The 105,710-nt window shown below is 34.8% G+C and overlaps 5 protein-coding genes, 1 long non-coding RNA gene and 2 pseudogenes across 6 annotated transcripts; 7 read left to right on the forward strand and 1 right to left on the reverse strand.

Moving 5' to 3' along the window:
* The first annotated feature begins 3,308 nt into the window (after positions 1–3,308).
* On the forward strand, positions 3,309–9,278 carry LOC142644456 (protein neprosin-like). Its single transcript, XM_075819067.1, has 5 exons — positions 3,309–3,410; positions 7,892–8,053; positions 8,139–8,192; positions 8,307–8,465; positions 8,907–9,278. The coding sequence occupies exons 1-5, from the start codon at positions 3,309–3,311 to the stop codon at positions 9,276–9,278; spliced, it is 849 nt and encodes a 282-aa protein (XP_075675182.1).
* Positions 9,279–12,402: 3,124 nt separating this feature from the next.
* LOC142644457 (protein neprosin-like) lies at positions 12,403–15,888 on the forward strand. Its single transcript, XM_075819068.1, has 7 exons — positions 12,403–12,486; positions 13,895–13,981; positions 14,115–14,351; positions 14,466–14,569; positions 14,736–14,793; positions 14,911–15,069; positions 15,736–15,888. Exons 1-7 carry the CDS (start codon positions 12,403–12,405, stop codon positions 15,886–15,888), a joined length of 882 nt encoding a protein of 293 aa, XP_075675183.1.
* A 3,823-nt stretch (positions 15,889–19,711) lies between these two features.
* On the forward strand, positions 19,712–21,250 carry LOC142642829 (uncharacterized). Its single transcript, XR_012845744.1, has 2 exons — positions 19,712–20,771; positions 20,869–21,250. It is a non-coding gene; the product is annotated as an uncharacterized LOC142642829 (long non-coding RNA).
* An 8,986-nt stretch (positions 21,251–30,236) lies between these two features.
* LOC142605341 (putative amidase At4g34880) lies at positions 30,237–35,579 on the forward strand. The gene is made up of 5 exons (XM_075776801.1): positions 30,237–30,919; positions 32,310–32,524; positions 34,365–34,607; positions 34,712–34,910; positions 35,055–35,579. Exons 1-5 carry the CDS (start codon positions 30,356–30,358, stop codon positions 35,445–35,447), a joined length of 1,614 nt encoding a protein of 537 aa, XP_075632916.1. The 5' UTR covers positions 30,237–30,355; the 3' UTR covers positions 35,448–35,579.
* Positions 35,580–36,941: 1,362 nt separating this feature from the next.
* On the forward strand, positions 36,942–39,909 carry LOC142642434 (putative amidase At4g34880). The gene is made up of 5 exons (XM_075816783.1): positions 36,942–37,551; positions 38,178–38,389; positions 38,699–38,938; positions 39,021–39,219; positions 39,312–39,909. The coding sequence occupies exons 1-5, from the start codon at positions 37,009–37,011 to the stop codon at positions 39,666–39,668; spliced, it is 1,551 nt and encodes a 516-aa protein (XP_075672898.1). The 5' UTR covers positions 36,942–37,008; the 3' UTR covers positions 39,669–39,909.
* Positions 39,910–41,561: 1,652 nt separating this feature from the next.
* Positions 41,562–43,202, reverse strand: LOC142642433 (putative inorganic phosphate transporter 1-3). The gene has a single exon (XM_075816782.1). It carries the CDS (start codon positions 43,200–43,202, stop codon positions 41,562–41,564), a length of 1,641 nt encoding a protein of 546 aa, XP_075672897.1.
* Positions 43,203–46,494: 3,292 nt separating this feature from the next.
* LOC142644458 (putative amidase At4g34880) lies at positions 46,495–68,681 on the forward strand (annotated as a pseudogene).
* A 15,624-nt stretch (positions 68,682–84,305) lies between these two features.
* LOC142643371 (putative amidase At4g34880) lies at positions 84,306–99,623 on the forward strand (annotated as a pseudogene).
* The last annotated feature ends 6,087 nt before the right edge of the window (positions 99,624–105,710 follow it).

The raw sequence follows: 105,710 nt of genomic DNA on the forward strand, positions 1-105,710 counted from the left end.
GGGGTTTAGAGACATTCATGCATTTAATCTCGCTATACTAGCCAAAGAAGCATGGAGGCTGACCCAAGATACCCACTCACTTTTTTTCAGAGTATACAAGGCACGGTACTTCCGTAATTGTTCATTTATGGAGGCTGCTTTGGGACACAATTCGTCCTTTGTGTGGCGGAGCTTACTGGAGGCAAGGGAATTAATTCGGGCAGCGACAGTGTGGAAGGTAGGCGATGGGAGAAGCATAAAAATAGCTGACCACCACCCCCACCCCCCCCTCCCCCAACTCAGACCTAAAGCGGACAAGAACTTGAGGGTGAGTGACCTATTCAACGTAGCCACTAGGCAGTGGCATACGCAGGTACTTCTCAGCACGTTCATGCCTACCATTATGACAAATATTTAGCTTATCAACCTCACCGAAACAAACAACCAAGATAGACTAATTTGGAAAGAAAATAAGAGGGTGCATTCTCAGTGAAAACGGCCTATCGAGCTCCCATAAGGCTAAAACAACAAGAGCAGGTGGAGCACTTTTTGGCGCAGAAGGACAGAAGATTGTGGAACTATATATGGAAGTTAAATATACCTCCCAAAGTCCGAAATTTTTTATGGCGTGCGTGCTCCGATATACTCCCTACTCGCACAAACCTATGTCGAAGGAAAGTACCACTGAACCTGGCTTGTGCAATATGCCAGCAACATGACAACACCGTGGCCCAAGCTCTATGGGGTTGTCCATTGGCTAGAAATGTATGGGCGCTGGTAAAGGGTAAGATGCAGAAACGTAGCTCTGAAGTGGAGGACTTTTTAATCCGGGTGAGAGAACCGATGGTGGTCCTTACGACAAAAGAATTGGAGGTATGGGCTACAGTATCTTGGTCTATCTGGAATGCACGCAACAGGTACCTGTTTGACAAAAAACAATCTCAACCTTCGGCATTTTGCAAGGAGCGTTGTCATTATTGCAGGAATACCAAAGAATATGTCAATAGAGGAATACAAAGTGGGGTTGCAAAAAGTATATTTGTAAACTAAGCTTTCACACATGCCCATGCTAGGTATTTGATTGGATTGGCTATACATGCTTAGCCAACGTCCAAATGAAGTAATGTAACACAATACTATTGTTTCAATAAAATTCTATCTCTTACTGTCAAAAAAAAAAAAAAAAAGTTCTGTATTTAGACAATTTGATGCAGTATAACTCAACAAGAATGACATTGAAAATGGATTATAATTAAATTCATTTCTTTCATCGACATCAAATGTATTTCATTTTAATTACCTTAACAAAATTGGTAATGAATACAACTAAATTTCATGAGTAGAGTTTGGTTGAAATCTACATATGTTTTGATCCCCAAGAGAGTGATTCTATATCTTGTAACCTTCAATTTTTTTTTATAAAAATGTTGTAGGAAAAAGCATCTGGGCATTGGTGGGTTATGCTTAGCAATCAATTAAAATTTGTGGGGTATTGACCAAGAGAGTTAGTTGATATTTGGGGAGCTTCAAATGTGGGAGGGGATCCTAAAGGTATGGAAAGTTTAAGCCTTAACCCCTATTTTTTGTGAGCTTGTGAATAGAGTGAATTAGCTAGAAAATTAGCTCATATGCAATATATCTCCGGAACTTGTGATGTTAGTACTATGCAATCTAACATTGACACTATCCAATATGAGTAGAAAATAAAGGAATTACTGAATGTAACAATGTTACGGTTATATGTGATATTAGCATTGCCCAATGTGATGTTCACATTATCTAATATAAATCATAAAAACTGTTAAGCAAAACCTAGTCTAACATGCCAAACACATAAAAACTAAATAAGAACGTCAAAATAAAGCATGCTTAAATATAAAAAGCTAGGGCATAATTAAAAGGAAGAGGATTAGAAACCTTACCTGCATGCACTAACACTCCTGAGCGCTCCAAGTAAGAAAGTTACTCTAGAATGGGATTCATAAGTAAGAAGTTAGTAGCCTTAGACCAGGAGGTTCAAACGATCTCTACTAGTGAATTGAGACTAGGAGGTCCAAGACACTAAAGGCATCTTCCTACTACTAAATCGAGAGAGAGAGAGAGAGAGAGAGAGAGCTCAGTTTGCTAGGAAGCTCTGAGGATTTTTGGAGTGCCTTGAATTGTCCATGAATGGGGTTATTTATATTGGATTTGATGGAGTTAGGGATAAGTCTATAGGAATATGGGACTTGGGAAAATTAGGTTTTCTGAAAGAAAAAAAAAAAAATGTAGGATCAAAGTCAAACTAAGTGGGGAGCAAGCCAGATTAAAAAGGAAGGAAATCTAGGGGGTTCTGGTTGAAGTGCTGATCGACACTTGATGTAGATCCTCTTGGATCTTTTCCTTGGGTTTGTTTGTTTCTGATTTCAACTAAGATCTAATGTCCTCCAAATTTTAACTTTTTTTTTTTCTTGGTTCTCAATTTCAACAAATTAATTCCAAATATATAAAATTTATCAAATAATTATTTAATTAATCAATTTTTACAATTTTTTCATGGAATCAATTAATGCTTTATCTCCTAATTAAATTGGGTACATGCAATTTACCATGAACTATATCATTAACCAATAGTATTATGACACATCGTTTTATTTAAATGAGATTAAAAATAGGCCAATTAGAATTAAGAGATCATAATCATGTGTGGTCAAGACCTAATTCATGAAAATGTACATTACCGCTAAAAATTATTTTCTTAATATCTTTTAATTTGATTATTTGATTAAAACTCATGAATTTTCATTTTGATCGTTATGACTTCTAGATTTATTTCATAAAATGTATTTGGAGATTAAGGAACCAAAATATTATTTTTCCCTTGAGACATAGTATGGTGATGATATGCAATGCAAGTAAAGTTAAATGGGAGTTGCGAAATGGGGTATCTACACAATAGTACAGTCATACGTTATGTTAGCATTACCCAATCTAATGTTGAGGCCATCTAATGTGAGTAAAAAATAAGGGAATTACTAAATGTGACAGTGTACTGCCCAATGTGACGTTCACACCAACCAATATGAGTAAAAATTAAGGCAACCACCAAATGTGATATAGATAGGGGTGTCCAGACCCGACTGTGACCCGCCGGATCGACCAACCCGCCCAATCTCCACTTGAGCTCAGCCCGAACCGACGCTCGTGTAGGTCGGTTTCGGGTTTCCGCACCCAAAGCCCGATGCCAGTGGGTCGAGTGGCGGGTTTTCTTCTCCAAAACCCGAGCCACCCGACCCGACGAAGGTTTTATACAAGTTCAGCGAAATCATGCTCAAATCCGAAGAGATCCAATGAATTCTCAACCATATTTGGTGAGATTTAGCCAGATCCAGCCATTCCCAGCAGATTTCAGCGATTTTGGTGTAAATTTCGGCGATTTTGATGCAGATCTGGTGAGTTTTTACATATTCCGGCGATGATTTGCAGATTCCAACGATGATTTGCAGATTCCGGCGATGATTTTGTAGCTTCGACGACGACCCGATCTCCACCCGAACCCAAAACCAACTTGACCAATTGATGTCGGTGGTTGGTTTCGGGTCACTTTTCTGTCCACCCGCCGTCGGCGGGTCGGGTTCGGGTTGGGTCAAAAACCGACCCGGCCCATTACGTGGACACCCCTAGATATAGACATAGTCATATCTAATGTTGATACCACATAATGTGACATTGACACTATCCTGTGTAATGTGTATGTAAAAAAAATAAAGGAATCACCAATGTGACAATAGTTTGATCATATGTGATTTTGGTACTATCCAATATGGCTACGAAACCATCCAATGTGACTAAAAAAAACTAAGGGAACTATCAAATGTGACAATTATAAGTTTTTATGTTTGTACTACCCAATGTGATAATGTTTACACCATCCAATGTGATTAGAAAAATAAGAAAATCACTAAATGTGACAATGTTATGGGTCATATGTGATTTTGGCATTATCTAATATGACTATGGACCTATCCAATTTGGGACTAAAAAATAAGGGTACTACCAAATGTGATAATGGTACAATCATATGAGAGATTGCTACTGTCCAATGAAATGTTAGAACCGTCCAACGTGACCAAAAAAAAAAAATTAAGGGAACTATGATACGGTCATATGTGACGTTCATAGTACCCAATCTAACGTTGGAACTATTCAATGTGAGTAAAAAATAAGGTTACTACCGAATGTGACAATGGTACAACCATGTGTGATGTTGTATTGTCCAATGTGATGTTATCACCATCCAATGTGAGTTAAAAAATAAAAGAACTACTGAACTTGAACATAGTACGTTCATATGTGATGTTAGTAATGTCCAATATGACAATAGAACTATCTAATGTGAGTAAAAATAAGGGAACCACTGAATGAGACAATGATAGGGACATATGTGATGTTAGTACTGCCCAATGCGACGTTGACATTATCCAATGTGAGAAAAAAATAACTGAACTAAATGTGATAAAATTACGAGCATATGTGATGTTAGTACTATCCAATGTGAGTAAAAAATAAAAGAAAAAGGAAACCACCGAATGTGAAAAAAGTACGGTTATATGTGATGTTTATACTACACAATGTGACAATAGAACCATCTAATGTCATTGATAGAGAATATTTTCACCATCTTAAAATTTGTCTTATAACATCTTAGAGTCGTCAAGGACTAAGGGAGCATTAGGCCTAAGAGAATCATTAGGCACCCAAGGGAGTGTTAGGCCTCCCATGCATTTGGTGATACCTATGGCAGCGATCAGATGCTTACCTGTTTGATACTTCATGTGCAAACTCGCCCTGACTGACCATCCTCCATTCTTAACTCCACACTGTTTGCTTGTCCTCCACTCCAGTATCTCCAAATGGAAAGAACTTGCACGCAACACACAAAAATCCTTTTTACATATTCTTATCCTCCAAACATGGGAAGTTATGCTCGAGGATTTCGAAGGATTAACTCCATACTCTCTCTATAAGGAAAAAGGCTACATTCACAAGATCTTGGTCAGCTCTATATCACCATATAAGCTCCAAGCCCCCTCTTATCCAAGGTACCTAGCTCTTTCACTTTTAGAGTTATTGGAGATCACTTAGTCACTAACTTAGCTTTTGAAGAGTCTTTGGCCAGCACCCCACCAGTATTCTTTGTAGTTTCTCCACCTATCATTTTTTAGGCACACCTTGTCACTGCGCGTCTGGATGACCGACTCATTGACTATTTTGTGCATCATCAGTCATTAAAAAAAAAAAGGAAACTATCGAATGTGAGAAAGGTATGGTCATATGTGATAGTGGTACTACCCAATGATAAACCATTAAAGGTGATGTTTTGTTGACTTGTTATAGTAGATTGACTACTTGTAGGCATTGTACTCACAAAAAGAAGGGATACTATAGAATTTTTCTCAAGAAGAAGATAAAGATGTGTGGTTGGTAGTTATTGTAAACATTATTATTATAAGGACAAAAATGTAATTCTAATTGGATGAAGTGATAGCCGACACAATCACCAAAGTTCTCTCCAAATTAAAGAGATTACATTTTTGCTAGCTTGAGGAGAAAATACCTGAATCTCACCAAAATTTCTCCATTTTCTCTTCTAACTAAACAACTCAAAAATCTTTTTTTTTTTTCTCCCTTATCTTGTCACTTCCCTTGTTTTGCATCCAACCTAACAAACTCTAAGTATGAAGGATTCTAAATATAAAGGAGCCTTTTTTTTTTGGCTAATCTAAATATAAAGGAACCTTTACCCAAAAAGTAAATCTTAGCTGTATAGGAAGAAATGATTTCCACCATAAAAGGATATTGTATTCCATGGAAATGATTTCCACCACAACTTTGCACTGTTATTGGTTAGTCTGAATCCAAACATGATTTCAAAAATAACCACTTTGTTGGTCATAGTATGTATGTATTCAACAAATTTTAGCTATGGCGAATTCCAGATGAGGAGCATTTCAGAGGAAAATGATAGTGAATTGGAAAGGGAAGTCCAAAGATTGAACAAAACACCGAAAAAAACCTTTCAGGTCAATTGATTTTGACATTGCATTATCTCTTTCTTTCTTTCTTTAATTCTTTTTTTTTTTTTTTTTTAACTTTTTAGATTTTACAATTTTAAGCATGCTTTGTTTCTAAGAAATTCTCCTTTCTCTACTACTACAGACGTAGATATATAATTAAAGCTAAATTAGAATTGTAATCTCTTAGTTTGCTTGAAATTCATTTTAGTACTCTTACTTTTGTTCAATTGAGTCCTCTAAGTTTTGAATTTATTCAATTCAATCCTTTTGTCCAATTTTGTTTAAAATTTTCCATTAAATATGAAATTAACTAATTAATTTTTTTAAAATCCCACATAAAAAGTCTATAAAATTTTTTTATTATTTTTATAGATTTTTTCATCTGAATAATTAATTTTTCTAACAACAAACTTAGAGGTTGTAATTTGCATTTTAGCCTATAATTAAATATGTCGTAATGGAAAGAGGAAACGTTAGACATATTTTCATTGCGCTATACTTAAAAAGAACGTGTCAAATTACAATCTTGGTTCCTTGTTAATAAATATATAGTTCAATTTGAGCTACTGAAACCCCAACATGGGATTTAGCACATGCTTAGATGACATATACTTATTTAATTTAATTCACAAAGTTTGGGTATCACTCATATATTATATGCACTAGTTTGTACGTAACTCCATGCATATACCTAGATATACTTAAAAAATATGCATTAAGGCATATAGTATAATTCCTACATATATAATTTAAATACTATTGATATATAGTATTCTTATATTTTGATAACTCTTAAAATCTTGTAAGAATATGGGTTCCAGTTAGCTCTACTGGTAAAGTCTCTGATAGTTGTATAAGAGATCTGGGGTTCAATCCCCGCTTACACCAAAAACTGATTGGTGTCTTGGTCTGATAATAAAGAGTTATTATCAGGAGTAGACGCCATAGGTTGAAACTCTTTCAAAAAAAAAATCTTGTAAGAATATTATTAGGTAGAAAATATAAATTGTCTATATTTTTTTATTATTAATTCTTAATTTTTTATGTTGTTTTTTCTTACTTTTTTTAGAATTTATTAATTCTAAACTCTTTGGTTTTTGTATTCATTAACTCATATTGAATGAATATTTATGATGCAGTCTCACATCTAACTCCAAAATTAAGAAATAAAACTCTCTAAAAATAAATAATTTAGGACATATGACACTATATTTATAATCAACAAGCATTTGACTCTCTCTCTCTCTCTCTCTCTCTCTCTCTCTCTCTCTCTCTCTCTCTCTCTCTCTCTCTCTCTCTCTCTCTCTCTCTCTCTCTCTCTCTCTAAAAGCAGGAGAATGGGCAAATAATTGACTGCATAGATATTGATAAGCAACCCTCACTTGATCATCCTTTGCTCAAGAATCATGTCGTTCAGGTACGTAGATTTTCCTTCCATATATCCTTTCAAATCTAAAATACAACGGCCATTCATTACTGCAATATATTATTCTATGGTATCTATATTCTTGAGAGCTTTCACATTTTCGGCTACAAAAAACATATGCAGAGGAAACCATTATCATATCCTAAGGAGATAAAAAAATTATTTGCTAAGGCAAAACCTTTACCAAAAGAGTCAAGAAGGAAATCATGCCCTTATGGAACAGTTCCTATAAAAAGAACTACAAAGGATGATTTACTAATGGCAAGAAAATTTTCAAATGATTTCCGCAAAACCCTCAGCAACGTTGACGCTACGGCACCACCCACAAACCATGTAAATAAACTCATCCCTGTGTATTTGTAGAATTTATGCCACAGAATGTTTGTAAAACCATTTGTATTAACTGTTATTATATGTTTGTGTGACTCAGGTTGTCAATGTTAATACAAAAAATACACAAACATATCATGGTGTTTCAGGGTACTTTTCCATGTACAACATAAGTGTGACAAAAGATCAAGCTAGCGCGACTAACGTTTGGGTCACAAATACTATTTATAATGAAGTTGTATATATGGCTGCTGGGTCTATGGTAATGCATTTAAATCATCATCCTCTTCTTAAATCATTTGAATTTATAACAGTCACACTCCTTCCACTTATTTTGCTCCCTGCAGGTCTCCCGATCTTTCAATAACGATTCCAAACATCATCTATTTGTATATTGGACTGTAAGTTAGCTTTGAAACAAAATTTCCTGTTAGTACAACCATCATCTATTGTTCCTGTTCTTAAAAAAAATAGCTATGTATTCATCCTTTATTCTTTTTCATTTTCCTTTCTAGGCTCAAATTAAAGATATCAGGGATGGATGCTTCAACACGTATTGCCCAGGGTTTGTACAATTTGACACCACGTATCATCCAGGATCTTTTCTTACAACAGGAAATAACTATAATGTAAATCGATATCCACTGGATGAAATACCGATCATGATCTTTCAGGTAAGGCAACAAAGAAGATTTTGAAAAATTATCAAATTAATATTTTTTTAATACATTATTTGAGGATAACAACATGTAGTATTGCTGTATTTATTCAATTTGATGTATTATAGTAGGTTCTAGCTAGTTAGCTCAACTGGTAAAATTTATAATGGTTGAGTAAGAGATCTAAGGTTTAATTCCTTTCTAGTGCCTTGGTCTAATGATAAAGAATCATTATTAGAAGCGGACACTAAAAATCAACAAAAATGACATTGAAAACGGACTATAATTGAATTCATTTCTTTCATCGACATCAATGTATTTCATTTTACCTCATAAAAAATTGGTAATAAATACAACTGAATTTCACGAGTAGAGTTTGGTTGAATTCTACATATTATTTGATCCCCAAGAGAGTGATTCTATATCTTATACCCCTTCAATTTTTTTACTGCACAGGAAGAAATATCTGGGCATTGGTGGGTTATGCTTAGCAATAAATTAAAATTTGTGGGGTATTGGCCAAAAGATTTAGTTGATATTGATGGAGCTTCAAGTGTGGGATGGGGAGCATTTACCAATCCTGGAACGACTGGAGTCAACCCCCCGATGGGTAGTGGTCATAAACCAGATCATGTCTACAATCATGCGGCCTACTTCAGAGACATGAAATACTTGAAAACAAAATTAGAACCACAAATTCCAGCAGATACAGAATTAGAAATATTTTTGGATCCATGTTATGCTATTGATGATCTTCACTATTCTGGGAGTCCATATTGGGGTTATGATTTCTTTTTCGGAGGGCCAGGTGGTAGATGTGGTAATTAGAAGCGTACTTTTACTAATTGATCGGGTCAAAATCAAGTATTAATTGACAATGGTATGTTGTTTCTTATTCCGTGTAAAGCCATGATCATTATTATTATTTATATAAATGTGTTTGATTTAGCATACTTTGTTTATTATTTAAAAAACCTAGTCTTTCATTCTGTGTTATGCATTCTATTGTATTGATTAGATGTTATATATTGGTGGACTCTAAACGAAGGGAGTAAAAGCCATACATGAAATTGTTTTGGTTTGAATAGGAGAATGAAATATTTCGATACCGATTAGTACTGGTATACCATTTTGGGATAACCGCAATTTTGCAATATTATAAATATATATTAAAAAACTTGTATTGTATAAATTAATATATTTAATTATATTTCAAATTTTTACTCATTTTTATGCATGTTCAAATTATTTTAAGCTAATGCCTAGCCCATTTCACTATCCTATAAAAAATCAAAACTAAATAGGAGCAGTCAAAAATCTAAAAGAAAAGAATAGTAAACGATTTTCATGAAATTAAAAAAAAAAAAAAAAAGAAACTAAAAAAGTGGCAGACAAACCATTTTATAACTTTGGTTAAATAAAAAGTGGGAAGGTGTGAAACTGTGGAGAAGCCATTATTCTTGGGTTTCTTTGTGAACATTTTCTTTATGAGCCCAGACTAGAAGAAATGCCCAAAGAAAGAAAGAGAGAGACAAAGAGGGAGAGAAGAAATTGAAGAAGGTATGATGTGAAGAAAACTGTAAGTATCAAAACTTTTCTAGAAACCCATTTCAGTTTGTACCGGTCAGGAATGGAATGAATTAGCTAGAAAATTAGCTCATAGAATATATCTCTGGAACTATAAATGATGGCAAGTCAGGAATTGGGAGAGGAATTCTTCATGGTCATTGCATGGACAGTGCATATGCCGAAGGAAAATTCTACAAGGCTCTGTTCTCACCCATCAATGCCTAGAGATCGTGAGAGGGAAACTGTTTCAAAGTGCCAAATATCTACCACAAAAATAAGGGAAAATATTACTGGATTTCATCATGCATGTCTACCATATATATAGAAGGAGAAAATTTCGCTACAAAGTTGGTTGTAGCCAATAGCTACAACTTCTACTAAATAAATTAACATAACTATATATTAAAATATATTAACAATGACAATTTGAGCTGCCCATTCCAATTACTTACTTGGATGGGTGAAGAGAGTGAATGAGTGATAGACATGCCAAGGCATTTATACAATGCAATATCTTTTAATTAAAATGTGAAATTTAAAATTTCAATATATTTCAATTTTCAAATGCAAAGAGGGTGAGAGGGATACCAAAACTCATAGAGAGAGAGAGAGAGAGAGAGAGAGAGAGAGAGGGAGAGAGAGAGAGAGAGAAGCTTAGCAATGAGAGAAATTCTAATAATTTATTTATTTATTATAGAAATGGTGGGATAGAAAAATCTTTTATTTGATTGAAAAAAAAAATGAGAGGATAAAAAATGTAGATTGTATAATTTTATTCCTATTTCTTTATTATATACATGATATATAGAAGTATTTTTTTTAATCACTAGAAAATATTAATTATTGTTATTTAAAATTATTTTATAAAATTTGACATCTTACACAAATTATATTATGTAATTTTTTCTTATTATATTAATTTTTAAATATAGCAATTAGTTTGTTTTTAATAGAAACATTATAACGAAAATCTTTCAATCAAACAAACAACTTATAGAGACGTTGTAGACTTGTAGTGGACAAAGAGCAAAAACGTTGTGTTTGAAAAAGAAAGAAAGAAGATAAGATTTCTTTGTAAAAAAAAATTAAGATTGTTGTTGGTAGTTGTAGTTACGTTATAATGAGATAGATGGGAATGAAATTCCAAGTAGTTAAAGCTATAGTTTGGTTTAGAGAGAAAATACATAGGCCCTACCAAAATTTCTCCCTTTTTCTCACCCTACCAAACAACCTAAAAATATATTATCTCTCTTCCATGTTTTCCATCCAATCCAAATATAGTGGTTCTGACGCGATAATGATAATGTTCAAAGTTCATAAGTATTTTAGTTATCTTGAAGGTTTCACTTTTAGGGATGTTTACATCATTCTTGGTTTTTTTTTTTTTTTTTTTAAATTATTTTGTTCATTTTTTTCAGTTCTTTATAAATTAATTTTGGAAGTTAGAAATGTATTTTAGTCAGTTTTGAAATTTAAGGTTTTATGGTTATTTTAAGGTTTCAAGGATATTTTAATAAAATTTTGAATGATATTTCAGTCATTTTATATGTTAATGAGGGAATTTTGGTCATATTCAAGGTCTTTAGTATTTTCTAATTTCATAGATTTTATGACTATTTTTGGACATGTATAATTTCTATGTTATTTTAAGCCTATGTTGGGACAATTCATTATTAAAATTTTAATTATTGCTAAAAAAATAGATTGTTTCTCTCACTATCAATTAGATATAGAATTGTTTCTCTCACATATTACATATTATTGTATTAAATGTTATTAAAAAAAAAAAGTGAACCAACGAATGTGATAAAAGTACAGACATATGTGATATTGGTACTACTCAATGTGACAAATGAACAATCAAATGTGATATTTTGGTAACTTTTTTTTTGAAGGTCCGATATTTTGGTAATTTGTTATAGTAGGTTGACTACTTGTGGGTACCATACACAAAAAAAAAAAGAGATAAAGATATGTTGTTTGTACGAAGTTGTAGTTAACGTTATAATTAGAGGAACAAAAATGTAATTACACTAGGCTGACCAAAATCTGTCCCCTTTTCTCTCCTAACCAAAGAACCCAAAAATCTATTCTCTCTCCCTCATTTTCTCTCTTCCTTTTTTTTCATCCAACCAAACAGATTTATAGATAAAGAGGAACCTTTACCCACAAAGTAAATCTTATCTTTTACCTTCTTAGCTGTATAGGTAGAAATGATTTCCACCATAAAAGGATATTGTATTCCATGTAAAAGGTAAAACACAACTTGTAAAGCTTTGCATTTTTTATGCATGCTCTGAGGCCAAACATGATTTCAAAAATAACCATTTTGTTGGTCCTTTTGTGTATGTATTCAAGAACGTTTAGCTATGGTGAATCCCTAATGAGGAGTCTTTCAGAGGAAGATGATATTGAATTAGAAAGGAAAGTCCAAAGATTGAACAAGACACCAAAGAAAAGCATTCAGGTAAAATGATTTTGACATTGCATTATCTTTTTTGTTTTTTTGTTTTTTTTTTTTCACTTTTTAGATTTTACAATTTTCAAAATGCTTAGTTTTCTAGAAGCATTTACAGTAACACTTTATACACCCAACATCAATGGTACTAAAGCTAAAATCTTTTATCAACTTACTATAATGAACTACTAGTAGTAGCAGCTCATTGTAGCAAACTACTATCAATATCAAATTAGTTTCTCTCTCTCTCTCTCTCTCTCTCTCTCTCTCTCTCTCTCTCTCTCTCTCTCTCTCAAAGCAAAATGGTGATAAATGGCTTAGAGAATGGTGTGTAGCGTTGGCATGCAGTGGGGTTAAGATTAGTGTGCGACGATATGTTGTGGTTGTTGAGATCAGTGTGCAACGATGTGCGGTAGTTGTTGAGATTGGCGTTGACATTTTGGATTTGTGTGTTTGGGTTTTTATGGTTTCAAGTTTGGTGAAGAGCGTCGTTTGGTGGGTTGTGGAGGTTGTGGCGGAGATTGTTGTTTGGTGGGTTTTAGGTTTTGTGGGTTGCTGAGTTTTGAGGGTTGTTTAGTGGAGACAGTGGTGGTGGTGGTGGTGGTGGTAGCAGGAGTGGGAGCGGGTTGCAGTTGTGGCTAGTGGTGGAGTGACTTGTTTTGGTAGTGTGTATGGAGGTGCGAGAGAGAGCGAGAGAGAGAGAGAGAGAGAGAGAGAGAGAGTTAAGGTAGAGAGGAAGAGATAGGAGAGAAAGAGGTTATGATGAAATGAATTTGTGGGATTAATTATATTTATATTATTTTAATGTGTTGTATGCTAAAATAGAACATCTGATATTAGGTACATTGTAAAATGCGGTGTTATAATAGAAAAAGTAGTTTTTTGAATTACTAAAAGCTATTTTAGCATCATTGATGTAATTGCTCTATGAAATTCTCTTTTATTTGCGAATATGGACAAAGATATATAATTAAATATATTGTAATGGCAAGAGGAAACATATTGACACATTTGCTATGCACTATATTTAAAAGAACTTACCAAGTTATAATCGGGGTTCATTGTAAAATATTATATAGCTCAATTCCAGCTATTGAAACCCCTATATGGGATTCAACACATGTCTGTATGACATGAAAAATATTTTGTATTTTTATGCTACGTAATTCATATCAAAATCCAATAAATAAGAGATATGTGCGTAAAAAAAAAAAATATCCACTAACATATGTCTTTTATTTGTTAGTGAGTGATTATTTTTGCCGAAATGACTCTCCCTTAGCTTATTGGATTTTTATAGCAATGTCATTTAATACTAAATACCTTCTCGTATGACACACACTAATCTAATTTAATTCACAAAATCAGGGTATCCATTAGATGCTCATACATTTCTCTATCTCTCTCTCTCTAAAAGCTGGAGAATGGGCGAACAATTGACTGCATAGATATCAATAAGCAACCTACACTTGATCACCCTTCACTCAAGAATCACATTGTTCAGGTATGTAGGTTTTCCTTCCATCCTTTCAAATCTAAAATAAAAAAGTCATACATTTCTGCTATATATTATTCTATTCTATGGTGTTTATATTCTTGAGAGCTTTCACATCTTCGACTACAAAAAACATTTACAGAGAAAACCAACATCATATGCTGGGGAGATTAACAAATCATCTGTAAAGGCAAGCCCTTCACCACTAGCGTTAACAAGGAAATCATGCCCTCATGGAACAGTTCCTATACAAAGAACTACAAAGGATGATTTACTAAAGGACAGAAAAATTACAAATGCATTCATCAAAGCCCACAGTAACATTGGTAGTACGGATCCACTCAAGCACGTCAACGCTGGAACGCCGCACTTAAACCGAGTAAATAATCATCATCTATCTCTGTGCTTGTAGAATTAATAATGACACAGAATGTTTGTAAAACCATTTTTGATTGTTATTATATGTTTCTTTTCTTTTTTTTTGGTGATTCAGCATGTCATTGTTCACGCAGTACAAGCTGAATATCATGGTATTTCGGGCATCAATTCCATTTACAACATAAATGTGACAGGAGACAAATATACCTTTAACGCCATGTAACATGGCGTTAATATGTATGTCAACAATTTTTATAATAGTGAACTTAATCTGGCGGCTGCTGGGACAATGGTAATGCATTTAAACCATTATCCTCTGTTCCTCTTCCTAATCATATGAATATAAAACATAGTCACACTCCTTCCACTTATTTTGCTCTTGTAGGTCTCCACAGAGTTCAACGGTGATTCCAACCATGTATCATCTATTTGTGCTTTGGGGTGTAAGTTTTATCTTTGAAATAACAAAATTTCTTGTTTGTACAACCATCTATCTCTTGTTCCTTTTATTAAACAAAAGCTATGTATTCATACTTATTCTTTTTCATTTTCCTTTCTAGTCTGAAGTTAAGAGGTTGAATAAATCGAGAGGATGCTACAACACGTTATGCGAAGGGTTTGTACAAGTGGACTCACGCATTTCTCCAGGATACACTATTACACCGGCGTCTGTCTATAACGGAGACCCACTTGTAGAAGTAAAAATCAAGCTCTACGAAGTAAGTTAACAACAAAAATTTTGGAAAATAATCATATATATATATATATATTAATGCACTATTTGAGTATAAACATATTAGTATAGTGTGTCATGACCCCTAGGGCATGGTGCGTTGGTAGGAGTCCTGAACTAGGTCACATCTACGAGTTTCTTGGTTTGAGTCGTGCACTTTGCAAAAATATTGTGTCATGACGTGAATAGTCTTAATGCACCCAGAAGTGGCCCATGCCATGAGTTTTGCGAGTTTAAGTGAATCGGGTCAATGATCACACGCGTGAGCCCTTCTTTTTGTTCATAAAAAATATCAAAAAAAAAATATATTATTATCGTAGTTTTGTATTTATAGCCCAACAAGAATGACATTGAAAATGGATTATAATTGAATTCATTTCTTGCGTAGAGTTTGGTTGAATACTTCTACATATGATTTGATCCCCAAGAGAGTGATTCTATATTTCATAACCTTCATTTTTTTTTAGAGAGTTTCAATTTATGATGTCCGCTTTTAATGATGATAATAGCTCTTTATCATCAGACTAAGACACTAATTAGTTTTTGGAATAGGTGAAAATTGAACTACAGATCTATTATTCAACCATAAAAAACTTTACTAGATGAACTAACTGAAATCCACTATAATCTTCACTTTTTTTATTACATGCAGGATCCAGACAATGGGAATTGGTGGATTGTGTTTGGCAAGGATAATATTGCTGTGGGGTATTATCCAAAATATTTTGTCAAGTCTATGGAGCTGCAACAATGGCATGGGAAGGATATACCCATTCTGGATCAGATGGAGTTAGCCCCCCGTTAGATAGTGGTCATAGGCCAGATCATATCCACAATCATGCGGCCTACTACAGAGACATGCGTTTCATAAAAGACAATTTAGCTGAAGAAATTCCCAGAGATGATGAATTGACAACATTTGTGGCTCCTAATTGTCATTCCATTGATGATCTTCACTATTCTGGGAGTCCAAAATGGGGTTATATTTTCTTTTACGGTGGGCCAGGTGGTGATTGTGTTCGTACTTAGAAACCTACTTTTACTTATCTAAGAAATGTTAAGTGACGTGGGTCTTAATCAAGGATTAATTCACAACGAAAGATAAATAAGTGATGTGGTCTTAATAGAGTACTAATTGACAATGGTACAAGATTATCAAAAAAAAAAAAATTTGACAATGGTACAATGTCTCTTATTCCATGTAATTGATTCCATGATTATGTTAGGAATGCTATAAGCATATGGATAATAATTGTTGTATTGAGATTTAGTTAGTTAAATATTTAGTTAGGAACAATTCCAAGTATGTTAATCACATTTAGTACATGTTGGAATTATTAATGTACATGGGAGAATAATAGAACCAATAGGATAATGCCATGTAAGCCAATGAGATTAGAGTTAGTCTCCTATAAATACATAATTGTAATCTAATATGAGATATCAATTGAAGAATAAACCAATTTCTTAGTGCATTAGTGTCATCTCTCTCTCTCTTGATCTCTCTCTTTCTCTATAGAAGATGACTATCTCGAATTAAGTCAATTTCTCTACAACCCCCATCCATTTCCCTATAATTCCCATCAATCTCTATTATGAACCATCGGGTTCCTAACAAGTTGTATTAGAGTCTTTGATCCAGAGACGATCAATTATGATCAAAGAAAACTTTTGAAAGAAATATAGCAAATGTTGAAAAAGTCCTTAGAAGAAGTCAATGATATTTCAAAGCAAATGAAGGCTTTGGCTGAATCTAACATGGCCATGAAGGAAGAACTTTCAATAGTGCAGGAGGATCTCGAGAATATGATGGAAGAGGAGTTACGGTTTCTTGAAGGAACAAGTGACAAGTTTCAGGTTGTTGAATCAACAAAAACTACCCTTGACAGTGAAGGTGCAAATGACAGTGAAGATGTGGATGATCTTGAAGAGTTTCTTGATTTAAAAAAATTAGTGAGTTTTGATGGACCATGCAAGTGTCCTATTGCGGTTCAGGTTCAAGTTCATGGCACATCACAAACTCCAGTAGTTCCTAGCAACTTCAAAGGCGCAGATGGTTGGGTCACTTTTCAACATATCGACCCTTTAGCCGTGCCAGTTGGGGAGAAAATGAATGTGCACCAATCCTTGAGTTCTACGAAAATCTTTGACCCTAAACGAAAATTGGTGGTCTTTTCTTTAAGATACGAGGATTGCAATCGTGCCCTGCTTCAATTTTCTGTACCACGACCTTTACCTTATAGAGGATCTGGCACAATTGAACTTGGACATTCTTGTCAAAGTGGGGACAAATGCGTACAGACAGATTATCTAGCTTGCTTTAGTGATTGTAAGTGCTTTTGGTTGGTTTCGAAAACGCTGGAATGTTCTAATAAGGAACCAAAGAAACTATTATATGGTGTGGCCGCCAATGAGATCAATTGGTCATGGGTTTGGACCACTTGGTGGGATCACATGAAATCACTTAATTTGCCCATTGAAGGCGTAGGTGATATTGGGCAGAGATCTCATGGTAAGGTTACCACCTTGCCAACATTGGTGATTAACAATCAAAAAAAATAAAAGGAGCTTACATGTTGGTGCAAACATTACAGTGGAGTCCTTGACCTTAATGTGGATGAGAATCTTCTATACCATATTTTTAGTGCAATTGGTGTCATCCATATTAACAATGATGCTTTTGGGGAACCTAATGCGGCTACGAAGGTAATGTATGACCAATATCTTTGTAACTGTCAATTTACGGTGGCCTATGCCTACAAATGTCATTGGAGTATTAGTTCTATAGTAGGTCACCTCTCATTAAGGTGTCATTTCAAGCAAGGCCTTGTGGGCAATGTGTTTTCAAGGGGAGGGAAATGTTAGTTAGGTAGTTAGATAGGTACAATTCCAAGCATGTTAATTACATTTAGCACATGTTGAAATTATTAATACACATGGGGGAATAATAGAACCAATAGGATAAGGCTATGTGGGCCAATGAGATTAGTGCTAGTTTGCTATAAATATATGATTGTAATCTAATATGAGATATCAATTGAAGAATAAACCAATTTCTTAGTGCATTAGTGCATCTCTCTCTCTCACTCTTGATCTCTCTCTTTCTCTATGGAGGGTGAGTACCTCGAATTAAGTTAATTTCCCTACAATTCCCATCATTCCCCTATAATTCCTATAAATCTCCAATAGGAACCACCGGGTTCCTAACAGATTATTATTATTTAAATAAATTTGTGTGTTTTCTAGAATCTCCATAACTATGTGTTTGATTTTGCATACTTACTTTATTACCTTTATGTTTTATAACTAATCATATTATGTCTACCAATAGTCTTTCATTTGTGAGTTGTGCATTCTGTTGTGTTGATTAGATGTTACACAATGTTGCACTCCAAACATTATACGAAAAAATAATTTTGTTAAGTTCTTAAAATTTTCTATTGCATATGACTAATTGTTAACAGTTTTCTATTCAATTTTTATCTATTTTAAAGTAGTCCTATGATAGATTAGTTCTATGACAGATTTTGTTTGATGTTTCTGTTGCAGAGTGAATATTTGTGGATTTGTTTAATTAGTTTAAATAGATGGGTTAGATTTAGTTTTGATTAAGGGATTTTGGTTAGAAATTTTGTTTAGGTTAGCTGGCTTGGCATAAATTGGTTTTAGTTTTGCATATTTGGGTCACTTTGATTTTGAGTTTGTCTCTGTTGTTTCTGAATGGTTTTTTTTTAAAATCTATTGAAAATATGCAGAGAAACATGGTACAAATTATATGATTGATTGCACCAGTTTCATTACTCCACTGTAGTTGTTAGGAAATATTGTCCTGGACATTCGGTGCCCTGTTTCTTAAATGCTTCCCACTTGGATATGAAAGAATCATCCTTCAATTGTGTTCTTTGTGAACATCTTTATCAAAAACATGTATCATTCCTTCAATTAGTTTTTTTGCTGCATTATGTTTTGATTTTTTTAAAAGTTGTTTTAAAAGATTATCAGAGTTATCCTAATATTGTGTAAGAGAAACTTTTTTCGATGTTGTATTCTTTCTCTATCTTTCACAATTCAAAACCTAATTATGTGATAAAGATTTTGGATTTTTTTTTTTTAAACAAAGCCAAGATCATGAAATTCTAGCTGGAACTAATGATGTTTCTGGCGTATATTATTTAGGAATAATAACAATAACAATAACAATAATAATAGTGTACTGACGCCTATATGGGCTGAGCTAAAAGTAGTCTTCTTATGACAAAATGTCATTTGTATGGTGCGATATGTCATTTTGCCTTACTTTGTTCAGTTCTCTTTTACAGGGTGTTACTATTGCACTTTCTTTTTTTTTTTGCAACACAAAGGTAAGATTCTGTGAAGGCACCGGTTAGTTAACCCTTTTGAAAGTTTTTATTTTTTATTTTTATTTGTTTGCCTTTTGTTTCAATGCATAAAACAAATCATAGTTCTTCAGCACATGTGTAAATAAGAGAAGCGTTAAATTAATTATAATAGCTATGGTGATAGATTTAGGGGTGATGGATATCATTGCAGTGCTAGCAACATGGTGTGAAAGAGATTTAGGGTGGTCATGGAGAGAGCAATTATTTAGAGTTCAAATTTTTATTACTGCAAGGACCAGTTTCGAGTGTATGATTTTTTGAAATTGTGTTCTAGCCCATGCATGACAGGAAATTTGATGGGTTTAATCATTGATCTCAGAAATATAAATAAGAAATATTTAATATTTTTCTTTGTTTGGTTTGTTGGTGCTGAGATGTAAATATTTAAGATTTTTTGTTTGGCTAAGGGGGATCACTTTGTCAAGAGTGGAGTAAATATGTGGTTCTAGACTTCAGCTCTGTTCTCATTGCTTTTAATTCATACTTAGAATAGTTTGTATTTGTTGGCTTTCTTTTATTTTGGATTTAGGATTGAGGTTGGAAAGTGTATTTAATTGAGTTACTACCAAAGATGGGCTATGTTATCCAGTTGCAGAAACCTAACAAAAATTGATGTTATTTCTAAACTACAATTAAATACCTAAATCTGTTAAATTAGTTTTTTTTTTTTTAAACCCAATACAAAAATCATTGTTATTGAAGTCTTAGAAGGGTGGATAAACTAGCTTTTTTTTTTTTTTTTTTTTTTCAAAATTTTACAAATCATTAAAAATAACAATATGGGACTCAAAAAATTGATCTCTATATTTTCTAAACCTAATTCGTTCATAGCTAAACCTGCGAATTTCATAAGATTTGTTATTGTTTTTGACCTCAACTCAAATAAACTTCAATTCTAAATATTCTGAAGTAATATGTTTACATATGTAGATGTTGGTCATGGGTTTTGTATGTTAGGTCATTCTTTTCGTTGGGTTTGTGTTTGAACAATTTTTAGAGAGTTCATTTAGGTGTTATGAACGCATATTTCTATCTCTCTTTTTCATCCTTTTCTATTAATATCAGTTTGTGTTTAATATATTGTAGATTAAATAGTTTTTACTGATGTATCTTAGTCATTGACAGCTTGGGGAAGGTTTGATATTTTGGGTCTTCTAAGATAGAAGTTCAATAGCAGTTTTGGGTAAATGGGGACAACCAGAGCTGCAATGTACATAGATTATGAATCAATCTTTTGCGGTGATGTTAACAATTACACCATTGTTCAAATGAACTCACAAAACTCCAGGTATGAACTAAAGATTTTGAGATAAATGATATGGTCTCCATGTATCTTTTAGTTTTGTTATTAATTTTTCCATTTCACTTATCTTTCAACCTTGCAGTGCCATGACTACACAATTGAAGAGCTCATCACAAAGAGCTTCAACAGCGTTGACATTGTGCTCTTTAGCAATCAGATTGGCCAGATGAATATGAAGAAAGGTGCATCATAGACGACAGTCCCTAATCTTTCTCCCTCTCTTTTCGGCAATGGAACACCGTTGTTTCATTTTTTTTTTCCTTTTGGGTCTTCAATTATGGCGCATTATTATTGGAACTCCAGTGTTTGAAGAAATGCTTAAACTGAACTTTGGATTGGATGTGTGGAACCCAATTGTTTATGCACGTACAATGTTATTAACAGATTTCTTTTAAATTTTTTTTGAATTGTGATATCAATATTTCGTTAAGATTAATAATTTTTATAGATTAGTTCTTTGGAAATTTGGTTTTCTTTTTAAATATTGTGGTTTTATATAGGTATATGTATGTGGGATTGGCCTATATATGCTCAACATACATATTCATATTGGTATATTTAATTTGTGTTTGCCAATTGGGTTTGTGTATGACCTTGGGTCTTGCTGTCTAATTGTTACTCTCTCTCACAAAAGGCTAAATTCTTTCTTATGTTGAGTTATTTATTTTTGATGATTTCTAAGTTATTCTTTATGTTGGTGCTATTTATCATTTTTTTTATTTTTTTTGTAGTTATAGTCATTGAGATTGCTTGGAATGAAAGATTATGGGCAAGAAAGTTGGATACTTTTAACCCAATTTTGTTGGGTAAGCAATTGTGGAGATTTGAGCAGGAAAGAAATCACCTTTGGAAGTGAGTTTCTTGAATAAAGTATTGTGAAATTAAAGCTCTCTATAGTTTCTTTAAAGTGGTTTCTAAAACAATTTTGCTTTTGAGGAAATTTTCTTGATGATGGGCTATAATTATTATGTTTTTTTTTTTTTTCCAATAACAATTTTTATAGTTGTTATTGTCGTATCAATGTTGGTGCTAAATTTGATTTTTTTACTCTTTTGTGGCTTTAACTTAGCCTCATTTGATCAAATTCTTTAGATGAAGAAGTATTAAGACAAAGAACATGAATCGACTGCAACCATAATTCTCTACCCAATTGCTTCCAAGGATATTCTCAGATTCTCTTTTAGCTGGGATTTTTTTTCACCTTAATTGCTAGAAATATTTTTTATTCATCACAAGGGATGTTACCAATAGCTTTTTTTTTTTTTTTTTCTTTGAGAAAAAGCTACCATTCACTTTATTTGCTTATAAAATTCTTAAAAGAAATCTATTTGTGAGAATCATATTCTGATGGAAATTATAAGTGTTATTATACGACTCTTCCAAAACTATTTATTATTAATCTCTAATTAATTAATGTTATTAAAATTCTATTTCATATCTCCTCCTTATCAATAGCCAGAGTAGAATTATATCTCAAAAAAAAAAAAAAAATTGATTCAAGTTGATTCTTCCAAAGAACCACAATTTTTTAAAAATATATATGTACATTTTCAGCCTAATAGTTATCGAATATCATTAAAAAAAAAACTATAATTCAATGATTTATAAATTTGATTGTGATAGTTATTTACATATTCAATATGATATTCTTAATAAGTGTTTTTTTTTTAATTTATAAATTTTATGACATTAGCTAAACAAAATATTTAATCTAAATTAAGCTTAGAGAAAATTCAATTAGATTCTTGATTTTGCGTAATGTATCTTATCTAATTTTAAATTTTTGGGTCAACTTAATAATTGAGTGTAAATATCAAAAAGTCCAAATCCAATTGATGTCCAAATTTGTGTCACATGTCCAAGAGAATTATTGGATACAAAAACCGAAAAATTTAAATCCAATTAAATATTTTTTTAAATGTATGATTTAAAAAATGTGTAAGTTAATACTATGAATAATTTGAACCGTGTAATTGCGATTATTTTTAATTGTACCCGTGCATATGCACGGGTAATACACTAGTATTACTAAAAGCTGAAGCCTAAAGTTTAATGCTGCTGCTCTCTCACTGCGCCACATCAGCTACCACGTCATTTTCTTTAAAAAAAATATAATTTTTCTTTCAATTTTAAAATGGCTTTTACAATTTTCAGCCCTATAAATCCCAGCCCTATAAATGCAGCCACTACTTATTTATTTACTCTCACTATCACCTTATAATAAGTTTGTATAATTAATCCAGCCCACCTTTTATTTATTTAGTTCCACTATTAAGCCCAACCCAAAGCCTTTTCAGTTTAGCTTAAAGGAAAAAGAAATTAAAAATATAAAATGTTCAAGCCTGTTTGAAAAAAAAAGAAAAAAAAAGGGGAAGCGTTAACATGAGCAAAGAGAGAGTTTGAAGATTGTAATGTAGAGCGAAGCTCAAAGGGGGGGGGGGGGGGGAAACGTTGAAGCCTTCAGGTATTGTGTGAGAAAACAAAGAGTTTGAAAGCTACTCACTTTCCTGTTCTACCGTTTCGCAGTAACGACTGCCTATCTAATTTCCTTCCTCCCTTTATTTCTTTCCACACGGTGTATAAATACTAACAAAACCTCCCTGCTTTGGTTGAGGTATCTCCACATCTCAATTCTTTTTTTTGGGTGCAAAACTTTTATGCTCTGTTTATATTAATATGAAACCCTTTTTTTCTTTTCTTTTTTTCGTTTGTTTGTGTTTGTGTTTATATTAGATGAGCATCCTTGGCTTGCCTTTGATGTGTTTGTGAGATTGCCTAAATATTGTTTAAAAAATAAGAGGACCTGTTTATGTTGCTCAATAGTGCTAGGATCAAAGCAAATTTTTTTGGGTGTTTCAATTTTTGCGGTAAGTTTTCTACATAATTTTACTGCATAACAGATCTATATGTACCTAAAGATTTGAAGCATGGTGGTAGTTGAGCTTATCTATAATGGAAATCTAGCACTGGGAGATATCATTGTCGCTAATGATGATAATAGGACATTTATAATTCTTATATCAGATATTATCTACTTTGTCTGTTCTACTTGATACCTTCCTTGATTTTCACTTGAGTACCTTGGCCAAACCACAAAAGTAGTGGAATAGAAGATAAATTTAAAGTCCAAAAAAAAAAAAAAAAAAATCTGTATGACCAAATGAAGGAGAATTTCTCTTGGGTCTAAAGTTCAGCTAATACAAACTGCTTATTAAAATGTTGTGATTTTGTTTTGGGAGACAAATAACTGGCTGATAGTTTCCTTCTATCTTTAATTTCTTTCTTCATGGCATAGGTAGCTTGTGTGTGTGACATAACATTGAGCAGGGGCTTTTCAACACATGAAACATGTACCCGATTCTGGTCATTAGAATTTAGAACTCCTTGGTCGGCAATGAAGCATTTGCAACAACATTCAATGTCTTAATTTTGTTCCTCTTTTTTCTTGATTTTATTGCGGTCATTGGTTGGTTAAGACTGTCCAGTCACTATCTAATTCTGATGCATAGTAATCTAAGTTGCTGCACTTGCTTTGTGATTTGCAAATGGGTTTATTTGATTTTGATTGGCCCTTTTTCTATTTGCTCCTGAGAACATGTTGGAAAACCAACATCAAAAGAGAGAATTAGAATAGTTGATATCTTTATTTTTATTTTGTTCATGGTTATAAAACTTACTGCTGTATTTCAACTTTTTTTTAAAGGAAAAAAAATCTTAAAGCTTTTTTTTTTGCTTTTGCTTTTGCTTGTTTAAGGTTGCTAGGAACACAACCCAGCAGGTGAGAGAATCAGTGGTTGTATTTACTTTAACTTTGAAACTTATATAATTATCTGTGTTATAGTGTTGGTGTTTGTATTGATCCCCCTCTTTTTGTTGTGTTTTATTTGTGTGTGTGATTTAGATTGGTAGTAGATTGAGTTTGAGAAGAAACTACGGGGTCAAAGATAATAAATTTCGGGTGGATGCCTAGGCTCTTATGCTCAAGGGTGTGAAGGAAGCTTACTTATGTTATCAAGGTCACCTTACTTCATAGCTACTTAACCACAAAATTTCTTAATAAATATTTACACTCTTGCTATCTATATATACATCTCATATCTTAAAAATCTTTCATTTATAATAAATATATTTCCTTGGTGGAGCTTAATATATAAATATATTTGTACCATTTAAACACATTTCATAATATATTTAGTTTTCTTTGCCTTATAAGAAAGATTAAATTCTTTATACATGTCATTAGATATCTATTTTAAAAGAAAAAAGTAAATAAAGTTATAAAGAATTTTGCCAACAAAAAAAAAATCTGTATAATTTTAGGATTTTATCTATATAATTTCATATATACATTCGGCCTTATAAGATAAAATTGCAACGTAATTTTAGGATTTTCTCTCTTAACCTGTTCTCTTTGTGAAGCACTTTGGTTTACTAATATTTTAAGATTATATTTTCTTTTAATTCAAAGTATTGTTTTGTCTTTAGCTTTTTTTCAATTCAAAAGTATTAGCTCTATTAAGAAGCTTGGCTATTCTTGGCTCTATTCAGATTATTGGCTCTATAGCTTTGTATTATAGATATCATTCTTTTGGTTATTTGTTGTGCTTGCTTTTTAGATAAAATATAAAAAAGTTATTTAGTACGCACTAAATCTAGATTATGGGAACTATATTATTATTTAAATTTTTTTAATCCATAACTCTTTTGATTGATATAAATTATTAATACACAATGAATCACTGGATGTTATTAAAAGAGAATTGGATGTCAAATTATAGAATAGAAGGGATTGGTTCTGTCTTCTAATTCACAGGATTGGTTATCTAATTCAATGATATATAAGTAATTGAAGAAGGTTAATGATTAGGTATTTCATAATATCAATTGTTTGTTGATTTTTTGCTTTGTGTGTGTTGTGGGATTAATGGCAGATAAAGCATAATTGGTGTAGTTTTGCTAAAGGACTTTAAGGTTGAACTAGAAGCATTTCATATATATATATATATATAATTTGCATGCATATTTTAATTGGAGGTGGATTTTTGTGTCTTAGATCCTAACTTGATATTGCTAAGATATCTTCAATCAAAGGGGAAAGTGTATGGTTCAAATGGAAGCACCAAAACCCCAGGGGAGAATCCAAAGTGAAATTTCCTCAAAAAGTTGCAATGTACCACACACGATAATTAAGATGTGAGAAAGTTTCAAGTTATCTACTTAGATAAAGATTCAAATATGTGATTCTCTTTTGAAAATCATTTTATTTTTTCTAATTATTTGTTTTGTGTTTTTTTACAAGGTGAAAATGTACCATCAACTTATGTTCAAAATGAAATACCAGCTTTCTAATTATTTGTTCATGAGAGTAAATTACAAACACAGATGTTCTAACTTTTTTTTTTTTTTTTGATAAACCACGGATGTTCTAACTTTGTATTAGTTTGAACTATATTACATGTTTGAGTGTTTCAGCTATATAATATTTCTTGCAATTTATGGATGCTATTATACCATGAAAAAAAAATTATGGACACCAAATCATTCTATAAGCTTGAACTCACATGTTCATAGCAAAACTACTCAAATAAGAGATAATTTGTAAATCTGTGCATCGCACGGATTAGCGACTAGTAATAATAATAATAATGATAAATAAAGATATAAAATAAAGAAAGAGGCCCATGGTCTAATGACTTTGATTTAATTTGGGTCTAACGAGGTTATATGACCTGCACTCTAAGGCATCTCCTTAAAGAATTAATCTACAATGAACTCATTGGATGAGGAACTCTGTGGTTTCAAACGGGGTCACACATATATATGGATAACAAACTAGAAGGATTTCTCATGAAAGCACATTGAGATAAAGCATGTAGTTTCTGTCTCGATCTCTCTTGAAGGGATTTAATGAACAGCTTAGCTATAGTTTGCCTTTGGTCATCTTGATTGAGTGACCCTTTATTTATTGTCTTCAGACTTTCTTCGAGCAACCATAAATATAGAAATTGACCCTCTTTATATATCAAATAAAATATATCAACATATTTAAATTTGATTACAAGAACTTGTTATAGAATGGATCAACACAAAAAATTACCTTAAAAAATTAATTACTGTCAATCGAATTTAACAAGTCATGTCAACAATTATAAAAATAATTATTTCGTTAGCATTACTCTATGCTTGGGTCATGGATAGACGTGGCAAAACGGGCGGTTCGGGTTCGGGTCAATCGAGTTATAAGTAAAAAGCAGGTCATTTTTAAACGGGTCAATATAGTTGTGGGTCAATCAGATCATGGGTCGGGTTGGTTGACCCGTATTTTTCAAACAAACCTTTTTTTTTTTTTCAGCTAAAAAAAAAAATCAATGACAACCTGTTTAAAGAGAATAAATAAAATCAATTAAGGAAATAAATTGTACTTAATGCCACTTGTTAATATCCTTTCAATTATGACAATTTTGAGCATGACAAAAATGAATTATAGCCATAAATTCATGATAAAAAAAAGTCTTCAATGTTAATAGTTCATTGTCAAAATGTATATAATTACAAGTTTACAACTTCAAAAATAGATAGATCTTAAAATAAACAAAACAAGTAAACTAGCAAACCATCTTAATCAACTTTACTAATGATGCAAAAGTCAATAAAGCCAACTAATTTGAATATTAGCTGTACAATTCATTGTCCAGCACCAATATATAGAAAAGCCACCCAGTAGTAGCTAGCAAGACTAGCTTAATCAGTTTTAAAGACCACCAAAACAGAATGGGTGTTGGAAGGGGAATCCTGCTAGTAAGGCAGAGTTTGCTTCTACCCATAATATCTAAATTGCAACCTTTGTTTAGACATTCTCATTCAATTTCAACCGCCCAAATATATGAGAAGTGACCTTCTCAAAAAAAAAAAGAAAAGAGAGTATAACAATTTGAATCTTGAGGCAAAAAATATTTCTATGTAAGAAACACAAAATGACTAACTAGAATAAATTTCATGCAGTGTAAAGATTATAATGCTTTATAAATCATCTTGATAACCGTCCTCTAGATTTATTACATCTCCACGCTAATGCATGCAAGCTCACAGGTACACTTTCATAACCAACTAAATTGTGATGCAACGAAGGTAGACCACAAATTGATGGTTAATTCAAATTCTGAGGAGCATCACTAGAAAAAGAAACCAGATACACTTCAATATTTGACACATAAGTCATAACTGTTACTTTTCCAGATTAGAAACTTCAATCCGGAAAAGACCTGAACTTTGGCACTACCTTGACACAACATGCGCTTGAATTCTTGCTCTGTAAAAGTGAAAAAAAAGTGAAATATGAAATGTGTGAAAGTGTGAAAACTGAAAATAGGGGCAGAGGCGCAAGACTCAAGTGTGAAAGATTAAAGGAAGGACTAAAGGTCCGTTTGGATATAGCTGAAAACTGAAAGCTGAAAATACTGTAGAAAAATAATTTTTAAATGTATAAATAGTACCGTGAGACTCACTTTTAATTAAAAATTTTCTGAAAAGTACGTGAACAGTGCGCACACAGTACGTGAATAGTGCACGCACTGTGCACGCACAATGACTTTTGTCTCCTAAAAGTGAACCAGCAGAGGAAAAAAAAAAAAAAAAAAAAAAAGGGAAAACGCTGAATGCTGGACGCGTTCAGCGCTTCTCAAACTGGCCTTAAGTCAACTAGCCAAACTCAAATTGAATGAGATTTTTTTTAAGGGTTGCTTGTGTTGTCTTGTTTCATTCTCTCATAGCCTCACATCTGTGAAGTTTTATTGATTCATTGGTTGGGAAGCTCAAATAGTCAAATTGAATGTGAAGCTGTTATCTTGTCTTGCTAGTTGTTTATATGGCTATATCTATAATTTATTAACTATTGGTTCTAGTGCTTTGTGCTTATGCACCTAGCATCAAGACGTACTCTAAATAAATTTTTAGAGAATTTTTTTTAACGGGTCGTGTCACGAGTCAACCCGTTTTTCCTTTAGGTCAAAAAATCGGGCTGGGGTCAAGTATTTTTTATGTTGGGTTAGAAAATTTTGACTCGTTTTGCCATGTCTAGTCATGGATGTGATTTAGTACAGGTGCTCACTAGTTTTGTGATTCCATGGAAAGGTTAATTAGGAATAAAAGAAATATGCGTTCCCACACATAATACTTGGGGTGATGCAATTATGAAAAATGCTAGGACCATATAAATTTACATAACTTTTGCCATAACTCTTAACATTTTTAATGAAATTAGGTTTAAATTGAATTTCTATTTTAATTTTCAATGTTTTGAAATGTTTCAAAAAATATTATTACCATCATCTAATAAAGGAAAATACTTATGTGACAAATGAAAGTCACGAAATTGAGGTAACATTGATATTGCCATTTATTATCAGATTAAAACACCAATTGGCTTTTGGTATAGGCGAGAATAAAACTCTGAATATTTTATTTAACAACAAGAGACTTTACCAATTGAGCTAACTAGAACCCACTAATATGACCTGAATTTGTTTTGCAATATCAATATTTTTCATTTATGAGAGGACGATAAAGTCTTTTCAAACAATTTTGAAAATATAAATATTAGAATCAAAATTTATAAAAAAAGAAGAAGATAATTTTGAAATAAAAGTCAAATCTTGAAAATAAATATACAATTTAACTTAAAGTAAAATCAAAGTAGGGAGGGGCAGTGAGTTCCAATTGACTTAATTGATAAAATTTATAATAATTTAATAAGAGATCTAAGATTCAATCCTTACCTACACCAAAAATCGATTGATATATTGGTCAAATTTGTCGTCAAGAGTGGTTAAACTCTCTGATGAATACAGGGAGGGGGAGTCATGAACAGGGAGGGGGAGTCATGAATGTTTGAATACCCTTTTTTATTAATATTATTAATATTATTATAAGTTTATAATTATCAAATTATGCCAACAGGGGCTTGACTCAACTGGTACGACTCAGATACTTCATCTAATTCACCTAGGTTTGAGTTTCCCCACTAGCAGGAGCTTGTTGGTGGGCATCCAAAAGGGTTGGTTCCATCCAAAAAGGATGGACTTTAACTCAAGTGTCCTGCTCGGAGCTGACGTAAACTAGTTAACTTTTTTTTTTTTTTTTACTAAAAAAATATATATATCAAATTATAAAAAAAGAAATAAAAATTACAATGAGGATGAGTGCGCGTTTCAATTTGCGGAAATTTCTATTGAAGGAAGTGCCAAGTGCCAGTTAAGACTTAAAAAGATCGATAATCAAGTTGTCAATATTGTTCATTAATTAATCTATTAATAGTTCATCTATTAAAACTATATTATTCCTAGATTACGGAAATTAAATATTAAATTAATTTTAATCACATTAATAATAGCTATGTTGATCCGAAAATTATATCCTGTACCCGGCATATATGCTAGGTGTCTCACACAGGGGCAGACCCCACAGTGTGTGGGACCCGCCCCTGTGTGAGTCACCCGGCATATATGCCGGGTACACCATATACAGGCTCATGTTGATCATGCCCATCCTTCACTTTTCAAGAAACAACACACATGAGAATGGAAATGAAGAATCCAGCTTCGTTGCTCTTTCCACCGCTGATCTCACTGCTGATCATCACCAGCAACTTAATCAGCACAACCGACGGCCACGATTTCACGATCGAAGAGGCGAGCATCGAGGAGATCCAACGGGCATTCACAGAGAACAGACTGACGTCAAGGCAGTTAGTTGACTTTTACTTGGACCGAATCGAGGAGCTGAATCCGCTGCTTCGCAGCGTAGTGGAGGTGAATCCAGACGCGCGGGATCAAGCGGACGTGGCTGATCGCGAGAGGGGAGTGAATGGTGACCGTTCGACGGTGGCGGCGTTGGGGGAGTTGCACGGAATTCCTGTGCTACTGAAGGACACGATAGCAAGCAAGGACAAGTTGAACACGACGGCTGGGTCGTACGCGCTGCTGGGTTCGGTGGTGGCTCGTGACGCGGGTGTGGTGGAGAAGCTGAGAAAAGGTGGGGCTGTCATATTGGGGAAGGCTAGTCTTACTGAGTGGTACTCTTTTCGTTCTTTGGGTCATGTTCCTAATGGTTGGTGTGCTAGGGCTGGTCAAGGCGTGGTGAGTTGTCACCTCTCTCTCTTATTATTATTATTATTGTTTTTAATTTGCAACTTTCACCAGTATCAATATAAGTTAAAACAAGTTTTCAAAAATGCGAACTTAATTGTTGTGGATGTATCAGTTTGAGAATTGCTTTTTTTGAGTAAATTATTTGCATAAAGGGAAACGAAAAACTAAAAATTAACTTATTTTTAATTAGATTATTTCATTTATTTGAAATAAAGTTAAGATAAAAAATAACGTGGGATTCACAACAGTGGATAATTTAAGAAAAAGACTAGCTTATAATTGGTTGCAAAACCTAATGGTTGCAAAAAGCTAGCTTATAATTTAAGTAATATTTCTCTTATAAATATGGTGTTAATTAAATGATGTACTCTGTTTGAACTCTGTTTCAGATTATTGAAGTTTGTTGTGTATAAAAAAAACAAGAAGTTAAATGATAAATATAATAGATGCATTTGATTATTTATATAAGTCCCGACGCAACCCAATGTCTCTGGATGGTTTTACTTTTATGGGGGTTAATGAGTTAGGGTATATTTTTTGAAACTTAGGTTGGGTTAGGTTCGAGATAGCAAAATCTTCAATCGAAGTAGTTTGACCCAATTCACTTTATCAATAGTGTTAAAAAATATATGTATTTTAAAAAAAATCTATTGTTTTCATTTCATTTTGATTTTTGAAACTTAGTTCAAATATGTTTTTTTTTTTAATGATTAGTTTAAATATGTTACTAGTCTCAGCAAAAAAATCAGTTACTAGTAATTGATATATTTTAGTATTTTGAACTTTAGTCCTGATGAGGTTAGAATATTAGGTCATATTATGTACTAATTTTTAATCATTTATGAATAATGAACTTAATAGCTCAAAAAAATAATAAGCTCAAATAATTGAATGAAAATCAATTTTTATAATAGTTCTTAAAAATTTCCATAACCTGACCACAAAATTCAACTTGATCCCTACAATTTGGATTAAGGATTGGTGCAATACCTAGCTGGGTGCAATTGGTATCAAGAGCGAAGATTAAAAGTTAGAAATTAAGTTTTTACTTAGTCATTGGATCAGAAAAGTATTGCATTGGAGCTCAATTTCTACAAGTTAGACTGGGATAGTTTTTAGATCTACAATAGGTTAGGTTGCGGATTTTTCAACATGAGGAACTTGAGTTGGAAAATACTCCAAACCTAATCCAATCCAATTCCTACATGAATGTTGCTTTAGGTCAGACTGTAAATCAAGAGTACATTAATACATGAATGTAGCATTCAAGTCGTTCATCCTATTTTCATTTTATACAAGTGACTTGGATAGCCATATATAGATGATAGTTTGAGATCATTAATTGAATCAAACTGATTTAGATATGGAACACATGCAGAACCCGTATGTTCCATCAGGGAATCCATGTGGTTCGAGCAGTGGATCAGCCATTTCAGTAGCTGCAAACATGGTGGCAGTGTCACTTGCAAGTGAGACTCATGGCTCCATCCTGTGTCCAGCTGATCATAACTCTGTTGTAGGGTTCAAACCCACTGTTGGGCTAACTAGTCGGGCCGGCGTCATTCCAATATTACCCCGCCATGACACAGTTGGGTAAGATCATATGTGCTTTTCTAGTCAGCCTGGACACACTTCAATATTGTAATATTCTAGTCGTAGACTCACGTGATGCGTGAGGATAAATAATTATATTTTAGTTATGATATAATTTATAGTTTGTTTTCTAAATTTTGTGGAAAATAATTTGTTCTCCCAAAAACTTAAACTATTTCTAAAATTATTTTTCATTTATTTATCCCAAAAAATATATCATCATTTTATTATTTGGATTTATTTGATTGATATTATTCATTTTTTAGACGGTTTATATTTTGATAAATTATGTTATCGTGCGTTATATTTTCCTAAATTGTTTTTCCTGTACAACTAAATAGTTTGAGTTTCAAATATATTATTTAAAATTTTCATTCTCTTAAAAAGAAATTATTATATTTGTAATTTTTCTTATCATAGGAGTAGTTTCGAATTATTGATTGAGTTTTGTTTACTAATCTAGATACATGAAATTGAAAATGCATATTTCTTAGATATTTCTAAGTGACTATACCATATTATAAATTTAATATTTAAGATAATATGTAGGAAAAAAGTAGACTTTATGTCTACAATTGAACACTTTACCTATCGAAATGGAAGAAAATAATTAGTATAACATACATAGAACATGATCTATTTTTTTTTATTACATACACTTTTATTTATTAAGATTTTATTGTCTTTAACTGGATTTTCATATTGCATTTTTGTTACTACGCTCTTGTTGAGCCTTCTCATTTGTCACTTCATTGGCAACATGATTATTCTTTTTAGTATTTATTTTTTACTTTTAATTTTTTGAAAATATTAAATATATAAATATATTGGCTTTACGAATTCATCTTAGACATTTTTAACTTTACATATTCATTTACTTTAATTTTGATGTCATAACTAAATAATAAATCAATGAAAAATAAAAATAAAAATAGTCTATCTTAAAAAATCAAACACACTACCAAATCGTATTAACCCAAAATAGCATTATATAAAAAAATGCAATGATTCATCAACCTAAAGTAAAGTCGCAAGAAAAGAATATATATATATATATATAGAGAGAGAGAGAGAGAGAGAGAGAGAGAGTAATCACCTTTTTCGGGAGAGAAATATAAAATAAAATGAGAAAAAGAAGTATCAAATAAAAAATATAGTCATAAGTCAAACACTAAATTATCCAAGCCATGATATATAATAGAATAACATTATATTCTTGTAAACTATATTTATATGCAATAAAATAACATTTAACAATTATAGAAAAAAAAGAAAAAGATAATAACTTATAAACACAAAACCAAATTGCAAACCAAAGTAAAATTCTATAGAACACATAGATACATCAATCTAAAGTAGAGATACAAAAAATAAAAAATTCACACAAAAATAAAACATGAGAGAGAGAGAGAGAGAGAGAGAGAGAGAGAGAGAGTAATAACCTTTTTCATGTGAGAAAATATGCATAGAATGGGATAGAGGATGACATAGGATAAGAGGAGTCAAAATAAAAGGAAGATGAAGAGATAGATCAAGAGTGACATTAAGGTTAAGAGTAGCGGAGAGATGAAAAGGTAAAAGAGAAGTTATGGTTGGAAGTAGTGGAGAGAAATGAGAAATAGATAGATGATGTGGCCGCTGATGTGGCTCAACGGAAGCATAGCAACAATAAATACTACACTTCAACTTTTAGATATATATAGATATAGATATAGATGATATTTGTGCTAAATCGGACTAGTTAATATGGTTTACTTATCATGTTGGAGTACATGTATGTATGAATTGTAACATCTGGATTGGGCTGTAATGATAATTGTTCATAATGGTAAAATTATAGGACAATAAGCAGAACAGTGTCTGATGCGGTTTACGTGCTTGATGTAATTGCGGGTTTTGATCCACAAGATTACGAAGCCACAAAAGAAGCAGCCAAATTTTTACCTGTTGGTGGTTATAAACAATTTCTTAACCCAAATGGGCTGGAAGGAAAGAGATTGGGGGTTGTTAGGAATCCATTTGTGAGCTCCTTAAATAAATCCTCTGTTATTGAAGAGTTTGAACAACATCTGAAGACAATAAGGTATAAATTTAATTATTAAAAGCAAGTAATTCTTTGCGTTTTTCCTAAGTTAAGAAGCCTTTGAATATGTACTCATCTTGTGGATAAGTTCTTTGACATTCTAGACAAAGAGGTGCAACAGTAGTGGACAATCTTGAGATAGCAAATGTTGATGTAATACTAAGTTCTAAACGAAGTGGTGAATTGACTGCAATGCTGGCTGAGTTCAAGGTGTCCTTCAATGATTACCTGAAAGACCTCATCTCTTCTCCAGTGAGGTCACTTGCTGACATTATTGCCTTCAACCAAAATAACCCTGATTTGGTAAGCAGTTTATTTTCGTATTGTAATAAAACAACAAAGTAAATTATGAGATTGATTGACTTACAAGTAGTATATCGGTAGTACCAACTCTTTAAAAATTGCATTAGCTTTCATGTTCATTCTTTGTTCTTTTGCTTAATGTAGGAGAAGACTAAAGAGTATGGTCAGGCCACTTTTATTGCATCAGAGAAAACAAGTGGGATTGGAGAAAAAGAAAGGAAGGCATTTGAATTAATGGAAAACCTGTCACGAAATGGATTTGAGAAATTAATGATGGAAAATGAATTGGATGCATTGGTGACACCCGGTACAGGTGCCATTCCTCTGCTGGCAATAGGAGGTCATCCGGGAATTACAGTCCCTGCTGGTTATGACAGTGCCGGAATGCCATTTGGGATCTGTTTCGGTGGCATCAAAGGTACAGAACCAAAGTTGATTGAGATAGCTTATGCTTTTGAACAAGCCACCATGATACGGAGGCCTCCTTTTTCCAAATCATTTGAAATGAATAACGAAGTTCTCTTTGGAAGTGTATAGTAGTTTTCGTGTTAGTTTGTAAAAAAGGAAATTCTTATTTATTTACCCAAGAAGAAAAAAGTAATTTCTATTTGGTTCAACTGTATAAGTAACTGTTAACAAAGAAGAATTTAGCTCTGTTCTTTTTGATTTCCATGTGATTCTGGTGGAAGTTGGGATAAAATGGCGAGTGTTTGCATAGATGATAATGACTAAGCAGGGCCTGGAAGAACTGCAACTGCAATCAAAATAGAGTGACCAAACATCTTATAGAGAATTGCTTTAGGGTGTGTGCTTGAAGCCTTTTATATTACAGCCATGGCTTCTTTTTTTCTTTTTTTAACAAATATTTGATCCTTATAAAAAGATAAAGTAAAATATCATTGCTATTAGCTAGGGGTGTCCATGGGTCGGGCCGGGTCGGGTTTGTGCTCGACCCAGACCCGACCCGAACTTTTCGGGTGGGTGAAAAACAAAATCGAAACCGACCCGTAATAATGGTTGGATCATTTGGTTCAGGTCCGTTGGGTTTCGGGTTTGTGCCGGTCGGTTTCAGGTTTCATTGCAGGTGCTGATATTTTGTCGAATCGGTCGAGATCTGGCTGATATTTGCTTGGATCCGTCGAATCTGGACTAGATCTTGATGATATCTTGTCGGATCTTGTGCGGATCTGGTGGATTTCAAGTAGCTCTTCATAGGAAAAGCAAAAAGATCGTCGGTATCCGTAAATTTTTGTCGAAAAACCTTTGAATGTCGCGCAGATTTTGTTGATTTTATGGTCGGGTTGGGTGCCTTGGGTTTTTGGGGAGGAAACCCGCCAACCAACCCGAAGGTATCAAGTTCTGTGGGTAGCAACTTGCCACCGACAGTCAGATTGGTCGGTTCGAAAGGCGGCGGTTCGATGTCGGGCGGGTCCGACAGGTTGGTTGAGTTTTAGGGTTGAGTGAACACCCCTAATTGCTATACAAAATTACTTATGGTTTCTATCAAACAACTTCCAAGTAAATATCATTGTAGCATTTTCTTTCTTAGCATGCGTTTGGATAAGAATTAAAAATTAAATTATTTTACTTTTAATTTATTTTTGCTGCTATTAATGAACCCTGCACTTTTTGGTACTATTCAAGAGTTTTACTGTACTATTTCAACTAACTTTTACCTTTATCTACAATATTTTTAGCAATAAATTTTCAGTTTCAACAAAATAAGCGGTTTCCAAATATTAGTACACTTGGAAGGAAATAATTCATGCATCTCTAAAAAGATGATGTATGCATCTTGCATTGAGTTTACTTATAGTGGTGGTGGGGAAGAATGTGCATATCGTACAGATATAGTCAACAATCGTGTCAATGAAACTACTATCCCATGTCCAATTTGGTGGTTACTTTATCCTACAGTGATGTATATGATAAAAAAAAAGAAAAAAAAAAGAAAAAGATAAATACAATGGTTGATAGTGTGATATGATAGTGCCATAGTGGGGGTGCTGTTGGTGATTATGGTTATGAAGAATGTGACCATCTTGCATAGGCATACAAAACCAATTCAACCTTTTCCACAGCAAGATGCATTGCTTCAATGGCTGCCAGTGCAGCACTAAGCTTCTCTATCTTCTCATCCCTGATTCTGATTCTTCTGCTTACAATACCATCTGGTTCATGCCACCAAATAAACTTCTTTATCAAAGAAGTCACCATTCATGATCTCCAACTCGCTTTCAAGCAAAACAAACTCACTTCAAGGCAACTGGTTGAATTCTATCTTAAAGAGATTTGCAGACTCAACCCAATCCTTAAAGGGGTCATAGAGGTGAACCCAGATGCGCTATCTCAGGCTGATAAGGCTGACTATGAGCGCAAGGCTAAGGTTCCAGGGTCACAATCTAGGTTGCATGGTATCCCAATTTTGCTCAAGGATAATATTGCAACCAAAGATAAGCTTAACACCACAGCTGGCTCATTTGCATTGCTTGGCTCAGTTGTACCTCGGGATGCAGGCGTGGTGTCCAAGTTGAGGAAAGCCGGGGCCATCATCTTGGGGAAGGCAAGCTTGGGCGAGTGGTCCCATTTTAGGACTGCTAGGGGTCCGCTAGCTTGGAGTGCCAGAGGTGGCCAAGGCAAGGTGAGTCCAGGATCAGGTCCATAACTTCTGAAGTACTATAATTTTGATAAAAGTGGACTGGAGTCAAGTTTCAAAGACAATGTATCTATTGCATTTATTATATAAATCATGCCTCTTTTTCTTTTTTCTTTTTTGCTGAACATATTAAATCATGCTCTGCTAGCGCAAAAAGCATTTCAATTTGGGTAAGCAGCTCTATACGACTTGAAAATTTAATTGTCAAGTAATTCTCTTTTGATACTTTCTACCGCTTTCCTTATAACAAGGGGGGAGGGTGGATTTAAACCTGGATTCTCCCCATGGGAAGATCTGGGAGTATTACTGAGCCACAAAACTCTTAGCGTTTTGATAGTTAATTACAACATGTTAGTAATGGAGAAAATTAGATAACTGTACCTAAGTCCATAAGAATGGCCCTAAAATCTTTTAGAATACAGTTACAGGGATGTGTTATTTGTTGATGTTTTGGAAGGGTGTCAACTTTGAAGTATATGGCTTTTCAATTTCTACAGCTAAATTTTAAATCAAATAAAATTCAACTTGATCATTTCAATAAATAGATTATATAACGACTGGCATGAATTATTTCTACAAAACAAGGACTATGTTTTTGTGATGGTGTGCAGAATCCTTATACATTAGGAGAACCTTGCGGTTCAAGTAGTGGATCATCAATATCAGTAGCGGCAAATATGGTGGCAGTATCACTGGGGACTGAAACTGATGGGTCAATTATATGCCCTGCCAGTTTTAACTCAGTAGTTGGCATCAAACCAACGGTCGGTCTCACTAGTCGGGCGGGGGTTATCCCAATATCTCCAAGACAGGACACAGTTGGGTAGGTGATCTACATGTATTTGTTGTTTTAAGCAGAACACAATGTGTTTCCAAGTTCTGCAATTGCTGTATTTGTTGTTTTAAGCAGAACACAATGTGTTTCCAAGTTCTGCAATTGCTGTAAGTGACCTGCAAGTAACATATAAACCTTTTATAACTTAGCGTTGCCAACATTTTCTCTGCCTTTTTGCCTTTGGTTTGTTTCAATATTAATGTTGTCAAATTGTTCAAGACAGCTCTAAATTTCTATTTTATTATATTGTATGGCATATGGTCATAACCTCTCCGAGTATTGTTTTGGATGGAATAGGCCCATTTGTAGAACAGTTTCAGATGCCGTTCATGTTCTTGATGCCATTGCTGGCATTGACAACAATGACAATGCAACTTTTAAAGCATCAAGTTACATTCCAAGTGGTGGATATGGGCAATTTCTAAAGGTTGATGGGCTTAGAGGGAAGAGATTGGGAATAGTGAGAAATCCTTTCTTCGATTTTGGGAACAATACTTACTTGAATCAAACTTTTGAGCAACATTTTGACACATTAAGGTAACATTACACATTTTTTATGTTCCAAGGATCAATTTAGGGTACTTTAGTAAACATGATACAAAGACTTCCTGCAAATCAGGCAAAGAGGTGCAGTTCTGGTAGACCATCTGGAAATAACCAACATTGGGATGATCCTTGATTATAAAGCGAGTGGTGAAGAAACTGCATTGTTGGCAGAGTTCAAAATATCATTAAATGCATACTTGAAAGAGCTAGTATCTTCTCCCGTCCGAACCATGGCTGATGTGATAGCCTTCAACAACAAAAACCCGGAATTGGTAAGCCTACAAGCATAGTTTCTCTCTTTCATTTATATTCATGTAAAAAGCTCACCCTTGATTATGACCACTTTGGTGGGTTGGCTATGCAGGAAATGATCAATGAAATTGACCAAGATCACTTTCTAAGTGCGGAAGCCACAAAAGGAATTGGAAAAGTTGAGAAGGCGGCATTGTCAAATTTAGCAAGACTGTCAAAAGATGGATTTGAGAAATTGATGACAAATAATAAGCTAGATGCCTTGGTGACTCCTAGTTACTATGCTTCTAGTGTCCTTGCAATTGGTGGTTTCCCAGGAGTAAGTGTTCCAGCAGGATATGACACTACAGGGGAGCCATTTGGAATTTGCTTTGGGGGGCTAAAAGGTTCAGAGCCAAAGCTGATTGAGATTGCATATGGCTTTGAGCAAGCAAAAAAGATCAGGAGGCCTCCTCTATTCATGCCTTGAAGCTTGTGATTGGGTATTAGGGATTTGAAATAGTGATATGCCCCAAGACAATGTTAGTAATAATGGAGAATTAGGGATTTTAGTAAATTTACGAAGTGAGTATTCAGTTGAAGTAAATAATGGATCCGGCCGAAAGAAAGTAGGCACTAAGAAGGGTTTTTTTTGGAGAATGAAGGCACTAAGAAGTTTAATTCGATAAAGAAATGAGATTTTATATTTTGCTTCTAATAAAAGTAATGATGTGGATAAAATTACACTTTTTTTTAGTTCCGTACCTATAATTTCAAGCATGATGTATACATTTTTTTTTTAGATTGATGTTAACATTTAAAACATAAATTGGATAGTGAAGCCGCATCACAATGGCTTTGACATAACTACTCCAATACAACACAACTGTCCTCTCCCCATTTGCCCCTTCTTTCATTAATTTTACTTTTGGGTGGGGCAAAATCAATATCAAAATAAGGGTCATGCTAACGAATGTCCTTGGACATTGGTTAACAATTCATTCTAAGAAAGTTTTGACACTAATTTTATGGGAAATGAAAAAAATTATCAAAACATTAATTGCTTTATTTTATTTTTCTATAAAAATTTTCTTTAAATAGATTATTAACCAATGCCTTAAGAGCATTCGTTAGCATTTCTCTCAAAATAATTCAACTTGAACGAAGTTTAGCTCCATTTTTTTTTCCAATTCATTAAGTGATGATTTTTTTATTATGACTATTTATGTATGCTATTTAACCCATTAAGTGATGATTTTATGAATATTTATGTATGTTATTTAAACAAGTAATATGATAATTAAAAAAGTCATGTGGCTAAAATTATAGATAGACAACCTCTTCAATGCCACATGCTTATTTCAATCTTCCACTGTTGATCTTTTTTGCTTGATGATGAAGACAAAATGTACCCACATTTAGTATTCTCAAATGGAATTGTGATGTACTTGGTTTAATTTCAGCATAGGTGACCTTAATGTAATATGCTTTTAGACAAAATGACAACAATCGCACATTGTTTGAAGAATAATTCATAGCTTCTTGAAGCTTTAATTATTGGCTAGACATTATAACTTCTTGCAAACCAATAGCAATTTTCTACTACAAAGTCATTCTTATAGTAAAGAATGACTCTTTGTTTTCTAAGGTAATACAATTTGATATATAATATATAATTAGAAAATAAGATATATAGTTTTTTTTTTTTAGAAACCAATAAGATATATAGTTAGATGTCAACCAAACATATTTGGAATTTTTTTTTAAATCCTCTAGTCTTATATTATAATAGCATTTGTAATTTATTACGGTACTACAATACACATATTCAACACATTTTAATGTCTTTTGGGTTATTCTAAAAAAATGAAATCATGTTTTTTAGGTTACCCAATAAAAAAAAAACTAAGTGAAAAACTTAAAGATAAAGAAAAAAATTAAATAAAAATAAAGTAGAAAAGAAATTTATGGAATACTCAAAAGAGAAATATTACATTCTTAACATTTTCACATTAAATTTTATGTGATAGGTTGTTACAAGTTGTTATTAGTGGGATAGAAAAGTAATTTTAGTGGTAAATTCAAATTAGATCTAATGACAACCAACCACCTATGATTTGTCAACTTTATACGTGTCATTGTTTTATAAATTGTCAAAAGAATACTAGATTGATTGATTTGAGAGCTACCAATAGCTCATAAAGCAAATATCCAATGAAAAATTTAAAACCACCATTGCTAATACATAACTGTATGAACTATTTGTGATAAATAAGCTATTAACCTACTGCAAACTAATTTGAATACAAAGCAAATATCCAATAAAAAAATTTACATAGCTCCATGAACTTTTTGTGATAAATATGCTATTAAGCTGACCAAATCAAACTGGAAAGGTCCTACTAGTACTAGAGGAGACCTGTAGCTCCACTGTCTGTCCATTTTCCTCCTCATCAATCTCTCCTGTCAATTCCTCCAACGATTTTCCCTTGGATTCTGGCACCAAGAAGGTAAACAACATTCCAAAGAAGTTGATGCACCCAAGCGCAATAAGTGAATTCCTCATTCCAATACCTGTTGGGTAACCTGCATCAGTTTTGGCCGGGTTGGTACTTTGTGCAGCATACAAAAATCCGAAGGCCCCAACAATTGCACCAGCCTTTCCAGCTGCTGCTGATATTCCATGACATGTGGACCTAAGCCTTGCAGGAAATATTTCTGCTGGTATAATAAATGTGGTTGCATTGGGTCCAAAATTTGCAAAGAAGAAGGTAAGGGAGTACATGACAACAAACCCTATTCGGTTTTCACTTAAAGTCCAGTGATGGTAAGGGATAGCAAGAGCAAACATAAAGACAGTCATGAAAAAGAACCCCATAATTTGGATTGTGCGCCGTCCCAAATAATCAATGAAAGCCACTGTAAACCAATACCCAGGAATAAGACCACACAAAACTATTAGCGTTTGAGCTCTTGCAACTGTAAAAGCCTCTTTGAGAGCACTCATTGTTGGTGCCGCTGGAATCCAACCAATTGCGCTAAAGATATCCTTCTGGAAAAGATTTTGGCTATAAAAGGCAATGTCCAACAAGAACCAACAAACAGTGGTTCCAACCAAGTGACGCCCATGGTGTTTCATGAATTGCTTGGAGAACAAGCCAAAGGAATTCTTGGTTGTCTCTTGAGCAGGACTCTCTATATCTGTCCTGACTTGTTCAGATTCGGCTTGGAGATCGACTTGTAATACCTTAGACATGTCTTGTGCGGCCAGTTTTGCATCCTTGGCAACCAAGGCAGTATAACGAGCAGTCTCGGGCATTTTCATACGCCAATAGTAAGTGAGAGCAGCAGGGATAGCTCCAAACATCAAAATTATCCGCCAGACGTAATCAGCTTGCGGTGGCAATGAGGCTGCAGGATCAATATTATATGCAGGACCCTTGTATGCATGATCAAAGGCACTCGAAACTATCAAAGCAACAATCCCACCAGTCAAATTTCCAAATCCTTGCATAGCAAAAACTGCAGCAATGAATGCCCCACGAGTCTTTTTGTTTGCGTATTCAGACATGATTGTAGCGGAAAGGGGATAATCGCCACCAATACCAAAGCCAAGCCAGAATCGGAAGAAACACAATGTGGCCATGACACCCTTTGCTGAGTGACCAAAGGACAGCCCTGAGGCTAAGGCACACACAACCATGAGAATAAGGGTTATTCCATACACCCTTTTGCGGCCTAACTTGTCACCAAGCCAACCGAAGAAGAGCTGTCCAGCTAAGGTGCCACAAAATGCAACACCATTCACAGCATTTGCTACGTTGGGAGGCAATGTTCCAGGCTTTAATGAACCTGGAACTGTGTAGTATATGCGGCCAAGTAACTTGGTTACCAGGGAAATGCAAAAAAGATCATATGCATCAGTAAAGAAACCCATTCCAGCAACCAGAATTGCCGTAAAATGGTACCATTGGGTCTTGGCAGTGTCCAGTGCCTTAAGAACTCCTAGTTGTTCTCTAGCCATTGCTAAAAATCTTCACAAGTTTTGGTGATTATTCCTCTGTTAACAGTCGCTGAAAATTTTCCTGCATAAAGAAAAGAAAGATATCAACAACTATCTATCGACCAAAGAAAAGAAAGATACAAACTATATAGAAAATAAATTCTCTACGAAAATTGGTATGCCGATCGATCATTGCCCATGTATTTTCAAGTTTATTCATTAATAATAAAATTAAGATAGGCATAATATTACAAGTGAAAGGCAAGGAAGTAGAAGTTAGTCGTCAAAACAAACTAACAATTTGAATTAATAGTTATAAAAATATTATCACCAAAATTATCAAACTTAATATCAACAGCACACCCGCAAAAACACCCAGAAACACAAATGAATAAAATAATAATAACACACTTTGAAGGAAAAAACTACCAGACAAACTTCAAATAAATTTATTATGGTAAATTCCACTAACATATCTTAAACCAAGACTAAGACTTTTCAAAACTGACCAATTTGGTCTCTAAAGCTAACTTTATCCTTAATCAAGTAGTTATTTTTTTCTCAACTGTTATAGGGACTAAGTTGGCCTTAGGAATCAAATTGGTCAATTTTAAGAAGTTTTAGACCTGATTGGCAATACTCAAACCTCATGATACATTAATGGAATTTACCCAATGTATTATTACAAAATCATTAACATCTTTTCATATCTACATTCAACTTGAGATCCACATCACATATAGGGTCTATTTGAATATAACTTATTTTGCTAAAAACTGAAAATATTGTAACAAAATAATTTTTAAATGTGTAAAAAATTACTATTTACTCTTTTTTTACTGTTCATATGTGCTGGTCTTAAAAAAAAAAAAAAAAAAAAAAATTAAAAAAGCTGAAAACGCACAAACCTTACAAACGTGAACGTGCTATTCAAACCAGGCCATAATAATATTTTTTTTCTCTAGAAATATATGTAAACTCACCTATCTACGCTATTCTCTCTCTATATTTCACCGGCCAAATAAACCTGCAGCCTGCTCTTTATTTATATAAGGGCACTGTGTCTACTAATTTTAATTGAAGTAGGTTTCTATTTTATGTGGTAACTTCTGTCTCCTAATTCTAATTGAATTAGGTTTCCATTTGATTTGTAGCTTCTTCTCCTAATTCTAATTGAACTTCTCTCCTAATTGAAATTGAATTAGGTTTCCATGTAATTAACACGGTTATAAGTATAATTTTGCATTTTTTTAATCATATAATTTTTACTTAAGAATAAAAAAAAATGTCTTTAATTATGAAATAAAGTCACCAGCTTTAATTTTAATTCATCAATAGAAAAAGTTTTGAAAGGTTTGGATTGAAAGTTGCTTTCATAACTTTGAATCTAAATCCTTGAAGAAAAAAAATTAGTTTGAAAATAGTAAAAAAAGTAAAGATTGTTGTGGGAGAATTTAACAGAGTACGAAGGCATCTTTAAAGATTTTGCATAAGTACCAAGAAATATACTCACACAGACTATCAAAGGAAAAACATACACAAACACAGACCATTAAAGGAAAAACATACACAAACTACTATTAAAGAAAGAATTACACAAACACAGACCATTAAAGGAAAAACATACAGAAACTACTATCAGAGAAAAAATACAAAAGAATAGATTGCGGCAACCCACATAGGTTTATAGATATGAAGAGAAAGCTAAAGAGAAATTTACGTACCTTGAGGTTGAGAAAGAAGTGTTTGTAGAAACAAAAGAATAGATTGCGGCAACACACATGGGTTTATAGATATATATATAGGAGAGTAAGTCGGCACCTCCTTTACTGTGAAGGAGTTTGCACTGCATACAAACGTGATTTTTAAAGACATCCACGGCCAATAAAATCCAATTCCTAGTGGGAGTCTTCATACATGGCCACCGGCTAAGTGGGGTTAATCTAACTATATACGTATCAATATGATCTTCTAATATCTATCTATATAAGACTATTAGCCTTATCTTTTTAATTTGGTTTTATTTTTAATTAATTATCATTATATTATCATATTCTCAAAGAAATTGGAGTGGTCATTAATTAATGAATTACGAGGAGTTGTTGAAACTGTGGAAAGCTTTGTTGAATGATTATTAGTTATGTTGTTTAAACTTGCCAACTCATGGTTGAAAAATACTTAGAATCAGTATAAAAAATAAAATAAAATAAAATAAAAAGTACTGATGATTTGCATTAGAATATATGAAAATATAAGATGGTGAGAATGGAAAGATTTCATTGGTTCATGCTGACAATGGGAAACTTTTGTATCTCAAGAAATTTTTTGATGAAATTTTGGTTTGTGATAATTGGTTTTGGTTCAATACTGACCATATTTGAAGGCTAATTTGGTTTTGAATTTGAGATATTTCATCTGAATTCTGTGTTTTTTTTTCAAATATTTTTATGTTGTGGCTTCATTTTGAATGGCAGACATATAATAGTAGTAATACTGATCATATCTATAACATTATTGGTAGCTAGGGACGACATATTTTGCCAAATAACATAATTTTTTAAAATATCAAGGAAAAAAGTACCAGGTTAAACTCATTTAGTTATATAGCTTTTTTTTAGAACTTGAGTTTGTCACATTACTGGTAGCTAGGGATGGCATATTTTGCCAAATAGCATAATTTTTGAAGATATCAAGGAAAAAAGTACCAGGTTAAGCTTATTTAGTTATATAGCATCTTTTTTAGAACTCGAGTTTGTCAAACTCGAGTTCCAAGTAAAAGTCGAGTTTACCAAACTCGAGTTCCAAGCATTATGGTAATCTGATCAAACATAATTCTCGGGTAAACTCGAGTTTAACAAACTCAAGTTTGACAAACTCGAATTCCAAAAAAGTGCTACATAACTAAATAAGTTTGGTCCAAACAAATGGATTGAAATAGGTAATAGATTTTAAATTTCCAAACAAATAGAAAAAGAAGAATTAATCAAACTCCCACATTTTTTTCTTTCATTGTTAAACTTTCATATCCTTTATCTAGATGAAATTTATTATTAATTGCCTTTATTGTCCCCCCACTTCCCCCCAAAGAAAAAGAACAAATTGCCCCCTCAACCTACTAAGAAATTAATTTTTATAAAATAACCCTTCATGAAAACATAGTAGAAAATTGCTCAAGGATACAACTCATGTATTTAAGACAACCAAAGTTTTATTCTTATATTAGACCACTTTGAATCCCTAGATAAGTCGTCCTAAGTTCAAAAAATCTATCTGGGGTTGACTCATTGAATCAGCCACCCTAGCCTAGCCCATTACTTTCATGGCTACCACTTCACCAATGCTTCTCATTCTCATAGCCATACTATCATCTGGATCCTTTTCCAATAGAGGCTACAGCTTCCCAATCAAAGAAGCAACCATTAGTGACATCAAATTCACTTTCATCCAAAACCAACTCAGTTCAAGGGAACTGGTTGACTTGTACCAAAAAGAGATTATAAGACTCAACCTATTTCTTAAAGCGGTCATAGAGGTGAACCCAGATGCACTAAACCAAGCTGATAAGGCAGACAATGACCGCAAGACTGGGACACTTGGGTCACTGTCTATGTTGCATGGTATTCCTATTTTGCTCAAGGATAGTATTGCAACCAAGGATATGTTGAACACCACTGCTGGCTCGTTTGCACTGCTTGGCTCAATCGTGCCTAGAGATGGAGGTGTGGTGACCAAATTGAGAGAAGCTGTGGCTATCATATTGGGAAAGGCTAGCATGAGTAAGAGGTCTAATTTTAGGTCAACTAATTTTCATAACGGTTGGTGCAGCAGAACTGGCCAAGGGAAGGTACAAATATATATATATATATATATATATATATATCTAAAAGTTAAAACGTAGCATTTATTATTAATGTGCTTCTGTTGAGTCACATCAGCAACCACATCATCCACCCATTTCCAACGTTCTCTTTCTTCTTCTTCTTCTTCTTTTTTTAAATCTTTTTTTTCTTATTAATTTCCCAACTTAGTGTTGTACTGTCCCCAACTTTCCCTCTTATTTTTATCTTTTTATCTTCCCACTGCTATTTATCTTAATATCACTTTTCCTCTCCCTTTATCTTCCTTCATTTTTGGCTTTTGTTATTCCCCCTCTTACTATAAATATACAATTCTCAATTTCATTTTATACATACTTTTCCCACACACATTAAGTTATTTCTCTCTCTTAAATTTTTATTTTTTATTTTTGGTGGATTTTTTTAATTATTTTTCTTTCATCTCTACTTTAAGTTCATAAGTTTTTTTATTATTTGAAACTCTACTCTAGGGTGATGTGATTAAGTTATGTTTTTAAGTTGCTATTATTTTTCTTCTCTTTGATTTCATAGATATTATCTTATTGCATTATATATAAAGATAGTATATAAAAATATAATGCTATTTTATTATATAACTTGGATAATTTGGTATTTATTACAATAATTTTCATTTTTACTTTTTTTCTTCTCATATTATTTTCTATAAATTTCTTATTATTCTCTCACATTCTCTCTTAAAACGTGGTTGTGCGTTCCAAAATAAGGCTACTGGGCCTAAGGAGAGTTTGGACTCACAATTTATTTGTATGGTGGGCTTTTGGATTTCCTTCCACAGGTGGCACTATGCTCGGCTGTCCCGTTTCCTGAGTCTCCCCTTTTTTCTCACTAACACTCCCATTTCTTCCTTGGGGATGATTAATATTACTTTCTCTAGTCTTTCCACTCTGGAATTGCCAACCTCTCCAACTGAGTTCCCCTTGCCTATTTATAGCGAAGGTTAGTGGAGTGATCATCATCATTCCCTTGGTGGGTGGAATGAGAGGTCCAATACCTTCTCCCCTAGATGGAGGTTTAATGGTGAGTGGGGAAGGTAGTAGTGGCATTAGAACTGGCTTCACCGCTGGATTTAATGCTCGGCAGGGGCGTTCCCTAGGCAATGGAAGGGAGGTCCAATACCGTTTCGCCTAAGTAGATGTTTGGTGACAAGAAGGAGAAAATGATAGTGGCGTTGGGACCAACCCCACCTATTAGTTCTGTGCTCGGCAGGGGCACACCACAGGTTGCTTCGAGCACTCCGAGCTCAAACACATCGGACGACACGTGCGTTACCATGTGTGATCAGTGCGGGGCTCTTATACGAGTTAGTCTTCATGGGCCTCAGGGCGATTGGGCTTGACGGGGGGTGAGGCCCGTACAATAGCCCCCCCTTGATTCATGCTCTGCTTCAGGCGATGAATCAAGGATCCCGGGCAAGTCATGGTGATGGCTTCCCGTGGACGTATACTCTTTGCACACGGCCAGGGTGATCATCATAGCAGCTTTCTCAAAAATGGCGCTATATCAGGTCGTCACGTCAATAATTAATATTTGGTAGTTGGCAAACTGCCTGACGGTTCATGAACCGTCTGATGGTTCATGAATCGTGCCCACGCGTGTGGGGGTTATCCAAGAAAGGGATTTGGGAGGTTTTTCCCGCTCTTGGCCTCATTAAATGCTTCAAGGTCCTATAAATAGCTCATTTTGGACTCCTTTTTCACTTTTCGCGTGCCTCTCGCTCCTAATCCCTTCTTTGCCGAGCATTCTTCTCCTGCGCAAAAACTTCCTTAGTTATCTACTCCCTAGAGCCCAAAGTAAGTTCTTTCTGTCTCTCTTTCTTTTGCAATTCTCTTCCATTTCATACTCTAGGAATGGGGTTTTCTCACCTACTTTCCCCTAGGGCTGCCTTGGCTAATTTTAGAGAGACCTTTGGCGTCCCAGGGGATGTCGACGTTGCGTATTGCAATGTGGGCGACCTCGAACTTCAGAGGGCTGCTGACTCAAACGCAGCGTTCTTTCCACTAATGTCTATACTTGAAGGTGGGGTTAGGTTCCCTATAGACCCTCTTGTAATAGGTACCCTAGGGTTTTACGGTCTGTGCCCCGACTAGTTTTCCCCCAACTTTTTTAGGGTTGTTAGTTGTGTCATTCGGTTAAATCACATGTTCGGGCTATAGTTGAACCAGCACGACATAAATTTCATGTATAAATTGTGCAGCAACTTCACATGTGGTTATTACTTGAAAACTAGAGATACACGAGTTCGACTTGTATCCTACCTGCCCGACTCTAATAGGAACTCGGTCGGAGAGTTCGTTCGGGTGTGTGGTAACTGGCATGCCAGTGAGCTTCTTTATCCGCTCTCACCACGTGAAGTTGGTCGGTACCGACAATCCCCATTTGATTTGTTCTTGCATCATATATATTTTTTCTTTTATAGCTGATTGGTTTATTCCCGGACTTGTTGCAGAATCCAAAAGATTCTTTCCGGACACTCGAGTTATACACGCGCGAGACCTCAACTTCGTTCTTAGATCAGAGATCTTCGTGCACGACGATGGGCAACTTAGGGCATCTTATTTGATCCTCGGCATCAACCCCGTGTACATCACTTGGCAAAACTTCAGCCAGACGCTTTTGGTAGACAGCCTTCTCCTGTCGTACATCGACATGTGGTACAAGACATTCCTTCCCCCCGGGCTCACCACAGGCGAGGCTCGAGAACATGGCCCGCGCTGTACTACTGCAAACGACATTGCGCCTGTAAGGGATGGTTCTGCTGAGCGCGTGTCCCAGAATCGATGGAGGCAGGAAGCGATCGGACTGCTATAGGACGCAGCCCCCGTAGCCAAGGAACGAGCTGTCGAGATACTAGGTATTCTGGGCGTTTCATTCGACCACGCGGAGAGAATGGTGAAGCATAGGGAGATGACCCTTTCTCAGTTCATTCCTAGTGCCAGACCTGCAGCTTAAACTTAGTCCCCAAAAGGAACGGGTCAAACTCCTCCCAGAGGTGAAAACAGGAAGAGAAAAAGGGTTGCCGAGAAGAACCCTCCTGTCCTGGGTGACACTTTTCCAAAAACCCCTCCCCGTGTAATGGGTGGTTCCAGGCTTCCGAAGGGGCCGGTGGTCACACCCCCTACGGTTCAAGTTGGAACAAACGTGGCATCTTCTTCCCGACCGAGAGTTGGCTGGCAGCACACCTTTCAGTTAGGTGATGAGTGCTTGCCGGAAACTGCCAGCGTCCTGCAATGGGACAGGGGTGCAGGGGGCAAGTGGCCCAAAGTTTGGTGCAAGGCCTTATCCTGCCCGATGATGTCCATTATTATGCGCAAGGCGACGACGAGGCTCTTACTGTGTGACTACAATGGCATTCCATTGCGGTAACACTCTATTCCCCTTGGTTGTGCACATTGTAATGAGTGGTTTTTTTTTTTTTAATTTAACCATTTGGCTACTATCCTATCTCCAAGCTGCACAGATGACCAGCATTATGAACGAGCAGTTGAAGGATGCGGCCAAGGCCCTAGAGGGGGAAAAGGCGCTAAAGGCTGTTGTTGAGGGCACGGCTAGGGAAAAGGGGGAGGCTGCCGAGGCATCAAAGAGGAAAGCGATAGATGCTGAGAACGCCCAGCAGGCGACTGAGAGAAAACTGACCGTCCTAGAGGGAAACTTGGGGGAGATAGAGCTCAAGTTAGTGACGGTGGATAGCTTGAGTCTAGCCCAAGCTAATGAAATTGCCGGCCTGAAAGAGTCCCTTGAAGCCTGCGTGGAAAAGTGGTACAATGTTGGCTTCTCAGACGCTGAAAACTCCGCGGAGCTGATCATTCACCAAGCTCGGTGCCATGGATTCGGGGAGCGATGGTTAGCTGCCCTTTAGGCGATAGGAGTAGCCGTGGACTCTCCGTTGTGGGACCCCAAGCAGATCCCTTACTCGGCCCCTCCTCCCCCCGTCGTTCAGAGTCGGACCGAGGCATCAGATGAGGAGGAGACTCTGAGTATGATCGACCTCGTGCAGGATATTGATGCTCACGGGGAGGCAGCTGACCCGGAGGTTACAAGCAACATCCACGTTGGGGCCAAAGCTGCACCAAACCAGGTCCCTCCGATAATTCAGACAACTGTGAGCAGAATTGAGCAACCCGTTCCTCCACCCACACCAACCGACCCTGCCATTTGAAGATTTAGCCTTTCTTTTGTCTTTCCTTTTTTTACTATTATTATTATTATTATTATTATTATTATTATTATTATTATTATTATTATTATTATTATTATTATTATTATTATTTTGACGTTTGATGAGCCTAGATCGCCGGGCTGTGGCGATGGAACAATTTCCTTGTCTTCCGGACAGTTATAATTAATGTCGTTTGAATATCGTTATTTTAATTAATTTCGTTTAAATATCGTTTGTGCTTCCCTGTTGCTTGCTTGGTAACTGTCAATCCTGTACATGATTGAGGTTAGGTTGCCCATCATACCTTATTTTCCCCCTTTTAGGGGCCGGGAGTAGCCCCTTTGAGTTCAAGCCATAGTGGCTTACGTTACTGGACGTTTAGCATCGCTGGCCATGCCGAGAACGGGTCCTTGTAACTAGGCGAGAATAGCGTAAGGTTTTCGCCTGCTCAGTGATAGGAATCGGACCGAGGGCAAGTTTCTGTCCTTAGATGAAACAGCTTAAGGTTTTCACCTTCTTGGTGATAGGAATCGAACCGAGGGCAGGTTTTTGTCCTTAGATAAAAATAGCCTAAGGTTTTCACCTTCTCGGTGATAGGAATCGAACTGAGGGCAGGTTTTTGTCCATAGATAAAAATAACCTAAGGTTTTCACCTTCTCGGTGATAGGAATCGAACCGAGGGCAGGTTTCTGTCCTTAAATAAAAATAACCTAAGGTTTTCACCTTCTCGGTGATAGGAATCGAATCGAGGGCAAGTTTCTGTCCTTAGATAAAAATAGCCTAAGGTTTTCACCTGCTCGGTGATAGGAATCAAATCGAGGGTAGGTTTCTGTCCTTAGATAAAAATAGCCTAAGGTTTTCACCTTCTCGGTGATAGGAATCGAACCGAGGGCAGGTTTCTGTCCTTAGATAAAAATAGCCTAAGGTTTTCACCTGCTCGGTGATAGGAATTGAACCGAGGGTAGGTTCCTGTCCTTACCGTGAATGAGTTGCCTTTACCCCCGTGATTCTCTTTATAATTCTTGTTTGGCGATAATAACTTGAAATAAGAAAAGGGGGAATCTAGCTGAATAAATGCCTTCGTATTAAACATGCCGTAATGCAGGATTACATCAAGTCTTTGGAGGGTGTTCGGTCATTGATAAAAAAATTTCAAATTGTGAACATTCCATGGCCGGTGGAGTGGTTTTTCCTCCAAATCCTCTAGATAGTATGCCCCTGCTCCAATAATAGTAGTCACACGGTAGGGCCCTTCCCAGGACGGAGCTAGCTTTCTCGCGCTTGTCACTTGCGTATTGCCCACGACCTTATGGAGTACCAGATCTCGCGCAGCGAACTCCCTCCTTCTGACGGCTCTATTGTACCTCCGGGCAAGCTTCTGTTGATACTCTGCTAGTCGAATGGTGGCCACATCTCAGTGTTCCTTCAGCAAGTTCAGCTTCTTAGCCATCAACTTCTTGTTCTCGTCAGAAGTGAATCCCACAACTCGGACGCTACACAGGTTTACTTCAGCAGGGATGACTGCCTCCGCCCCGTAAGTTAGAGAGAATGGTGTTTCTCCCGTGGATCTCCTTGGAGTGGTTCAGTATGCCCATAGGACGCTTGGCAACTCCTCGACCCATCTACCCTTGGTGCCCTCTAATCATTTCTTCAAATTGCTCACGATAGCCTTATTGGTCGCTTCTACCTGGCCGTTACTCTGTGGGTAGGCTAGTGTGGAGTATCGGTTTCAGAATCCGAGGTTCTCGCAGAACTCCCGAAAAGCCCTGCTGATGAACTACAGGCCATTGTCCGATATTAAGGATTCCGGTAGGCTGAACCTTGTTATAATGTTCCTCCACACGAATCTCTTAACGTCAATGTCTCGGATGTTGGCCAGTGCCTCAGCTTCTGCCCACTTTGTGAAGTAGTCTACTACCACCAGCACAAACCTTCGGTTGCCCGTTGCTTGGGGAAATGGTCCGACTATATCCAGCCCCCAGCGAGCGAATGTACACAGGCTGCAAACTGGGTTCAAGTTCCCGACCGGTTGGTAGATCATCGGCGCGTGCACCTGACACTGTTCACACCTCTGAGTGTACTCGGTAGCTTCCCTCCTCATTTGCGGCCACTAGAACCCCTGGGTCATTGCTCGGTGCGCTAGCGAGCGTCCCCCCACGTGGCTACCGCAGACTCCCTCGTGCAGTTTAGCTAATAGTTCTTTAGCCTAGCTGGGGCGAAGGCACTACAGGTATGGCCTTTCGAATGATCTGCGATATAGCTTCCGATCAGCAGATAACCAGTACCTAGCGGAAGTTCTCCGTACTCTAGCTGCCTCTTTCTCATCTTTCGAGGCTCAATATTTTGCAAGAAAGTTGATGATTGGATCCATCCAGCACTTCTCGGCTTCAATGACCTGTAGAATCAGTGTCCTAACGGTAAAACTTGGTTCGGGCACCAACTCCACCCTGATCAGTCGAGGTACCTCGTCAGCTATTGATGATGCTAGGGTTGCCAAAGAATTGACGTGCCGGTTCTGTCCCCGGGCTATCCGCTCGATCTTGACTGTCACAAAGTTACCCATCATGTGCTTTACTAGCTGCAGATACTCTATCATCCGGGGATCTTTGGCCTACAAGTTCCCTTGGACCTGACTTACTACTAGGAGGGAGTCTGAGTACACTTCCACCTCTTTTCCCCCAGATCCATGACAACCGTTAGTTCGGCCAGTAGAGCCTTATATTCGGCCTCATTATTAGAAGCCTAATCTGAATGAGTGTTCTAGCTTCAAATCTTCTAGGGTGATGACCACGATCCCTGCCCCCGTTCCAGCCGCATTGGATGCTCCGTCCACAAATACCTTCCATGGCTTGACTTCTATTATGCAAGTTATGTCCGTACTTCTCGGCGAGAACTCGGCAATAAAGTCCGCAAGTACCTATCCCTTCACTGAGTTCCTCGGCTTGTACCTGATGTCGAAAGAGCCCAACCGAGTCCCCCACTTGGTTATCCTCCCTGTAAAGTCAAATCTCCTCAACAATGACTGGAATGGGTACTCGGTCAAGACATGGAGTGTGTGGGCTTGAAAATAATGGGATAATTTTCGGGTGGAATGCACAAGTGCTAGCACCAGTTTTTCCAATGGTAAATACCTGGTCTTCGCGTCGACTAACGTCTTGCTGATGTAGTAAACTGGGAGCTGTACACCGCTATCCCTCAGTAGTACGGCGCTCGTTACATGCTCGGATACCAAGAGGTACATATACAAGTCTTCTCTTGGTTCTGGGGCTGACAACGTCGGTGTCCGCCCAAGGTAATCCTTTAGATCTTGGAAGGCTCTGTCACACTCCTCGTCCCACTGGAACCCCTTCTACTTCTTCAAAAGTTTTTAAAAGGGCTGGCACCGATCAGCAAACTTGGAAATAAATCGGTTAAGAGCAGCAGCATACCAGTAAGCTTTTGAACCTCTTTCAGATTGCTTGGAGATTTGAGACGTTTCACTGCTTCAATTTTATCAGGGTTAACTTCGATCCCCCGTTTAGTAATCAAATAACCTAGGAACTTGCCGGATCCAACCCCGAAGGCACACTTATCGACGTTGAGGTGCAGCCAGTGTCGTCGGAGTATCTCGAACACTTCTTTCAGGTCGCTAATGTGCTGTCCTTCTTGCTTTCTTTTCATCACTATGTCATCAATGTACACTTCGACTGTCCATCCAATCTTATCCCTAAACATCCTCGTCATCATTAGTTGATAAGTGGCTCCCACGTTCTTCAAACCGAACGGCATCACGGTATAGTGGTAGTTAGCATTGGGTGTTAAGAATGTCGTTTTCTCCTGATCCTCGGTGGCTAGGGCAATCTGGTGATAGCCCTAGAAAGCATCGAGGAAACTCATTCTTGGGTACCCGCACATAGCGTCCACCAATTGATCGATTTTCGGCATTGGAAACGGATCATTCGGACATGCTCGGTTCAGATCGGTAAAATCAACACAAACTCTCCACTTACCGCTCTTCTTTTTCACGACCACTGTGTTTGCGAGCCATTCCCGAAAGAATGTTTCCCTTATGGCCCCCGCCTCTCTCAACTTCCTAACTTCCTGTCTGACGGCTTCCACATGCTCCTTAGCAGACCTTCTCGGTCTCTGTTTCTTGGGAGGGCATAGAAGATCCACATTCAGCTTGTGAACTATGAACTCGGGGTCAACACCGGGCAGCTCATATGGATTCCATGCAAACACATCCACGTTTTGTATGAGGAACAACAGTTGTTGCACCCTTTCCCCCTCTTTCAAGCCTATCCCTATCTGAAAACTCTTTTCACTTCCCGGTAAGATCTTTACACTTACCAAATCCTCGGCAGTGTTGGTCCCCTCCACCTAGGGATGCTGTAATTGCTATAGGGGCGCCTTCTCGATTGATTCCCTCGACTTCGTTTGTTTGTTTGCCGCGACTACCAAACACTGTTTGGCCGTTTGCTGATCACCCCTTATTAACGTAATCCTTTCGTCAGTTTGGAACTTGACTTTCACGTGCAAGGTAAATCGTACAGCCCCATGTCATGTATCCATGGCCTTTCGAATATTGCCATGTACGGTGAGAAAGAGGCGACCACTATAAATGTCACCATCACCTCCCTGCCTCCTATGATAACTAGGAGCGAAATCTGCCCTTCTAGGGTCACCATATGCCCATCGAATCCCATTAAAGGTGTATCATACTTGGACAAGTCCCCCTTTTTCAGGCCAAGCCCCCTATATAGGTCCGGGTACATTACATCTGTGCCACTCCCTTGATTTATCATTATTCTCTTCACTATAAAGCCCCTTATTCGGGCCGTGACTATTAAAGCATCGTGGTGGGGCTTAGTAGTACCTTTCAGGTCGTTTTCGTCGAATGTTATGGGTTGTCTACTGTACCTCGGCTTCTTCCCCAGGGATTGTTCGCTCGTGCTTCCTTCCGTTGACACCACGGTCAACACCCCTTTTGTTGTGGGCGCTCTAATTGCCCTTGGTACGGCGTGGATGACCTTTATCACTCCCAAAGGGGGTAGGAGAGGGTTTCGACGCAGCCGATCTGCCTGCCCGGTCTCCTGATTCCCCGTCTCCATCAAAAACTCTTTCAAATGCCCCGCCTTCACCAATTGTTCCAAGTGATCTTTCAACACCCTACACTGCTCGGTGGTGTGCCCTTTATCTCTGTGATAGGTGCAATACAAATTCTGGTTTCTCCTCGACGGGTCGCCTGCCATCTTGTTCGGTCGCTTAAAATACGGCTCATTTTTTATCCTATCAATGATGCAGTGTACAGGCTCCTTGAACGTTGCGTTGACTCTCCTAACCGTCGGGTTGGGCTCCTGAATTCTCAAATCCTTCCTGTGTTTGGGGTTGAAGCCGTTGCTCCGAGGATAACTAATTATCGGCTCCTTCCCCTTGGACTGCAGTCGATCATCTTCTAAGCGCTTGTACTCCTCGATATGCCTCATCAACTGCCTCATATCCTTGGGAGGCTTTAGGGTCAACGATTCTCTCAGCCTAGATTCTTCAGGTAAGCCCATCCGAAAGGTGCTCGCCGCGATCTTTTCATTACCCCCGCCGATTTTGTTATACAACTCCCAGTACCGACTGGCACAGTTGCGAAGGGTCTCTCCAGCCCCCATCTTCATTGATAGCAATGCGTCCACGAGCTGCGGCACCCTGCTGCAGGTCGTGAACCACACTCCAAACTCCTGGATCAGTTCCGAAAAACTATGGATCGAACCCTTCTTCAGCCCGTTGAACCACCTCAAAGCAGTGGGGCCAAGGCTTGAGGGGAAAACCTTACACATCAATGCATCATTATGGTAGTGTAAGGACATCATCTGAATATAGTGACTTACATGTTCCACCAGGTCAGTCTTCCCAGTGTAGGAATTGAATGGTGGGCGTGGAAACCGGCTCAGCATAGGCGTGCTCTCAATATCTCTAGAAAATGGAGACCGAGCAGCTTGACGCAATGCTCGGCTCATGGTATCCATGGCTACATTACGTGGTTGCTCCGCGTTGGGGGAAGTCGATTCACGGTCTGCATACTCTCGCGAACGGTCACGGTGCCTACGAGACCCGAATCGATGAGATCCTGCCTCACGGCGATTCCCCACATTTACTGACCTTTCCCTTCATTCTCCCTGGTCCCTTCTCTTGCGTCGACCCCATGCTTGCAACTCCAAATCCCTGATCGCCCTGCGTAGGCCTTCGAGCTCTTGATCCCTCTGCTCAAGCTTCTGGTCTCTTCTGTCAAGGCGGTTGCAGCCCGAGGCGGCAGACATTGTCCGGAGGGTTTGGTACGACCCTTTTCCAGGCCCAGATTCTTCTACCTCCTCATGCCTTCTATCCTCCTACCTTTTTTGCCTCCTTTCTCGCCATGTAGACCTCCGTGACGACCCTCCAGTGCCGTTCTCTACATGACTTCCCTACGCATCTCCAGACATTCTTACGAGCGTGCCAAGATAGCACCACAACTATGTAGGAGATTCCCACAGACGACGCCAATTTTGCGTTCCAAAATAAGGCTACTAGGCCTAAGGGGAGTTTGGGTTCACAATTTATTTGTATGGTGGGCTTTTGGATTTCCTACCATGGGTGGCACTATACTCGGCTGCCCTATTTTCTAAGTCTCCCCTCTTTTCTCACTAACACTCCCCTTTCTTCCTTAGGGATGATTAATATTACGTTTTCTAGTCTTTTCACTCTGGAATTGTCAACCTCTCCAACTAAGTTCCCCTTGCCTATTTATAGCGAAGGTTAGTGGAGTGATCATTATCATTCCCCTGGTGGGTGGAATGCGAGGTCCAATACCTTCTCCCCTAGGTGGAGGTTTAATGGTGAGTGGGGAAGGTAGTAGTGGCATTGGAACTGGCTCCACCGTTGGATTTAATGCTCGGCAAGGGCGTTCCCTATGCAATGGAAAGGAGGTACAATACCGTTTTGCCTAAGTGGATGCCTGGTGACGGGAGGGAGAAAATGATAGTGGCGTTGGGACCAGCCTCGCTTGTATGTTCTGTGCTCGGCAAGGGCACGCCACAGGCTACTTCGAGCACTCCGAGCTCAAACCCCTCGGACGGCACGTGCGTTACCATGTGTGATCAGTGCGGGGCTCTTATACGAGTTAGTCTTTATGGGCCTCAGGGCGATTTGGCTTGACGAAGGGTGAGGCCCGTACAGTGGTTACTCTCTCTCTCTCTCTTTAATTCTTTCTTACAACTCTTCTTTATATTGATGAATCATTGTAATTTTTAAAACTCTATTTTGGGTTTATACATTTTGTTGTTTTATTTTTTAGTTTCCCATTACAAGTTGCATATTTTTGTCTCTTTCAATTTTGGTTTGATTTTAGTTTAAGTTAATAGTTGATTATTTTGGAAGTAAGAATTTGAATTTATATCAAAACACAATCTTGGCTATATGCTAAAAACAGATTGGCATTCAGTCTACTTCATCAATTCTAATTCGGTCTACTTCAATCCATTTGGGCCAATTTTGGTCCAATTCGGTCTACTTCGGTTCACTTTGGTCAATTTTAGTTCAATTCGGTCTACTTCAATCCACTTCAATTCAATTTGGCTCATTTGGTCTACTTCGGTCAATCCAATCCAATTCGGTCTATTTGGAGTTGGTTTGGTCCATTTAAACCCATTTGATCTACTTTGGTGAATCCGGTCTATTCAGTCTTGTTTGGTCCACTTCGATCTATTCGATCCAATTTGATCCATACGGTCAACCTAGGTCTATTCGGTCCAATTTGGCCAATTCGGTCTAATTTGGCCAATTCGGTCCAGTTAGGTCTATTTGGTCCATATAGTCCACTTAGGTCTATTCGGTCAATTTGGTTCATTCCGTGTATTTAGGTTTGTTCAGTCCAAAATGGTCCATTTGGTCCACCTAGATTTATTTGGTCCAATTTGACCAATTCGGTTCAGCTCGGTCTATTCCATCCAATTTGGTCTGTAAGGTCCATTTGGCCAATTCGATCCAATTCGGTCCTTTCGATCTTCTTTGGTCAATGTGGTCCTGTTTAGTCCATGCAGTCTAATCCGGTCCATTCTATCCACTTCGATCTATTTGGGAAATTTGGTCCATACGATCGACCTAGGTCTATTCGGTCCAATTTGGCCAATTTGGTCCAATTAGATCTGTTCGGTCCAATTTGGTCCTTACGGTCCACTTAGGTCTATTCAGACCAATTTCCTTCATACGGTCCACTTAGGTCTATTCAGTCCACCTAGGTCTATTCGGTCCAATTTAGCCAATTCAATATAGTTAGGTCTATTCAGTTCAATTTGGTCCATAAGGTCCACTTGGCCAATTTGGTCCAGTTAGGTCTATTCGGTCCATTCAGTCCAATTCGATCCATTTGCTCTACTTTGGTAAATTCAATAATGTTTGGTCCATTTGGTACAATCCGGTCCATACGTTCATTCAGTCCACTTCGATCTATTCGGTCTAATTTGGTCAATTTGGTCCAGTTACACACATTTGTTTATTTATTTTGTTATTTTTTGCTTAAATGTATAATCAACCTCAAATCATTTAAAAGTAATGATGTTAAAATAAATAAGTAGCTGTTATGAATATTAGATTTCTATATTCATAGCCTTAATGTTAAGAAAGACTTCCACTTAAATTTAGCCGAATCGAAGTGGATTGAAATGTTATGTTAATGTGGCTCAACAAAAGTATAGCAATAATAAATGTTTTACTTAAAATTTTAGATATTACGATTTATATATATATATATATATATATATATATATATATATATAAATTATAAATTTGGATTTAGAATTGGTACTCTCAACTTAAACATGTCTTTTCCCTATATGCAAGTGTACAAAAATGGACCGAAGTGGACCAATATGAACTGAGTAGGAACAAATAATACAAAATAGGACCAATGTTGACTAAATAGGACCAAGTGGACAAATTGGACCGAATAGAACAATGTGGACTGAATAGGACCAATGTGCACCAAATAGAACCAAAGTGGGCAGAATGGACCAACGTGGACCGAATAGGACCGATGTGAACCAAATAATACTTTTGAGTATTTATCATTTTTATTGCATTTTTTGGGCTCATATTTCTAATTTCTAATATTTATTTTGTTTTTGTTTTTTTAATTTGAAACTAAAGAGTTTAGCCTAGATATAATAAAATCTCATACTTTTCAACCAAACAATTAAGAATAAAACAATGAATTTTTGAGCTAAAGTTGAAAAGGCAACCTACAAAAGTGTCAATTTAAGTCCCAATTTGTCCAAAATGGACCGAAATTGACTGACTAGACCAAATTAGACCGAATGGGAACAAAGTGGATTGACGTCGACCTAATTGGACTAAATAGCAATTGTTTAATTTTTAGGGAGAACAAATTATACTTTATATTACAATTACAATTACAAAATATTTATTTATTCCCACGCATCACATGGGTTTGTGACTAGCAATAATAATAATAATAATAATAATAATAATAACAATAACAATAACATGTGCTCTTAAGGCATATATTAATAAACCATTTTTGATTTTTTTTATGGAAAAGAGGAAACGTTATTAACTTTTTTTTATTGCCTTTTAAATTTTCCATAAAAAGATCTTGTGAGTAAGATAAGTCTAAAAAGATCTTGTCCTCTATTATTATATTTAGGGACAAATACAGGATTTCAAGGTAGAGGGGGCCAAAGTATAAGAAAAGAAAAACTCCAAAAAGGCAACCATATAGTATTAACAAATTATAAATACACAAAATTATTGTTTCTTAATACATTAAGATGCAATCATCTACTAACAAAGCAAAATAATGTTTTTTTTAATATAAAAAAACTAGGCTAGCTAGGATTTTTTTTCCCCTGAAGTTAGAGTATTTACATTAGTGGTGCTAACAAATTTAGCTTTTAACATATCAAAAAGCTAATTTATCTATTTTACCACCTTACTTTACAATACACCCAACATCAAATGTTCAATTTTTTTTACCACTTCATTTAAAATAATATAAACAACTCATTAAAATAATAAAGAAAGAGAGAGAATTTGAAATTTTTAATTGAAGGTAGAGAGATAATCTTAATAAAATAGTGTATTTTATTTTTAACAACTTTATATTGGTATTTATACCAATCTACTATAGTTGTAAAAAAATTAGCTTTAGTTTCTCCAATTACATGGCTTTTTGGTGGTATAATAGTTTTTTTGTTAAAATACAATCACCATTGTGAATATTTTTATCGTTCTTATTAAGTTTTTGGGTTGGATAGTAGCTACGATGGGGACTAGCATCTTTGTTTGTATGATAAACTGTATGATAACAAAATAACACATTAGTTACTAGGCTTACTAGAACAAAATGTAACTACAGTGACAAATTTTAGTGAGGAAAATTTTTTCGTCGCAAAAAAGTACCATATAGCGACGAAATTTATATTTCATTGCTATTTATTAAAAAAAATTGGTAAAATTTAGTGATGAAACATAGATTTCATTGCTATAGGGGGTGTTGAATTAGAGGCGCCAAACGAAGGTGCAGGCGTGAAACTAAATGGATCTACAGAGACGACTTTTTTCATTGCTAAAAGTTCTAGTTTTTGCGACAAAAAAATTTCATTGCTAAAGGTGCTGCTAGTCATGCTTTTAGTGACGAAACAAGTTTCATCATTGAAGGAGATAATTAGCGATGAAAATACTTCATCGCTAAAAAGAAAAACACAAGATTTGTGTGGAGCATCTGCGATGAACTTGGATTCTTACAGACAATTCAATTCACAAGAATCTTACAGACAGTTCAGTTAAAATCAAAATGATTCTACTCGATCATCTGAATAAAATATTACACATCAAAGTTTGAATATGACTTTTTCTATGATAAATAAGATTAATGATTTGGGAAGTTCTGTAGAATCCTTATACCACGTTAGATCCTTGCGGGTCTAGCAGTGGATCCACAATATCAGTGGCTGCAAATATGGTGGTGATATCACTAGGGTCTGAGACTGATGGCTCTATTTTATGTCCCTCCAGTTATAACTTAGTTGTGGGCATCAGACCAACTGTTGGTCTCACTAGTAGAGTAGGAGTGATTCCAATCTCTCAAAGACAAGAAACTGTTGGGCAAGTCTCCAATATATGTACATTACTATTATGTCTCCAAGTTTTGGATTCGCCTACGGACGGACCCAAATGGGGGCCTAAGAGGGCTCGGGCAAAAAAAAAAAAAAATTAGCAGGTAAAATTTTCAAAAAAAAAGGCAAGGGCCGCCCTTAGTTTGTTAGCTCAGGCCCCCTTTCCAAAAATCATGAACCATCCCTAGCCCAGCCGGCCAGCCCAAGAGGCAAGAGCCCATGACCCATGTAAATCTTTAAAAAAAAATTGTAAAAAAAAAAAAAAAAAACCCTCAACAATCCAAAACCAAACGGAAAAAGCAAAAAATGAAGGAAAAAAGAAAGAAAAGAAGGGAAAGTGAGAGGCGAGATAGAGAGATAGAGAGGCGAAAGACTTATTAGAGAGTACTCAGAGAGACCCACACTGTGATGCCGCCGCCAACACCCACGCGAGAGAGACCCATCTTGCTACTGAGTACCCACGCCACTATCACGTAAGAGCCTCCCTATCAGCTAACGCATACGACATACCCAAATAGGAAACAGCCACACACCAACGCCGCCACGCGAGTCCCATCTTGCTGCTGCTACCGATTGCTCGATTTGCCTAGCCTAGCTTCGTTGCTCCAGCCTTCACAGTTTACAGTTATTTAATCTATTATTTCCTTCAAAACCTAATAAAATTTTTGTGAATCTCAGAATCTAACAATCTGTGCTTGTGGACTTGTGGGGTTTGTGTTTTTATTGATGAGTGATGAACTGATGTTAGTGATTGTGAATTGAATCTATGCTGCTTGTGGTTTTTTTTTTTTTTTGGCTTTTTGGCTTTGTAACTCTCTATCACTCTATGTTTGTGACTCTCTCTCTTGTATTATATAGATAAGAGAGAGAGAGAGAGAGAGAGAGAGAGAGAGAGAGAGAGAGAGAGAGAGAGAGAGAGTAGAGTTTGTAGAGATTACTCAGATTAGAGAATATATTAGTGTAGTGTTTGACTATTTATTCTTTGCTGACTAGTAGTTGGGCAATAATAGGGATAAGTGACAGAGAAAAAAAAGAAGGTAAAGTTAAGAAAAGTTTTTGTTAGTAGTGCAGAATAAATTTATAGTGTCAGTAGTGGGATTGGGTTAGTGAGTCAGTGTCAGAAATATGGAGACAACACAAAGACAAAGAGATAAATAAAGGAAAAACCATAGACAAAAAGAAAAAAAAAATCATATAATATAGAAAATCGTCACACAAATTTAAGAAAATAACAGTGATTCACTTGCACATATTGTTAACTCATAATACTAAATTAGATAAATTTATAAATTGAAATGAAGTGAGAAATACTAAATTTATAATTAAATGCATCATGCATATTACCTAGATTCTAGTATTTGTCTTTAGTTAGTAACAACAACAATTTTTGAGATAATATATATGATTTTTATTTTATTTGTAGATAATGAAAAAATCAACTACAATGTTTGATTTTTTAAAAAGAAAGTATTTAAATTCTTTAGAAGTCAATGTGAGATTGTCAACAACTAATGTTGCTCTTCCAATTCTAGTAAATGTGGATGTTCCAATTCTAGAAAATATTCTGATGATGCAAAGAAGATCAGTAGGCTGGATGCTTCGGACTTGAAAGGACCACTTGCTCTCTCTGCGGCCTGAAGAAAGAAAGAAAAGCGAATCAAAGGTGACCGGGGCTGCCGGCCAAAAACCCTCCGATGTCAAAGTTAGTTTTTCTCTCTATATTTTTGGAGTTCCAACTTTTTTGGAGTAAAAATCACATACCTTTGCCTTGTCTGAATCAGTCTTTATATAGTGCCCTCATAGACGGTTATCGAAATTGGAACCTCCCCTGGATTCAAGGAGGCGCAAGGGTCAAATGTAACTCCCATAACCGTTTAGGAGTTATTGCTTCTATTTCACAACGGATACCTGGCAGTTATGCGTGGGATAAGGAGTTATCACATTATATTCGGAGATTTTTCTAAGTATGATACCCTCGTCCTGGAATTCCTTAGCTGAGTATATTTTGGCACTTGCGCAGGGGCTGTCTCGTCTGACAGACAAACTCCCTCAAGACGAGGTTGTCCGCGCTCTGGACGAGCGCCTATTCTCTGGTGGTGCTTATCTCGTCCAGAGCTCTTCTTGCTTGGACGAGGTAGTTGTAGGTAGGTTCCAGAGAGTGTTTACAATTCCAGCCGGGTTACGGACGACCTTTATGGACGACTTGGAGATAGGCAAAATCAGTACCCTATCATATGCATTCCTCAATTCCAAAAAATAACCATATCTCTCAATCACAATGTCAAAAAGTTGATCTTGATTATTTGGATTATGATCCCGGAACACGCAAACAAATATGGAAATATCATGTTAATCAACGTGATGAAATTCAACGGGCTTACATTAAAAATGGTCCGCACCAACCTCCTCTAGAGACATACAAAAAAAGTGGAAAACACAATCGTAGCTTTCAAGCTTCTTGGTTTGAATATTATTCAACATGGCTTGAATATTCTCCTACGAAGATATAGCTTATTGTCTACCTTGCTTTGTCTTTCATAATCCAAATGGGGTTGTGGGACAAAAAACATTCATTGCTGGTGGATTTAGAAATTGGAAAAAAGTTAGGGGCAAAAATTGTTATTTTCAAGATCCTAACTTAGCTCACAAAGTTGTCGAGCAAATGTGTAAGGATTTGATGAACCAAAGGCAACATTTACAAAGGGTAGTTGATCATTTGATTACTGAACAAATTGCAAATAATTGGTTGCAACTGAAGGCCTCAATTTATATTGTCTGACATCTTGCCTTTCAAGCTATATCGTTTAGAGGTCGAGATGAAACCTTTAGTTCATCTAATCATGGGAACTTTCTTGAAGGATTAAACATTAACACTTTTTGGAATGAGATGGTTGCTGACATAATACAAAAAACTCCCTAAAATGCAACCTACACATCACCTAAGATTCAAAAGGAAATTCTACATGTTTACTCAGTCAAAGTGAAGAAGGCAATTCAGGAAGAAATTGGTGATGCAAAGTTTTGCATAATAGTTGATGAAGCTCGTGATGAGTCCATGAAAGAGCAAATGGCTATGGTTTTTAGATATGTTGATAGAGTAGGCTTTGTGAAAGAACCTTTTTTTGGACTTATTCACGTTGTTGACACTATGGCTTTGACTCTAAAGAAAGGGATATATTCTTTGTTATTTGAACATTGCATATATATACAAAATATTCGAGGGCAAGGATACGATGGAGCAAGTAACATGCGAGGTATGTGGAATGGATTACAAGCTTTGATTTTGAATGATTGCTTATATGCTTACTATATCCATTGTTTTGCACATTGTTTACAATTGGCATTAATAAAAGCATCAAAACAAGTTGTCCCCATTAGTGGGTTTTTTCTTGAATTGCTTTTGGTGATCAAAACTGTTAATACTTCATGCATCTGTAATGAGCAATTGAAAGTTGCCAGTACTAATGAAATAGCATGTTTGATTGATCTTGAAGAGCTTGAGAGTAGAAGTGGACTTAATCAAATTGACACTTTACACCGACTTGTAGAAACACGTTGGAGTTCACATTTTAGATCAGTTTCTAGCTTATTAAAGATGTTTACTTTAACTGTTGAAGTTTTACTAAATATAATTGATGATGCAAGTGATGGAGAACACCAAGCAGAAGCAGAGTCAGCTTATGATGGTTTGACTTCATTTGAATTTGTCTTCATCTTGCATCTTGAGAAGGAAACTATAGAGATCACTGATAAACTTTGTCAAGCTTTACAAAGCCAGTCTCAAGACATTTTAAATGCCATACATTTAGTTTCATCTACTAAAGCATTTATCCAAAAATTTAGAGATGATGAATGGGATAGCTTACTCACCACTGTGATATCATTTTGTGAGAAGCATTGCATTGATTTCCTAGATATGAATGCTTGTTATGTTGGGAGGCAAGGTCGAGCTCATAATCAGCAAGATAATGTTACAATTGAGCATTATTATCGAGTACATATTTTCTATGCTGCAATAGATTCTCAACTACAGGAACTAAATCATCAGTTTAATGAAGATGCAATGGAGTTACTTAGGCTTAGCTCAATTTTAGAACCTCGAGAGGCATTAAAATCTTTCAGAAGTAGTGATCTTTGTTTGTTGGTAAAGAATTTATATCCACAAGATTTTACAAATTATGACAAACAAGTGTTGGAGAAGGAGCTTTATCATTTTGAGCATAATGTAGTCCAGGATCTAGAGTTCAAAAAATTAAACAGTTTATCTGAGTTGTGTCAATAGTTAGTGAGAATTAGAAACTCAGAACATTACAAACTTGTTTATAGATTGGTGAGACTTGTGCTCACTCTTTCAGTTTCTACTGCTACTACAGAGCTGACATTTTTAGCTATGAAAGTTGTCAAAACTAGCCTTCGAAACAAAATGGAAAATGATTTTTTGACGGACTCTTTGATATTATACATTGAAAAGGATATAGCTTTGACATTTAGTTTGGATTCAACCATAGATGATTTTAAAGATTTGAAAGAGCGTTGAGTTCCCTTTTTATAGATGATGGTATTAAGAAACAATAGTGTTTTATATCTTTTGTTTTTTGTTTTTATAGATGATTGTATCTTAATATATTAAGAAACAATGATTTTGGGTATTTGTTTTGGTTGATAGTTTATTAATACTATATGGATGCGTATTTGAATTTTTTTTTCCGCTTATCTCCAGCCGCCCTAGCTTGAAATACTGGGGTCCGTCCCTGATTTGCCTAAGTTACAAATCACGTGTTTGTTGCAATTGGTAAAATATAAAATGGAACATAAAAGTGGGACAAAAGACTTTTATTCCTTTCTTTGCTATTCAGATGACTTCTACATTCTTATGTAACTCCTGCCAGTAACTAATTTTTTTTTCATTGTGTCCCATAATATAGTAAAACTAGAAATAATACAAAATTACTACATTAATCTTATATATTGATGTCATAGTTAAAATGCAAGACAAACAAGAGTAGTTAAATATTTATTTATTATGTTATTGATATAGCACCAATCAGAACTGTTATCATGTTCAGTATTTTGTACTAAAACTGAGAGTAATTTTAGTATTTTCCGTCACTGATTATTTTGTGAGTGTGACAATAATGGTCAAAACTTAGGACTAACATCATGTTTAATTGAATTGGCCCATTTGTAGGACAGTATCAAATGCTGCATACGTTCTTGATGCTATTGTTGGCATTGACAAGAAATATGAAGCAACAAGTGAAGCATCAAGGTATATTCCAAATGGCGGCTATGCACAACATCTTAAGGTTGATGCGTTAAAGGGGAAGAGATTGAGGATTGTGAGAAATCCCTTCTTTAATTTCAACAAAAATTACCAATATGATACTTTCTGGGTTCAAACTTTTGAGAAACATTCCAACGCACTAAGGTAACATTTCCATATTCCAAGTACCAAACACAACTTGCGAACTTTCAGAAAATTCAACCTATAAGTTAGTTCAACATAATGTACGTACTTTAATTACACACTTTATGCAAATTTAGGCAACAAGGTGCAGTTTTGGTAGACAATCTGGAAATAGACAACATAGAAATTATCATTGATCCAAACTTGAGTGGTGAACATACAACATTGCTGGCAGAGTTCAAAATGTCATTGAATGCATACCTACACGAGCTAGAAGCTACCCCAGTCTGAAGCTTGACTGATGTTATAACCTTCAATAAAAACAACCCGGGATTGGTGAGTGTACAATATTGTGCACATTTGTATAAAAGTGTACAATGTTATAGATATTTGTTTTCTCTACAATATAAATTTTACGTTGATGGTACATTGTGAACTACTAATTTTTCAAAAATATATTTAATAAGTTTGAAAGAATTTCATAGTAAAATGTAGAATCTCAAACACCACTCTTTATAGGATTGGTGACACGTTAATTTATAAAACTCTGATACGTTGGTGTCTGTGTAGGAAATGGTTGATTCAATTGACCAAGAACTCCTTCTAAAAGCCAACGCCACAGATGGAATTAAAAGTGTAGAGAAGACAACATTGTCAGATCCAGCAAGATTTTCAGGTGATCGATTCGAGAAGCTTATGTCAAACAATAATCTAGTTGCCTTAGTTACCCCTGATTACACTGTTTTAAGTGTCCTTGCAATTGGTGGTTTCCTAGGAATAAGTGTTCCTGCAGGATAAGACATTTAAGGAATCCCATTTGGTATTTGTTTTGGGGGGCTAAAAGGTTCGGAGCCAAAGTTGATTGAGATAGCATATGGCTTTGAGCGAGTAACTAAGATCAGGAAGCCTCCTCCATTCTAAACTTGAACTTTTTGAACATCATAGAAGCTTTACAACTTACAGAAATAAATTTGGACTAGATCAGTTTGGTATGCTGTATTCGATTATAAATGTACAACTACTATAAAATTGTGGAAGATTTCTATTTGAGTCTACTATGAAATAGTGAAATAGCTTCAATTTACATAGTATTAAGTTAATTACATTGGGTGAATCTTAGAGAAATCTATCATATAAAAATTGGTTACCCTTTGTTTTGATGGAAAAATTTATATGAAAATAGTTTTATTTTCTTGTGTTTGGAAGTATCATGTAAAAAATGAGTCAAATGAAAATTATTTCTTGATTTCCTTTATTTAGTATGGCATAAGATAGAGTTATTTTCTAGAAAATTTTTCTAGAAAACAACTCTATCTACGAGTTGTCTTCCCTTATTAAGCTCACATTTATCATCTATGAGTTGTGTTGGTTTCTTAGACCCCCCCCCCTCCCCCCAAAGCACTAGTTCACCAATATTAAGGCCAAGATGTTGTTAAGTTTATGCAAAAAATTCCAATATTGTGTGATTAACAGTCAATGTAGCAGAAAATACATAACACAATATAGTAACTTAGGGAAAACGAATGCAACAACTTGCACTAAAGTAAAAACCACTAGGGAGAGGGGGGGGGGAGGGAAGATATTCTCAAAGGAAATCCATTATAGTAAAGAGAAGTTTAAAATCTAGTATAAAACCTTTGTTCCTACCCTCTACATTCTCACTAGATGAACTTACTACATAAACCATCTATAGTTTCCAAATCTTTGAACCCTTCTACTATATGAATGCTCTATGGATGATACATACGCAATCTCGATTAGAATCTCTGACCTACTCCAAGAATCTCTTAAAGCTTTCCTTTTCACAATAGCAACATTGTGGTGGCTGCATGACTTTGGCCTTGACCACCGATCTCCAAGAATTTTGTCTTCAATTGATCGTGGACCAAAGAGAAATAGGGTTTGGATCTTATCTATGTAGAAAATATTTCTTTGGTCATCCTTAATGTGTTCTTATATAGTTCATCAAGTATGACATGAATCTAGGCTTAAACAAATGATATATTAGGCTTTTCACGAGTTAGGTTCCGCAATTCTCGATAGATTCAAGAGGTGTTGTTAAAAGCCATTGATCAATTAAACGTATGTCGAAAATCCTAAAACCTGAAACTCAAGTGCAAAACCTAACAACAGTCCTTCTTTAAAATACTAAAAGTGGGTCAAATGACTTTTATTCGCTAGTGACCTTATATATTTAAGTAAATGAATTTAAAAAGAAAAAAAAAACCATTATTGTTGGGGCTTTTGATGATATGACATAATTTAGACATTTTACTATAAATGAAAGATCAAGATTAAAAGAACTCTATGTACTAGAGTTTCTTTGGGACTCTAAATGATTTTAATCTATATCTTTTTATTGGATTAATATATTATAAATTCCACTTACCCATTTTCACTCTTCTTAACACCCATGCAAAATTTCACACTAATTGGATGTTATTTACTTTTAATTCATATACTCATGTTTTATTTATAATTTTAAAATGAAAAAAAAGTTAATTTAAACATTGTATAGATGAGATAGCTAGTAAACTTGACCATTTTGAAATTTTATAAGCATTAAGGATATATACAAAGAAAATATAATATAATAGTGAATTTGTCAAATTAAAAATTCAATAAAAAAATATTATTGGGCATTTTTTTATTACTAAAATTTAAAGAACTTACAACTTTGAAGTCAACCCTGCCAAAATTTGTGGACATTTTCTTTTTTAGGCACTATAATATGAAACAATGATATAGATTCCCAAATCCATACATGGGTTTAAACTTTAAAGAGAGTGAAGATGAAACTGTGGACCAGAAGTGTGGGCATGCTGTTGCACACGTATTGGCTATCGAGTATCGATGCCTAGCATAAGTAGTTGTGTTTTGCCCGCATGCTATGGAGATTACTTTTTTGTGATTTCACACTATCTTTATTTGGATAATGGTGCAATGGATACCAATACAGCCTTTCTTTTTTCAGCAATAATGAAGGAAACGATTATTGGATCTCACTATTGTAGTGGGTGGACCAAGCGGCGAACAGTTGAAGGGTTCAATAAAATATCTTGAGCCTTGCTATAATTTGTTCTCTACCTATACTTTACATAAGCCCTCTAAAATTTGATTGCACTCATAACACGTATATTAATTGACTAGTTATGGTACTGAAAATGAAAGTGCAAAATTGTATATTTTGTACAGCAAAATATATGTATGAAAAAGGTTGGTAGCAAAATTGTTACCCAAAATAATTGAAATCATAATTTTAAGTCATGATTTCAAACTGGAAAACGTGACTTAAAATCACGATTTCAGTTATTTTGGACAATATGTGCATGCACACTCGATGTAATAAGAGAAATGATATGTCCACAACATTTTTACAACATTTTTACAACAAATCCTAAGTGGCAGGATGTTACTGCTTGTTATTGTTAGGGCAAAAAAGTAATCTTAGTGTTAGGTTCAAATTTGAACCAATAACAACTAACCACCTATGATTTGTTGTAAAAATGTTGTAAAAATGTTGTGGACATAGTACCTCTCATGTAATAAACACTGCCTTAAAAGCATCTATTAGCAATTTAGCATATCTCATTAAATAAATGACTGTATGCAATTATACTTATGTATGGAAAAGGGTAGCAGCAACATCGTTACACTTACCCCAATCAATAACCAATTGAATATAGCTATAAATAAATATCTTGTGCGACCAACGAATAAAGTCAACAATTAATTACACTAAAAAAATTTTAGTCTCAATGAAGCAATCCAAATTTCAAAGTGCTCGTGTTTTGCGTTGTGGGCGATGATGGCAGTGAAGGACTCCAAATGTGACATGCATAATAAAAGTGGCATGACTTTTATGGAATTACCTTGGAGTGGTTTCAGACACTTGTGTTGGACAATGAAGTTAAGTGGCTCTTCACGAATTGGCGAGACACCCTTTTGGGTGAGATATTCCATAACATATTCTGTGGAAGAGATTGAATGATTGGACAAGAATGATTGTGATTATGATCAAAAGTGTATGAACCATTCCCTTTTTTCCCTGAAATTACTAAGAAAGAAAAACAGATGGCCAATTTGAAATGTCCTTATACCCAGTTAAATGGAGCCATCATTTCTCCTAAAGAAGCATAATCTGTATGTTTTACTCATTATAATACTCAATGACCTTTGACTTCTTTCCCTTTTTTTCTTTTAATTATTTTCAAAATAAAAAAGTTGATTACGACGACTATGGAGTATTCTTTTTTTTTTGAGAGACTATGGAGTATGGAGTATGGAAAGAAATGGCCAATTTTTTTTGATTACGACTATGGAGTATGGAAAGAAATTCGAGAGATATACAAGGTTTAAAATCAATATATAACCGTGAACAATACTTAAAAAGCAATTGGCTGGACGATATAACTTCCCTAAGAATAACAGACCAATCAAATTTAAAGGACACCATTTTTTTCTCATCTTGTTATAGTGACAAATGTGAATGATGTAAAACCAATTTTACTGTTTCACATACGCCTATCGCTAATTTAATTTTGTTATTCACTAATCATAACGTGACACATTGCAATTATGAAAAAAAATATATATATATATATAAATATAAACAATTCATTATGACTTCATGATAAGAATGGTGTTAGAAATATTATAAAATTTACTACATAAGTTACATAAAATGACATTTCAAGTATTAAATATAAATAAAAAGGTAATTAAAATCACCGTCTCAACAAAATTCATAATAAAGCCCAATTTGCCTATCTCATGGGTCCACTACAATATGCAACCTAAATATTTTTTAATAAATAATATCTTTTGATAGGTAAATTGTGTTTTTTCATTTTTTTTTTAATATGCTAGCATTTTGTTGTGGCTCTAACCTTACTTAAGATTTGTTTATTATATTATTGATATAACATCAATCGATTTATTATCAATCAATTTTCTAGTATACTTTGGTTATAATTTAAAATTTTTCACTTAAAAAAGGAAATGTGCAATCTAATCTTAATTTATTTTACTTTTTGTTCTCGACCCTAATATTGTCAAAGCTTTCAGGTTTCGTTAGTTATTTGCTTTCTAAAGCTCCTTTTAGAAACGGCTATTAAATTGCCCATTAGTATCAAAAAATGATCTTCTCTATTTGATATGGATTCATTCCTTCTCATCAATCGAAGAAGCCACAGTGCATGATATCTAGCTAGCTTTCAAGCAAAACCAACTGATCACCTCCAGGAATTCGTTTGAGTTTTATCCTAAAACAAATAAGTAGACTCAATCCAGTTCTTAAGCCCTAGTTTGGGAGGAGAGAATAGAATGGAATGGAAATGAAAGAAAAAAATAATTTTAGAATATCCTTCCATTCCCTTGTTTGGAAGTTTTAATGGAGAAAATGAAAAGTTTATTCCCTTATTCAGGAGCTTAAGTGGAAGAGAATGAAATGGATAAGAAAGAACACGCATTCTTCTCTATTATCTTAAAACCTCAAATTTTCATTCCCCCTGAAATTGGGAGGGAATAGAATTAGATTTGATGAATTATTTACAAAAAAAAATTTCAAAAAATCCTTATATATTCGACTCTTTATTTTAAACTAGGGGTCTAATTGTAATATTATCATAAAATGATTTCATTCCATTATATTTTCTCTATATTACTCCCAAACAAGGTTACTTACATTCCATTCATTTTCATTCATTTCTATTTCTTTATTTTAAAACTTTCAATCAAAGTTACTTAATTCAATTCAATTTCATTCAATTCTTTTCCATTCATTTCTCTCGCTTAAATACATTTTATTCTTTTCTATTTTCTAATGATAATTTCATTCCATTTTATTTCCCTATGAACTCCCAAATGAAACCTAAGGGCGTCCTAGAAGTGAACCCAAATGCACTGTACCAAGTTAATAAGGCTAACCATGAGCGCAAGTTTAAAGCACCTGGGTCACTCTCTACATTGCATGGCATTCCGAATTTGCTCAAAGATAAACCAAGGATAAGATGAACACCACAGCTGTCTCATATGCATTGCTGCGATCAGTTGTGCCACGCGATGCTAGTGTGGTAACCAAGTTGAGAAAAGCTGGGGCTATCATATAGGGAAAGCCAGCTTGAGCGAGTGGTCTCATTATAGGGAAGGTGATGTACCCAATGGCTGGAACGCCAGAGGTGGTCAAGGGAAGGTGAGTTAAAAAGGATATTAAAAATTTGGTTCTCTTCTTGATCTACAACTACAATTCTATATTATTAGTATATACATGCTTATGTAATTTAACGTAGATGTACTCTATGTTTTAGTACTTCGTGTATATCTTTTTTTCTTTTTTTGATAAACTAAAAACTGTTAGGTAGACTTAACCATTGGCGTCTTTCACCTGGGCGTGACTATAGTGATACCTTACCCGTTGGGCTTGGGCCTGCGGGAATAAAGGATCCAGATGAGCCATATATAGTTGTGCACCCAACCCCATTAAGGCTGCCAATAAGCATGAGCCGGGAGTATAGAGTTATTTTCCAAGGGCTTCTCATTGCGGGATTCAAACCTAGGACGTCCCTCTCCCAAACCCTTAGGAGTGAGTCTATAACCACTAGATCAACCGCTCCAATGGTTTAGTACTGTGTATATGATTAGTCATGAGTCATGACTCTTTATTATTATACTTTTGATGAGTTAAAGATAATTAATTGGCCCTATTCTTCAACTATTGTGCCTATCATATATTAGGTTCTTGTAATACACAATTCAGAATAAAAATGTAATTACTAAGAACTTTCCATTTTGGACTTAAACCATCAAGTCAAACCACTTAACCACACTTCCCCCCCCCCCCCCCCCTCTCTTATGGCCTGTTTGGATGTTTAAAAAAGGAGGAGGAGTAGAGTAGAGGGAAGGGGAGTAATTCAATTACCTTATTTGGGAGTTTTTTAAGGAAGGAGGGGGAGGGGTTTGAAGGGGTTTCAACTACCTCCAACCCCCTCATTTTTAATTCCCCCAAATTGGAGAGATTTGGAGGGAGAGTAGAGCACATAAAATTATTGATAAAGTAAATTACCTAATTTACCCTTATTATATTTATAAAATTACAATGTTAAAAACAAGGGGAAGGGCTAATTAATCCCTTCCCCCTTACTAATTATAAAAACATCCAAACAAGGTGGAGGGTAATCATTTTCCTCTACTCTCCTCCCCACTACTCCCCTCCCCTCTACTCTCCTCTACTCTCCTCCCTCTCTAAACTCCCAAACAAGCCATTAGTGAGTCTCTCTCACGCTCTTTCTTTCTCTCTAAATCTTTTACTTTTTTTCCTTTATTTTATCATATTTGTTTAAATATATTTTTTAAAATAAAATATGGTTAGACCTTTACACTAAACCACATTTTTCATAATTTTTTTTAATTGTTAACATATTTTGTTTTCTTTCTTTAAAAAGAAAAAAAAGTATATATATATTATAATTGAAGTAATATCACCTTTATCTGAATTTTGCCATTAATACTATTTTTATTATGTATCATTCACAATGATTTACCTCAATAATGGGAAAGGAGTAATAAAAAATTTTGTATCCTAGACTAATGATTTCCACTATAGATACATTCAGCAAGTTGCTTCGTCTAGTTTTTGCCACGGTGCACAGCGACAGAAATTCTTTTTTTCAGTGTTTGTTTGCTTTAGATTCTGCTCACCTAATATATACATTTCCCCAACTTTCTAGTTCATAGAACAGTGGTTGATATGCTCTTATGTAATTGGACTTATATCACTTTCACATTCATTTCACCATTTTATTATATATTATAATCACAATTTCCTGTGTCAATAATTTTTTTTAAAAACAAAAGTTATAAAAAAAAATGGTTATATCTCAGACTTATTTATATGAAATTGATGATAATAAATTAAGCAAGAGGGAATAACCTTCCACAATAATAGTCAATAGACACATTCAGCCAAAAAAAGAAGAAAAAAAATCTACAATAGAGTATAGACACTCAGCAAGATGCTTCATCTATTTCTTGTTACAGACAGTGACAGCACACTATTATATACAGCCCACTTTTTTTTTGGCATTTGTTTGCTTCGGGTCCCGCATCCACAAACTTTCTAGTTTCTAGTACCCTCTTGGCCTCTTTTAAGTTCTATCACTTGCAAGTGTACACATAAATGAACCAAAATACAAAAAAGCTAGAAAAACAAGCATGTCTCTTTCCTTTTTCATGTTTCAGAATTTACCCACCGTGACTAGATTCTTAAAATAAGATAAGCAAGCCAACTGTTGCCAATGCTTTTCCTTTTCTTTGCAGCCAATTTTGTAATATCATAATAAATTTCATAACCGTTAGCGTGGGGAGTAAAAGGACCCCAGCAGGCATTTGGGCCTTTGGGCTCTAGCAAGGAGGACCGATTTGTTCTTGAGCTAAGAATTTGTTAGTACTGCGAATCGACCCATACGCCGAGGGTCAGTTTCTCCTCGGACAGACCCAAGAGAACACGGAGATTCACTACGAAGGTCAAGGCAGAATTTCGGAAAAACTGTTGGTTAAGAGGGGGAAACCCTGAACCTTCTAGATACACCGGTGTTAGAAAAATATCATGAGCAAAGACTGCCACCTCCACATTAAAGACTCTGCACCTACCTCCCTGGCCGCATTAATGGGGAAGTGACCCCTAAACAGTAGAACTGAAACTTCTGGTCACTATTCAAAGGCACTAAGAGAAGAAATATCTAGAGGGGAGGGAGTTTGAGCAACACATGAATAAAGCATCAGGAAAAGAAGTATTTAAGGAGGGTGGAGACCAAAGAAAAAAGGGGGGGATCAGTCAGTAACCAAGAAAGAAATTAAGAATTGTAATCTTTAAGAAAGAAAGAGAAATAATACAGAAGTAGTCTTCGGCTCACGTCCGAGGAGGTCCATCTGCAATTATCATTCATTATTTACAAGTGTTTGCACACCATAGCCTGTTATCAAGTTCTCAGTACTTCTAATCTAGATTTCAAGCCCACACTCTACAAATTTCATTGTTTAAGGCTTATTGGCCCTGAGCCCATAATAGTCTTTGGGTCCAGGTGCAATTGTGCACTTACAGTTAGATTGACAAGTTATAATCAATATGTGAAAGTAATATTGTAAATTACAATTTGTCTTCTCAACGGTTTATTGTATATGTAACATTGTTGATTTTGTAAATTGAACCCAAATCCAATTGACTTCACCGTTTCGCCAAGTCTATCAATGATTGTTAAAACTTGCTGGTTTTTTTTTTTTTTTTTTCAGGTGAAAAAAAAATCTAAGGTCATTTTTAAAAAAATTCTAAGAGCATTTTAAAAGTAACTACTTTATCTATTTTATATCACTAGAAAGTCATTTTATCTCATCAAAAATCCATTTTACATTACCGGTTTTACAAGAATTCTACATCTTATTCTTCGTTTTGGATATATCATATTAAAATTTTTTTTTTTCTTTCTCAGCAAACACAATCAACCAATCACAAAACTAGAGAGATGAGAGAATAAAAAAGAATAATTTTTTTAACAAATCTAACACTAGATTAAAATGTAAAATATATATATATATACATGTATGCATGAACATTTTGGATAACTGGAGCCAATATCATAACTGGATAATGTAAGTGTTAACCTCGCAGGCACGTTTTTTTTTTTTTTTTTTTCTCGAGAAAGTCACAAGCCGGACTGGTAAGGCCATTTGAAGACTTTTTTTTTTTGTGATGTAAATGCTAAAAATCGGGGACCTCACTTTGAAGTGAGTTATTTGGTAGGGGAACTCTTACAAGGGTATATAGATAACATTACTCAATGTAGGTAGGTTACAGGCCCTATTTGGTAATGTAGTTTAAACAACAGTTTTTAGTATTTAAATATTAAAAATTGTAGGTCCAAAAAAAAACCGCATTTAGTAAGGGATTTCATTTTGGAGTGTTTGAGTTATGTTTATCATTTTAGGGTGTTTAAACACTAAATTTAGAGAACTTCTACCAGTTTTTAATTTTTAAATAACATTACTCAATAGAACTTTTGTAAATATTTAGAAAAGTATGGGACCCACTTGATAAGACTTAACATAACTACAACTCTCTCTCTCTCTCTCTCTCTCTCTCTCTCTCTCTCTCTCTCTCTCTCTCTCTCTCTCTCTCTCATCTTTTTCTTTTCTTATTCTTTCTCTCTTTTCCTCCCTTCTCTTCTAATAAATATTAATAAAATAATTTTACTTGTTAGAAAGTTACCACTTAAAAAAAAATACATACACATTCGAAACACATAATTATATTTTTCACATTTTAAAATATGTTATTTGAAACATTGTATCAAACATATATATTTTTTGCATTTTAAACACACATTTTCATAATATTTTTTAAACCACAGTTTTCACATCATTTTGAACAACATTACTTGAAAGTACTACCAAACAGGCCCGAATTTAGATTTACAAGGGTATTTAGATAACATTACTCAATGTAGGTAGGTTAAAACATGTGTTTAGAGAACCTATAAATAAGTTACGGTTCTGAATTTTATAAAAAATAAAAATTACAGTCCTAAATGACATAATCAATATATAACTTAAACCTTTGAAACTCCCACAATTTTCCATGCCATCACTATTTTCTTTTTCTTTTTATTTTAGGTTTTATATCTTATATATTTATTATTTCTCTTCAACGTGTAATTATCTTATCAAGTATTACAATAGTTTAGTTTAAATAAAACTCTATTAGATATATGTTTCAAGAGCTTGAAAATTCTACTTCAACTAAAATTTTCTGACAAAAATTTCAACAAATTTACACCTCATTAGTATTATTTTTTAAAAAGTTTTATTTTTAAAAAACCTTTAGGGTTTCTTCCTTTCTTGCATGAGAACCCTGTACGGCACCAACACAAACATAAACCTTGATTTTTTTTTTCTTTGTCGCATACAAACCTCCTTTTACAGCACCAACACAAATATTAAACCTCATTAGTATCTTTACATCCCACTCCTCAGTGAATGTTGATTTTCCACTCCCTCCTTGTTTCTTGGAATTATTTGTTTAGTATTTCTTGCAATTGATATATAGATTGCTTTTCTTTTCTTTTCTTTTTTGATGAGAATTGCATATGCAGTAGTGTTCCTATATAGGGTTTTTTTTTGGGCTTTTAGATTGGTGGCAATTAGCAAAGAGAGAGAGAGCAAACTAAGTTAAAGAGCATCATTGTGACTACTCATATTCAATAGTTGGGAACGTTTTATCTAGCAGAGCCTAAACATCAGGTTTAGTACGTTGATTTATTGTATTTTATCCAATAAAAATTTCACACCTGATCTTTTTATTGTAGAACTTTATAGTTTAAAATTTAAAAACAAGAAGCATGAAGCAAGAAGATGAACTTCCTAAATTTGGTGGTGAATCACTATTTTTGTTTGTGAAATCAGACTTTTGTGTTCATTATGCTGTAGGCAATCATGATTAAAAGTGAACACGTTTAGCATCTGAATTTAGAATATTTTATTCCATTTTGTAGAATTCAATAGGTGTGTTTGAAAGATCAAATTAATCTTAATTAAGTTTTCGATATCTTTTCATTATCCTCTCCTTATATCAATTTCAAATTCTAATCTTGTTTTGACAAATCAAGGAGCTGATACTAAATTTCAATATTGTCACCATAATTATAATCAACTTATTGGTGTTTGCTTTTATGAATAATCATTGAATTAGTTATTATTCGTACTATATTGGATGTTTTAAACTAATACTAATTATTTCTACTAGACATTATATTAAATTGTATATTTTTAGAATGACTGAATCATGTTGATTGTCTTTTGTTTTGATATTTGGGTCTCTTTATTTCCTTTCAATTATATTTTTGTTGGTCCTAACATCTAATTGAAATGTATGATTTAGCCAATGGCCATAACAAACTCCAACCAATTCTTTGTTATTTTAAAAGTTTCTCCTAATTAGTGGCTAATCGACAAAGAATGAGAAAAACACTGTAAAGAGGTACAAAAACAGCACAAGACTACAAGAGAGCTTGGTGGGCTTCAACTTCTAGGGTTTCTGCCTCTCTATCGAGGTAAATTGATGTTATTTAGGAATGAAATATCATTTGAGTTATTGAGAGAATAATAATTTTATTTTTTACTTTGACATCAAAATCAATATAAATTTTACACATTTATGTTAAATAATATCGTGCATTGCACAGGTAGTGACTAGTTGTAAATATTTTGAAAACTATAGAACCCACACATAGTTAATTGATTTGACAAAACACAATTTCTCTCTCTCTCTCTCTCTCTCTCTCTCTCTCTCTCTCATGCCTCAAACAAGATTTCTCTCTCTCATAGTGATAGGGCAAAAATGTATTAACCCCTTGTAAATTAATTAATTATCCAAGTTAATTAATTAGATTCAATTACATGTAATAGGGTGGTAGCACAAACAAATTACCAACTAAACTAAATGCAGCGGAAATTAAATTTGACACAGTGATTTGTTTACAAATTGGGAAAACCACCAGGGCAAAAACCCCACCGGGTGTGTGAGAGACCTCGAAAGTACCTCTCAAAAAAGAAAAATTTTTGTAGTGCTTTTTATAGCACTTCTCTTTTTGGGTAAGTGGCGTGGAGTCGCCACTTTTTTTTAACAAAAAAATAAGAAAAAATAAATATAAAATACATGACTGAATTGTTCTTTTATCATTGATTGAATAAAAAGGTACATATTTGAAAAAAATGAAAATTACATGGCTTTGGGTCCTAGTTACAAACTATCAAATAATTACACGGCATTTTGTCCTAGTTACAATCTACCCAAAATAAATAAATAAATCAAACAAAACAAAAACAAAAACAAAATACAAGGCATAGATCTTCCTATCTAAGAGAACTAGATTCGAAGGCTAGGTTATGAAATGGGAAAGTGTTAGGCACCCATTCTACCTAAACAGAGTCTGGTCTTCTAGACTCTTGTGACCAATGTACCCCTTATTGCATGACATGAATGATATGTTGTGTACACATGAAAAACATAATTACACAAGTTTATTTAGGAATATACCCTCTTTTTTAAAGAAAAATTCAGATCTGTGTTTTGATGAAAAATTGATTTTTGGTTTTTTTTTAAAAAAATCAGATCTATTTTTGTGAATTTGGAAACCTTGTTTTTGGTGAAAGAAAAAGTCAGATTTGTTTTTGGAGTAAAGTAAAACAAAACCTTTTGGTAAAAAATATCAGACCTGTTTTGTTGGGAACAAGAAAAATTGGTTTTTGGGTTTGTAAAAATCAGATTTGTTTTTGCAATAAAAGAATTTTTTTTTTTATTGTGTAGAGGATTAGAAAAAATCAAATCTATTTTTTATGTGGAAAAAGGATTTTAGAGAAGATTATATTCATAAAATCAACCTATGCAACATGCATCAAACAAACAAACTAGACTAGTCATGACTCTTTTTTATTTCAAAGTCTACTTTGTAAAAAAAAAAAAGAAAAAAAAAAAACAGATTTACATTTAAAGAAAATATAGATCAGTTTTTTATTAAAGAAAAATTCAAATATACATCTAATAAAGATGTAGATCAGTTTTTGATTAAAGAAAAATTTAGATCTGAAGATGTAGAATAATCTTTTATTAAAGAAAAAAAAATGAGAACAAGCAGATTTTTGAAATAAAGAAGTAGATCTCAACAATAACAACCTCATGAACACATTCTAATAAAAATATATTGACAACATATGAGATGAGAACTATAAAATCAATACTAACGCAAATATTCATTCATGCATCACAAAACTAAAAAGAAAGAAGAAGAAAAAGTAAAGAAAAGACTACCTCTTTCATGAACGTATTCTTTTTCTCAATAGAATATTTTAGGGTTTAAAGAAATTTATGCAATTATCTTTGAAACCTAAAAACCCTAATTTAAGAGAGAATATCAAAAAAAGGGGGTAAGAAATTTGAGAGTGAAAAAAAGTGTCTCTTGAAAGCGTAAAAGAGTATGCTAAATTTTGAGATCCAGCTCCTATTTATAGAGGCTGGAGTGCTTAAAAAATAAGCAACGACAGGTAGAATGCGAATTGGGACGCGTCTTTCTGCGAAAAAGTCGAAAAAGATGTGTCTTATCGCCACTCGAAGAGAGTTGGGCCAAAGCCTAAAAGGGTGCCATTTGGCACTTTGAAAATGTTGTTCGACACTCTAAAAGTGTCGAATGGTACTCTTGGATGCCGATCGCACTTTCGTGTTCTGGTGCGTTTTGGACTCCCTTTTTAGGTTTTCTTGAGCCAAGCCTTGCACTTAAACATGTTTTCAATCCGTATTCTAAGATTTTTATCTCTTTTTAAGATAATTCAAGTCTTTTCAACAACAATTATCTTGTAGATAAATACTCTAAAATAAATCTTGATAAAGTTCAGATTATTCATAATTTTATCGTTATCCAATTATCTCATTTATTCCTATGCAAGCAATCCTATTTTAAACACTAATTATCAACCAGTCACAAAATTATTTAATTAATTTTAATTTTTTAACCAATCAAAATTAATTTAAATTAATCATGCATGGTCAACTCTACCTAGACACAATGCATGCTGACTGTGTAAACTTGATCATGTGATATCTTTCAATTCGACGTTCCGATTTAGAAACTGGATATACCGTCACAACCATTAGAATCTCAAGATTATTTTTATAATATGCAATGAATGAATTTATGCATGCAATGCAATCATGATTTTTGGAGTATAAGTATGGTCATTCTAGTCATCTTCTTTGATTAAGTGTCTATAGAGTGATTTTAAGGTTACTACTCCCAAGAAGCCACTAATCAACAATCAAGCGATTACAAGCAAAAAGAATCTTACCAACTACCCTTGGCCTATCCCAAATTACCAACATATAGTTGAATCTTCACTCCAATACCCAATTGGACTTGATCTTGTAGCGGCACTCTTTCAGTTTAATGCACGAATCCTAGTATATGACTAACCAATGATGCATGGATCCTAGTACGTGACTAACTCTAACTTGAAGAAGATATTGGCTGCAATGTTCCAACAATGAAGATCAGGAAGCTCCTTGGTTACAAAACCCTTGGCGTAAAGATATAGTAGCTTCTTTTAGAGAGAATAAGGCACTAGGTCATTCAATTCATATGTAACGGCCTTTAAAATAAGCTTTATATATGTCTAGGATTATGAGAAAAGAACCTAACACATACACATCAGCTTGGTCCGAAAATCAGATCTAGAAATTCTGATTATGTAAGTCTCGGTAGAAACAGCTTGTGTCAAGCTTCTGTCGAGCTTCTGTCGAGCTTCAACATTAAATTTCGATAGAAAGGATTCTGTCGAGATTTCTGTTGAGCTTTAGTGAACAACTATTTCTTTACTTGTTTCTTGATCAAATCTTCATGGCTTTAACACTTGACTTGAACTCTTATTTCTTGAAGTACTAAACTCATCCTAGATCTACCCAATTACAAGTAAAGTGCATTTTGTTAAAAGGTTAGCCAATTATATAAATTATGTTCTTAACACATAGAATGACTCTTGTCCTTCTTGGACTCATCTTCATCTATTAGGCATGTATTAATTTACTTTAATATTAAAAAAAAAATGTCACTCTTTTTGGGTAGTTTTGTTTGAATCTGTACATCTCACTTCTATAGGAATGATTCTATATATATTGGCTTTCTCTCCATAAAATTGTGGGATAGAAGTTTTTCATAAACTTTGTTTCTCTTTAATAATTCATTGTGAATTTTCGTACTACCTCATAATTCCCCTGAACTGGTGACGTATAGATTTGTGCTAGAAAATAAAAGGAAAAGGTAGAGCCAATAGGATAAGTCTGAACCAGATGAACCAATAGAATAGAAGAGGTAGGGCCAATATGATAAGTTTGAACCCTAATGGTGGATGACTTTGCTCCAGAATACAGAGTTTGAAGTTTGAACTCACCAAAATTGCAGCAACAGAAGACAAGGCTGACATAGATAAGCATTTGGGAACCAATAGGAATTTGCAGTGGGCTATTGGCGGATAAGATGGCAGCAACAGATGGGGCTGAAGAAGTGAATGAGTGAAATACAAACTTTTTCTAAAAAATACATTCTAATACCAAATACCCAATTATGAGTTTTTAGTTTTAAAAAAATATTACAAAAATATGCTACCAAACACAATTTTTACATTTTCTAAAAAAAAAAAACACAATTTTTACATCATAAGTACTCAAAAAACGTTTTTAATATACTTTTTAAATCACAATTTTCGCATAATTTTAAAAACCAAAAAAACAATACTCCTGCCAGACGGCCTAAACCTTTTTTCCCATATTCGCAAGCACTTTGCTCACGAGTGCTGTGCCCTTTTGGCAATGTCGAGTCCTACGCAGATTCCCTACGGAGACAATTGCAAAGTTAATCACGTTTTCTCGCATCCCATCAAGTGTTCTGTGACTTTTGTCTAGTGGACACATCACCCAAGCTTCACGCTATAAAAAAGAAGCACGGATATAGAATACTCTCAGCGAGTTGACCATGACTTCCATGGCCACCAAGTATTCACCACTGAGCTTCACTGTCTTCTCATCCCTGCTCCTGATTCTTCTAGTCACAACATCATCCAGTGCCCAAGCCATCAAGGCCGCCCATGGCTTCTCATCAATCAAAGAAGCCACCGTGCATGATATCCAGCTAGCTTTCAAGCAAAACCAACTCACCTCCAGGAAACTCGTTGAGCTTTACCTTAAACAAATAAGCAGACTCAACCCGGTCCTTAAGGGTGTCCTAGAAGTGAACCCAGATGCACTATACCAAGCTGATAAAGCTGACCATGAGCGCAAGTTTAAAGCACGTGGGTCACTCTCTCCATTGCATGGCATTCCCATTTTGCTCAAAGATAACATTGCAACCAAGGATAAGTTGAACACCACGGCCGGCTCATATGCACTGCTTGGCTCAGTTGTGCCACGCGATGCTGGTGTTGTAACCAAGTTGAGAAAAGCTGGGGCCATCATATTGGGGAAGGCCACTTTGAGCGAGTGGTCTCATTATAGGGCTAATGCTGTACCTAGTGGCTGGAACGCAAGAAAAGGCCAAGGGAAGGTGAGTTTAATTGTGAAAACAATGCTAAAATCATGGTAAATTTAGGCCCATTTGTTAAAAATTATTGCGAGGATCAAGTATATGAAATTGATGCTGGACTAGAAATGACAGTTTCCACTATATACACACATTCTACTTGTTTTCAATGCAAGATTTCTTGTGGCTCACATAAGGTGCTTGATTAAATGTGAATGAAAGAGCTCACTCTCATGATTTTCAGAGAGGAGTTGTGGTATACTATAGTATATTTATACTTGGAAAAAGTGAAAAATACATTTTGGATTGCTATCTCTTCCTATTTTGTAGTTGGGTTTTAGAGTTGGATGAATCTAATCTATAGTTAAGTTTGATTTTTCTATCTAGATAAACTTGATCTTCTTATTGTCTTTATCTTGGATTGCTCTTGTTTGAAGTTTATCACTGTCCTCTGATCCAATACGCAGTACATACATCCACCTTTTAAATTTTTTTAGGCATTTTTTTGCCTCAAGTCCATTTCACTAAGAAGCGAAGACACAGACACGAACACAAACACAACATGATTTGGTTGGGGATATGACATTTAACTAAATAATTAATTAATATCATTAGGCATATTGATTAATTCGCAGACTTTTTTTTTTTTTAATTTTAAATTCCAAAATAAATAACAACTATCAAAATGTTTAAGAAAATATCTACAATTAAATGAATTTTCTTTTAATGTGAACTACTTTTTTTCTTCTCAAAACACTACGGACTTGCATGTAGGAATGTCCCTAGTGTCTCTTACATGAACACCTCGGCGATTTGGTAGTGTCCCGACTTCTTACCCTCTCTCCTTAATCACATCCACCAGCATTCTACCCCTTCTATCATGTGCAAATTTACATATAAATTAAGAAAAAAAAAAAAAAAAGCACTCCTTGTACATTTTTCAGAAATTGGGTCTAGGAAACTGCTGCCAATGCCCTTTCTTTTTTAGCCAATTTTGTAATATCTAGGTAATTTTAAGTACAGCAACAAATTCTACTTAGTCACCTTAATAAATGGAGCTAAAAAATAAGTTTGATCTTATGTTCCATAAACTGCTTTGCTATGGTGTGCAGAGTCCTTATACAATGGGAGATCCTTGTGGGTCAAGTAGTGGATCAGCAATATCAGTAGCAGCAAATATGGCAGCGGTGTCACTAGGGACCGAGACTGATGGCTCTATTTTATGTCCGTCCAGTAATAACTTGGTAGTGGGCATCAAACCAACCGTTGGTCTCACTAGTCGAGCTGGTGTCATACCAATCACACCAAGACAAGATAGTGTGGGGTAAGTTTTCTCCCTCTCTTTTTATCATTGAACAGAGAAAATTTTATTCGTAACAAAAGAGACAAAAAGCTCTCATCCTTTCCACCTCCAAAGCCTAATGAAACCCAGCATGCAAAAGAATCTGAAGGGACCATCTATACATCAAGCCCATGAGTAGCTCTAACATCCTTGTGGACTCTCTCAAAATAACAACTTACAAAAACTTTAGCTACAGTCACAATATCACACACAATTTTCTAGTCGGAGGACTGCTTTGGACAGTTGATGGACTCTAAAAAAAAAAAAAAAAAAAATCCCCTTCTACTACAACCTGAGAATAGTTTCGAGCTTTGGAGCAGTTCTTACCTATAGCTACGTCACAATTTACCTTTGTTTCGTGTTTTTTCAGTTTAAGCCACCGCGGCTGTTCTGTTTACCTTATAGGCATACTCTCAGCGCACCATAATTTCTGATGCATCTCTACTTCCTTGCAAATTTTTCTTAAAAGCTCCATGCTGTCAAAAAATTTCTTGAAATGCACCATTTGGTTTCTTACCCCCTAGATTTGGTCAAATGTTATAGCTGCAAACAAAACAAAAAATTTTCTGCTCTGGCGATCCTCCTCAAATTGGATAAAATAAGGTTCTAGGAGGATAGATGTAAGTTGCCTAACATGATTAAAATGTATATGCTATACTTCCTTTTTCTTTCATAAAGCAATAGTTGGGGGAGGGGAGATTTGATTAATCCTAGACAGCTTTGTTGGATACATTAAGAAGTATCAGTTGAGTTACAATACTTTTGGCATATTTTCTACTTCCTTACCATGTACATATCACAAGAATTTCAATCCAAATATATACAATTATTATTATTATTTTATTTTTATTTTTTTTGGAATTGCAATGTAAGATCGTAAAATGACATTTACAAGTTTCGTTATTTCACTTTTTTGATATCTTCTTAGCCTTGCCATATTAACTGTTAGAGATGCCTTGTCAAGTTCTATGTCTATTCTATAACTCTATTCCAGGTTCATTGTATTTAATTTACTTGAAGTGTAAACAAAGTAATTCCAATCTTATTTGGTGCTCAAACATTAATGCCAATCCTACTTACAGTGTAAATATTGTGTAAGCCTATGTTTGAATTAGCCTAAGATTTAGACTACTATAATACCTTTTAATGAATTTATGTAATACATAGAGCTTAATAGAAAAGATCTAACCATCAAGGGATTTCTGCTATAGACCTAGACATCCACGTTAATTTTTGCATTCTATCTCTTTCTCTTTCACTCTATAGGTTCTTCCTAATCAATTCTCAATAATGGCCAGCATAAAATTTCTCTGTCACCATTGTTGTTATCTACTTTGCAAGCCCATCCTATTTGTCTATAAAATCCCATATGCATCTTTCTAAAATATGCTATTTTATGACAAGACGATCTTAGTGATTTCAACTGCATTCAATGGGCACAATCATCCTTCTTCCTTACTTGATCATTGTCTTTCCCTATGATCATGTGTCCTCAACCATCTAGGCGAAGTATTATGGAACACATCGATAGTTAGTCTTCTCTATTAGATTTCTTTTTCATCATGCTGTTTGTTTGTTTAAATCCCTTAATGCAGATTGTTTAACCTAATATATTAGCCAGGTAGTTACTTTGGTTAATTATTCATATCTCGGTTAAAATAATAACAAATCATGTCATGCAAAGAAGTGAAAAATAAAGAACACCACGATATGACGACCTAGGAAAATCAATAAAACCAACAATTTCAAGGTAACCTAGGTAGGATTTGAACTAACTATCCTCAAGGTAAAACAAATACACTATAAAGAATCAAAATTTTTACAATCAGATTTAATCCTAAATCTATTGCTATCTAAAGTAGTAACTTACTACCATGGTCATGTGCAAGTTTCGAATCCACAGACTCCTCTCTCTTAGATTTGCCGCACACAAGCACCCACGCTTATGACTTTGAGATCCCACTCAAAGGTTTCAGATCACGGCTTGTTGATCTATGTAGCAACTATATTGCATCAGCACTTGATTGTAAATCTTGTTCTGGTAGATGCTTGTAGAGTTAAAAGGTACAGAACCTCTCAGATCTCACAGGAGTAACTCACAAGTCTTCCAAGAGTCTTCAAAACATGGCTAGGGTTTTTCTTTTATATGTAGGATTGTTGGACTAAAACCTTAAACATTTTCGCAGGCTTGGGCCTGTGTAAAATTCTACAAAAAAAAATTTCTGCAATTTTTGATATATCACTACAAGAAAACTGGGCTACTGCGGCGGGCCAAAACCGCCGCTAAAGCCCCAAAAACCGCCGCTATAGGTACATTTCACCTATTGCGGCGGGGGCTATTGCGGCGGTTCTACCCGCCAGGCTTGTCGCGTCGCAGTATCTCTATTGCGGCGGTACAAAAACCCGCCGCTATAGATACGCTTTTTAGCGGCGGTTTTAGTCTATTGCGGCGGGCAAAAAACCGCCGCTATACAACGTTCGAATTTGTTTCAAATGACTTTTAGCGGCGGGTCGTGCCCGCCGCTATTGTGTTCACCTTTAGCGGCGGTCAAAAAGCGCCGCAATAGGTTCCCATTTTATCTATTAAATGAAACCCTATTGCGGCGCTTTTTGACCGCCGCTATATGTTTGAACCTATAGCGGCGGTCAAAAAGTGCCGCAATAGGGTTTCATTTAATAGATAAAATGGGAACCTATTGCGACGCTTATAGCCCGCCGCTATAGGTTCTTTTTTTTTTTTTTTTTCATTCGAACCTGTTACAAAGAACCTATAATAGTTTAATAGTTTTAGCTCTACTAACACAATATCACAAATGTAATTAATTAACACCACAAATGTCTCCAAACTAATATAATATTAACATAGAAATACATTATCAAATACAAATAACATTGTCTATAACCATAAAGTACATATCCTAGAATAATATATCCAAATAAACATATAACAGAGTACATATCCTAGACTACTCCTAACTTTAAATTCTTCTATAAAGCAATGAAAAAGCTTTCTTATGATTGCAACTCATCAGTTGGTGATTCTGATGCAAAATACGGCTCTCATGTTTATAGAAACCTGCATCACACCATCAAGCTATGCTAAAAATGATATTAATATGAGCTTGCCCTTAGATTGCCACACTTTTTCTGTGCAACCTGAAGAGAAGTTTATAATTTGATTCCACAAATAACTGGATGAAAAGATGAATCCACAACCTCAACTAAGTTAGGACCTCAAGTTTGTAATGGGATTTTTTTTTTTTTTAACATGAGTAATGAAATTTGATAAAGGGGTGCAAATCCAAGTCCAGAGGAAGTATATAATAGACACCCCAAGCAAAAGAGTGAGAGACTAACAAGTTAAATCCTAGAATTAACAAAAGCATTACAAAGTTAAATCTTATATATATAGCACTTAAAATTAACATCATCTGTAAACCCTATAATCAAAATGAATTAATTACAGAGAAGATTAGAGAGCATGAATTAAAATGAATTACCCACCAAATAATCAATCAAAGGTATGATTTTTACCCAAACAATAATCAAAAACCCAGAGAAGATTAGAGAGCATGAATTAAAAACTAATTTAATTAAACTTTGCTTAAAAATAATGTGTTTATACATGAGTACATGACAAAACAAGAGTGAAGAGAATTAAAAAATGGAAAAGGAAAAGACATTAATAGTATGAAGTAGAAAAAGACTATTTTTTTTTTTTTGGAGAAGAGAAAAAGACATTAATTGAGTGTGAGTACAATTTCTTTTTTTTAATAGTATGAAGTGGACTAAGCATTAATACTTATATGTTTTTATGAAGATATGATTTAGATATTTCTAAAACATATGAGTTCTAATTACTTTGACTAGTAAAATTTTTTATCTTGACTTTTTTTTAATAAGAAAAATTGGTGTTGTAACTTGATGATAAAGATAAATTATCATAGCTAGTGAAAAATAATTTTAAATTCTATATATGTGTGTGTGTATATATATATATATAATTTGCCCTTTAAAAAATGGATACATAATTACCTACGAGGCTACTATGTCAAGTGTGAAGTATTAAATTAATTGTTTCCCAGTAAAGCACATCAGCGTGCATATGTATATATTGGAGTTTGCTAAATTAAATGTCGAATGACTCAGAATCGCATTTACCGAAAAAACCAACTCACATTCTCGAATGCTTATAGGTTTTGGTTTGTTAGGGGCTAAGTTAATTTCGTAGCTAATGCATGCAAACAAAAGGTAGTGACAACTAAAAATTCAAATAATATATGCACTATATATATATTTTAAGATCACACGTGGAAAGAAATCTTTCTTTTTCTCTGGTCTCTGGGTCTGGGCATTATGGATGTTGGAAAAAGTGTCGAGAAATCTAAATGAAGTGATCAAATTGATCTTTTTTTTCACACTAGACATGCCGCGTTACTTTATTGGACAAACAAGAAACCAATCATCACACTAGAACATAGGCAAAACCATTAACAAATGTAGAATATAAAATTTAAAACTTACCCAACAGGTGCTGTAACCCCACCATTGGCCATGACAGCATGTGCTCCAACCATAACCTTTGGGAATTACAATGACTTGTTTCTTTTTAATTGTTTAATTTCTTACTATATATAATAATCACAAACAAACAGCATTAAATAAGAGAAAAAACACACTGAACTCCAATGAAACATGCACACAAACACTGAAAGCTTAAAATAGATTTCCAAAAAATATGAACAAACACAAAAGATTTGAATCCTAAAGCAGATAAAAGTTCATGAATTAGTGATAAACGCGCAACTCATACCTAAAAGTTACCTTTAAAACTTGGCAAAAATAAAGTTAAATGTCATTTTTAAGGTTTTCTTTAAAGCTATCAATAACACTGTCCATGGCTCTCCCCACAAGCACCACAAAAATAGATAATAATTAAAACCTTCAAGCTTGAACCATGGACTTCAGTGTCACATGACTGATTCATTGTTTGCTAAGGATGTCATAGACCTTGGTGCTGGCCATACTGGGATTGAAAGTGAGAACTGTTTTGGGTTATTTCTTATGTTGTTTTATAATATATATATATATATATATATATATATATATATATATATATATATATATATATATATATATATAGAGAGAGAGAGAGAGAGAGAGAGAGAGAGAGAGAGAGAGAGAGAGAGAGAGAGAGATAAATCTTTTAAGGCAATCATAAAGCATTGTCTTGGTTCAACAAAGTTAGCATCTACTTTTCGTTCCTCACACAAATGAAATGTTAATTAGTAAAAGATGTTGCTTCCCAACCACTTTGTTAGAACTAGTTGGTTGATGTTATTAGGACAATTAGTAAATGTCAACTAGTCGATGGACTCTAAAAAGATGTAACTAGGGGTGTATATAATCAAAAGGAGAGTCAAGGATTAGGAAAAAATTAGTCGCAAGTAATCTAATGTACAGTCATTTTCCTTGGACCAATAAAATGAACACGTAATTGAAAGGGTGCTAAGACTTACCATCTGAATATACTTTAATTGCTTTAGAACCTGATCCGTTTCTAGCTCCCGAAGCAAATAAAATAAAACGAGATTTGATTAAAATAAAAATGGTAAACAACTAACACAAAGAAGAGAATTTAAAAACAAAATGAAGTCATAATGACCGAAGAGAGCAATAGCCCATTATTTACAACAAAAATACATTTTGATCTATTACTTTGTAACCAATCAGAAACATGAACCCCTAATCAAGGCTATTTGGTAACATCATGAGATAAATAATGTTTGACACATAGTACTACATTCACTTTCGTATAGATTTGAAGTAGTCAAGCATTACTCCCCATGCCCAAAATAAAAATAAAAAAAACTTGAGATTTTTCCAATTTTAAAAAAGAAAGTTACATAGAAGGTGTTATTCATGAGTAACTTCTTGAACTAACTTGTGAGCATTATAGACCAAGTTCATGGGCAAACAGAGACAAAATCTCACATTCATCCGTGTTGGCTCATACTTCTCCCAGCGGAAGAATAGAATAACTTTAAAGTCAATATTACATAAAAAGAAGGGACGGGGGGAGGATTCCTTAAACTCCGAGTAGCAATAGTTTCACGGAAACTGAATTTTCTAAAAATCTTTCTAAATTCTTCATCCATTCCATCATCAAGCTCAAGAGTTTCCGGGACATACTCCACTTCAACTTGCGGAAATGTCTACAAATTTCCAACATATAAGAATAAGAGAAATAAACATGTTCGTAACCATGTAAAAGAACTTCCCGATTTATAATTCATTGGACAACATGAATATGGGTATTATATTTTTAAGATCTTAATACTCTCTTTTCAAGCTAATGCAAAACCAGCTTAAATTGAAAACGAAATTCATCTTATCTTATTCAGCTTTTCTTCTCCGGTAATGTGAAAACTAAACGTAAATAAACTCTCAATTAAACTCCATCGAGAAACTAGGAAGAGAGATTACTTCCAGTTCTATTCATTTCAAATATCCATATAGAAAGTTTTACTTTGCACCTTATAGAGTTCAAGCTTATATTCCTTTTTCTTCGAGTTCAAGAACAATTACTTCATCTCTCAATTTCAAAGATATTCGTGAAATATATTCTTCAATTTAAATAAATCTCATCAAGTGGTAGTTTGCTATGATCTTTCTCTCGTTTTCCTTCGGTTTCTAAACAAACAAACAAACAAAGCAGGAAATAAATCACAAAGAAAAACTCCATGCTCCACTTAATTCAGCAAACATACAAATAAAATCAATACACAAAACGTTAAGCATTTTTGCTATCACAGATTCCAATATCCCATACAAAAGAAAAGAAGAGATAACCTGTTGTGGATCGTTGGAATCAGCGTCGCTGGAGGAGGCTTGGGAGGCCATGGAGTTCTTCTTCTGCTTACGGCGGCGACGACGTCGTTCGGTATCGCGGGACTTCTTGGTGGGGTTGGGGTTAGGGTTAGGGTTAGAGGACAGATCTCCATTGGCAACGTTGCCGTTGGAGAGTAGTTGTGTGTGAGAAGGAGTGATGGAGGTTGTGTGTGAAAAGAGAGAGAGAGAGAGAGAGAGAGAGAGAGAGAGGACAGAGCGGCTGAAGGAGAAAGAGATGCTAGGGTTTTAGTTTTAGATGTTTAGTTTTATATAAATTCAAAACGACGTCGTTTTGATAATAGAAACTTAAAAATGAAAAACGTTGTTATGAAGGTTAGAACCCAAGACAGGAACTTAAAACACACATGTGCTTACCATTAAGGCAATATATATTTATTAATTGTATTTTACCTATAATAATATATATAGGTCTACAATAAATTACATTTATTTATTATTTGTTTATTCAAGTTGGGCTTACATATATATATATATATATATATATATATATATATATATATATATATTTCTTGATTAATTAATTTTAAAATTATTTTAGTAAAACTTAAAATGATGTGGTTATTAATATATATTTAATAAAAAATGACCGATACACCAAAAAAATAACCAAAATTTTCAATTTAAACAATTGATTGACGACATGACTATTAATCTTTGATCACCTTGAAATTTTTTAAGCATAAAAAATATATAAAGATAATGTAATCTAACTGTAGATTTGTCAAAATTCACATTGAATTAAGAAATATAGGGTTGAGTTCAAGTTACACTTGATGCAACTCTAAAAAATGTTACACCAACCAATAACTTATTGTTGAATTCAAATTTTGAAAATCCAACCGTTGGATCATATTTTCTATATGTTCTTAACATGCATGCCAATCAGATATAATTTACTATTTGATCTTTAAACTCATCTTTTATACATTATTTTAAACTACAAAAACTTGAATTTAAATAATTGATTGATGACATGACTATTAATCTTTGATCACCTTGAAATTTTGTAGGCATGCAAAATATATGAAGATAATGTAATCTAACGGTAGATTTGTCAAAATTCACATCGAATTAAGAAATATAGGGCTGGGTTCAAGTTACACTTGATGTAACTCTAAAAAATGTTACACCAAGAAATAACTTATTGTTGAATTCATATTTTGAAAATCCAACCATTGGATCACATTTTCTATATGTTCTTAACATGCACACCAATTTTCATGCCAATCGGATGTAATTTACTATTTGATTTTTGAACTCATCTTTTATACGTTATTTTAAATTACAAAAACTTGAATTTAAACAATTGATTGATGACTATTAATCTTTGATCACCTTGAAATTTTGTAATCATGAAAAATATATGAAGATAATTTAATCTAACGGTAGATTTGTCAAAATTCACATTGAATTAAGAAATATAGGATTGGATTCAAATTACACTTAATGTAACTCTAAAAAATGTTACACCAACCAATAAGTTATTGTTTAATTCATATTTTGAAAATTCAACCGTTGGATCACATTTTCTATATGTTCTTAACATACATGCCAATTTTCATGCCAATCGGATGTAATTTACCATTTGATCTTCAAACTCATCTTTTATGCGTTACTTTAAACTACAAAAACTTGAATTTAAACAATTGATTGATGACATGGCTATTAATATTTGATCACCTTGAAATTTTTTAAGCATGAAAAATATGTGAAGATAATGTAATCTAACGGTAGATTTGTCAAAATTCATATTGAATTAAGAAATATAGGGTTGGGTTCAAGTTACACTTGATGTAACTCTAAAAAATGTTACACCAACCAATAACTTATCGTTGAATTCATATTTTGAAACTCCAACCGTTGGATCACATTTTCTATATGTTCTTAACATGCATGCCAATTTTCATGTCAATCGGATGTAATTTACCATTTGATTTTTAAACTCATCTTTTATGCGTTAGTTTAAATTACAAAAACTTGAATTTAAACAATTGATTGATGACATGGCTATTAATCTTTGATCACCTTGAAATTTTTTAAGCATGAAAAGTATATGAAGATAATGTAATCTAACTGTAGATTTGTCAAAATTCACATTGAATTAATAAATATAGGGTTGGGTTCAAGTTACACTTGACGTAACTCTAAAAAATGTTACACCAAGAAATAACTTATAGTTGAATTCATATTTTGAAAATACAACCGTTAGATCACATTTTCTATATGTTCTTAACATACATGCCAATTTTCATGCCTAACGGATGTAATTTACCATTTGATTTTTAAAATCATCTTTTATACGTTATTTTAAACTACAAAAACTTGAATTTAAACAATTGATTGATGACATGGCTATTAATCTTTGATCACCTTGAAATTTTTTAAGCCTGAAAAATATATGAAGATAATGTAATCTAACGGTAGATTTGTCAAAATTCACATCGAATTAAGAAATATAGGGTTGGGTTCAAGTTACACTTGACGTAACTCTATAAAATGTTATACCAACCAATAACTTATAGTTGAATTCATATTTTGAAACTCCAACTGTTGGATCACATTTTCTATATGTTCTTAACATGCATGCCAATTTTCATGCCAATCGGATGTAATTTACCATTTGATATTGAAACTCATCTTTTATGCGTTATTGTAAACTACAAAAACTTAATTTTATACAAAAACCTTACCTATAGTGGTGGTCACAAAAAACGCTGCAATAGATCTCATCTACAGCGGCGGGCCAAAATCGCACCGCAATAGGTGACATATAGCGGCAGTTTTTGCACCCGCCGCAATAGGCCCGCCGCAATTTCGAGCCTATTGCGGCGGGTCATTGACCCGCCGCTATATCTAAGCTGAAAGCCGCTAAAAGAGGTCTATTGCGGCGGGTCACTGGCCTGCCGCAATAGTACGCCGCAATATACTGGGTCTATTGCGGCGGGCCATTGGCCCGCCGCAATAGATCTCATGTACTGCGGCGGGCCGAAAAAGCGCCGCAATAGGCGACCTATACCGGCAGTTTTCGCACCCGCCGCAATAGGCCCGCCGCAATAGGCCATTTTTTTTGTAGTGTATTGAGCTTCACCATTCAATCAGTCGAGCTTCACAGAAATATAAACCTTTTTCCTACAGTATGTACATTCTTGAGTTTTGACCTGTACAACTTTGAGCAATGTCTAACACTTAATTATGACATATTTTTGTTCTCAGTTTGCCAACACATACAAGTTGATATTCTAATCATTTAATTTTAAATCTTTAGAACCTAACACATGCGTTCTCTATCATCTTCAGGCCACATTAAGCCTTTGATCAATAGCCTTCATTGGCTTTCTTGTTGGTCACGTGTTTTCAAACATCTTAGCTGAGTATCACAGACCATGTTGATTAGTATCCTCTCATCAATTTTCCTTTTGGTCATGCATCTTTTATAGGAATCCCCTTCTATGCAACTCCTCTTTTATAGGATTCCCTCTATGAAGGATTTTCCATGTAAGTGAGATGATTCTTAATGGAAGTTGGGTTTTCCACAATGTATTCCACAACTCAAGTGTAATATCATTTGCCCTGTTAATTTGGTTTCGATCTTCTGTTTCCTTATACAAAATTTTATATCTTAACATTGTAACTTCCAGATTGAGCATATGACAATAATAGCTTATCTTTTGGGAGGGGAGACTTGCTAAGAGGGATGTCCAAAACCTCCTTCATTTTATCCCTCTGGTAAAGTTTAGCAAGAAGAGCTGGCATCCATGTTCTTTGGTCCTCATCTATGAGGTCAGAAACCTTAACGATGTTTGAGTTGTTAGAGGGCTTTGTTGTTTCCACCTGTACCCCAAGAGGATGATCGATAGGAATAACTTTCTCCTTCCCCATCCTCCATAGTGCTTGGCCAGCCACGGATTCTCTGTATTTGAGAATGCTTCTCCATACCCATGATGTAAAAGTTGTAGACTTACATGAAAAAAAAATGTTAGACTTAGGAAAATATTTAGCTTTAAAAGTTCTTGCCACCAGAGTGTTTGGATTTTGAGCAATTCTCCAAACCTGTTTGACTATCATTGCTTCATTCATGATCTTTGTTTTCAATTACCTAGCCCACCGTCTTCCCTAGGTTGGCACAGGGTTTGCCTGTCCAATGTAATCTTTTTGAGTTGGTATCATGTCCCCATTAGAAAGCATTCACCAAAGAGTCAATTTTTCTGCAAACTATGTCAGGCAATCTAAAACAGTTAAAATTGTGGATAGGTAAAGCTTGTAACACCAATTTTATAAGGGTTAATCTCCAAACTTGAGAGATCAACTTTGCTTTCCAACCCTAAAGTTTTTTCGAGCTACCTTCACAACAATGTCCTGAAAGCCATTAATTCTTCTACCTCTAAGTATAAATATGATGCCAAGGTATTTCCCAGGCTCATCCACCAGCTTAACGCCTTAACCCCCTAATTGTTGGCTTAACTAGTCTTTGGTTGGTCAAGGAATATTGGGGCTGAGGATTAATTCAGATTTACCAAAATTTACTTGCTTCCTCAGAGGTGACAATACCCAGGGAGAGTTTGTATAATTGTATTGACACCTTTGTCATTTGCTTTAAAGAAAAGGATTGAGTCATCAGCAAAAAGTAAATAAGAGATTGTAATCCTACTTCTTCCCTCCCTAAAACCAGTTAGAGCTCTTGAAGACTTGGCTTAAATGAGTTAACAAGAAAGAATATAGGCACACAAAAGAAAAAGGTAAGGCGAGATAGGGTCACCCTGTCTCAATCCCCTAATGGGTTTGAAATGTGTAGAGGGACTACCATTGATTAAAAAATTTTAAAAGACACACTATCTCCTTTATTTTTTTTTCTTCATATTTTTCTATATGCTTTACAATAACATCATAACTATTTCTTATATTTTCTAACATAACATTAGTTATGTTTTATTTTTATTTTTTAATATTTACACCAATCTTTTGTCAACAAGCATCATCATTGTATTTCACAAATTTCGTCGTAACTTTATTTGGATGGAACAGGCCCATTTGTAGAACAGTAGCAGATGCTGTCTATGTTCTTGATGCCATTGTTGGCATTGACCACTACGACAATGCAACAATTGAAACATCACGATACATTCCAAAAGGTGGCTATGCACAATTTCTTAAGATCAATGGGCTCCGCACTAAGAGAGTGGGGATAGTGAGGGACTTCTACAATTTTGGGAATGATACGATTACAGCTCAAATTGTTGAGCAACATCTTAAGACACTAAGGTAATTACTTTCAATGCTTAACCAAATGTATTTTAAAAAGTTACTATCAATTTTATTGCAAAAGGCATACAAACTAACATGATATTAAATATGTTTAATTACATCAAAAACATAAAAATTAATTTCCAATATTTTTTTAAATCGTGTTTAAAAGTTGATGCATCAATTTGTAAGGCTTTGATTATAAAATTTTTACTAACAGTAGTATCACTTTTTAAAAAAATTATGTGAATATGTTATGCAAATTTAGGAAACAAGGCACCATTTTTGGTAGACAATCTGGAAATAACCAATATTGACGAAATCTATATGTCGAGCGATGAAGACATTGCAATGGCGGCTGAGTTTAAAAGATATATTAATGCATACCTAAAGGAGCTAGTGGTTTCCCCAGTCCGTTCCTTAGCTGATTTGATTGCCTTCAACAAGAAAAACTCAAAATTGGTGAGTACAATAAATTGAGGTTCTCTTGATTTATGTAATGTCTTACATTCATATATAAGATCGGCACAAGTAACTGAGCAATGCTAAGGACATAATTTTCAGTAAGTTGTGACTGGAGCAACATCACTTTCACACAAACCTATTACCAACTACTTTCATCTTTTTTGTTATATGCAATTATGCTAGTAGACATTAATAGTTATGAAAAAAGTGAAAATTTGTGTGCCATGAACTTATTGTTACTAAAAATCATACTCAATGATAGCTAATTATTGATTATTCCATGAGTGCCAATACAGGAGAGGTTAGATTATGGACAAGACCTGTTTATAAAAGCTGAAGCAACAAATGGAATTGGAAATGCAGAGAAGGCGGCGCTGGTGAATTTAGCAAAACTAACTAGAGAAGGTTTTGTGAAGTTGATGACAAAGAATAAGCTAGATGCAATAGTTACTCCTGATTATAATGCTGCTCATATCCTTGCAATTGGGGGTTTCCCAGGAGTAATTGTCCCTGCTGGATATCGCTCTGACAGGAAACCGTTTGGCTTATGCTTTGGAGGACTAAAGGGTTCAGAGCCTAAGCTGATTGAGATTGCCTATGGCTTTGAGCAAGCGACAAAGATTAGAAAGCCTCCTAAATTGAAAACTTAGGGCTCTATTACATCATTACAGCCTCTGTTCTAATTATATGACTTGTATTAGTACCTAAAAATCATGAAGCAAGATTTGTATGTAAGCTAGTAGCAGCATCTATGCTGCAAAAATAAAAAATAAGCCTTTATGTTTATTTTAACTTCACTTATGTTAAGTGTCTTTTTCTTTTCTTTTTTATTCCCCTTTTCTTTTACAAAAGTTCTAATTATACCCTCTAAATATAGCTCAATTTTAATTATGTCCCTAAGATTAAAATTTTTTTTTTTCTATCTTTAACATTTGATACTATTTTGAATGTCATTATTTTCAATTTAGGGGTGTGCATAGGTCGGGTCGGGTTGGATTGAGGGGATTTTTTGGCCTAACCTACCATGGTAGGTTAAAAAAAATCCAACCCAACCCAACCCATAACAGGGATTCAACTATACCCACATGGATTGGATTCGGTTGGGTTGAACCCATGGGTTGGACATATTTTTTTTTAATCCCTATTATTATTAAATTGAGTAGAAACAAATATATCTCACCTACTACCTAAGTTGATAAACTAAATATACATAAACTAGTATCCTAACTCAGTTATAAACAAATACAAGTGGAGTGGAAGAGTGGGAGTGGGAGGTGGCAGAGGGAGAAATAAGATTGTTAGGGTTTGCGAGTTACTTGGGTTTCATATAGGAAGAGTTGAATATGGGAAAAAAATTAAATAAAAAATTATTAATTATATATTATTTTTAAAAATATATAGTATATATAATTTAAATTTTAAATATATAGGTGGGTCGGGTCGGGTTAGACGGATTTGTGATTGTTATAACTTAAACCCAACCCGACCCACTTTTAAAAAAAAATTCATAATCGAACCTAACCCACCAATCCCTAAAAACTGACCCAACTCGACAGGTTGGGGTGGCTTGGGTTGGTTTTGGCAGATTGGTGAGTTGGCTACACACCCCTAATTTTCATTAATGACAGTTGTTAAAGGTCAACCAAATTTAAAGCAAACTATGTAATTTTGTGCACATAAAAAAAGTAATTTTTTTCTTTTATTTTTTTAATTTATTTTTTGGTAAATTACATATTTGGTTTCTATCATTTACACCATATTTCAATTTAATCACTAATATTTTAATTGTGTCAATTTGGTTCATAACTTTTTAATATTGTTTCAATTTAGACTCTATAGTTATTATTGACTGAAAATTGCTGACGTGACAAACAGCCAAAATAAAAAATTTACTTATTGACACAGCTCTAAAAAGTTATGAACCGAATTGACACAATTGAAAAGTTAGTGATCAAATTGAAATGTAGTGTAAAGGATAAGAACCAAATATGTAGTCCACCGTTTATTTTTCCTTTATTTTTCTCTTTTCTTTTTCATATTTTATTGTCATGAATCCAAATAATTCAATTAGTGATAGATATTTATTTAATTATTATTGTTTGCACCGAATTTAGATCCAGATCCTTTAAAGTTTTTAGGGTACTCTACCAAATAGAATTCCTTTAATCTGAACCATTCATTTTATAATAAATGGTATAGATAATGCCACATCATTATTTTATTAAAAAAATCAATAAAATATGAGTGACACTTCGGCTATAAGGAAAAATAAATTGACACATTATATTTTAAATCATAAATTAATTTTATTATTATTATACAAAAAAAAAAAAAAACTAGCAAACCCAGATCTATCACCATCTCTCTCCATTCTGTTCTCACTGCCATTCTGGAATAAAGAAACTATATCTAGACCTTTCTGATCTCTGTGTTATCAACTAGCTTCCATATTTCTAATGGTGGAAGCTCTTAAAACTCTCTCAAAGTCTAATTTTTCTCTCTAAGATTTTCAAAGCTAGAGTTATTTTCCATAAAAATTTTTCTAGAAAACAACTTAATCTATGAGTTGTCTTCCCTTATTAAGCTCACGTTTATCACCTATGAGTTGTGTCGGTTTCTTAGACCCCCAAAAGCACTAGTTCACCAAAATTAAGGCCAAGTTGTTGTTAAGTCTATGCGAACAATTCCAATATTGTGTAATTAACAGTCAATGTAACAGAAAATACAAAACACTATATAGTAACTTAGGGAAAACGAATGCAACAACCTGTACCAAAGTAAAAACCACTAGGGAGAGAGGGGAGGGGAGACATTCTCAAAGGCAATCCATTACAATAAAGAGAAGTTTAAAATCTAGTATAAAACTTTTGTTCCTGCACTCTACAACCTCAGTAGATGAACTTACAACACAAACCATCTATAGTTTCCAAACCTTTGAACCCATCTACTATATGAACGCTCTGTGGATGATACCTTTGCAATCTCGTCCAGAATCTCTGTCCTACTCCAAGAATCTCTGAAACCTTCCTTCACAATAGCAACATTGTGGTGGCAGCATGACTTTAGCCTTGATCACCGATCTTCAAGAATATTGTCTTCAATTGATGGTGAACCAAAGGGAAATAAGGTTTGCATCTTATCTATGCGGAAAATATCTCTTTGGTCATCCCTAACGAGTTCTTATATAGTTCAAGTATGGCGTGAATCTAGGCTTAAAACAGATGATATATTAGGCTTTTCACGAATTAGGTTCCGCAATATATATATAGCCTAATATAATTAGTGAAGGAAATGCCAATTCAAATTTTAGTGGGTTTAGGTAAAGTATAATCACTAATTATACTTCACATAAACCCACTAAAATTTGATTGTACTGATAACACGTATATTAATTGACTAGTTATGGTGATGAAAGTGCAAAATTGTATATTTTGTACAGCAACATATATGCATGAAAAAGGTTGGTAGCAAAATTGTTACCCCAAAGTAATTGAAATTGTGATTTTAAGTAGTAATTTCAAACTTGAAAACATGACTTAAAGTTATGATCTCAATTATTTTGGACAATATGTACACACTACGTATAATAAACACTACCCTTAAATTAAATAAATGATTGTCAGCACTTGTACTCGTGTTTTTCAAATTTGACATGCATAATAAAAGTGGCACACCTTTTATGGAAGTACCTTGGAGTGGTTTCAATTTCAAACACCTGTGTTGGACAATGAAGTTAGGTGGCTCTTCACGAATTAGAGGGACACCCTTTTGGGTGAGATATTCCATAACATATTCTATCGAAGAGATTGAAATGAAAAAAATAATTATACATATACACACACATATATATATATATACACACACACAATTGGATAAGAATGATTGGTGTGGCGGGCAAAAATATGTCAAGACAAAAGGAACCTGTCAGGTTCGTTATTTTTGCCCGCACAATTAATTTATAGAGGTGAGATGTCAATCAACCTTTAAATACCCTTGCTTAAATGGGATGAGCTAATTAGAGCTGATAAGATTAACGTTAAGTATAAATATGCTAAGATTGATTAGAGATAGCCTCAGATGGCTTATATTATGCTCCTTGGGTTTAGTTCGAGATAAAGATTACAATTGTACTAAGGTTACAATGATCAATTTTTTCTCCTCCCATCTTATAGAGGCTTCTTTGCCTTATATAGTCCCATAAATTGTATCTTAGCCCTCCATTTGGAGGGTTAGGATTCATCTCTCTTGATACTTGTCCCATCAGAGGCTTCCTAGAAGGCTTCTACACTAGGCTATGAGCTGTGTTGACACCGTTCAAGAGTCATTTCCTTATTAATGCTACCAGCTAGGTGAGTTCAAAGCATTGAAAGCGGAGGTGATGGATGATTTATCTGTCTTCTTCCCTTCCTAGCTTGACGACAAATCCTCCTTCTCTTCCTTGGTACGTGCCCAACGGCCTTAAAAGCTAGCCTTCAGTCCCCCAAGGACGTATTGGTATCCTCGAGGTCCTTGTGTGTTTTAGTCTCCTTGTACTTGTAGTGGGTTGTTCATATTTTCCAAAGACTTATTGTCAGCATTTTTTCAGGTTTGTTCTCTTGGCATTGACCTTGTCCCATCTGTCTATGTTTTCGGATTCTTGTCCTCCCACAATTGGGATTATGATCAAATGTGTATGATTCATTACCATTTTCTCCAATTATTACTAAGAAAGAAAAACAAATGGCCAATTTGAAATGTCCTTATACCCAGTTAAATCGAGACATCATTTCTCCTAAAGAAGCATAATCTGTATGCTTTACTAATTATGATACACAATGACATTTGACTTCTTTCCTTTTTTTTTCTTTAATTATTTTCAAAATAAAAAAGTTGATTACAATGACGGAGTATGGAAAGAAATTGGAGAGAAATACAATGTTTAAAATCTATATTTAACCATGAACTATAATTGAAAAGCAATTGGCTGGACGATATAAGTACCCTAAGAATTACAGACCAAATTTGAAGGACATAATTTTTTTCACATCTTGTGATAGTGACAAATGTGAACGATGTAAAACCACTTTCACTATTTCACATACGCCTATCACTGATTTAATTTTATTATTCACTAATCATAATATGACACATAGCAATTATGAAAAATAAAAATAAAAATTTTTTTTTTTCATTAGACCTCATGATAAGAGTGATGTTAGAAACATTGTAAATCTTACTGCTTAAGTTATATAAATGATATGTCAAGTATTAAATATAAAATAAAAAAGTAATTAAAATCACTGTCTCAACAAAATTCACAATATAGCACGATTTGCGTATCTCATAGGTCCTTTAATAAATAAAATCTTTTGACAAGTAAATTGTTATCGTTTTTTTTTTAAAATAATTGTGTTGCCTTTTTGTTGTAGCTCTGAGTTTACTCAAGATTCATTTATTATTGATGAGGTCGAAAAAATCACCAATAAGTTGCAAGCACTCTCCAACTCGAGTCAACACCTGCAAAGAGAAAACAAAGAGACCTAAAAGAGAGCACCGGTGTGGTGCCGGCCAAAAACCCTCCGAAAGTCAAGTTAGAATTCCTTTACAACCCTAGAGTGCCAGAGTTGAGTCAATTGTGCGTACCTTGATATCTAGGGTTTCTGGGGTATTTATATTGGCGTAGAATTGCCTTTCCTTTTAGGATACAACTTCCTTCTTGAGTTCTTTTCCATATAAGAGTCTTCTCAAACGTGTGATGCAAGAAGTTCAAGTGTACACGCTTGCGTGGAGATAAAGCAAAAGTCGACTAAACATATCAAGTGACATACAACCAAGAATTTATAACTAATTCATATATGACGGATACTCAATAAAATTCAACCGTCCTATTTGCGTCACCTACGATGTCAATTCGTCTTCTTCCTTTCCGTCCCTTCAAGTTCAATGGAGATATCCGTCTCCTATTTTTATCCCCTTCAGTTGCCCCCTTCAGTCCTTGGATCCGTCTTTGAAACCTGACGGATTCATGGAATGATTCATAAAGCAATATATTGAGATAGGACGGTCCTATTGTACCATTACGGAGGACACGTGGCCTGTAGTTCTGGCGAAGGACACGTGGTCTTTATGGATTGGCTGTTTCCCCAAAACAAGGCGTCGCTTCGTATTCCGTGCCCTTCGTTCTATAAAAGCCTGCCATTTCTCCCTTCACTTTCTCTTCCTATCAAAAATTTGTGAGCAGAGCGCCACCGTCATTACTACCGTGCATTCTTGTCGTTCAGCTAATCTATTCGTCGTCTCGCATTGGAAGCCATCTCGATCCGGTATGTACTCCGAACCCTTCTCCCGTCTTTCTCTTTATTTTATTGTTTACATATATGCACTTTCTTTAGATCCATCGGTGTCTTAGGTTATACCGTCATAAATGTAGGTAATGTCTAGTGCGTCAAGTAATCAGTCGTTTGTCCGCGACGGGGCGGGCTACGATGAGAGATTCCCGTCAGGTCCAAGAGATCCTAACACTTCAAGTGATGAAAGGAATCTGTCCAGTGCCTCTTCTTCCCTAGATGAAGGTCTGGAGACGGAAAGTTCAGAGTCGTCAAGTAGTAGCTTAGACGGTGTGGATCCCCCCGTTCAATCAGTGATTGGCCCGGACGGTCTTAGGGAGTTCGTCATGCTACCCCTCTGGACGGTAAACGATTTTAGGTCGTCAATGACCGAATCCCATCTCAACATGCTTAGGACCAAGTATCAAATACCCGATAACATCCGTCTGCGTCTCCCCCATAAGTCTGAGAAATGTTACTACAGGGGGATCTACGGTGTTGGGATTTATGAGCAAGCCCTAAAGGTAGGGCTTAGGTTCCTTTTGAGCTCTCTCCACCGTCAACTACTTCAATA

Source organism: Castanea sativa, chromosome 7, assembly GCF_040712315.1.
Source record: "Castanea sativa cultivar Marrone di Chiusa Pesio chromosome 7, ASM4071231v1".
Classification (NCBI taxonomy): domain Eukaryota; kingdom Viridiplantae; phylum Streptophyta; class Magnoliopsida; order Fagales; family Fagaceae; genus Castanea; species Castanea sativa.

Coding starts and splice junctions, on each gene's coding strand:
- LOC142644456 (XM_075819067.1), top strand. CDS start 3,309: ATGAATTCTCAACCATATTTGGTGAGATTTAGCCAGATCCAGCCATTC. Junction 3,411..7,891: donor GCGATTTTGATGCAGATCTG/GTGAGTTTTTAC, acceptor TGTGTGACTCAG/GTTGTCAATGTTAATACAAA. Junction 8,193..8,306: donor ATCTATTTGTATATTGGACT/GTAAGTTAGCTT, acceptor TTTCCTTTCTAG/GCTCAAATTAAAGATATCAG.
- LOC142644457 (XM_075819068.1), top strand. CDS start 12,403: ATGAGGAGTCTTTCAGAGGAAGATGATATTGAATTAGAAAGGAAAGTC. Junction 12,487..13,894: donor CACCAAAGAAAAGCATTCAG/GTAAAATGATTT, acceptor TCTCTCTAAAAG/CTGGAGAATGGGCGAACAAT. Junction 14,352..14,465: donor GAACGCCGCACTTAAACCGA/GTAAATAATCAT, acceptor TTGGTGATTCAG/CATGTCATTGTTCACGCAGT.
- LOC142605341 (XM_075776801.1), top strand. CDS start 30,356: ATGAGAATGGAAATGAAGAATCCAGCTTCGTTGCTCTTTCCACCGCTG. Junction 34,608..34,711: donor CAACATCTGAAGACAATAAG/GTATAAATTTAA, acceptor TTGACATTCTAG/ACAAAGAGGTGCAACAGTAG. Junction 34,911..35,054: donor ACCAAAATAACCCTGATTTG/GTAAGCAGTTTA, acceptor TGCTTAATGTAG/GAGAAGACTAAAGAGTATGG.
- LOC142642434 (XM_075816783.1), top strand. CDS start 37,009: ATGGCTGCCAGTGCAGCACTAAGCTTCTCTATCTTCTCATCCCTGATT. Junction 37,552..38,177: donor CCAGAGGTGGCCAAGGCAAG/GTGAGTCCAGGA, acceptor GATGGTGTGCAG/AATCCTTATACATTAGGAGA. Junction 39,220..39,311: donor ACAACAAAAACCCGGAATTG/GTAAGCCTACAA, acceptor TTGGCTATGCAG/GAAATGATCAATGAAATTGA.
- LOC142642433 (XM_075816782.1), bottom strand. CDS start 43,202: ATGGCTAGAGAACAACTAGGAGTTCTTAAGGCACTGGACACTGCCAAG.